General features: G+C 42.8%; 15 protein-coding genes across 25 annotated transcripts in view; 6 read left to right on the top strand and 9 right to left on the bottom strand.

Moving 5' to 3' along the window:
• Nucleotides 1–6,216, top strand: part of ret (ret proto-oncogene receptor tyrosine kinase) — an 18,935-nt gene extending 12,719 nt beyond the window's left edge. Inside the window, exons 8-20 of one of the 2 annotated variants that reach the window (XM_076743753.1) lie at nt 160–291; nt 759–869; nt 1,009–1,122; nt 1,254–1,498; nt 1,593–1,740; nt 1,860–1,967; nt 2,050–2,264; nt 2,389–2,511; nt 2,597–2,667; nt 3,139–3,276; nt 3,432–3,531; nt 4,160–4,307; nt 5,205–6,216. In XM_076743753.1, coding sequence (XP_076599868.1) covers nt 160–291; nt 759–869; nt 1,009–1,122; nt 1,254–1,498; nt 1,593–1,740; nt 1,860–1,967; nt 2,050–2,264; nt 2,389–2,511; nt 2,597–2,667; nt 3,139–3,276; nt 3,432–3,531; nt 4,160–4,307; nt 5,205–5,362 — 1,811 coding nt within the window. In that variant the 3' untranslated portion in view covers nt 5,363–6,216. The remainder of the gene's footprint in view (nt 1–159; nt 292–758; nt 870–1,008; nt 1,123–1,253; nt 1,499–1,592; nt 1,741–1,859; nt 1,968–2,049; nt 2,265–2,388; nt 2,512–2,596; nt 2,668–3,138; nt 3,277–3,431; nt 3,532–4,159; nt 4,308–5,204) is intronic. The other variant, XM_076743754.1, reaches the window with a different exon arrangement.
• Nucleotides 6,217–7,503: 1,287 nt separating this feature from the next.
• On the top strand, nt 7,504–13,682 carry csgalnact2 (chondroitin sulfate N-acetylgalactosaminyltransferase 2). Its single transcript, XM_076742889.1, has 8 exons — nt 7,504–7,645; nt 9,456–10,306; nt 10,391–10,607; nt 10,765–10,866; nt 10,961–11,139; nt 11,234–11,328; nt 11,654–11,735; nt 11,832–13,682. Exons 2-8 carry the CDS (start codon nt 9,655–9,657, stop codon nt 12,122–12,124), a joined length of 1,620 nt encoding a protein of 539 aa, XP_076599004.1. The 5' UTR covers nt 7,504–7,645; nt 9,456–9,654; the 3' UTR covers nt 12,125–13,682.
• sec23ip (SEC23 interacting protein) lies at nt 13,626–21,092 on the bottom strand. The gene is made up of 18 exons (XM_076742888.1): nt 20,880–21,092; nt 19,648–20,153; nt 19,304–19,511; nt 18,996–19,189; nt 18,795–18,884; nt 18,585–18,705; nt 18,108–18,197; nt 17,878–18,019; nt 17,051–17,259; nt 16,867–16,964; nt 16,485–16,655; nt 16,135–16,230; nt 15,870–16,046; nt 15,635–15,790; nt 15,238–15,340; nt 14,622–14,804; nt 14,380–14,545; nt 13,626–14,098 (listed from the first exon to the last, which is right to left on the bottom strand). Exons 1-18 carry the CDS (start codon nt 21,010–21,012, stop codon nt 14,017–14,019), a joined length of 2,925 nt encoding a protein of 974 aa, XP_076599003.1. The 5' UTR covers nt 21,013–21,092; the 3' UTR covers nt 13,626–14,016.
• A 406-nt stretch (nt 21,093–21,498) lies between these two features.
• mcmbp (minichromosome maintenance complex binding protein) lies at nt 21,499–27,998 on the top strand. Its single transcript, XM_076742669.1, has 16 exons — nt 21,499–21,676; nt 22,639–22,730; nt 22,850–22,990; nt 23,126–23,167; nt 23,259–23,349; nt 23,490–23,630; nt 23,805–23,950; nt 24,138–24,235; nt 24,316–24,488; nt 25,493–25,616; nt 25,712–25,829; nt 25,938–26,103; nt 26,244–26,377; nt 27,095–27,262; nt 27,473–27,561; nt 27,759–27,998. Exons 1-16 carry the CDS (start codon nt 21,616–21,618, stop codon nt 27,883–27,885), a joined length of 1,911 nt encoding a protein of 636 aa, XP_076598784.1. The 5' UTR covers nt 21,499–21,615; the 3' UTR covers nt 27,886–27,998.
• Nucleotides 27,999–28,445: 447 nt separating this feature from the next.
• inpp5f (inositol polyphosphate-5-phosphatase F) lies at nt 28,446–41,679 on the bottom strand. Of its 2 annotated transcripts, none has more exons than XM_076742668.1 (20): nt 41,208–41,679; nt 39,373–39,453; nt 38,714–38,850; nt 37,923–38,051; nt 37,572–37,739; nt 37,412–37,468; nt 36,941–37,139; nt 36,597–36,776; nt 35,986–36,053; nt 35,388–35,512; nt 35,196–35,273; nt 34,883–35,003; nt 34,106–34,234; nt 33,724–33,841; nt 33,424–33,622; nt 33,205–33,276; nt 33,049–33,122; nt 32,754–32,882; nt 32,576–32,663; nt 28,446–32,424 (listed from the first exon to the last, which is right to left on the bottom strand). In XM_076742668.1, exons 1-20 carry the CDS (start codon nt 41,302–41,304, stop codon nt 31,260–31,262), a joined length of 3,414 nt encoding a protein of 1,137 aa, XP_076598783.1. In that variant the 5' UTR covers nt 41,305–41,679; the 3' UTR covers nt 28,446–31,259. The 2 variants fall into 2 exon arrangements, with proteins under 2 accessions (XP_076598783.1, XP_076598782.1); XM_076742667.1 differs by having other exon boundaries at nt 37,572–37,757; nt 41,208–41,668.
• A 966-nt stretch (nt 41,680–42,645) lies between these two features.
• Nucleotides 42,646–48,001, bottom strand: bag3 (BCL2 associated athanogene 3). Of its 3 annotated transcripts, none has more exons than XM_076742368.1 (4): nt 47,804–48,001; nt 45,422–45,757; nt 44,908–45,252; nt 42,646–44,783 (listed from the first exon to the last, which is right to left on the bottom strand). In XM_076742368.1, the coding sequence occupies exons 1-4, from the start codon at nt 47,999–48,001 to the stop codon at nt 43,884–43,886; spliced, it is 1,779 nt and encodes a 592-aa protein (XP_076598483.1). In that variant the 3' UTR covers nt 42,646–43,883. The 3 variants fall into 3 exon arrangements, with proteins under 3 accessions (XP_076598483.1, XP_076598485.1, XP_076598484.1); XM_076742370.1 differs by lacking the exon at nt 47,804–48,001 and adding an exon at nt 47,427–47,523; XM_076742369.1 differs by lacking the exon at nt 47,804–48,001 and adding an exon at nt 46,471–47,393.
• A 144-nt stretch (nt 48,002–48,145) lies between these two features.
• On the top strand, nt 48,146–59,361 carry tial1 (TIA1 cytotoxic granule-associated RNA binding protein-like 1). 5 transcript variants are annotated; one of them, XM_076742372.1, is made up of 14 exons: nt 48,146–48,669; nt 49,142–50,617; nt 51,083–51,179; nt 51,372–51,470; nt 51,620–51,674; nt 51,779–51,866; nt 53,765–53,798; nt 54,144–54,219; nt 54,501–54,609; nt 55,454–55,549; nt 55,676–55,760; nt 55,978–56,101; nt 56,544–56,686; nt 56,806–59,361. In XM_076742372.1, exons 6-14 carry the CDS (start codon nt 51,830–51,832, stop codon nt 56,927–56,929), a joined length of 828 nt encoding a protein of 275 aa, XP_076598487.1. In that variant the 5' UTR covers nt 48,146–48,669; nt 49,142–50,617; nt 51,083–51,179; nt 51,372–51,470; nt 51,620–51,674; nt 51,779–51,829; the 3' UTR covers nt 56,930–59,361. The 5 variants fall into 5 exon arrangements, 4 of the variants coding, with proteins under 4 accessions (XP_076598487.1, XP_076598486.1, XP_076598491.1 ...); XM_076742371.1 differs by lacking the exon at nt 53,765–53,798; XR_013077760.1 differs by lacking the exons at nt 53,765–53,798; nt 55,676–55,760; nt 55,978–56,101; nt 56,544–56,686; nt 56,806–59,361 and having other exon boundaries at nt 54,144–54,251; nt 55,454–55,483.
• Nucleotides 59,362–60,234: 873 nt separating this feature from the next.
• On the bottom strand, nt 60,235–65,196 carry pkd2l1 (polycystic kidney disease 2-like 1). The gene is made up of 15 exons (XM_076743366.1): nt 64,913–65,196; nt 64,560–64,673; nt 63,504–63,631; nt 63,126–63,379; nt 62,815–63,039; nt 62,503–62,731; nt 62,242–62,412; nt 61,964–62,145; nt 61,748–61,868; nt 61,560–61,658; nt 61,346–61,467; nt 61,144–61,261; nt 60,870–61,003; nt 60,626–60,764; nt 60,235–60,354 (listed from the first exon to the last, which is right to left on the bottom strand). The coding sequence occupies exons 1-15, from the start codon at nt 65,190–65,192 to the stop codon at nt 60,235–60,237; spliced, it is 2,436 nt and encodes an 811-aa protein (XP_076599481.1). The 5' UTR covers nt 65,193–65,196.
• A 2,210-nt stretch (nt 65,197–67,406) lies between these two features.
• Nucleotides 67,407–68,439, bottom strand: atoh7 (atonal bHLH transcription factor 7). The gene has a single exon (XM_076743929.1). It carries the CDS (start codon nt 68,255–68,257, stop codon nt 67,826–67,828), a length of 432 nt encoding a protein of 143 aa, XP_076600044.1. The 5' UTR covers nt 68,258–68,439; the 3' UTR covers nt 67,407–67,825.
• A 4,384-nt stretch (nt 68,440–72,823) lies between these two features.
• Nucleotides 72,824–89,484, bottom strand: mypn (myopalladin). Its single transcript, XM_076743928.1, has 21 exons — nt 89,473–89,484; nt 86,666–87,733; nt 82,701–82,876; nt 82,562–82,613; nt 81,998–82,451; nt 81,832–81,906; nt 81,615–81,756; nt 80,475–80,498; nt 79,936–80,052; nt 79,062–79,839; nt 77,250–78,350; nt 76,660–76,792; nt 75,991–76,068; nt 74,793–75,014; nt 74,557–74,706; nt 74,383–74,462; nt 74,023–74,149; nt 73,728–73,935; nt 73,456–73,621; nt 73,204–73,337; nt 72,824–73,106 (listed from the first exon to the last, which is right to left on the bottom strand). Exons 2-21 carry the CDS (start codon nt 87,730–87,732, stop codon nt 72,928–72,930), a joined length of 5,463 nt encoding a protein of 1,820 aa, XP_076600043.1. The 5' UTR covers nt 87,733; nt 89,473–89,484; the 3' UTR covers nt 72,824–72,927.
• Nucleotides 89,485–90,175: 691 nt separating this feature from the next.
• On the bottom strand, nt 90,176–93,745 carry cacul1 (CDK2 associated cullin domain 1). Of its 2 annotated transcripts, XM_076743910.1 has the most exons (8): nt 93,276–93,745; nt 92,970–93,096; nt 92,764–92,866; nt 92,582–92,677; nt 92,346–92,448; nt 92,033–92,122; nt 91,606–91,744; nt 90,176–91,531 (listed from the first exon to the last, which is right to left on the bottom strand). In XM_076743910.1, exons 1-8 carry the CDS (start codon nt 93,607–93,609, stop codon nt 91,492–91,494), a joined length of 1,032 nt encoding a protein of 343 aa, XP_076600025.1. In that variant the 5' UTR covers nt 93,610–93,745; the 3' UTR covers nt 90,176–91,491. The 2 variants fall into 2 exon arrangements, with proteins under 2 accessions (XP_076600025.1, XP_076600024.1); XM_076743909.1 differs by having other exon boundaries at nt 90,176–91,744.
• A 632-nt stretch (nt 93,746–94,377) lies between these two features.
• sirt1 (sirtuin 1) lies at nt 94,378–100,171 on the bottom strand. Of its 2 annotated transcripts, XM_076743777.1 has the most exons (10): nt 99,814–100,171; nt 99,237–99,362; nt 98,817–99,052; nt 98,566–98,718; nt 98,084–98,231; nt 97,917–97,996; nt 96,664–96,847; nt 96,017–96,544; nt 95,415–95,746; nt 94,378–95,380 (listed from the first exon to the last, which is right to left on the bottom strand). In XM_076743777.1, exons 1-9 carry the CDS (start codon nt 100,157–100,159, stop codon nt 95,457–95,459), a joined length of 2,091 nt encoding a protein of 696 aa, XP_076599892.1. In that variant the 5' UTR covers nt 100,160–100,171; the 3' UTR covers nt 94,378–95,380; nt 95,415–95,456. The 2 variants fall into 2 exon arrangements, with proteins under 2 accessions (XP_076599892.1, XP_076599891.1); XM_076743776.1 differs by having other exon boundaries at nt 94,378–95,746.
• Nucleotides 100,172–100,669: 498 nt separating this feature from the next.
• dnajc12 (DnaJ (Hsp40) homolog, subfamily C, member 12) lies at nt 100,670–104,427 on the top strand. The gene is made up of 5 exons (XM_076743931.1): nt 100,670–101,044; nt 101,708–101,786; nt 102,067–102,206; nt 102,304–102,448; nt 102,743–104,427. Exons 1-5 carry the CDS (start codon nt 100,967–100,969, stop codon nt 102,823–102,825), a joined length of 525 nt encoding a protein of 174 aa, XP_076600046.1. The 5' UTR covers nt 100,670–100,966; the 3' UTR covers nt 102,826–104,427.
• A 1,982-nt stretch (nt 104,428–106,409) lies between these two features.
• polr1b (RNA polymerase I subunit B) lies at nt 106,410–111,967 on the top strand. The gene is made up of 15 exons (XM_076743795.1): nt 106,410–106,646; nt 107,049–107,216; nt 107,324–107,470; nt 107,568–107,700; nt 107,804–107,940; nt 108,080–108,303; nt 108,423–108,594; nt 108,878–109,049; nt 109,144–109,425; nt 109,548–109,681; nt 109,779–109,949; nt 110,080–110,236; nt 110,407–110,603; nt 110,680–110,930; nt 111,085–111,967. Exons 1-15 carry the CDS (start codon nt 106,470–106,472, stop codon nt 111,965–111,967), a joined length of 3,405 nt encoding a protein of 1,134 aa, XP_076599910.1. The 5' UTR covers nt 106,410–106,469.
• A 66-nt stretch (nt 111,968–112,033) lies between these two features.
• Nucleotides 112,034–114,725, bottom strand: nanp (N-acetylneuraminic acid phosphatase). The gene is made up of 2 exons (XM_076743796.1): nt 114,605–114,725; nt 112,034–113,541 (listed from the first exon to the last, which is right to left on the bottom strand). Exons 1-2 carry the CDS (start codon nt 114,716–114,718, stop codon nt 112,900–112,902), a joined length of 756 nt encoding a protein of 251 aa, XP_076599911.1. The 5' UTR covers nt 114,719–114,725; the 3' UTR covers nt 112,034–112,899.
• Nucleotides 114,726–137,094: the final 22,369 nt, after the last annotated feature.

Below are 137,094 nucleotides of genomic sequence, written 5' to 3'. Positions count from 1 at the left end.
TCTGGATGAGTGATCAATCGCTGCGATTATGCAGACAGTTTGTGTTTCACTTCCTAACGACATCAGCGCCACTGTAGGCACACATGTGCAAACTCTTTTCAGCAGTTTTCTCCTCTCCCAAATGTCTTGGTTATGTGTGTTTTTGGCAATGTTACATAGCAAACAAGGCCAGTCAGGAGAACCAGCAGTTCCTGTCCTGTGCAGAAAACAGACGGCGCGGAGACTGTGAGTCTGTCCGAGGTCTGGGGGCGACGACGGGGAGATGCCAGTGGAGGCAAGGCAGTGAGAAAGGTGCGTTTGATGTATTCAACACCTTAATAAACAAATAGAAGCTGCGCTTTTGTAATCATATACCATTTTAACATCATAGAACCGTGTCCATTGTATATGAAGCTTCAGGGTAATTTATCAAGAATGAAATGAGCCCACCACTGTGAACATGAGTCCCCTCAATGCTGGTACTGGAACAAATTAAAGGACCAGAACCAGCATGTGTATCCGTCTCAGTAACATCCTGTTTGCAACAGGAAGCAAGAGTCATGGAAAATGTGGTCTTAATTTTTATAAATACATGCGCTAACAGCACCATATGATAGCTAAAGAAAGACACCACAGTGATTGTTGTTTAAAGCTGCAACATTTTTCATCTTTGAGAACTTTTTTTTTCGACTAACATGAAGAAAAACTAACACACTTCAAGAGTTTTTTCGTCATCTGGTAATGTTTTCCCACTCAAGCTTTCCTTTGTCTTGTTCCAGGAATATCGGAAAATTATTCCACCTGCTCCCCTGACTTGCGCACATGTCCGGATAGCTTTTGCGATGCAGTTGAAAGCAAAGATCCGTCAATATGCCCACAAGACTGTACAAGTAAGAAACTCGTGCTCTGCTTTTTATTACACTGATGGGTTTCTGCACAAATTTGAAGATGTAAAGCACATGTAGTATCACATATAAGCCTGTAAATATGAGCACCCCGCTTGTGTTCCCTCTGTATTTGTCTCTGAAGAGGAAGCTGTTATTGGAGGTCATGAGCGAGGCTTGAGGAATGGGATCCAGGCTGGTTATGGAACCTGCTACTGCTACTCTGAGAGATGCTTCTGTGAGAAGGAAGATATTGAGGGTGAGCTGTCATAGATCAACTGTAATTAAGTCAAATAAAAGGTCCTGCTTCATGTCCTTTAAAAAATGAACCAGACATGGATTGCTGCTTTCTTGAAAAATGACAATGTTGTGCAACATACTCTCCTCCAGAGGCGATATGTGACGACATGTGTAAGACCATCATCGCCACAGCTCTGCTCCTCTCCTTCATCGTTTCCATCCTCCTGTCCTCATACTTCATCCACCGGTACCACAAGAACTCACCGAAGCCCCCGATCGCCTCTGCTGAGATGACTTTCCGAAGGCCAGCTCAGGCTTACCCCATCAGCTTCCCTGCTAACAACGTACGGCGGGGCTCGCAGGAATCCATTGAGACTGACACCTTTAAAATACCCGTAAGCTGCTTCTTTCAGCCAGTGGCGGACATTTTTTCAACACTGTATGTCGGACCGATTAAGAGGTCAAATAATATTCATGATTTTTCAACAGGAGGATCCTAAGTGGGAGTTTCCTCGTAAAAACCTCGTACTTGGCAAGACTTTAGGAGAAGGAGAGTTTGGGAAAGTTGTTAAGGCAACAGCATTCAGGCTGAAAGGAAAAGCTGGTTACACCACTGTGGCTGTGAAAATGCTTAAAGGTAAGACGAGCCAGACAGCAACCAGACAAGCTGGGAAAGTAATGGTGATATATGAGGAGTGAATGTCTGAGGAGATGAATGGTTTCAGCATTATAATCCCCTCTTTTCCTCCACGACAGAGAACGCCTCCCACAGTGAGCTGCGAGACCTGCTGTCAGAATTCACTTTACTGAAGCAAGTCAACCACCCGCACGTCATAAAGATGTATGGAGCCTGCAGCCAGGACGGTAAGACCTCACTCCTCCTGCCATCCCCTCTCAGGGCATGTGTGTCGCACATGGAGTCTAAGCGCTGCATTTCTCTGAATAGGCCCATTGTATCTGATCGTGGAATACGCCAAGTATGGGTCGCTCCGCAACTTCCTGCGCGAGAGTCGGAAAGTTGGCCCGAGCTACATGGGCAGGGATGCCAACCGAAACTCCAGCTACCTGGAGAACCCAGACGACAGGGCGCTCACCATGGGTGACCTGATCTCCTTTGCATGGCAGATCTCCAGAGGCATGCAGTACCTGGCTGAAATGAAGGTACTGGAAAATTAATTAATAATGAGAAAGGGCCATATTTTTGGTGTGTACTGTAAGCAGCTGAAGTGTCATTTGGTTGTGTAAGCACTGAAAGGCGAGTTAAATGAGCATTTTGGCCTGGCAGCTTGTTCACAGGGACCTTGCAGCACGAAATGTCCTCGTAGCTGAAGGACGAAAGATGAAGATCTCAGACTTCGGCCTTTCCAGAGATGTGTATGAAGAGGACTCATACGTCAAGAGGAGCAAGGTGAAGAGACAGAAAATTACACGTTTCAGTGCATGTGAAACAATCTTTTCACTAACATTTAACATGATCTCCCTCTGTCTTCCAGGGCCGTATTCCTGTTAAATGGATGGCAATAGAGTCCTTGTTTGATCACATTTACACAACACAAAGTGATGTGTGAGTACAGTCATCTTTTAAAGGGAATAGCTTGTCATGTTGGGAAACACACTTATTTCTTGCCAAGAGTTAAACGATGGCTACCACTCTCATGTCTGTGCATGTGCGATAAATATGAAGGTACAGTCTGCAGCCAGTTAGCTTAGCTTAGCGTAAAGAGTGGAAACAGGGGGAAACAGTGAGCCTGGCTCTGTCCAGAGGTAACAGAATCTGCTCATCAGCACCTCAAATGCTCATTTATATCTCGTTTTTTGTGCAAAAACCACCAAAATGTGTCTTTTTTACACCTCAGTTTTTGTATGGATTAAACAAATGAGATATAAAGTGTTAATGAGTGAGCTCCAGAGGTTCATCTTCTCATCCAGCTCTCACCAAGAAAGAGAAACTCACAAAATGTTGAATTATTCCTTTAAGCAGACGATTCCATTCTCTGTGTATTAAAATCTGATGAGCTCCTGTGTTTTTCTCCAGCTGGTCCTTTGGTGTGCTGCTGTGGGAGATTGTGACACTGGGAGGAAATCCATACCCAGGCATCGCTCCTGAACGCCTCTTTAACCTGCTCAAGACTGGCTACAGGATGGAGAGACCGGAGAACTGCTCAGAGGAAATGTGAGCACCACTCTGTTTCTCTGCAGCTTCTCCTCGTTCCTGCCGAGTGCAGTCACTCCCCTCCACCACATTAAGAACAGTCAGTCGTGGAAAATGACTGCTGCGGGGATTAAATGATACTCACCTCACCCACTGTAAAACTGTTTCCTCTGCAGGTATAACCTCATGCTTCGATGCTGGAAACAAGAATCAGACAAGAGGCCGACATTCTCAGACATCAGCAAAGAACTGGAAAAGATGATGGTGAAAAGTCGGGTATGGTGAAGCTTTACAACACATTATAATAACTTATTCATATTCCTCCACAGGAAAGACGTTAGGAGAAGCTATCAATCAGCCTCTTTCCGTGCATTAGTGGCGCGGTTCTGACTAAACTTCAGTGACGCATCATTGAGATCAGACTCTTAGACGTTAAAGTTTTTTGCCTTCCACACTCCTTGTGGATTTGCAGCTGGCCCAAACTGAGCAGTTTATCATTATGTTGGTGGACAACATGTGTGCAGCTTCACTGTATGATCTGCCACTCTTCCCAGATGCCTGAGATACCATAATTAGTGTTTGAAGAGCGATCCTAAAATGTGGCCTTGGGCAGCGTAATCACAGAGCATACCAGTCAGGCTCCTGCTGCTGAAGTGAGGCTAAATATAGAGCGTTTAAGGACGGGGGAATGCAGACATCCCAGAAAACAGCAGGCTGCTTCTTCATTGTTATCAAAAAGAGGTAGTGGGCACGTCTTGATGTAATGAGTAGAGAGTATTTGCACAAATTTCCCCAGGACAGCAGACGTCACTGCACTGCATGTATCTGTCCTTTAACCTCGGCGTGCTGTGACACCCCCCTCCTCAGTAATTAGCCTAATCACACCTTCATCTGCTCTTGTCAGGACTACCTGGACCTGGCGGCGTCCACGCCAGCCGATGCCCTCCTGTACGACGACGCCCTCTCTGAAGAGGACACACCACTAGTGGACTGTAATAACGCCCCTCTCCCTCGAACCCTCCCCTCCACATGGATTGAAAACAAGCTCTATGGTAGAATCTCCCATGCATTTACTAGATTTTAGAAACAGGACACACAACACAAGCTCTCTTTTTTGGCAAAGTTGTGATTGGCTTTTCCGTAGTGAAGTGTGTGTGACTGTGATCGAGGCATGCCTTTTTGCTGATCAATGCTGACATATCTCCCATTTCATCGTAAATGAGAGGCTCAGTGAAAAAAGAAAAAAAAAAGATCTTGTGTCTTGACTCTTTTGTTTTATTTGGACCTGCTTCTAATGTACATGAATGCCGACCAAAAATGCTACATTTGTAAATATTGAATCTACCCTCCATTCTTATTTATTTGGCAGCGCTCATGCTTCATCTGCATTGTAGATAGTCACTCACTCCTTTCATTCCATGACATTCCATCATCATTTCATGATTTGCATTGGAAGAAATGGTGTGTAACATTTGAAACAGGTCCTCGCTCGGTCAATCACTCGCTGTCGTTTTTTTAAATCCAGATTGTCTTAAATCTCCTGACTTTTTAATGTATATTAGCCAGTAGTCTATGATGATATCACAGTTCTGAACAGAGGAACAGTAAGGCTTTTGAACGCAACTCTCAGGTGACTAATGAAAAGCAAAGAACATATTGGACTTGTCACTTGTTGTGTGTCTGCATTTCTGAACGATTAGAAGAGCGACCATGGAGCACGAGCAGCATTACAGCCTTGATATTTTACACAAGAAACCCGAAAAATCATAAATGATATGATATTTTACTGTATGTAGTAAACACAAAGCTATAACTTTACACCTCTGAGAGTCAAATCGGGACTTGTTTCAGAGAGAGGCACCGCAGAGTTTCACTTGAGAGCCTTACTGTCTGCTGCACGCTGTTTATCTTTCACTGAGTGCAGAAAAATGATATGTTCTCATTTTTAGGCATGTCATACCCGAACTGGCCTGAGAAGAGCCCGGTACCGCTCAACAGACATGATGCCTCTAATCCAGTCTTTACAAGATATGCCAATGATAGTGTTTATGCAAACTGGATGGCTTTGCCTTCACCCGCAAAAGCTGTGGACAAGCTTGATAGCTAAAGACAAACCAACACTGTAGAAAAGATGACTAATTGGTAGATGTGTATATTTCTATAAGACTGTACATATACAATCGGATGCTAAAGTTGGTTCCCTTTTATTTCTGTTGCACGGGTATTCAACGTTTAAAACTGGGGTCTTTTTGCTGCAAAAGCGGCTGGATCAATGTAGACCACGCTTCATTCAGCTCTTCAGTATGTTAATTATTACCTCACGGGTCATGTTGGCCAAGTTGTACCACTGCATGACTATTGTACCAGATTGTATGCCAGTGTCAATGTCTTTTAAGTGCCTGTGCCGCTTCTACAATAGCTTCAATTATTAATGTGCGACTGTGAAGATCTTGTTCCAGCCCAGGAATTAAAAGGGGACGTCTTTACCATCACCCGTTGTAGACAGCTGGGATTAAGAGGACAAAAGCAAAATGCTGAACTTGTTCTGAAAATGTAAAGTTTCTACTTTAGAGGATTGTGCTCCTCAGACTGTCAAAGACCCATTTTGTGTTTCTCCCACAAGATGTTTCAAATCTGTTCTTGCCAAAGAAAAGTAACGCAGACGTGTTCAGTGAACAGTTCTCTTGCTTTTGTTCTTGTTTGTTCTTTCTTTGGTTCTTTTTTTTTTTACATGAAAAATATCAACTAGTGAGTGCTACTCCAGTGTAAAGGACATGAGACTTCATGTAGATTGTGACCATGTCCCGTGTCAGACTACAGTTCACTTTTTGATTCACTGTAATGGCAATCTTTGTGGAAAAAGTACGATTATGTAAACTGAGTGTTATCATTGTTATGTTGTTATTATTTGATTATGTTCCAATTAATAATAAACATTAAAAATGTGCAGTATGTATGTTCACCTCATGTCTCTGACAATGGATAGACGGCGTCTCAATGTGATTTGTTAAATGCTCACTTTTTTTTTTTTTTTTTTTGGTGGTCAATTATTTTTAGAACATTACAGTATAATGCTTAGCCTCGGTTCACCTCCAGGCACGATTTGTTCATTACACGCTGCAGTTTTTAGAAATGTTTATTACTAAATTATCATCAATTACTGGCCTGGGAAGCATTTGTCCACAGAAGTCACTTCATGTGTAATGATGTGGAATAATGCAAATTTTGTCTTCCTTTCCCATTTTCAGTGAGTCTCAATGCTGCTCCACTCTTGTTCTGGCTGTTAGCAAAAATCTAATATTGAGAATCTGCTGCAGGTTTTAGTTATTCAGGTTTTAGAAGCAGAGATTTGAGTTTCGGTGCCATTTTGTCTCATTTAAGCATAAGATTCAATATTTTGTTGTTTATGACATAAAGCTTTAGGTTGAGTTTGAATACAGACATCTGAAGTCAGTTGATGATGTCTTGGTTCTAGGATGCAGGATTTTTATCAGATTACCTGTCAAAACATTCTACCCCTCACACCGAACTCCTTCATCTCTTTCATTATCAGGATTTTGATCACACTGTAATTTTGATGTACTGAAACAGGTAAACTCTCTTGATTTTGCAGTGTGACTGAAATACTATATCAGAATCTGCCAGAAAAGAAAAAAGTGTAAAGTATTGATTATGATAACTCTGTGACAGCGTGTCCTTGGTGTCACAGTGCTTTCCACATAATTTGTGTTGGGATGGGCTCCAGACTCCTGCCATCCTTAATGGGAATTAATAAAGGAAATTAATAAATGACTAAAGATAGACCCTCATGGGAACATTTCCTGGTTTACTTCATGCACCGTAGTGATAACAGATCCCATGCCTGAGCATTAAACAAGTGATCTGTCTGCAGTTAGAGATGTAATTCAATTCAGAGTTGACAGCTGGTGCATCACCACAGATAAGTGGTTTGTTTTAACGGTTAGGACAAAACATTTTATCAAACTGAAGAAAAAGATATTACGGGGCGCACGAAAGATGAATGATTGTGATTTATACGAAGTGTCCTTTAAATGATTAAATTAATTTTACAAAAAATATATTTAAGTTTGTGTATGTTCACGGTGCGAGCATTTATTAAAACGTGTCAAAAAAATTCTCCAGTGTTGATCATAATAATAACAATAGAAACATTATTTAGTTATTATTATGAACAAGGAGCTCCAGCGTGTTTGATGACGACACTCGTTAGAAAAGCTCCCATTGGTTAGCTGTTGGCCGGAAGCAGATTACGACCCACTCTTTTCTCTTTGCTCCGTGGCATTTTGTTAGACAGGCTGCCTGCCGCCGCTGGCGTACCACTAAACAGGCGGCTGGAAACCCGGGCAGAAATGGACAAAGACGGGATTAGGTGAGTAGCTCTTTTCACTCCATTATATTTGCTGAGTAGGTTTTTTCAACACATTTAAAATAACCTGAAAGCGTAGTGAGGCTCCGAATATCGCTAAGCTAGCTGCAGAACCGTGCCAACATCCGGTTTCCCTTTTACAAAGTAAGTGTGTGACGAAATGTGTCTCGGTTCACAGAGGGACAGTGGTGCTGAATTCTGCACAGATGTCACACTTTACAGAGCAGTGTGCTGAGCAGGTACAACAACATACAGCACGTTTGCTGCCGTCATACTTCAATTCTCTAGTAACGGTTCAATGATTGGCTTTAAAAGTGACCAAGCTGCAGAGCTTAATGTTGAGTGTTACGGATAGTGTAAGAAATCCTCTGAAGAAGTTTAGTATGAACATTAAAAGTCCACGGCATGCAGACTGGATACACACTGGGCTTTGTTTCTCTCGTTAAGTGAACTCTACCTTATGCTCTGTAAGCTTAATGTCTGTCTCTGTTTGCGTGACTGTGCTTTGGGACAAACACACACATCTTGCAGATATGACTTCCTGTTTGGAGTTGTGGTCTCTCCACAACTCCACTTCTTTTGAATTCTGCATAAAAATAGTCCAACACGCAGTTCTTAAAGTACAGTTTCATCAGTTCCTCTTTCTGACTGCTTAAAACCATCTGACTTGATCGGCAGAATGGGCCAATGATAATTACTTTTGTGTCATTAGTTACAATCTTGAAAATGTCTAAGATCATGTGTTATGAAGTATTTACATTTGCTTTCTGGTAATTTAACATTAAACTGCTGATTTCTGACTGGTGTGGCGTCAAACTCTCATTTTCAAGAGGGAAACAAAAAGTAACACGGACTAGGAAAACTTGCTGTGGGCAAGAAAAGAAAGCGTGTAGGACAAAAATCAGCTCTTTCCAAACTGACAAAGAAATACTCTGATAAATGAGTTTTGACACATTAGAGCAGTGGTTTCCAGCTCTGGACTCAGACTCAGAGCCGTGCTGGTTTTCATTACAGTTGTCTTGAAGCTGATTTACACCTGTGAGGCCAGGTGAAGTCTGGCAGTGTCAGGACAGAAAAACGGCATTACTTTGTGTGTGGATGACTGGAGCTGAAGGTTTGGCTGTGTGTGACCTTCAAGAAACAATTGTGCCTGGTATGTGGTGGCTAAGATAGGCTGAAAAGCTCCACAGGGCTGGATACTGAGGATTTTCTGTCTGGAATTCTTCTTCTCTTCAACCTATCAGTGACAGAATAATCAAGAAGCTTGTTTAGTATGTTTTGTCCCCATGTTGCATCCTTTCATCCCCCGAGATTCCTCTTTTCATCTAGTTTGTTGCATAGCTGCTCTGAGGGAGTTGTGCTTTTATTTTGCCAAAGAAGCAGTTCAACCGGAAGTGGATCTTCGGCAGCTTGCTGCGCAGCTCGCCCACCAGTTTTCCTCTGAGCTGTTGTTTAGCTGGGCTAGCTGCCGTGTGCTAGCTGTCCAGGTGTAGCTAATTCCCGGTTTCTTCGGGGTTAAATTAAATCTTGAAAAATGTCAAATCTTCGTAGAAGTTGGGCACATATTGGACATATTGTTAAAGGAAAAAATGTTTTAATCATTGACTGAATTAAATTGTTACTGGCAGGTTGGATAATTAGTATCACTAAAGCTGCTTGAAAGGTAACACAGTGTTATATTAAGAAGTGTTATTGTCTGATTATCTGCTCATCCCCAGAATGAACCAGAGCTGTTTATTGTCTTCACAAAATGCTCCCTGTATATTATATAATATTTTTTTGTCTTATTGTGGATTTCTGTGATTATCCCCAGATGATCATTGCATGGATTTACACAGAACAAATGTATGAAGACACTGATAGGTTGGAGCCGAGAAGCAAGACCTTCACAGTAAAATGCCATAAACGCCCCTCCAGACCTCTGAGATGGTGTGCAGAAGCATACTGTAAGTAATGTGATCAGAGGGCAAAGGGAATGCAGACTTGCCAGCTATAGCTTGTATGTGAGCGTGATGCCCAGGCGCGGGTTGCCGCTGCAGGGCCGGGTCCGCTGGCTCTTCCTGAGCCTCTTCCTGCTGCTGGTGCTGCTGCTGTTCGCGTACCTGCTGGAGTGCACCCCTCCAGCAGACGTCAACCTGATCCTGCCCGGCCTAGCAGGGGAGAGCTACGGGAAGGAGTACTACCAGGCCCTGCTGCAGGAACAGGAGGAGCGTCACCTAAACCGAGCTGCCAGTCTCAAGCGCCAGATCGCCCAGCTCAAGCAGGAGCTGCAGGAAATGAGTGAGAAGCTGAAGCTCCTGCAGGACAAGAAGGAGCTCCCCGGGGTGCAGGGCCTGACGGAGACTAAAGATCAAGAGCCGGGAGATCTGCTGGAGTACCTGCACTCTCAGATCGACAAGGCGGAGGTCAACACGGGGGCACGCCTCCCCAGCGAGTACGCCCTGGTGCCCTTTGAGAGTTTCACCTCGTCCAAGGTGTACCAGCTGGAAATGGGGCTGACGCGGCACCCAGAGGAGAAACCTGTCCGCAAAGACCGCAGGGACGAGCTGGTGGAGGTCATCGAGGCCGCGCTGGACATTATCAACAACCCCGACGAGGAGGACGGCGTGGAGGAAGACATGCCGATGCAGAGACAAACGTACACAGAGGGTCACTTCGCTGAAGGTAAGATCGACACTGGCCGAGCGCGGGCCGATGAACGATGTCTGTATCTGATAGCGCTGTTTCTCATCTTGTTTTATTTGGCAGGACTGTACAGGACGGAGCGGGACAAAGGGACGCTTTACGAGCTTTTCTTCGCCAAAGAGGATTCCAGCAGCTTCCGCCACGTCACACTCTTCAGGCCTTTCGGTCCCTTAATGAAAGTCAGGAGCACATCTGTAGAAACATCAGGAATGATTATTAACATCATTGTGCCGCTGGCAGGCCGAGTAGAAACGTTCTCACAGTTCTTACACAACTTCAGGTGAGAAAGCACCAGAAACTGTCCCTTCTGCTCGACGTGACCCAGCACGCTCACTTCAAATGTGATTTCAGCAGACATGTTGTTCTGGTTTTCATCACTGTTGTGCAATGAGATACAACGTCAGTGTCCTTGTAATTAATTTGCTATTTGTTTTTAGGGAGGTGTGCATACAGCAGGACAGACGAGTTCATCTCACGGTGGTTTATTTTGGGCAGGAGGGCCTACAGGAGGTGACGTCCTCTTTGGAGAAAATGTCAAGGTCTGTCCTGTCAATGAGAAAGAGCTTTTGATAAGCTTGTGCTAGTTTTGGGCAAAATGGGAGTTTCAATCTACTGTGTTTGCTGTTTTTCCAGAGAGGAGAGCTTCTCCAATTACACTCTGATCCCAGTGGATGAGGAGTTTTCTCGAGGTCGGGGTCTGGATATCGGAGCCCACGCCTGGAAGAGAGGCGACGTCTTGATGTTTTTTTGTGACGTCGACATCCATTTCACTCTGGAGTTCCTGAACACCTGCCGTCTGCACACGGCTCCAAGTAGGCTTTGACATGTTGGTCCTCAGATTCACTGTATTCAAAGTCTTATAGTGTCACAGATGCACTAAGTTGTACTTGACTAATTGTTTTGCAGATAAGAAAGTCTTCTATCCAGTGGTGTTCAGCCTGTACAATCCTGCCATCGTCTATGGAAATTTGGAGCTGGCTCCACCCATTGATCTCCAACTGGTAAGGACCGAAGTTCACATTTAAATCTTTAAAGATCCCCTCCAGACGTGTTCGAAGACATAAAAGGCATCTGCTTGGAAGCGATCGCGTCTGTTCACATCTTGAACTCAGATGAGCGCAGAGAAACTTTCCTCCTGCCGCACAAGAAAGTGAAAACTGTCTTTTAGTTTCAGACTCTGCACACGAAGCTCAAATGCGACGTGAACAATAAACAGCAAACATGTTTCAGTGGAAGGGGACGAGAGCATTTACATACATGACGTTTAAGTTTCATTTCAGTGTCATGTTTTCTGTGATAAAAACTCTTTTTTTTTTCCCCAAATAGATTCACAAAAAAGATGCTGGATTCTGGAGAGATTTTGGCTTTGGAATGACGTGTCAGTATCGCTCCGATTTCCTTAATATTGGTAAGCGTGGATCACTTCATGTGACTCATATTAAAAGTCCTCCTAAACACCTGACACCGTCGGCTGACAGTGTGCAAACTGCTTTCGTTCCTCCAGGTGGGTTCGATCTTGAAGTGAAAGGCTGGGGCGTGGAAGACGTCCACCTGTACAGGAAGTACCTCCGCAGCGACCAGATCGTGATCCGGACGCCAGTGTCCAGCCTTTTCCACCTGTGGCACGAGAAGCAGTGTGCCGACGAGCTGACGCCGGAGCAGTACCGCATGTGCATCCAGTCCAAAGCCATGAACGAGGCCTCCCACTCTCACCTGGGCATGCTGGTTTTCCGCGAGGAGATCGAGGCTCACCTCCGCAAGCAGGCCTTCAAGACTCAGAGCAAAACCGAGGAGTGAGCGAGCCTCCGCCGAGCCGAGGCTGCGAGGAGGCGCCGGCGTCGTTAACGCACTACAGCAAAGACATGTTTACACGGATCCTTCTGCATTTCACCGCACAGCTGTAGACAAATGAATGTACAAAAACGAACATCGATCAATGTGAAACTTCACAAAGTCTTATTGAAGAGCTACAGCAGCATGAAACACGGCTGAACGATCAAATCGGCAAACGCTTCACCTGCTGAAGGAAAACGTACACATGTAAAAACAGGTATTATATCTCTTGGGTTTAGGCTGGCGTATTTTACGTACTGGATTCAGTTCAGTAAGCATGTTGTTATTATCCGGGGAAACGTGAGCTCTCCTTAAGGCACCCGACCTGCTTCGAACACAACACCTGATTTGCAACCAGTTTGTTTTCACCGTCTCTGCTGCTTAACTACCTTAACACTGAATGTGACCTCAGCCAGTAGATTTCAGCTGTTCCAGATGATTTCTGCACTCCAAAAAGGACTCAAACCAAGGTCAAACACAACCAGCTGTGGATGTTCAGGGTGGCTTTTTTAATAGAAAAGAAGCAGTGACAGAAAAGTCCAACGATACGACTGTTTATCAACGGGTGAAAAAAGGAAAAAAATAAGTTGCACTTTCTTAAAATGCAAGTCAAAAATGCCACAAGGATCAGTAGTTTGCGGTGATTCCCAGCTGTCTGCAAGTTGAGGATTCAAAGTTTTCATTCTTTCACCTCTTACAGTGTATTGGCAGTCGTGCGTGGAGCCATACTGTTCTGTTAGTAGTTCTAGGTTGTTTCTGGCTATGTGGTTTTAAAAAAAGGGAGCTTTTTTTTTGTGTTTCATGTGACAATCGGTCACTATCTTCCTTTGCTGGTGACATCTTCCAGCGGAGCAGCATGTTGAGTCAGTAGCTAAAGAGCCAGGAGCAAAGATGTGCTTACAGCATGCTGCGCTATGACATCAGGTCTGTGTGGACCAGTGTTCTCGTTCAGTGATCTGTCATATATGCCCGGTGAGAATCGCTCACAGCACTACGATTCCTAATACTGGACTGAGATTGAATGTTATACAGCCACTCTTTGTAAATACTTTTCTAATGTTTCTCGGTTTCATACATGTGAGTTGAATACTTTTGTCGTACGTGCCTACATGCTTATAGTGATATGAAGAGATTGTTTTGAGGACGTGATAACAGCCGTAGGCCTGATAGTTTTACTCCATCTCATAATGAGAGGATGTCACAGCTGAAGAGGTCAGAGGTCGCAGGCGTAACGTTCATGATCACAGCTGTCCAAACCCGACGTAGAGCCGGCAAGAAGTGCTTTATTTTTCTCACAATGGAAGCAGGTTTTTCTTGCATCGCATCATGTACTGTAATTATTTTTAATCAATGTTTTTGCAGATATTCCAGCTTTTTGTAGATAGTCTTGAAGTCTCCTCACCCGCAGGAGAAACGTTAGATACCTTCCTCTCAGCAGTACATAACAATTCAGACAAAGAACCTCTGCAAGGAAATGATTTATTTTGAAATTTTGGCCATGAAATAAAACTTACAGAAGGCTGCACCGACTGCTGCTATGTCATTCCTGCTGTTTGCATTTGATCTGATGATACATATTTCCAGTAAACTTGACCAGTTCTATAATTTATACTATAAAAATTGAATATCAAACTAGTCAAGTGTCTTTGAATCTACAAGCTCATTTGTATGCTTCTTAATTTAAGACAAATGGCTTAATACAATTGTATTATTCATCTGCATACAGTAGACTACATGAATAGAAAATAAAAGAGAAAAAGAAAAAAAGAAAAAGCATAATCATAATCCAGGAGAACCGACAGGAAATAAAACCAATGGGAACACTTCAGACTTTTCAGCTCAGGGACTTCATTGTGTTAATGTGCGATGTGTTCTGGGTGGATCCCCATGGACTTGTAGATCTCTTTGAGAAGAAGCAGAGCTGTGTCTTCAGATTCCCTACAAAACAACAAGTGTTCACATAAAGGCTTTAACAAAGGAAGAAAAGTAGAGCGGTAAACAATAAAATGAATGATGGCTGAATTCTGGTTACTGCTTTGAATTCTGGGTCCCAAAGACATTTGGTTTACTATAAAGCAGCAAATTCTTACATTTGAGAAGCTGGGACCATTCAATTATAGGCATTTGTGCTTGAAAAATGGAAGGCCCGAATTTTTTACTTCATTGTAAACATGGGAACAAAGTGGTAAAAAGCCTGAGTGATGTGAAGGTCTCTGTACCAGTAGCAGAGGTGACTCTGGAGGGCAAACAGGTACTCGTTGAAGCTCTCGATGGGCTTCTCCTGCAGGACGTAGTCGATGCGATTCCCTCCGTTCAGCATCCCCATCTTCACCTGAGGCTCCTCTTCCCTCTGTGGCTCGGGGCTCTCTGAGGGGGCCTTATGGTCTGAGACAAACCACGGTGGACTTAGAAATGTCTCACAGCACAGAAACGACCTGACCAAAGAGTCGCAGAAACTCACCTTCCTGCGCCTGCTTCTCCTGCTCCTCGATCTGATTGGCTACGATGGCCAGCTCAGCCTGAAGCTGCGCGGACGCCGTGTGAGCGCGGGCAAACTCGTTGAGCGTCTGCCAGGCGCTCTTAAGAGAGCTGATGAACCCGTGCTTCAGGTCAGAGCCCATCCTGGTGAGACTCTCCTTCAGCTCTGAAACACAAACAGATCGATCAAGGCTTTTTTAACTGGGAGCAAAACCAAATCCTGGCACTCCACCAACACCGTCCTCTCCTTAAGGTTCAATCTCAAAAACAGCCAAGAGGAGAAGCTTAACTCAGCTTTCATTTTTCTGCAAAAGCAAGAGAAAAATCATGGTTCAGTCTGTTTTATTACACCACAGCAAGTTCACTCTAAGAACAGAGTCTTTGTATTTTGCCACCACACCAAACAGAGCACCCCACCCATGAGAGGCCCGAAGTCAGGACACAACATGCAGTGACACCACATAAGAGCCCAGTTTAGACTCCTCTGAAGACACTGAACTCATTCAGTATTAACTTAACAGCTTCACGACAGCAGAGGTCCAGACATCAGGGGTGACGCAGGCAGAAATTAAGGAGAAAACAATGAGTGAGGGTCGTACCGAGATGAAGCCTCTTCCTCCCTTTGTGATGTGGGATCAAAACGGGCTTCAAGTCCAGCTCCGGTAATATCATGGGCTCAATCCTGTATGCCACTGGGTCCAGCTGAAAGAACAATGATCACTGACGATCAGACAGCGACGCATACAGTGACTCAGCTTTACCGCTTCCATCACACTCGGATTACACTTTCAGCTACTTAGTTTGCATTTTCATACAGAGTAACTCATGTGGGCATGTAGGGTTTAAGGAAAATCGCTATTACTAAGCTGTGACTGAATGCAATGCCTTTGCACGCTACAATAAAAACATGCTATAAGCCAAAAAGTAGTTTTTGAGCATCTGTAGCTTGACTGGCAGTGATTCCTTCAGGACGTACGGGTTGGAAAAGCTGCATACCGGATGGTAAATATTGAAGAATCCCTTGCACGTGGGCAGCTGGTACGTCTCTTCGATCTTCTCCAGCCCTCTGACCGTCAGGAACATGCCGATTGGAGAGCCCAAGGCAAAGAAATTCACTGGCTCAAAATCCAGAGCGCGGTAGATCACCGACACCTGCAGAGAGAAACGTTTATTATCTAATGTCAAGTCACACTCAGAGTCAGCTTTAACATGATGCCTCAGTCACGTTCACCTGTCCAGTGCCAACTTCAAAGTAATTGTAGTCGACGTGGACGGAGGAGACGGTGTTGCCCACTGGAAGCTTCTTCGCAGAGGGATCAGGAGCAGCTTCAGCTTCTGGTGGAGGCGCCTCAACCTGCGTGACCTCTTTGACCTCGGCCTTCTTGTCCTGGGCTGCCTGACGCGCAGCCTGCATCAAACACAGAGAGGTGCAAACAGGGTGTTGGTCCTCAACCGTCGCTTTCCAAGCCTCACAGGTACTGAGGAGACAAACGCACCTGCTTGTTCACTCTCTCTTTGACAAACTTGGCGATCTTCTTCCTGGGACCCAGCGGGATTCCCATCTCTTTCAGGTCCTCGATTGTGCACATGAGCTGAAAGAAGTTGAGAAAGGGACAAAGTAGGGCAGCTTAAAAAAAAAAAAAGATATGTGAAGAATAACATCAAAAAAAGATTATTATCAAAACATTTTCTGGACTTTTGCTATTGAATACATCAGCATTTAAAACGGTCCATTTAAACCAGCGTAGTTCTATTTTACACTGTTTTTTTATAGCCCACTAAACCCCCGTGGACTTCCTAATTTTAGCTGACACTTTTGACTTTCAAAGGAGGCTTTTATTCTTACAAAAGATTCTATGTCAATCCTCTCCTCATCAAAGGTGCTCTTGTACTCAGACAAGCCGAGATGTTCCAGCACAGCACAGAGATCCTCAAACTCCTCCCCGTCTTCTTTGGGCTCCTCTTCCACAGCTGGAGGGGTGACGGCATTACTTCCCTGGGTAATGGGCGCTGTCAGCTGATGTGAGAGGCAGAACGTACAATTATGCTTCGAACCGTTATTCTTGAAATGATCCATTCTGCACAGCCGTATGCCAAAAACTGAAAACGTTTATGAACACAAGCATCTTGTTTTAACTGCAAAATCTGTTGCCTTCTAACTGATTAGCAGGATATTAAATTACATCTTACAGCAGATGTTCAAGCTAGTAAATTAACTGGTGGGTGACCTGTTTGGTGTCCCCATTCGCAGTAGGAATGATGGGCATGGCAAGTGCAGGAGAGCCATTCTTCTGATTTGACAACAGGTCAAAGAGAATCAGGGAACCTGCGAATACAAAATGAGAAACGTCACAGTGCAGGTGACAAACAGGGAAAGGCAGTGGTGTAAAAGCTGATCAGCTGGTTTATTACCTAAGCTGTGTCCAGACACTGACATGCCTCCTGTGTAGTCTGGGTTCCTCTTCATGAACAGGGCATAAAGTCTATTAATCTCTTGAGCAACGGTGTCCATGATGGTCTGGCAGTAAGTGGGACTGTTGTAGAAAAGCACATCTAACAAAGTCTCATTTGTAAAGTGACGTAAACGTCCAGTGCTGGGTAAGGTAATCTTCTTTATCCTCCTACAGAGAGACACAAGAGACGAGCCTTTGATTAATGAAGTCTGGTGATATTCTTTGTTTCTTATTGTTTACAAATCCCATTAAAAGACCAAAACACCGATGGATTTATCGTGCTGTCCAAAGACTGATATATCTTCTTCCCTGTGCCCTCAAAAACCATTAAAACACATCAGTGAGCCACACTGTTAGACTGGGTGACATGTTCCCTTGCTACATGAACACACACACACACACACACACACACTGACACATTGTAGTTTATTTTGAGTTGAACCACATCCTGCTGCTGGAAACAGCGTCACTAGAGCTCCACTTTGGTATTAATGAGCAAGAGAAAATAATCCCCATCAGATGCACCACATCCTCTTCTCTGATCAACGTTGACTAAAACTAAGCAGGCAGCTGTTTTAGGAAATCAGCCGGCCTTTTGAAAAACAACTTATATTTCTGTGCCCTGTAAATATTTGTATGTGGTCTTTTCATTGGATTTGCTGAAAATAAGGAAAACAGAATTATTTGTACAAGTACTGGATAACTTAAACGTTGGATGCTCAGACCTTATAGACTTCCCTTTGTATCTGAATTGACTGCGATCAGTGTGAACCTGCCTCTCCTCACCTGTCCACCCCTGTGGCATCTCCATGAAGAGCTGTGTGCCACTGGACAGGGAGGAACTCCACCCTGCTGATGGCGTGCTCGTCCAGCGGTTTCTTAAAGTGACTGTGCAGCAGCTTCAGTGACACGCTGCGGAAGTCGTCCACTGAAAGCAGAAAGCGTTTATTTCGTAAGTCACATCTCCATGGAGGGTACGCCAACACTGGCAGACGGCACGACTGCATGGTACTCACCGCACTCGACCATGCTCCGAAACCTCAGGTCACACACAGGACCGATCCCGTGAACCATGAACACAAGATGATCCACCTTGGGGAGCTCACCTGGGAAAGGCGCACAGGATTTTACTTTACTCTCTGATCTACACAGTCAACGATTGCCTACATGATTGTTTACATATCAGCATGCACCTAAAATCTGGACTGTGTTAAACGGTAACTAAGCTGCATCTACAAACAGATATCAAATGAACCTCTGACTTCATTTTCCCTCATAAAATCGATTATGATGCCTGGCACTCCCTCCAGCGTCTTTTGAAATAAATGACTCATCTAACTTTATAGTGTCCTAAAATGAATTGAATCAATAAGCCATCAGTGAGCCAGTGATCCATTTAGACATTGGGACAAGCTGACTTTTAGGTTGTTTTTTCCCACAGTACACGCCTACGCTTTGATGAAATTAACTTGGAAACAGAGGAACTTGACTACCATCGGGCACTTCATCGTGGTCATCATCAATCCCTCTCTTCACCACTCTGGGCCTGGTCTGCCCGTCCTGAGTGGTGCCCCATTCATCTGGGATGGAGGAGGGCTGAAACTGCACGATCACCTGCAGAGGCAAACAGAACGCATTCAATCAAACTAATTGGATTAATCATCGCAAGACCACCACTTAACACTAATTAGCTAAGGGTTCACCTTTGGATTGTGCATGACAATGGTCTCCCCTGATGGGAACTCCAGTCTACGGTGCCACTGGTTGGTCGACACAGCTTTCTTATATTCTGCCTGAAGTTAAAGACACAGGTTAAAAAGTGTTTTGCAGTGAAAATACTTCACTTCAGAAGTGGCATTTAAGTAACACGTCTGTTGCTGGTCAAATGTAGCAGTGAGACAAACCTCCAGCTTATCACTGAACTCCTCAGAGTAAGGAATAAAGCGACTATCCGTGTCTCCTTTGTAGAACCAAGAACAGCGCCGGACCTCTGTAGGCTCCTCCTCCCAGTAGACTGCAGTTCGTATGCGGTCGTAGAGCTGCACGTCATAACGTCCTCCATCTGTCCGGACTATCACATTTTCTGGGTCTGGTTGGACTGAAAGAACAAAAAGCCCACAAAGACATTACAGCAGATCACAGATTGACTGTGTTCTGTACTCTCTGGGTGTGAACACTGACAGAGGATCACGTGCAGGGCGTGGGATCGCACCTGAGTTATAAGTCTCCTCCAGGTGAAGCGAGTCAATGATACTGAAGGGAAGCCAGACACTCTTTGACTCCACTTGCTTGCAGTAGAACCAGTGCGGCTGAACAGGCTCATAGATGTTGTAGTTGTATGGCATCATGGGACCAGCAGGCACTATCGCTCCAGCAGTGCTGGCTGGAGGTGGAGGCGCTTGAATCTGTGTGGGTGGAGGCTGAGGAGAGAAGGAATTCACTCACGATGGTTGCATTTGAGGCATGTAGCTGGTGCTATGAACAGTCACCTCATTAACCTCACGAGCTAAATAAGTATCTGACAAACAAATCAGTCACTCAATGGTTTATATCCACCTTTGTGAATGTGGGTCCTGACAGCGGGAACGTCTGAGGCGGAGAGCTGAGAGAGTATGGATTCTGCTGAGGTGTGTGTGTTGGTGGCAGGATCTCTGGGGCTGGAATATAAGGACTAGCTCTGCTGCTTGTGGGGGTGTGTCGGTACGGGTTGTGACTCTGCGGCTGCATCTGGGGAGGTGGTGGGGTCATTGTGGTGGGCGGGGGAGTGTGACGCCCCATGGGGCTCTGGTAAACTGCGCCGCCAAACGCTGGAGGAGCGGGGTTCATTTGTGAGGCTGGAGGCGGCACGGGAGCCACGCTGATACTGCTGGGAACAGACACGGGGCCTGATGCTGGCGGGGCTGAGGACATGGCCGGCGGCGGGCATGGCGACTGGCCGATGGATGCGAACGGGTCACTGCTGGTTACGGGGCTGGAGAAGTAGCTGAATGTAGAAGGGGCTGGACCATTGCCAGAGATCTGACCGAGGAAGCTGTCTTCTTCTCCAACATCAGTGGAATCATCTAATACATCAAAACAGAGTAAAACGTTTATGTTTGTGACTTTGCATGGGACATCCAAAACACATGACACACAATAAGGAGTCTATATTATACATACTTACATACATATGTAGGCCAAACTGACATCTTTAAATGTCTTGTTTTGTCTGATCAACGGTCTAAAACCTAAAGATATTCCATTTGCAACGATATAACACAGATGAATTCTCACATTTGACAAACTGACACCGGTTTTTCGTAGAACTATGATTTCAACAACTACAATAATCAATATCCTGTCGCTTTTCTGTGAACTAATTGATTAATCAGCCAAACAGTTCAGCTCAATGTAACAGCATCAGTACTCATTACAAGGAACACCTGAGATACAGCTCTGTTTCAAGTACAGCTTAATTTATCGGTAGAGTTTTAAAAGGGTACTGTAATTTGTCAGCTAACTCAAGACTGAAGGATGTGGACTTCACAGAAAATGTTTTGGTAAAGTATCTCTCCCAAATAGCTGCGCATCCTCCATTTGTAATAACACATCAGACTGGAGACGGTCTGACAGACACACATCACTGTGTATTAGGCTAACCTTTCATTCAAACGACACATTGTTCCTTTCTGCTTCTTTACGCCAAATTACAGCTGACAGCAGCACAGGAACCCGGTTAGCTAGCTAGCTTAGCCTGCTAAGGACAGAGCTAATGTTTAGACATTTTCACAATCGGTATTTCCTCTCACCTCCTGACAGCACCGCCGGACCGGAGGCCTGGCTCACCGGCATGAAAGGCAAATTGAAATTAAACTCCGGAGCGCCGCTGAACAGTAAATTTGCACTGGTGCTGGGAACATTATTATTTCTCCTATCTGCCATTTTCCCCTAGAATTACACGTAGCCACTATCGGGGCAAACAGGCAGTACACGCTCAGGTCGCCAAACAGCTTTTCCTTTTTCTCACAGATTTTTACTGATCTCTAAAGCACCTACAGTAGCTTAACAAACGACCTGACAGCGTCACATACTGTTTATAGATCTGCTAAAAACACGCAGGCTAACTTGGCCGCAGTTCGTTGGTTGTAGAAAAAATAAACATTCACTATCACTACTGCCGCCTACAGGCGATCCTACAATGTGACATTATTTCAAATGAACGAAAATAACAAAGCGATATTCTTAATGGAGAGTAATTTTATATACAAAGTAAATATCTTGATTTTCACTAGACCGCTAACTTAAAATCAAAACTAGAGTACTCAGCATGCTGAACAGTACAGTGAGTAATTCAGTCAGTGTGATAGCTCCGCGCTCCGGTTGGTCCCCGTCTCAAAAACAAACGAACTACACTCTGCGACTGGTGACGCAAGTTTCCCGCCCTCACTTCTGCTGTCCTGTGCCTGCGAAAGTCAACAAAATAGTGTTTTCACAGAGATTTTACTTTGCTGTATTTTATATACGTCGGGAGTTTGTCACTGGCCAATGATGCCTTCCACTCATGACTGGATTAACAACCCTCTCAGTGTTGTTGAAGGGATGTTTGGTAAGACATACACCGGAACTTCACTCCTTGACAGCCAACGTTAACGCGTGAACCTAGCTTGTTAGCTAGATGGCTACGTACCATGCTAACGACCACGCTCATTACTTGTACTTTACATTAGCCGTGTTTTCCCTATGCTTTAGAAATGTTTCTCAAAATTAACGTTTTCCGCGGGCTTTAATTGCCAACGCTGCGTTGTTGCAGCCTGTAACCATACCAGTATACTTTTAAATACAAGAAGCAGTGCCGGGTGTGTAGTTTGATCTGAAGACCCGAGTGTACACTGAAAATCCACAACATGGTGCATTCAGGGGTCCATAGAGAGTCTTGTGTTGTTTCATTTTTACTTCTCTGGATGCATTCACAAGGGTCAGATAAAGTTTTATGTGACATTTATGTCTTAACTTTCAGAGGTTGTCAAAAATTGGTGCCACCATCAAAAGCAAGCAGTGATGTCTGAAGTGCTTGTGGATGCACAGTTATATTCTGTAAAAGTGATCATTGTGGAGTCTTCTTACTCATCAATAAATGGGACAATTCTGATATGTTTTTTAAATAAGTCACTTTTGGCCAGACTGAGTAAGGTTTTAAGCCTAGCAACTTTTAAAATGATATGTAACTTAAACATTTTTAACATTATAGTTTAATTCTGTTACTAATTTGACAGTCATACAAAGAAAATTCACAAAAATGGCAATTTCACACACAACAAATACTGGGCCAGTTGATGCTGAGGCTGTTTGGATGCATCTCAAACAAATGTAAATGATAAATTGTTGGAAATTCTTCATACCAGCACAGTTATACTCTGAACTGACTTTTTAATTTATTCCATCCTTATGTTGTCAGCTTTCTTGTGTTAGAATTAACTAACATGACCAGTAATGGGTAATAATAATGACCAGTTTATGTGTCTGTTACTTAAAATGATCTATAACATGATGCTTTTATTGATGCTTTAGCTGCTTCCCAGAACAATCCAAACTCTGGATGGGAGGCGAAGGCGGTTGAATTCTTTAAAGCTCAGCTGAAAGAGAAGGACGCTCACACCTGGGTAATGTAGCTCTGGGATCCGATTAGCATATAAATTCCACAGAGGTGCAAAAGATGCTTGTATAGTGTCGTCTTCAGCACACTTGCCGGTTAATGCCCGCCATCTTCATTTCGGTGCAGGTCCCATCTCTGAACGATGTCCCTCTGCACTACCTGAAGCCCAACAGCCTGGTGAAGTTTCGTTGCTTAATCCAAGACATGTTCGATCCAGAGTTCTACATGGGAGTGTATGAGACTGTTGATCCAACTACAAAGGCTAAAGTAAGCGCTTCCTTGTTCTCTCATGTGCAGCTATTTGCATGAGTACAGCTCTGTCGTGTGTCCAGTGCGGGATGTTTTGCATTTGATAATGTGTCGTCATGTTATCATCTTATTTTACTGTTTGACTGCTCCCAGGTGTTGCGATGCGGGAAGTACAAAGATGTGACAGAATGTGGGGTAAGTCCGCCTCTGCCCAATCAATCAAGAGATCCAAAAATACCTCCGTTCAGCTTCGGCTTTGCTAATCGCAGCGTGTGTTTATCTCCAGGTGGATTTTAACTCCAGAAACACCGTGACTGCAGAGAGACAGACCTTCTACTGTGTGCCAATCCCTGGAGAAAATCCCTGGGTGAAAGAGATATCCTCCTCTTGTCCAGATTATGACCGACCTGCCTGATGGCATTGCTGCTCAGAGCCGGCATTTTGTCACATGTTGCCCAACTGGTGTCGGAAGTATTTTTGAATCCTGCTCGCTAGCTTTCCTTAATTCTGCCGTACAGCTATGCCAGCTCTAGCCAAGCGAGGGTGCTTCCTTCCACCTCGTATGCGCCGACCAGACAGAAACGCAGCTACGAGGAAGATGATGACGACATGGATGACATGGACACACAACCGCAGAAGCAGAGGGAGCCACATACGGGTATGAAGTGCAGTTTACAGGAGCCTGGACAAATACATAGCGAAGTGCAAAACACAAGCATTGTCTGTTCAGTGTTTTGAGAGACAGGAGTCTTATGTTTTGTCCTGTTCCCCACAAAGATGTTTTATATGCATCAAAGAAACCTAATGCAGACTGCTCCCCCTCTCACTGCAGGCCCTCAAGGCCCCACAGACCAGCACGGCAATGGTGACTGTAAGCGGCAGGAAACAGAAGCTCCCTCCAGCCAGACGGCGTCCGCCTCCCATCTCGATCTCAACTTCCCCCTACCGGGAGAGAAAGGCCCCTCCTGCCTCGTCAAGGTGCGTGGTTGGCACCTTTTCTCTTATGGCCTCATTTGCTGTAACCTGGATTTTTAAGAGTTTATTAGTGGATGATTCATCTCACTTCAAACGTTTGCTCTAAGAGGTGATTTCAGAGACGATACTGCCATTATCGGCAGACTCTCTGAGTGTAGAACAGAAGCTAAAAGGTGCGTGTTGTTGGCAGGTGTACGAGGAGTGGGACAGCTTCAAACTGAACGACACGCTGGAGGTCTACGGGATCCTCTCTGTCAGCCCTGCTCTCAGCGCTCTGGCCGACGAGAAGTAAGGCACACTTGGAGACAGGATCTCCCTCTGGTGGTGACGCGCTTGTTTTGGTGCTCATTCTCGTGCTGTCCACACAGGGACGCCTCCTCATCAGTCCTGGACCCTGCAGAGTGCATGGAGACAGCAGAAGAGCAGAGAGTGCACAGCCCGCCGGCCTCGCTTGTTCCTCGCCTCCACATGCTCTACGCCAGGCCGCTGCCACACATCAACCCCCTGCTGCCGTCTGCCACCTTGGAGGACAACAGTGCCCGTAAGGACAAGTGGAGCATGACTGTTGCTCGATGACCAAATGTATCTTTTCTTTTTCTGCTCTGTGGATGTGACTGTCAATGCCAGGGAAATATTTACTGCTATAAGAGCTGCTACAAAAGTAGAGAAAATGTCAGCTTAGAAAAAAAAAAGACTCCACACTGAGCTCCGGCTCATCGTGCTGTATTACACACTGTGTAGACTACACTTACATGCACAATATATTCACTTTTTTCCCCTTATTCCAAAAAGACTATTTTCCTGCTAAACTGTCCACATGGATGTGAATGAATACTCCCATTTACGTGCAGTCATGCATACTCCATTAACATAATGAAATAAGTAATGACTTTCATTAGTTCAACCACTTTCTTGAAAAGGTCAGCGTAGAGATATTGGCGCACATTTAAAATCCCGCTGATATCCAAGTCTTTTGTGCCTGTGCCTCGACCACAGCCTTACAAACTGGAGGCGAGACAGAGGCCGTGTACCTTGGAGTATTAGTATGCATGTAAACGTAGTGACTGAACAGTAGCCAAGCTGGTCAGGTTGAGCTAAATACAAATTCATAGCTGGAAGTCATTTACAAAACAAATGGTCTTTTTCCAGACGACTAAATTAATTCTGCCTGTTTTTTTAAGTCTTGCGATGCTGTTATTTGTACACAGCTTGAGTTCAGCTCCTTCCATATAAAAATGCGGAGACGTTCAACTTGTTGCTAATGGACTTGTCTGTCAAGAGAAAATCGGTGAATAATTTATGAAGCAGAAATGCGAAACATTAGCGGTCTCCTGCTGGTTTGAAAACCCTGTTTTAAACAAACAGGCAGCGTAAACCTTCGTTACAGTCACATTATCATGTCGCCCTCGAGCTGTATGAGGAAGCAGAAGAAAGGGGCCATTAAGTCGAGGTTCATGTCGTCGTTTTCCACGGTGAAGCTTTTAAAGCACACATGCCCGTAGAAGCCGTGGGGACTTGTTTTAACTCGTTGTTCTGTCTCCTCAGTTTTCTCGTCGACCCTCGGCGAGATGGCCTCCGTCAGGGCGGAGCTGCTCACGTACTTCACTCACATCCTTCTGGGAGACGCCCTGGCTGCCGAGTACCTCATTCTGCATCTCATTTCTAACGTGTATGTGAAATTCAGTCTGTCAAGGTTTTGTTGCTTCATGCTTAAGCCAAAGGAGCCTCTTTTTTCATCTCACTGTGCCGTTGATTGTCCCGTAGGTACACGAGACGGGATGTTCTCCCACTGGGCAAGTTCACCTTGAACCTGAGCGGCTGTCCCAATGTCGCCTCGTACACTCAGCGCTTCTACCAGATCATCCAGCAGCTCGTGCCTTGTGTGAGTGAACTTTGCCCCTGCAAGCAACCGCGAGAACTGCCAGGTTTACCTATTTATGTGTCTGATTGAAATGAAAGACACTGAAAGTTTCTTTTTTCCCCCGTGCAGTCGTATTATCTGGGCATGAGCCTCCAGAACATGAACCAGATGCGGCTGGTGCCTAAGAAGGACTATGTGGCAAATCGGCTAGTGAGTGGAGCCCTGCAGCTGGCCAGAAACACCTCCCTCTTCCTGGATGAAACCCAGCTGGAGCAGGGACAGCTGGACACAACAGGTGAGGCTTCTAGAAGCCACGAGGGGACGACACTGAGAGGATCAACTGAGCAGCTGATGCCCTCTCTGCAGCCCGTACGCTTTGACTGAGCTGACACTAACCAGGTTGGACGTTCGTCTGTGTGTGTTTTTGTTGTGTAGGTGTGCGTAACGTCACGGCCCTGGGGAACCTGATCTCGTGGCAGAAGGTTGATTATGACTTTAACTACCACCAGATGGAATTCCCCTGCAATATTAACGTGCTCATCGCGTCAGAGGGCCGCTCGCTTCTACCGGTGAGGACAAAGAGGGATGAGGCGTGCAACCGCAGGGCGAAAACTCACCCCTGCCCACCACTGACCCACCCCCACCGACCTACCCTCCCCGGCATGGCCAGGGAGGGTCAGGTTTCGTTCAGCCTCTCATGAGAGCGAGCCGCGTCTGACGCTGGAGGTTGTTTCCAGCCGGCGTCACGCAGTCATCTCAGCCACCATTGGTGGACCGCAGCAAGCCCTACAGCCGGCAGCTTTAGCCCATGTCTCGCTCTGTTGCGAACAGCTCGAGGAATGTGCTGTGTGCTATTCCTGTGTGTTGGTCTAACAGGTTGCCATGGCTGCAGCTGTGTGCCACAGGAACAATCCTGAGAGAGGCGTCAGGCTCGGCCATCTATTAGCCCTGCCGCGAGGGGAAGCACGCTGTAAACAACTCCCAGGGTTGATTAGAAGTCAGGAGTAGATGTCTGTGGTGACACTGCATAACTATCGGCTGATGAGCAGCTGGGTGGGGGGGGGTCAAGCTGATCAGATGCTTCACGGTCAGCTCACCAAGGCTTTGCTCCTGTCTGGTGTGCCATGAAGGTTTGAGAGTATGCCAGAGGAGGCGTGCACACAGCGGGCAGGGCCTACTTTTGCATAGCAACACGTGTAGAACAAAAACCAGAAATGCAAATAGCTTTACGATACACAGTTGTTCCCTGGCACAGCATCAATATTTGTCTTTCTCTCACTCCACAGTCAGACTGTCACATTCACCTCCAGACCCAGGTGACCCCAGCCCACATGGAGGAGTATCTCAGCAGCATCCACATGCATTCGCAGGCTTCGCCGCAGCTGAACAAGTTCAGACTGTACCTGAGCATGGCTCGCCAGCTAGACTACAGTATCTCCGATGAAATGACAAAGGTGAGACGTGCTGTCATCCTCAGTCTGAGCTGCACAGAAATGAGTGAAAGGGGGCAAGAACTGTCTTATTCACATCTGGAGGTTGATGTTAAAATGACATCAGTGTAATACGTGGCTCTAGTTGCTTGCAGGTTCGTTGTTCTTTCACGTACCCAGCGGTACATGAGCATTGCTGTCCTTTAAGTGCTTGTGCTTTTCTGGTGTCCTCAGTCCGTTGAGGACGACTTTGTAGACATGAGGAAGGACGACCCCCAGAGCGTATCTGCAGAGGACCTCCACAGGATGCTGGTTGTGGCGAGGTGGGCTGATAAAGTTTATATAAGCTTTTATCCACTCTTTTAAAAGGCAGCATGTTAAATAAACACAACAATAAGTCATTATGACCAACAATGAAAATGCCAGATATGCTCAGCAGTCATCACAGTATTCAGAGCATTCATTTCTGCGGGCTGAGTGTGTTTGAGTGGGACGTGGCTGACTGTGACTCTGCCGGCAGGTTGCTGTGTCTGAGCCTGGGACAGACCTCTCTGTCCAGAGACAGCTGGCTGAGAGCCAAACACATGGACGCGCTGCGGAGGAGCCGGGTGGAGCAGCACAAGTGTGTCAACGGCAACGAGCCGTGATCGCTCAGACAAATGAGACGGCTTTTGTTTTTCTTTTTGATACTTCAAAAAAAGACGTTTGTAATAAAGATGTTTTTCATATGCCAGAAATACTTCATGTTGTTTTTTAACCGTACTGAGTTTCAGATAAGATTTACATATATTGTCACTTAATGGACCAATGGGTTGCAGCTTGTACGTGCAGTAACATCTCAGTGTGTATCGTTACTTTGCCTTAAATTCACAGCCGGCTCTGGGGTTCCTAACATTGTTGCTGCAGACCAAACTTTACAAAAAAAAAAACTGATTTTTTTTTTTAACCTTAAAATATGGAAATAAAGTAATGAGGTCTGGAGGATTATCTCCTGTAATGCATTTCCTCCTTGAGTCAGTATACATTTCACCAGCTGCCAGCTTATATAAAGAGCAGACCGGCTGGCTTGGAGACTTCCTGTTAATGGATTTGACAATAAACCTCTTGCAACACTTGTTCACTCACATACTTTTTATTCCAATAGAATATCTTCCTAAACGAAAAGTGTACAGTGCATTTTGTTATCAAGTAACACACCCAGAGAGGATAAGAATAAATAGGATACTTTAATGTACAATACAATCTCAGTACACTGTGGAAAACAATGACAGCAGTCAGTTGGTAAAGAGGAGCGATATGACCACAGACATTCGGATGGAATGGTACTAATGCTAGAAAATGTGCTTAAACAGTGCAAATGAAATGTTATAAGACCGAGTCACATGATTATATGTCATGGTCTGGGGTCCTAATGGGAGTGAAGGGCAAGCACAGACAACAAATGAAGAGGTGATTGCAAAAGCACTTGGTGTAAACAAAGGGAAAGGAGAAAAATCTCACCCAGCAAATATAGGATCAAATATAACTGCCAGCTTTTGCATATAAAAACCAGACACCAGCACTCTAGCATTGTGGTCTCTATCAGGAATGTTGAGGATCACTGTTCGTTTAGCGTCATACAGCCAGTTTAGAATAAGCTTCTGCTCTGCTTGAGAACTGCTCCAGTGTTTGCAATCCTAAAGTGAAGTTTAAAAAACGCCCTTTACCCTCTGCATTAAAACTTTGCATTACAGCTATTAACCTTAAAGCTTTGGCAGCACCACGCACTATCAGCAGGTTCAATAACTATATAAGGTAGCACCCACAAAGCAGCCTACGGTCTCACTTAACACAATTATACTCAGATAAAATATACAAGTATCCCACACCTTATCTGCTGGTGAGCAAGCTGAATGCAGAAAACAGGCAAATGTAAGACAAAAATATGAAATGTGTGAGTTTATCTTGGGATATTTCAGCCTGAAGCAAACCAGATTATTATTGTAAACAGACACCGACATACACAGCATTGGGATAAGGTGGCCATGGTTCATTTTGTCTGTGGGACTGTAACAAGGTCATGTGGGAGTTTAACGGGCGACTGATGAGGCAAACCCTCACTTCCTCAGGCTAAAAAAAAAAGAACAATATAACAATATATACGGCTTCATAGCACATAAAAATAACTAGGGCGAGCGCTCCTAAATACCAGCAGCGGGGATGCTCCAACACACACTCACACATACTGCACAGTGCATACACACAGCCAACACACAAGCCGGCTCATTTCCATGGAGAATGTATGTGCCAGTAGGTGAAATATCCCAAGGTAAAGCCTGATGCCATACAGTAACCCTGAACATGATCGTTTATACAGTACACCAAATGTAACATGTTAGAATGGACTTAAAAAGGTAGATTTTGCCATAAATACCTGATATACATAATCCCACTTCAATTCCCTGTTAAGGCAAATATGCTTTCAGTTTGGGGAGTGCATAAAGCGTCAGTGTTTCTAATGACTGGGTGGGTGCAATTGCATATATACCTACTATATGCTACTCTCCTGTCTCAAACATGTCAACTTCATGTCAAACATGCAACGTCAATGCACAACGCTGGCCGAGGGCTCCGTTCAAACAAACCCTCATCGCTCGTTAGAACAAGTGTAAGCTGAATAGTTATTTCACCTCATAGATATCTATCAAAAACAACCCCAACCAGTAGTTTTCTGGTTATTCATACTGAGCACTGACAGTACTGGGCCTTCTTTTCAAAATATAGTACTGACACCTCTTTGAACAAGCTGCCACCCTACCATCATTACAAAAAGCTTAAGGGAAGGCTCTACTCAGGGAACAGATAAACAGACAATACTCACTGTACATATCGACAGCCAGATGACTCTTACTAAGGTCTTGTGCAGTCATTATGTCTAAAATGGTATATCTTCTAAGTTACACTTGACAACATTGATATTACATCGGATAACTACGTACGGTATGTCGTCTGGATAGTTTCTGACAGCTATACAAAGGGTAGGGGTCAACATTGAATTGACCTTGGAGAATCACGAAAGATATCTGGTTGGAGTCTACAACAACTGTTACAAATTGAAGGTAATTACGAGGTCTATATCACAAATGCCAACGAGTGGCCTGCACATACAGGAAAACATACAGTACATGATAAAGTCAGAGTTGGTCTTTCAACATGCAGCTCATGTTTACCTGCCTTCTGTCAATATCAGTTGTTACCATGAACCTCACATGCAAGCACTGTGGGTAAAATAACTTTTTCCTTTTTCCACGAAGGATAGTGACATGTTTACATGCACAAAAACACTCTGCATCCCACTCTGGGAGTACATGACCTAAACAGCTTCCTATGTCTTCGTTAATGTCTCTTATGGAAATCCTAATGAGAATATCATTGAAATATGATAAGAAAACTGAACTTACAGAACACCTGGCTTTAGCAGTGGCAGTATTTCTGGAGTGATTAATGATCTGGATGCATATACACCCATTTCAATCAAATGTTCTCATTGACACACGGGAATTGTAGCAGATTCCTCGAAGACTTATTTCCCCATGTACCGCTGTTATATTCATCCTATCTAATAAGGACTAATGCTTTGAGACATTTACATCAGAAATGTCATCGTATCACCATTACTGCTATTTCCATACAGACAATTGGTTATTAAGCCATAAAAGAAAGAAGAGGACATCTGACACTTAAATCAATCAGTGCACAAGGCTGGATGGCAAAAGGGATACGAGCTAAATGTCCCTTATGGACCAGGCAATCAGTGCTCCATAATCATGTGCATGTAAACATGGTCACTGTTGGGCTTTAGGATGCATTTCTAAGTTCTGTACAAGAGTTGTCATAAACATGGGCAATTTCAAATGAGGGGGACATTTTAGAGAGCACTTATTTTCCAAGTAGTGACGCTATGTGCAAGCTTTTGCTACTGCTACCATACAGGAAGTTTCAACACGACGTGTGACTACAAAATCCTGCTACAAGGAAAGCACTAGATCTGAATGATCCTGGTCTGGCACTGCGTAAACATTGCCCTCAGCTCACTCTCCTGGGCTTCGTTAACAGTGTCTGGCTCTGGGCTCTTCTGTACCTTTGCCACAGCAAAGTTGATGCCCTGGGTGAGTCCGGCCTGAGTGAGGCTGGCCACCTGGACCATGGAGCTCTTGATCTTGGCAAAGGGGGACACCACTCGGCTGCCGTTGCTGTCGGCAGGTGAAGGGCCGAGGCTGCCCTCCATCTGTGAACTCAGACTCCTCTGAGAGCTTCCCGAGGCCGCAGAGCTCGGCTTCTGGACGGAGAGGAGGTTGGAACTGGAGGTAGTGGACTCGACGTCGAGCTGGGATGGCCTGGGGAGCTGGGGCTCCTCCTGCCGATGCTGTGGCGGCTCTGAACTTGGCTGCCTGTTTGAGTCTGCTGGCGTCTTATTCTGCACGGGCGGCGCGGGGTTGATTCGGGGGACAGCAGCTGGCGGCTGCTCTCCAAACACCTCAACAGGTTTGGTCTGTGCATCCTGGATAAACTGGTGGCAGTAGGCATCAATGGGAGTACCAAAGTCAATCAAAATGGCCTCTTCAGCCACAGAGGCGGCCCCTGGGGACTTGTCATCACTGACTTGAGAGGGGCTTTCCTGCTTCCCGTCGCAGCCAGTGACCCGGATAACAGAGGGGATATTTAGCTCCGCGCTACCAATAGACTGGGAGCGACTGCCCAGTCGTGGGTTTGATGCTACAATGCCGCAGCTGGGCAGCACATAGTCCACATTTTCTAAAGAACCAGAACACGGATGCTCCGGGTCAGAATTATAAGAGTCAGAGTCAGAGGAGATTTCAGAGTGGTCGTCACCGATATCTTTTAGGGTTCCCGTGCCAGGGTTATCTGATGTCTCCAAGCTGCTGTCCGACTTCCACAGGTTCACATGCATAGTTGGCTTCAGGAAATTGACTTTCACATCAGGCTTAGAGAAGTTGCCCAGCTTCCCGAGGGGCTTGAAGGTGCCAATGTTTACGTTTGTCTTGGTCTGTTTCACTTTCTGATTGAGAGAGGAGAATTTGTTGAGGAGGAAACTTTTGCCCTGCGCCAGGCCAGAGCTACCCTGGACCTGGTCAGCAGGTTTGTTCTGGATGCCCATTATATCCTCATGAGGTTTACTCTGCCGCCTGGAACACACATACAAACAATGTAAGGTCTTGTCTGAAAGTTCACATTGTGCTACGATAGCTAAAATGTTTTTTCTTCATGACATTCAAGTACGTGAAAAAGAGACAGAGATTACTGTAATCATCTTACTGAGCAGACATTAGTTCTCACCTCTCCAGCTTCTTTTCAACCACAGGAACATCCAGTCCTGTGGCTTGTTTAGTTATGCGCAGCATCTCAGCTATGCATTGTAACGTGTCTGAAATGTATCACAATGTAAGTCTTAATCCGTACACAGTATGTAGAGTTTATGACCTGGAAAGTTTTTGTTTAAAGAATTCCATCCTACCTTTTCCATCATCCTCAGGGTTTCGCGTGGCCGCTCTCAGTGTGTGAAAGTATCCACTCGTCTCTTCATTCCTGTAATGCAAACGCATGCAGCAGAACTTTGGCTTCCCAAACAGAGTCGGCTCTGGACCTGTAAAAGAAAACGCAACTTGTAACTTCCATTTTCGGCGTGAATCATAATCAGCGGAGATATTGCTAAAAGGTTACTGAGAAACTGTTAAGCACACTTTCAGGAAGTGTTGGGTGACTCAGTGAGTACAAAAACCCTCACTTCTGCTTTGAGTCTAACTACTTACCAATTTCGATCTTTTCCAAACCCTCTAAATTGAGGCGCTGGTATTGGTTGACTTTATCTGCTTCTTCATCATAGCTGCAACCAAATAAACGCAAACATCAGTGAATCTATAAGAACAAATTTTAAAGAAAATTGGTGGATTTGAAGTCGGACTTACTAAGCAATGTAATAGGCTTTGTCAGACAGAAGCAGCAGCACATCCACATCTTTGTTGGTTGCATCAACAAGGCTGGAGGGAAATATGAGGACAGTATCAAGAAAAGAGCTCTTTAGAAAGTACTGAAATAAAGTATAAATAGTACAAAAGTTGCTCATCATCTATATCCTTGATGGTATTAAGTTAGTAAGTAATCAGACAGGGCAGCTAGCCACTAACCTCATGTCACAATTGATGAGGGCCCAACCTCCATGAAACTTCTCGTCATCAGGCAGCAAAAGCTGCATGTAGGTCTGCAGCAGGAGGCTGACCTGCTCCTGTGCTCCCCTCTGGCTCTCTTTCTCTTTTTCTTCATGCTCCTTCTCCTTGCTGAAGATGGAGTAGAGGTCCTCCGTCACTGGCAGGCCCATCATTAGGTCTGCAGGGAGAGGAGGAGCATTCAGAGTCAATCAAAGATCAGCTTTGGGACAACATGGGTCCAGATGGATGCATAAAGTTATAATGTCTGCTTTTCTGTACCGATGACTGCTTGTCTGTAAGCATCCCTAAAGCGGTTCAGATAGTAGCGGTTGGCTGAGTTCACGCCATCCTTCATCACGCCAGCCAGTTTCCTTTCACCCGTCCTGGTGAAATCGCCCTGAAAAACATCACACCGTGTCTTTAATATGTGTTTTGATTTAGCTTTGAATTGTGATCCACTGTAAAGTCCTGAAGACACAGTCCATGTTTGCCATTCTGATGTGTTTAACCTACTGCAGAGTCCTGTTAGAGACAGCTTACGTCTTACAGCTCAAGCTATCTTCTGAACAGCTGACTGTGCCAAATGATGACGGCATTCTGCACTACTGTTTGTTTAAGCATTCGCCAGACGTGAATGTCCGTGCAAAGACAATGATGTCACCTTCAGCGCTGCTGTGCCTGCATATTGTCTGCTGATGGTGTCTCCATTGTTGGCCCACATGATCTGATAAATCCTGTAGCATTTGAGAGGCAGAGGCTGCTCTGGAGGCATCACACCCAGTTTCTTCAGCTGCAGGAAGAAAAGAGACATTTTTTTTCATGATGATGCTGCTAAAACTCAGGGCACGGGTTGATGTCTCTCTTTCTGTTTGCACTGCTTCAGCGAGAGAGGTCAGCCGGTATCCATTTTTATGAACTGCTCAATTTGCCCTTGTATTTGCTCATTAAATGTAATCCAAGATGAATATGATGGAGTAAGATAAAAAGATTATGGGTGTATAAACTATGGTCGTGTTGGTGCTTAGAACAGCTCTGTTCTACTATCTCTGCTGTTATTGCTGTATGAACACCAAAAGTCTGCCATTTGTGTGGAATCTGATGAGCAAATACATGCAGATGTCAGTAATCTGTTGTACAAACACAAAGTCAGAAGCCTACAAACTAACAAAGATGAGGACTCATGATGCTAAATGAATCTTGTGAATCATGCTTGCAACTTTACTAACGCACTTTGTAATCACAGCTTTAGAAAGCAGTCATGTAAAATAAGTCAATGACGTTCATGAGGATGTTGACTATTCTATATTACTAATGCTGATATAATTTAGAAAATGAAATCAAATTTAGAAAGCAGTACGTACATAATGACAAATGTTATGTGTTGTGAGAAAAGTGTGTTTGTTTCTTTGCCTGGATCCAGACAAGGAACAGATCTCACCTGCTGCTCCATCACCACCCGAGCAACAGCCGCCTGGACCACGTTGGTCCTGTCAAGACAGTCCATACAATTGACTCTGAAGATACCCTCCTGCTTGCAGATGACTCCGGCCTGATCCACCCTGACAGAGGAAGATACATTCATCACAGGATGCATTCACAGCCAGACTCAGATCTTTAAACAGGATAGCCAAGACACATGGTAGCCCACTGGTGCTTCACTGCTTTCCAACAAAACAAATCATCCCTCAGTGAAGATGAAGAAGAGTTAATGTTATCATTTCCCTAAAAAATACAAAATACATGACACGTACCAGGCCCACTTCATGTCAGTGATGATATCAGAGATTGCATCTGTCAAGATTTGCACATTCTCAAACTTCATACCTCGGCTGTGAAACAGGACATAAGAAGCATAAAGGGGAAGTAAATGCACAGCAGTATGAAACAGATTGTTTCGAGTACATTCATGAACAAGTTACGCAACTGACAAAAGTGTATGTTACCAGTGTTCATGGAAGTCAAATGAAACGTATGTGAGGTTTGGGTTGTTGTAAAGCAGGACTTGCTTCAGGTATGAATCACCAATTATCTTCTCCCGTCCACTTTGGTCCACTAAGTTAATGATGACCTGAAGGAAACGATAAAAAGCTGTCAGTGAGTCTTGTGTGTAACATGTTTTCCTTTCTTTGGAAACACGCTGACGCTCTAAATGTTAAATGAAGGACAACAAAATCACCTAAATCACTTGTCAAATGGCCAAGGTTGACTAAGTTTGAGTTTGGGATCTGTAAAAGGGCAAAAGTTCAGCTAAAAGCTTAAAACACAAAGCTGCTACATAGCAGCAGCATCTTTTCTCTCTGCACGTCAACAGCAACTTTTGTTGGCACGATTTTAAAAATCTGTCTCAATATATTTTCAAACTGACTTCGAAATATACTAATAACATCACCAAATCGTGTCTAGTTTGTCTGCTAGAAGGCAGAGCAACCACAGTGGTAATACATTTTAAATAACAATCCTAACACCAGACTGACGCGTGCAAACAGTCAATAACCATGCTAACCACATACCCAAACATACACCTGGGCAAAACAAACCCACCTGCGTCTTGTAGAGTTTAAGCTGTTCTTCAAAGTGAGAAGCAAAGTAAGACATGGTCTCCTTCTCTCCTGAAACATGAGGGAAAATATGCATACACTTGTTCAGCTCAACTTGTCCTTACTTGAATATATAAGTTCACTGCAATTTAAATTCACATTACATTCACTGAGCTTTATACAGTGCATCCTATGTCATGCAGAATCTGCTCACATAAGTACATCAAGCATGAAGGACAGTGAAGCCATCTCAGGTCAACCAACCAACCATGTCAGTGCACAAATGAAACAGTCTTTCATATCCATAAATTTCTCCCACATTAATTCACCTGAACATACAGCAAATTCCCCATAATCCAAACTCTTATTTCTCCCAATGCCAGCTGGTAAAACAAATTTACAGATAAAGATAACTATATTTGTATCACATGTAGGACACAGCTCAAATACACTGGACAGATGCGTGAAAGCATAAGAGAAGACTGATACTGAATGAAATCTTTTTTAAGGGACAACTATAAAAAAAACTGGACGTGAAAGGCCCACTGTACTCACAAAGCCTCTGATAAAACCCTCTCCATAACACTGTGTGCAAGATAATGTTGTTCTACTGACCTTTCTCTAAGCGTGGCCGGGGATTGTAGCGGTACCCCGCCTGGCTCCAGAAGACGGGCACTGAGCCACGAGTCTGCACAAAGGACAGAGTGTGGCTGTGCACGTGGATTAACTGCTCTGTCTCCACATAGTTAGCCACATGGCCATCGGTATCCACTCCTCTGCGTTTGTACCGCATCCCTTTGGGTATTGAGAGAGCGTCAACACTATTCAGATCATTTATTGTACCACAGATCATGCTTCACTTGAAGAGCATAAAAACTGTTGTATTTATTTATATATAGATATATATAGATATTTAAAGCCTTTTTTCTAGTCCAAACTGACAGTAACCATCGCTCTACCTGCGCGGTGGCGGCTACGCCTGGAGATCAGGGCCACAGTGAAGCGGGGATGGATGTCATCAACACAGGTGACCTCCTGTGGTGGTGTCTCAGGACTGCTCCTCTCCTCATCAGATGTCTCATTGTAGTTCACCACCAGTTCCTCCACCTGTACAAAGCCCTGGATGATTGGTATCACCCAGAAGTCCACCTCTGGCACCTGTGCATTCAGAAAGTTTCCAGGTAGTTGAGAAAGCACTTTGCATCCACCAAAGTAAATAATCTTTTATATCTCAGAGCAGTTACACCCTCTATTCACTGCGTATTTTCATAGTCCTCTGATAAAGCTCTGCTAGTTATCAGCACATGCAACTGCCACGCTAACGCAGCAGGGTCAGCTGCGCTCTTTGAGCTCACAAAGAGAAACACTGCGTCTGTGTCTGCCATGAGAGAAAACAAACAATAAGCAGTGCTCCTTAAAAACCAATTTACCTGAAGGTCAATAAGGTCTTGGATCATGTGTTTGTTCCAGAAGAAACGGTCATCCACCTTTCACAAACAATAAAAACAGTCAATCAGATGCATATGTAAAAAACAATTCAAAAATAAGGCAACGAGCGAGGCGAGCTGTGAGATGTGTTTCTCTCCAAACCTGTTTCCACAGGGGTAAGCTGGACTTGTCCGAGTCTCCCTGACGCTGCACACTATTTGTCAGGTCGTAGGTCATGCTGTAGTAGAAAGAGTCCGAGTCCATGAATATCTTGTACAGCTCATCCAGCAGCCGCCTCTCCAGACGCTCCTTCTCTTTGTTCTCCTTGACCTGGAAGGCAGGGGAATACTGGATTGGGCAGGTGGATACAAAAGAGTGTTAAGATGACAAAGCAAAGAAAGCAAAAACCGATGAAAACCTTAAAGCCTTGAAAGGTGCAAAAGATAGGAAAAGTAGTGTATGGGGCTGAAGATGACAGAAAGCGTTTTTATAAAGTGCACAACAAAAAAATACCTTTTTCTTGATGGGCACAGCCACATTAGATTTGATCTGACTGAAAGTCTTCATCAAGAACTTTGACTCATCAGGAGACTGGGCCAGTTTCTCTGGTCTGTCGATTCCAAAATGATGCTTCTTGCAAAGCTGAAAAAGAGGATCCTCTATCAAATTCATCTCTTATGGCACGGCTGATATTTATAACAGAATTTGGTACAAGTGAAAAACTACCCTTTACAGATAGCCAAAAACAATGCAGTACTCTATAGAATTCTGATTTTCCTAAACTAAAGCAGTAAACAATCTAACAGCGACACTGATCTATAGGATTTACAGGCACAGAAGGGGTGGACTGTTCATTCTGCAGCACAAGGACAATGCACAACAGGATGGGGTCTAAAAGTCTATCCAGGAACGATCCTCCTCCTCCATGTTTACTCACTTGAAAATATTCTGTCTCACCGTCCATGAAGCTCCCCTGAAAGACTGAAATCTTAGCAATATTCAACTTCCTTTGCGATCAATAACAGTGATTTTACGTCTGTGATTAATTTTCAAACCACAAATGTGGGTGAAAATAAAGCTGACCTTTAATTCAAATGAAAGAAAAATCCACAACTCATTTTGCACTGCCGTCATTCCATCAGAGATGAATCATACGCTTACGCATACATGGTATTCTTGGATACATTAAATAACAAATCAGGATTCTCATATTGATTGTCCGGGGGGTGGGGGGGGTGCAATAATTCAAACATAAGCATGTGAGCATTGCTCCACATGTCTCATTACAGTATTAGTATACACACCTCCAGCTCAAGCTCCTGAGGCTCTTCATCAGACAGAGGAATGACAGCTATCTTGGTGATCTTGTAGACTTTGTGGTTGCCCGGTAAATGGCCCACGAGAGCTTTCTGTCGGATTAATACGAGGCCGAGAGGAAGATCTGCCAAGAGCAGAGAGAAGAAGGGGGAGTTGCGTCATGGGTGCAAAATTCGCCACATTCTGAAAGGTGTGAAGAAAGCAGCTGCACACCAGCCATTAACTGGAGATTATTTTAATAAGGTAACACAAGACATCTGGTAAATAAATATTTAAACCATGGTTATCTGAATCTCTAGAATAATATAATTGTTCATAGATTTTCTTGTGATGAGTATAATGTTTAACGTCAAACTTCCTATCCTGAAGCCCACAGAGGCACACCATCAACAAAATTCATCATCTATTTAAATCATCACCATCAGCTCACTAATCCTCCTAACTACACAATCACTTTGACACCCTAATTCACACCTTCCCTTGTGAGTAAGAGACATACTAAGCACAAGATGATCTGGTAACTCAGACTAGTGCACACAGATGGAAAATACTGGCAGGATTGTGTGAGCTCTGCACAAAAGACAAAACAAAAAAAAACTGCTGGGGGTGAAATGTTCAAATCAAATGTTTTCCATCCTCTACTTACCTGTGTGAAGCTGTATCTTGCCAATGACGCCTTCTACCAAACCCAAACACACCGGATTCCAAGCTAACAACAGGTCTGTCGCTGAAATAAAGAAATATGGAGATGAAACATCAGCGCATCGGTGTAGCAAGGCAGCTCAGCGAGATACGCCAGGAGTCAGGATCAAACATCACACACTGTATGCAAGTACAGGACCATAAAAGCCACTTTGCTTATTGAGGCTGAAGGTTATCTCTTGAAAGGTTTAAGCATGTCTACCTAAAAACAGTCATGGTTGTGTGATTCCCTGTTGCCACGCTAAAACTTGTTTTATAATGCTGAGTAAAACATCCTTAACCTCACAGACTTAAAGGCTTTGTCTTGAGTTTTCAGCGGGGTAGCAAGCTATAGATAGAGGGATCTCAGTAAATCTGTATAACTCTCGTGGGTGTGTTATTCTTCAAGCACTTCTGCATGGAAAGTGCAGCGACTACACCTTAAACAATCAAGTGTCATTGTAACGAAGGAAGTGTCTCAGTTTCAGTAAAATTTTCAGACACCAGGCTGGGTTTGAAGTAAGTCACAACAGTCGACAAACTCAGTGACTAAAAGGGAAACTGGAATGCCTGGCATTGGTGAGCGATTAAACAACACAGTGGAGAAAATTGGAAAAATGTGAAGGGTGTGGCTACGGGTGGAGGACATCGACTGAAGGCAGTCTTAGACAATGACTCTTCCTGTTCCACTCAGCTGAGAATTCCATGTACAGGCTGTGAGGGCCCCACAGGGAAGGTCTCACAAAGAAAAAAAACAAACTTTATACTAATAAAAATAATACCACAACCACACTCAGGAAGTGTAATATCATGGAAACACTTCGCTGTGTGCTTGAGAGTGGAGTGGAAAGCCAGTGAGGAGTGGAAACCCTTTTTCCAATTAAATAATGAAAGAGTGGTGCAACTAAAAACCTGTTCAGGATGGCTGCACAGCCATACAAGACGAACACACACAGCCTGCCGTGGACTCTAATCAAAGTTTTCTTTTCGTTCAGCAGCTCTTTCACTTCAGCTGTGAATGTGCGATTCCCCACATTCAGTATTTCACTCAGTATGAAAGTATTACCAATAACTTGTCACAGCGATGAGCTGCAGGACTCACTTCTGCAATGTGGCCAAAGCATAAAGCCAGGAGCTGCTTACAGACTTCAGTGACACCTAACATGCTGGTCTGAACCTGCCTGTGCTGTCCCTTCATGCTCTTACACATCACAATGGCATTATAGGTTCCTAATAACTCTCGCCATACTGCAATGGTACATCTATGAAGCTGTCATGTATCAAGCACAGTATATGAAAGCAACATTTCTGTGAGTTTTCACCTTCTCTCAGTCCTGTAGGACGTCTGTTTGGTCCAAGGATGAACCAAAGGGTCAAATTCACTTTTCAGTGAGTAACATAAGAGGCAGAGCACGAAGTTTGCAGTCTGTTTGAGGTGTTGACATTCCCGGAATGACAACTAGGACGAAGATTTCAAGACTAGGCGCATTCAGCAAACTCTGCCTCTTCTTTTCCAAACGTGTTTAACGCAGCGGGACGATTTAGGGCCATTCAATGACTGAGACGAGGTTTATTTCAGAGGTGAACGACTGAATTAACGGTTACGACTGAGAGATAAGACTAACCCGCGGAGGCGTTTTACATACATGGTGGAAAAACGCATCAATAAAATAAAGTCTGTCAATTCCAACAGGCCAAGAAATACACAGCTCTCATTTCCTTCTGAGAGATAATACTGCCAAATGTTAGTTTCAGGTAAATGGCCGGCTGCGGCAGAGAAAGCTGTCATCCAGTACGTACCAGGTCTGACGGTCATGGTCCCGTCTTTTCGGCTGCACCACAGCGCACGGTCTCCGCTCTGAAGAATGTAGTCGTCTTTGGCTTGGAACAGCTCCATTTTGTTCCCTTTACGTTACACAAAAGTAGGTAACTAGCTGGCTTAGCAGCCAGGTACAGGTAATTATCAACTTCCACGTCGTGGAGGTTAACTGTAGCTAGCCAGACGGCGACTGGCTAGCCACGGTTAGCTCGTTCCCCACAGGATGGCGTGCTACAGAGGCTAGCTACCTAGCGAGCTAGCAGCAGCAGCAGCTGGATGCGTGTCGGATTTGTTTTTTCCACCTCTACGCATACTGATAATCAAATTCCATTTCTACTGGAGAAGCATGCCTCCCCGCTGTCATGCTGGTCACTATAAAGCCACATACACATCAATGAGAGAGACGCTGTCCCAGCAGCTGCTGTGTGTCGTTCCAGAAGACGTAACCGAATTTCCTGCTCTAAACAATAGCACGTGACCTGCGCCGTAATTACCGGCGTACAGGTAGTGGAATTTACGTAAAAACTGTTTACATCAGTTACTAACCCATTAGCGTAATTCACTCTATGGCTTATTAATTATATGATGTTATTCTATTTTTAAGAAACCATATGCTGATAACTGGACTCCCGTTTCCGATAAAAGTGAATATTTGACAGAATTAAGATTGGGTGGTCTTTTTTAATTACGTTATATATTGCCTTGATTTGTCTTTTGTTTTTGTAAATAATGTGATACTTTCCTGTTTGATGCAGGGACAGCAAAACACAACCACAGCAGCACCTCTCGGTCAGTGACAGCAAAGTTGAATCTGAGGGAGGGATGTTTTTAAACAGAAGCGTCTAAATGTCTGTCCTGACATTACAGGCGAGGGTCATTTGTGTATAAAAAGCACAAAACACACCACACATATTGAAGCGTCCCCACCCATCTTGGAAGAAGGGGGCAAAATGTTCTCAGTGATGACTCAGTGTGGCTCCGAGGGAAAAGGCAGGGAGCAGCTGACCTCAGACAGAGACATAACTGTTAACCTTACCAGTGAAAACCCTCCACTGGAAAACTAAGACAGACTTAAGACAGCAGAGGGCTGTAGGTCATGGACATATCTCCAAATCAAGAGGTGAAGCACACACATACTCGTACATAATCAAATATGGATTCTTTTGATAGAGACTACATGGTGAACCTTCAAGACAGTGTTATGAATACTACACACACACACACACACACACACACAGAGAGAGAGAGAGAGAGAGAGTTAAAGAACGTATTACATCCAATGTCCCTAAAAAAAAAGCTATAGAAAAGACTAACCCTAAATCTCACACTAACAAGTTCCTAAATAAATAAATAAATAATAATAATATAAATGTAAGATAGGTTCTGACTTTGAAGAATCCATGGCAACTGAAGTCAAAATCTGTGTCAAACACATTTTATTTTCAACCATACCAATGTGACTTGCTTTCAACAATGCATCAGCCTGCTACTCATAAACTGTGATCAACACTAAGCCACAATCCATAATCTGTAAAGGTGTTAGACAGCGACCCTTACGTACAGATATATCATGATCACGTTATAGTGACAAATTACAACACAAACAATTTGAGTAATCTCAAAAAGAAATTTGCAATGGACAGATTGATGTTTTCTAGCACTTCATCTGCTTATGAATTGGGAATTTTCTCACTGTTGGCATTTCTAAGGCTTTTAGGCCACTTTAGTGTTAGTGTTATTACAGATTGTGGCTGTGGTAGTTACACAAGAACATTCTGATCATCTTAAACTGTGATTCTTCAGTAGCACCGTGCACAGTGCTGATTGTCTCTCACATCTCAAGAAAGATACAAATCTGACCTCCATTTGTCATTTCACATTCATAAATGTAGCAAAATACTATATAATGATATAAATACTGATATAATGCTTTGAAAGAACAAGTAAACCAATGCACATACAAACACTCAAACACATCAATCAAAACTTGTGTAACTTATATACTTCAAATGAAGTGCCGCTGATCTTTCAGCATGATACATTTCAATGATGGCAAAGTGCTAAGACGGCAAAATCAGTAATGCACCAAAAAGCAGCATCTAATTAACATATTCACTGTGTTCTGTGACAAAGCAGCTCCAACGTGGCCATGTGGCAATAAAGGGGGAAATGCTTCTCTGTTGACTGAGTTTTGCAGCAAGTTCTGCTTTAAAGCCCCAATGTTTGCACTCATGTACTAACTGATGTACTGACTGGATTAAGAAAAGCTTTGTATAACATTTGATCAAGACAAAAGGCAACACACATTTCTTAAGAAAATACTTCTACTTTTCTTCCATTTATTGATAAAGGCCTCTTATTCAAACTTTAATTTGACTAGAAATCGTCGTCAACATCTTGATCATGACAGCTGTCTTTTTATGAAGACATTGGCACAACATAGAAGGCAACAACATTGGCTTGAAAAACACGATTGCACTGAGCTACCATCAATTATGTGCTGAATGGCAGGAAATACCAACAGTGTTAATCAATGCATGCAACTTCCACAAATGCTGTAGATAGAGGAGGAGGAGAGTTAGCTGGAGCAAACTTGTTCACCATCAAATACACAGCAGGTAATCCCTCTCTCCTCTTGATTATGAAGTGTGCAGTCATTATGATATCTCCTTTGCCAGCACAACATTCTCCTTGGTGATCATGCTGGGCTCTCCTTTCTGTGTCAAGTTGTCTCCCTCCATCGCGGTCTCGTTGGCAGGCTTGGCTGGCTGTTCCTCCAGTTGCTCCAGTTCTTCCAGTATGGTCTGAACACGTCGGACTCCATCCCGTCTTGCCTGCCGCACATCTGCACGACCCTCTGGGTCGACCGAGTCCAGTGCTAAGAGCTCTTTGGTCAGCAACTCCTCCAGTAACAAGTATTTCTTATCATTCTTCTTTCCATCAAAACATTTCACCTCCTGCTCCAGTTTAGAAACCCGGTCGACTATCTGTTGTACCTTAGCCAAGCCTGGGTGGATAGGGCACTGAGCAGCCTGTTCAGCCTCTACCTTTACAGGTGGGACCTCTGGGGGAACGGCTGTCATGTCCTGGGCCTCTGGTTTTGGGGGTATTTGAACTGTGATATCTGCAGTATGTTGTTGTGGTTGCTCTGATTTCTGGGGTTGCTGGAACTGTTGCTCTTGTTTCTGGGGCTGCTGGAACTGTTGCTGCGGTGGCATTGACTGTTCAGGATGCTGAGGCTGTGGAGGCATCTGAGGTGGTGCCTGCTGGAACTGTGGTGGTTGCTGGAACTGCTGAGGTTGTTGAAACTGCTGAGGTTGGTGGAACTGCTGAGGTTGTTGGAACTGCTGAGGTTGGTGGAACGGTTGAGGTTGGTGGAACTGTTGAGGTTGCTGAGGTGGAGGCTGGTGGAACTGTTGAGGTTGTTGAGGCTTCTGGACATCAGGTTCTGTGTGCAATGGCTGGGGGAGCTGTGTGTTCTCAGGTTTCTGTTGAGTGCTTTGTTGTTCCTGCTCAATTCTCTGGGGTGGGTCTCTTGTGAGGACGTGCTGCTGAGCCTTGGAGGTTAAAAAGAAGTCATCACGATCAGTCACAATCTGGGTCAACACATACTGATGTCAAAATCAAATGTTTTTGAACATCAAGAAAAATTCTAGTGAAAACACACAAAAATAAAATTACCTGTGGTCTTTCTCCCAGCACCTGTGTAATAATAGGTGACTGGCTTCTAACATGAGGTGGGAGGTGAATAGAATCACGATGCTGGGGAAGCAGTATCGGGGAAGCCCTTTCCCGGGGAGACTGGATTGCTGCAGAGTAGCCAGGCCATTCGTCCGTCTGAATGCGATGGAAGGGCTGCTGGTGCTCGGGGAAGGGGCTGCGCTGAGAGTATACTGAGGGATTTAATTGAGCCTGTGTTTGCGTTTGGCCTCCTCCGCCCTCATGGATCACCGGGATGGGGATGTAACCTGCTTGAAGACTAGTGCTGCTGGGCCGTGAAGGTTGGTGATGCGGGACAGTGTAAACCTTGAAATTAAATTAAAATTGAAACAGTGAAAATTCAGCATTTGGTCACTCACTTTCATTGGAAAACTTAACTTATAAAACTTGTTTTGTAACTTCATTTCTGCAGGGAAATCATACAATACTGCATCATGCACAGACTCATATTTTTTTTCATTACTCAAAGTCCAACCTCTGGTGTTTGAGAAACAGGCGAGCTGGCCTTTCCAGGCTCAGTGGAGCAGTTGTCTGAAGGTCCATGTAAAGGTGATCTTGGCCTGCAGTGGAGCCCTGGCGTGGGGGAAGATGTCCGCCCGTCTGTCCGGATATTCTGTGCAGTGCTTGGCTGGATGTAGGAATAACATGGATGCTGCTGCTGCCTCAGTTCTGCACCCTCATGAAAGACTGGGATAGGAACATAACCTGGGCGAAGAATGGGGTGCTTCATCTCCCTCACAAAGGTCTTCTGCGTCTCCTGAGGACTTGGTTCTGGTGGTATGTTGGGTCCATTTGCTGACACTTCTCTGACCTGAAACACAGCCAATAGTATATCGATATAACTTAAAATGTATAATTGCCTCTAATTGTGCCTTTACAACAATGAAGAACTAAATAAAATTACTCTGAGCATTGAGAAGATGTTTTAATTTGGTTCCTTTACTAAAATTAAGCAATGAAACCACAAAATTAGTTTAGACATTATCAGTGAGTATAGTGATGTCATTTACAGGAAACACTACAAACTTGACTGACACTATGACCCCTAAACCTTTAGCAATTATTAATTATTAGAAAACATTCTAAGTGATTGAGTGAGCTGATCTTGACCGAAGTCGTAAAACTATTAAAAGTAACAAAATGCATTGCAAGTGTTTTTAACCAAGCTATTCATTACTTTCATTACTTGTAGGCACTAACTCCTCCAATAAAAGATTTACATTTAAATTAAGTACATCCAAAACTCTTCAGAAATTCAACATTCTTATCTGAAAGTATTTAGCTAACCAAATAGTTTTAACAAGATTGAGTGGATTTTTAATGGGGAAAGTGCTCTCTGCCCTGAGATAATTGTAAAGGTTATAGGTTAACATGAGACATTTCCACAGGGGGATGCCAAAAGTGTCACCTCTTTGAGTGTTTGATAAATACAATTAACTGCTGATTACCGTAGACCTTAGTGCATTTCCAGCCAGACACTTTGTGTTTGATATTTTGCTCTACAGTCTGATTGACATCACTCACCTGGCTGGGTTTCCTGGCTTATCCTGCTCACAATAGTTTGGCACACCTCTAGAATAACATGTCACTGGCTGTCATACAGACAGAGAGAACTCTTTTTGCTCCACAAACTTCACCAGGAAGAAAGAGTCAACGATTTATTTTTGAATTTCCTCCTTGTGTTAATCTTCTTCGACCACAACTGTTCTGGTCTACTCTAATAGAAAAGAACATATATAATCCCAGAATAACTTTGTATCCATACAATACTAATAATCACCCTAAAAGCAAATACTTACTATTGGAGGACAATGATCGTGATCTCACAGGGAATAAAACGTTTTCATAAAGCATAACATGGGCACTATCAACACACTCTTGGATGTCAGAAAATGAGAATATTGTTGTAAAAATTCTATTAGCCAAGGTAGAAAAAGCATGTGCCATGATTCTCATAGTGTAACAAGCACAAACACCTGCCAATGACAGCTATGGAGGAGTACAAGCAACAGGTCTACTGATAGTTCAGCTCTCTGTCGATGAGATATCTGCAAAGTGATCAGCGGCTAAAAAACACAGAAGCCTGTAGAGCAAAAGCCGCATTTATAGGTAAGCCAGTGGCGTCTCCCCCTCTAAGACAAAAGTTATGAAATAGCTGTGAACGACCCTTTGCCCTCTGCCATTTCAGCATGGGACACTGCACACTGCCAGCACCATTGCACCAATTTTATCCCCTGACAGCTGTGTCTTTCTAGCAGATTCTTCGGGCCACTAACTTTGGTCTATCTCTGAGACCGAAGATTACCAGTTGGCAGCCTGTGAAGCTCGCTTTCAGCCCACGGGTTTCCTCTGCAGACCTGCATGTTTTCACAGCATGTATTAAACACAGCTGAACATGACATGCGCCTCTGTCACACAGCTCACTCCAAAGGCCGACGTGAACCGGGCCAGCCTCAATCCTTGTAAGGGAAAAAGTTTACCGTGAACGTATGGACGTCGCAGTTTTTCCCACCATGAAAGACACGTTATTAAAGCGCTGGGCAGCTCATAGGAAGCCTTTACATACTGCAGGGTGACTCATCGAGTAATAATAGAGTTAGATCATAACACGGGAGCAGAACGGGGTAGATCACCCGTTATAATAGGCTTATGAGCTGTCTGTGAGGGGGAGGTGACGGCCAAACAAGGCCTCCAGTCCACAAGATTAATATATAACAGTGATGTAGCGCAACGCGTTTGCCGCTCCGACAGAGCCGAACCGAACCAGACGCGGCTCGACGCCAAAGCGCAGCGGCCGTTAGCGGTTCACGCTGTCACACCAACTTTATCCCGCCGCCGCTTTTTTTTTTTTCTTTACCTTTTTCGTGTCGTGTCTCGGGTCATTCCAGGTTGTCGTGCGGTTATTGTGATCCACAAAGAAGGGCCATCCGGTCTGAGGGTCAATTTTCACCTCCCATCCGAGGGGGAGAGGTTCGTTGTCATTGCTGGCCATGGTCAGGATCGGTGACTGCGTCTTCACGCCGTTCATGTTGCTGCCTGTCGAGTACTGAAACATTTTATACGGGCGACGGACGCTTTAAAGATTCCTTCAAGTGACGTGGAAAAGTGGGCTGGAAGTTTCTCGAAATAGCAGGGTTAATGTTGGGGGCGGACGGCGCTGGATACGGTGGCATGGGTTCCCAAACCTCTCATGTCGCAGACCCCCCCTCCCATATAGACACAGACCTCTAATCTGCATTACATTTTTTTTTTTTTTTTTTCTCAGGAAGCCCCAGTCAGGAGGATATTTTTTTTCTGCAGCTGTGGAGAAAGTGACAGCTTGCTCGACTGGGAAATCTTTACCCTGATATTCCTGGGATTTCCTGGAGCCCCCAATCAGCGTGCATCCCTGGACCCCAGCTTGAGAGTAGTTTTCTGTGTATTGGACAAGGGAATCCCAAGCTTTTTCCACAATAAAAGCTTCCCCAAATAGATGTACTCAGACTCCCACATGAGAAATCTTGTCCAAGGGAACTCAGTCTGGGTTTGCTTTGATTTGGTACACAATTACGTAACTGTGGTGGTGTGATACAGTCACAATGTGGGCACAGTGATACCTCTGATGACAGATCTTCCTTAATCACAGGACCACTCCATTCCAGCCTCATACTATGAAGGAAATACTAGTAAATCTCAGTAAACTCATCCTCACCTGGCTGGAGATCATCTGAAACCACCACATGGGTTTGTAGAGATGTTCAAACACAGTTGGGACATAGCAGTTGAAAACAATTGATTTCTGTAGATAGTGAGGAGATTGACAATAACAAAACCTGGATTATATGTACAGTATGTATGCGGAGCCATTTCCTGTGAATATTATCTTTCAAACTTCCCACATGCAGGTGTTTCCTGAAGGATAATTCAGTCATTTCAATGGGTATATTAAAGGGATATTTATAGGTTATTATACTGTAGCGACTTCTCTTGAATCCCAGAGTGTGTGCGCTTGTGTGTACTAGTGACAAACTAATTTCTTACAGTGAAAAAGTTCTAGTCAGCCCAACATTGTCTGGTTGTATGTGATACAATAACTGGTGCTTTTAGTCAGTGGAGTCATTAATACAGTGATAAATCACATTGACAAATGATTATCAGATTCATCATTCAGTGATGATGCTTCCACAATATCTCATAGTGTCTCTGCCTTTTGCAGGTGTCGAAACCAGCAGTGAATGGAGATGTCTCCTAGAACCACTGGTCCTGCCTCGAACCCTCTCTGAGGGAGTGTGATGGAGCTCAGTGTTGCTCAACACAGATTGGAAGCACTAAGCCTTGTGACCGGAGAGAAACCTTCAGTGTTTTTTGATAGAAATATTATGGGTATTTAATAATGACACGGGGGAAATCATACTTATTGGTCCTGTAATGAAATTACTGCAAAATAAAAGCACCTGCCAAAAACTAATTGAGCCCATGGGGGGGTGGGGGGGTGGGGGGGACATTTCTGTCTTTGGCGCCCCCCGGTGCTAATTTGAGAAATGACAATGTGGCAGGCAACATACATTTTCTGGGGTGCCTCAGCACAACCTCAGAAGACTCATGATTCAGCAGACCTTTTCCCCGCATACACTTTTATGTAGTATGTGTATGGGTTTATTATCCCTGTTGTTCTTTTTTGATGATAATTAATTGCTGTAATTTAGCCTTTAGTTTGTACTAGTTGATGGTGGTAAGTGATAAGAGGAAGGAGAGAAGAGGCATGTGACACTTCAGGTCTATTTTAACCCAAAATGGGTCAGATTATTTATCTTGGTAGTGTTCATCAGTAATGAAAACAAAGCAGTGATGTTTTTATCAATTTTGATTTGTTGCCAAAAAACAAACAAACACCCCTCCACCTTCCACCAGCTTGGAAAAATCTCAGTGTTATTTATGTTATAATAAATAACATTTATTTTATGCCTTGTTTGCTTATGGAGAACAGACTAATCAAACTGTTAGAATGTAGATGAGCTCATGTTAATTTGATTTGTTGTCCTTTTAATACATTACTCAGTGCTCAATACACTTGTTACACGTTATTAAATATACAGTTATATTAAAACTGATATAAGATACAATTTGTTAACTAAAACATGAATGTGTTATTCAAAACGTGCTCACGCTGGAGCCTTGACGCGAACATATGAGCTCAGATTCCAGAAAGGTCTCCGGGATTCGAGCGACTACCACGAACTGTCGAGCACCGGTGATTAAAACAGGCGTACCCTTGTATTCAACTTCAAAATAAAAGTCTCTTACGCAAATTACTTCCACACTTTGCTTAATGTGATTTAAAAATCCGGAATGTGTTCGCTATTTGGGTCTTTGTAGTTATTAAATAAAAAGTCATCTCTAACAATACAGCTATTCTTAAGAAATCTGTATATTCACAGTTGAAAATGTAAAAACTGCCGTTTTGTTACCTTTCGCTGACCTCTTCACAACCGCGCATGCACGCACGCTCTCTGGACTCCAGCGTGACGTATGTTCTGGCGCCTGGTCAGCTAGCTTCTATGCTAGTTAGCTAGTTGTTGTAGTTAACCGCGTACACTGGAGTCGGTTAACGTCTGCTAACTAGCTAGTACCAAACGCCTGCCTGGTGATCGTCAGCATCGGCCATGGACGACGAAAGCCACCCCAAAACCCTGTGAGTAATTTTAAGTGTCTAACGGCAGCATTAGATATCGTTACCGAAGCTAACGTCGGGAACCGGCGGCTAACTTAGCTAGTTACCCGCAGTCTACACAAACCTGGTGTATACAGACAGACAGTGTAACTATTTAATGCTCCACTAACACTAGGCTTGTTAACACAACGTTGAATAATAACACTGATTTAATACTTGTTGGTAATATGTAAGCGTTAACAGCGGCAGTTATCCAACATTAGCTGTAACTAACGTTGGGCTAGCTTGTAACGTTGCTGTAACGCAGACAAGCTGGGTAATGTAAACAACCTAATTTAAAAACTCATTATCACCAACCAGAAAGTAGCCTTAACAGGCGAAATAAGATGTCTGTGGGTCCATTTTTCATCATGATCTTTACCACCTCATGGTTACCTGGAGGAAACTGTAAAAGCTTTCAGTAAATGAAACTCCTTTCCTCTCCAGGTATGTGGGAAACCTCTCCAGGGATGTAACAGAGATTTTGATTCTGCAACTCTTCACCCAGATAGGGCCTTGCAAAAGTTGTAAAATGATCACAGAGGTAAGCAGTCAATGTTATTTAACTTTATCTGACTGTATTTCTTTCTTTTTATGACCCCTGTCCTGCCATTCACATCTGGGGAGATCCCACATCCCACGTTTCGCCTAACGCTTGAAGAACTGAAGAACATTAAGTTAAGATAGCAGTGATTTTTAACCTTTTGAACTCTTGTGCTTGACTTTGCCATTGCAGCATACAAGCAATGACCCCTACTGCTTTGTGGAGTTCTTTGAACACAGAGATGCGGCGGCAGCCCTTGCAGCCATGAACGGGAGGAAGATATTAGGAAAGGTAGGACTGTCTGGTCTGAAGTTAAGGCAAAGCTCAGTGGCTCCACTGTTTCTGAAGTCCCCTGTGATTCTTGCTTGTTGTGTAGAAACTGTCGTTTCTGAGGTTCTCATAAGGTTCTCTGAGGTTCTCTGTGAATTCCCTGCTTTCAGGAGGTCAAAGTAAATTGGGCCACCACTCCAAGTAGCCAGAAGAAAGACACATCCAGTAAGTGTTCACCTACGGATTTTCTAATTAGCTGAAATCAGATCTTACCAGAGGATAGTAAATGGTTTCTTTCCTTTGTTTGTTTGTCTTGGGTTTCACTCTAGATCACTTCCATGTGTTTGTGGGTGATTTGAGCCCTGAGATTACCACTGAGGATGTCAAGGCTGCATTTGCACCCTTTGGGAAAATCTCGTAAGTCTTCACTTTAAAGGGTGTTTTTTTATCTGCAGTATAATAATTTAAATGCAACAATGCAAGCATGTCAGTTTCTCTAAAGTTGGGCAATATTCTTCATGATAAAAATCCTTATGCTCTGACACAACCATCAGTGACCGTGTTTACATGCATAAAACATGGGTATAGACTTAACTGAAAATACGAAAATGTTATTCGATTCACACATTTGACAGTTTTGATACACTGACCCACAGCAGCTGACATCCTGAAGGTTATTGTTCCTTCTTCACAGTTCACGAGCTACATCTTTTGTTGTGGGATTAAAACAATGGTTTGAAATCATATGAAACAATGGGATACCTTGATATCCAAGCGATTAAGGGGCCTATCATTAACTTCAACTTAACCCCTTTCTTGCATGGTCACACTATAAATCAAGGTACACATATTCACCGTGAACTAGTTGATAATTAGAATGCATAGTGATAGCATATTGTCTCTTTATTAGTCATCATAATGCACCTATTAATGCCTTACGCTGAGGGTTCAGGGGTTAGGGTTAGGTTATTAAAATTACAATTCATGTACAACAACTTACTTACTTACCATCAAGCAGTAATTATGAGGTTATTGAGGTAAAAGTCTTATTTTAGTAGTAATTGGTTGTATGGGATGTGGTCATGCAGAATAAGGTATTAATAAGTGATTTATAATAACAAGAGCCAATATGCTACAAATATGCTCATGAGTAACTCGTTAATGATGAATATGTGCTCAGTAATATAAATTGTGGCTGCTCGCATTACACAATAAGTCCTAGACCTCTGATAGAGCATCTGTACTGATGCATACCACTGTTTTTGATTGTTTTGTGCTGTATTACACCTTCTTTGAGACAAGAAATGATTAGGTAGACAGACTGATAGATGAGCAGGTTTGGGGAATTTTATGCTTTAACTCTGAATGTATACTGCGAAAAGACAAACACAAACGGAAACCCAAGTTATCTCTTGTGAGACGCAATCTGTAGAAGTCAATGGAGATGGTTACCGATCAGGAGAACAACTTCATTTTTGTTCTCTCTTGATGTATTCTTTGTCAAATTCATGACACCTGTAAACGACACTACATCCATGCATGTAAACATAGTTGATGATGGACCAACATGATTTTAAGTATCACTTAAAAGTAATCATCAGAATGGACTGAACCTCTTACCATCATGCTTTGTTTTTAAATACAACCCTTAACAGGTTGGAACAGCCTGATTTGAATTGTTAAGTGCTTTATTGCAGTTATGTGTCTCTGTATTGTGTCTCTCTGTTTTTATGACGTAAGTGTCAGTTTTTAGCCTACTCTTGCTTTTCTTTGCATATTTAGGGGTGTGGTAAGTAAACTGTATGTCAGCTAAATGTAAGCTGTGTGTATGAACCTGAACAGCTTTTAGTTGTGGGTCTCAGTGAAGTAATAGCACTTTGGTTATTTTACAGAAATGCTCATAGGATTGGACAGGAGCTTGAAGGCTAACAGCAAGGAACTGTGCACTCTGGAGACTCAGATGTAGTTTTTTTTCTCTATTTATTCCATTCTTTCCATATGTCTTTATTTGTAGATGCTATGTGTTAACATGATGTAGCTTAGATTAACCAATTCAACTAGTCAATGTATTCCTCTAAATCTATGTTTAAATTGTCTCATTTTGATTTGCATAGTGTTGTTTGTAGTGCAATGATCCTCTTCCAAAATTTCTGAAAATGTCAATTTCTCAAAATTTGCAGCTCCCCAAAGTCCATACTCCATATTGGTGGTAAAGAATTGACCAGGAAAAATAAAGAAATCTGTTAACAGGCCATGTATGCCTTTTAATTCCTTTTTCCTCTTTTGATATTTTTTCTATATATTTCTATTTGTAGGAAGAGCACCAACAGCAGATTTTAAGAATGCATGGTAATCCATATAATCTGTTCCTTTTGTGACTTTGAAGTCAGTAGCCTGCTATTGAGAAGACTGAACGACAAGTGGTGCTCTAGTGGCAAGGACACATTAATACATCTGAGATTATTTAAAAACAATAGTGTAGGCTGCATGTATTTGTACTTGTTTTTTTGTTTTCAAGTGTTGCTTTGAAGTTAGATTTGGAGTCAGTGCTCAGTGCAAGGTCATTATAGCTAATGTACATTAATGTAGGACAGTGTAGAGGATTCACAGTTCAGTGTGTTTTGCGTGGTTCCTTTTAGTTTGAAGCATTTAAACTGTAAAGTGCACTGAAGTTGTTTTCACGTCTCCCTCCAGGGATGCCCGTGTTGTGAAGGACATGACGACAGGCAAATCAAAGGGGTATGGATTTGTGTCCTTCTACAACAAACTGGTAAGGCTCCAGTGCAAGAACACAGACTGAAGGTTATTTCTATTTTCTGTTTATTATCCTACTTTAATCCATTTACAGTAATTGCAGTATAATTAATCATAGTTGAACTTATAGTCACAACTTACATCATCTAACATTACATAGCGTCTTGTCTACTATCACCAGTTTCAGTATTATTTAGATTAAAAGCAGTAATGTGTATATTGGATTTGATTGTCTCTAATAAACTTTACAGAGTCATATAATCCAAAAGGTTAACTATCTTTGATTTGGATTTCTAGGATGCAGAGAATGCCATCATTAACATGGGGGGACAGTGGCTTGGAGGACGCCAAATCAGGACCAACTGGGCGACACGTAAACCACCGGCTCCAAAGAGTGCCCAGGACAGTAAGTTTTAAAGGCTCTGCGCATCCATTGTACACCCACATTGACCGTTCATTCAGAAAATGTATTTGTTTATGTTGTAGTTTCATTACTGAATGGTGAAATAATACAAGCAGCAGAGAGGGAGAGATGCTGTTTGGCTGCAGTGAGTGTAAGGACCATGACAGAGCATGATGACAGTAAAATATTAGATAAAACCCTGTATAATCAACAACTTGATGGACTGTTGTTAGTACACTAGCTCTGCTTGCTCCCCCACTTAATGTTTAGAATCCAACCCACGCTATTTCCTGTTCCCCCTGCTTTTTTGCACACCACACAGGAGGTGGGCTAAAAAGCATATGTGAGCAAGTGGGTGGGTGCAGACTGTGTCCAACATCCTCCTCGCTGTCCTCTTAGCTTTGTTGCACCAGACAGGGTTTGACAGATTGTACCTTATTCTCATTGGTGCATGGAGGCGGGCGGCCTCATGTAATGTCCAGTGTAGTTCTGAAAAGTGAAAACAGTAGTATGCGTGTGCAGGGTCTTCAAAGGAAAATTTAGTTCTCAAATTATGAGGGAGAATATTGACCAAGTATGCAAGTATCCAGGTTTCGTTAATGCGACAGTATTCCTTAAGCAGAAGCTTTCACTGTTCATTTTTCTCAGCAAGAACGGCCAAACAAGATAGAAAATGTCATCACTTTAAGGGCCATACCTACCTACCATGCTGTCTTTCATGTAATTCACTTGTAGGTCATTTCATCATAGATGATCACAGATGTGACTCAGGTTTGACTTTAAGCATTGTTTAAACACTGTGTGTCAACGTTGGAACACCCCTTCACAAACATTGTTTTTATTTTAGATGGCTCGAAGCATCTGAGGTTTGATGACGTAGTGACACAGTCCAGTCCACAGAACTGTACTGTGTACTGTGGAGGGATCCAGTCAGGACTATCAGGCAAGTGTCATGTGCTCTACAGATGGATCGTTACAACCCTTAGTCACACTGCAACAGTGGTCTTAATACTTCCCACACACTCTCCTGAAAAAGCTCACCACAGTGACCTTTTTCCGTTTCTTTCAGAACACCTAATGCGACAGACCTTCTCACCGTTTGGTCAAATAATGGAAGTCCGAGTTTTCCCAGAGAAAGGATACTCCTTCATCAGGTAGTGCTTCAGTCCATTGCAGTATTTGTCCTCTAGATGTCAACAAAAGCACATTGCATGAGTCACTGGACTGTGGCCTGTTCTGTTTGTCTTCAGCTCACTGCTATTATGAGGGCATCAGTGAGCTCAATGTTTTTATTCCAGTTAATTTTCCGAATTGCCTGATGGAGACGCTGTTTAATAAATGTGACTGCTAAGCTGCTTGTTTCCTTTTAAGGTTTTCCTCCCATGACAGTGCTGCCCATGCCATCGTTTCAGTCAATGGCACAGTCATTGAAGGACACATAGTGAAATGCTTCTGGGGTAAAGAATCTCCTGACATGGCAAAGAATCCACAGCAGGTAGGGAAAACACCACTCATAATTAAACTGATGAGATTTGATAGAATGAATAAACATGTATACTTTTTATTAGATATCAGACAGTCAGAGGAAATGAGTGGAGAGATGGGAAGAATAACATTCAGCAAAGGTCTCCAGACTGACCAGAGTCAGCAAAGTTTGGATTGGATGGATTAATGCTGTTGGAAGAGTCTTGCTTTTTAGCCAGAACTATGAACCGGAAATAAAAATATTTTTACAGATTCCAAGAAATGTTTGCAGACTGAAATAATCGACTAACAGACTAAAATTGACTTTACAAAAGGGTAAATTTCTAATTTTTGAAACTGATTTCTTGGAGTATTTGTAATATTATTTACTCCTGATTGAACACAGAGAAAATATGTAATTGTGCAGTTAAGATATTTGTTCACTTTTTCCTCACTGTTCGTGTCCCACACAGGTTGAGTACAGTCAGTGGGGGCAGTGGAACCAACTCTATGGGAATCCACAGCAGCAGTATGGACAGTATGTAACCAATGGGTGGCAAGTTCCCTCCTACAGCATGTACGGTCAGACTTGGAACCAGCAAGGATTTGGAGTAGAGTGAGTTTTTACTCAGTATTATTGTGCATTATGTATTATTGATTTATTTTACAACACAGCTGATCTTTGCACGCAGTGAGCACCGTCATACTAGCTGCATATTTGTGGCGTCTTTGCAGGCAGTCCCAGTCACCAGCCTGGATGGGAAGCTTTGGATCTCCATCTGCTCAGGCTGCAGCCCAGCCCGGTCAAGTCATGTCCAACCTGGCCAACTTCAGCATGGCTGGCTACCAAACGCAGTGAGCTGGCCCGAAACTAAGTGTGATACCAAGGGGGTTTTGTCAACCCTTTTAGACTACACAGCACTCTTTCATCTGGACAGCTGCTGTGGTAGAAGAAGGGCAGGGGCCATATTCACAAAGCCTTTATAGATAGTAGTTGCTCCTAAACAACAAGCTGAACAATTAGTATGTTTTTAAGTGACATTGTCCATTTCACTTAGAACTTTTAAAAAGTTTATTTGATGATAATTCATAGTGCTGTCTAAGTAGATGTTAAAGGACATGCAAGCCCTAAAATGTGTGGCTCTAAAAAAAACTTAACCAGTGTGTGACAAAGAGGATGTGCAGCATTAGCATGCTTACTGCACAATTATCCTAACAGAGACCACTGGATGCCTTTCCTCTGATCACACACTGAGTATGTTGACCATCAAAAAGTTAGTCCTTCAGAACTGATTGTTTGCCTCTCAGATTCAAAGTTTGATCAATGTCAGAATATCCTGAAATGTACACACAGAAACATAACAGCTAAGTTACTTCAGTGGAGCTAAAAGCACACCAACTCCAAGCAATCATGTTACTCCAGCCGTTCACTGGACATGACAAGTATTAAAATCCTTGGAAACCTCAAACTTTTGTAACATTAATATTGAATTATGAAACTAAAGCAATATCTGCTCTCAGTTTGCCAATGTTTTTTTAATCTTTCAGTAAAGAATTGTTTGTTGTCATACTGGGGCATTTTTCTGACATTTTATACAAACTGCATTTGCCTTTATGCATTGATTGAATTCATTTTTATCATATAGGTCAGTTTTTACAATGGTGATGACAGTGTTGTACAGATCCAATGGGTCCGATCAGTCACGACGAGTTTGTGCTTCAAACTGCACTGAACCACCAAAATAAACCAACCTGCTAAAAGTTGGTTTGGGCTTCGCTTCAGCCAATGACGAGACATTCAGTCCTATTTTGATACATTAATGAAAAGTGCTTTGTGAATAAAGGCCCCCGGAATGGTAGTTTACCTTTCCAGTATATGTGACGCAACTATTTGTATAATCAACTGTGGCTTTAAAGGAGATTTAAGCAGGACGTGGTGTTTCTTGGGTAAATTTTGTGTACAAAGAAAATTTCACCTACACAGCTCTAAAAGCAAAAACAAAAAAAAAAGAGGTTTTTCATGTTTTGTATCAGAGTGATCAGCATGTTCTTTGCAGACTTTTGACGGACTTTAGTTTAAACCTTAATGTAGCCTAGACTGGACAGATTTATAATCACGTGTCTCAAAGAAAAGGCTATAGTATCTGCGCACTATATAAAGAAAATATTGTAAAAACAGCTTAACCCCCAAACTTTGTAAAGATAACTTACTCTGTGTGCTGATTCTGGGGCTGGTTTCCTAGAAAAATATCCAATCTTAAATGTCCTCTTCCTTCCTCTTGATAACCTCAGTTAATTTATAGTCATTTCTTTCAAGTGTCTGTGAGACTTTTTGCAAAGGACTTTAGACTTAATTTAGCACCAAAAACCAGCCCCTAATTGTATTGCATCATCTTTCATCATTTGAGATACTGTACTTTAGTCACCCTCGTGTGCAAAGACACATTGTCCAATGTTTTAGGCTAACTACAAATCAGGATTGTTATATATTATACTTACTCCATTCAAAGTGGACTGTTCCCTAAATATGTTATTGATTTGTCAGGGCAGAGGGCTTCTTTTATGCCTCTTAGTGCATTCTGAATTTTCTCAGTATTTGCAGAATATTTCCATATATTCCAGGTAAACTATTTAAAAAAGTACTGGCAAATTGTGACAAGAGGATTTCTCAAAGACATCCTGCTATTTGGATTTTATTTGCCTGTGTGCCATTCTGTACAGTGTATGACAGACCTTGTTGACTCACTCTCATTCTCCTGGTGTTCTAGCCAACAAACTTGATATGTTTTTGTTTGTTTGTTTATTTGAGCTGGGGGGGGGGGGTCATGTAACCAAACAGGGTCCTGTTGGCTGAGAGTGTAAATATAAACCTATATCACAAACTTCATGAAACTTAAGAAATAGTGTACATAATGTAGGTAGAATGTTACGAAATGAAATGCCATCATTAAATTTCAGCAATATAATTTATGAATAAGCCTTAATTGATGTGTCAGTAAACTCAAACTTTGTGTTATTTCCAGAGGCTGCATTACAAATCCAAAATTTTTTTTTTTTCCCATTTTTAAGTTTGTGTGCCATTTTCAGGAAGTAGCAGGAAGCAGGTGACGTTTCAGCTTGAACTGCACACTTAATGACATGTAATATATTTGTTGCTTAAAATATTGAATGTAATGGCAATTTGCTTTTATGACAATAATACATTTAAGTTGAACAGCTGAAGTGATGTTTAATAAGAAATGATGAAATGAACAGAAGAGTCACTTCAAATAAAGAAATATTTGAACTGGTCGTTCAGTGCATTTATTGGACACTAATGAATTGTGCTTTACACAGAAATCCTGACAGCAAAGCATAAAGTCACTTTCAGTAATTCTAACACACAGTTAATTACATATTTAGCAATTATTAAACTGGGGCTCTGAAATGCGTCCCATCTGAATGGTAAATACACTGGACACTATTTTGTATACATTTGCTCAAAGACCTTTTACCGTTTTTGTTTGCAGTGAACATCTGGTCCACTGGAATAATACATCCCAGATCCACTCATTTGGTATTTAATGGGAATGTTGCATGTAATATTTTTAATGAAGGGCTGTAGACACTGTCAGCCATTAAATATTTGCTTGTTACAACATGAGGTTTTGGCCACTCAGGAGGTGGACAAAGATGAATGGTCATTGAAGCATGTATTATGCACAAACATTAAAAAATCTATTTGATCATTATTTTGTAGATAAGTCTCAGACTGCAAACAAGCGGCTGATAGCTTTTGAGCAGCTAATAGAACGTGAAGATTCATAAACATTGAATGACTAAAGCAAAGCAAGCATTCACTTAGATGTTAGGTGGCTTATACATTACCTTATATTGGATTATATTGCACAATGTTTTTCTAAACTACTGTTGAAATTATTTTGCACAACACTACATGTAGATTTACATACAGGTCTCATCGACAACATACATTGGATACACTGGAGCAAAAATTGGAACCAGTTTATTGTATTGGCTCTGGCCCCGTAATCTATTAATTTCAAAAACGTGTTTATACAGTATTTACATATTACCATGAAATGAGTATTTAAGAGCAGCTGAAGCGAAGTGTTTAATATTGCTGTGTTATACTGTCAGTAGTGTATTGTGTTTCTCAGAGGTTAATCACATATGACAGTCATGTACGGACTTGGTACAAACTGCTGATCTCCTTGATGACATGTCAGCCTTCGTCTCTCTGTCCACACAAACCAGGACACTCCCGTTTGAGGCAGTTTCATCACTCTGGATAGGGGTGAAAAAATGAAACATTTTATGTTTGGAAATCCAAAAGTCAAGTCTGGAATTTGCTGGAATGCTTAAGTACAAAATATTAGACATTTTCCTCACATTACAGGCCCTTTGGCATTATCAACAATACAGCTAACACAGTTTCAATCTAAGGTAATGGTCAGGTGAGACCTCCTAGCTGTTTATTATTCCACTAAAAAAAAAATAAAGCATTTGATGCATACAACGAGGTTTAACAATATCTTGAACCTATTTCCATACTTACATCATTATCAAACCTCAGTTTCCCTGCCATTTCATTCCGTTTAGCTTTCTCTTGTAATCCCAGATTCTCCATAATCAGCTCAATCCTCGATGAGATGCCTTCCACGGAGCTTTCAAGGTGTAGAACTTGTCTGGACAGTCTTTCATGTGGAGAGAAAGGTAATTCAGGTTTTGGTTGACATCTGTTGTAATCAGATGTGTTGTTTGAATACAAGAGGTTCAATGTAATGTGTAGCTTTTCCCACCTTAGAAACTGTTCCCGGTCCACAGAGGTATGACTGGAGTGGTTCTTCTCCTCATTAGATGTTACAGGAGGCTTCTCCAGTAATTCTTTCCCATAATTCATTCCAAGATTGTTGATTTCAGCACAAAGAGCATCCTAAAAAAATTGGGAAAACCATCATGAAAAGACAGATTTGTCTTCATTTTATTTTCAAGCTAAATAAGATGAAAGTCAGAGTGAAAATGAAATGACGGCATCACATTTATTCTGTAAATTAAGACAAACCATGTACAAACCCTCTTTTCCTCCAGCTCGATTTTCATCCTCTCTTGTTCATCTTCGTCTAGAATTTGGTTCCCATCACGGTCAAACCGTGAGAAGGCTGCAGAAATCTCATGATCAGCATGTCCCATCCTATGAGATTATCGGAGTGGTGAGGATTACATTAAATGCTAAAGTTAGCATATGTTTGCCTTTTTGATATTTTTTGTCACTTACTCTTTCAGAGTCTTTCTGAAGTCCTTGAATTCAATTTCTCCAGATCCAGATCGTAGCGCTTTCTGAACATCTGATATTTTCTCCTTCTTCAGTTTCAACTTCGTAAAGGTCTTCATATAGCTCTGAAATACAAGAGAAAATCACTTTGGCTTTGTTTCTTTTAAAACTTCACCTATAGATTTATCTCTTTTTGCAGTGATCTGATTGCCTTTACCTGTTTGATGAAGTCGGTAATCTGGAGCTCATCTTTTTGGGATGAGAGCTCTTCCTTAACCTCAGAATATGTATCATTGATGATGGCGAGAAACATGTTCTGAGGGACAGATACATAAAGACATCACAAGAATGCTCATTTACTATATCCTTCTGAAATCAAGAATCTTGTGTGGCAGAATGACTTACCAGTAGAACAAAAAAGACAAAGAACACATAGGTGACGAAGTAGATCGGTCCAAGAACTCTGTTAGCACGGTCGATGGCATTGTAATCAAAGTCTCCAAGAATAATCCTGAACTGTGTGAAGCTGCAGACAGAAGAAAGGAAAAGGGCTGAATCGTTAATGCTCAGTCATCCTATTTGAATATTTCCTGCTGAGTCATTGCTTTGGACACCTCTTACATGCACTTGACAAAGGTGCTGAAAGATTCAACCTCTGTCCCAAAGAGCAAATATCCAAGCTGAGCATAGGCGAAGAACACGATGAAGAACATAATGGCAAAGCCCAAGATGTCTTTAGCGCATCGACCCAGTGTGGAGGACAACTGAGTCATGGTTTTGTTAAAACTGATGTACTTGAAAATCTAAAGGATAAGAAGAAAACACAGGATCTTTGGGGTGACACGAATGCCAGATGGTTTAATAAGTAATGTGTTGTGTCAAAGATGTCAAGACTTTACCTTGATCCATGCAAAGAACAAGTTCACTGCATTCATGTTGTTGTACTGTGTTTGCCAGAAGGCCAGAAATTCAAAGTCAGCATAGATATCAGGGTTTTCCAGCAGTTTGCCAAGCAAGCTGTCCACTTTGACAGTCCGGAAAATATTGAATGCAATGGCAACAATGGCGAGCTGGGAAGGAGAATGATTTCACTTTTGTGAGGCCAAGCAGAATCAGAGCAAAGGACACGTTTGAATCAAACAAGAATTACATTTTCTTACCATTATGACAACAATGTCCAGTATGTTCCAGATGCTTTTGAAGTAGGAGAACTTGTGTATACGCAACTCAAGAATCTCCTCCACAACATAATAGAGGATGAATAAACAGAAGAACATCTCACAGCCAAGGATGAAGTAATCCCAGTTGGTGATGTAGCGAATCAGTTTGACTGTTCTAATCTGGTAAGAAGGGATCGCTCCACCGGTCGCCGGGATTTCAACCACCAACCTGAAAGAAGCGGATATAACGTTCATGCAGTGGATGGTTACCAACTGGTGGGTAAAGCTGCTATTGTCAGTGTTGCTTTTTACCTAATGACGCAGAACATGTTGATGTTTGCGTTATAAGTGGAGAAGTCGATGAAGACCACTCTGGTTCCTCGGTCTAGCCACAGGTTGTCCACCAGTTCCTTCAATACAATGGTGCTCTCCTCTTTGGTCCGACCCAGATCTTGATAGTATCCCCCTCCGCTATATGTGGTCAGTAAGCCCCAGTGAGAGGAACCTTTGATTTCTTTCTCCGTGTGGAAGCTCCAGCTGCAGAGGAAGAAGACAATTTTTTTGTAGTTCTTTAACCACAGACCCAAAGTACTACCCTGTAGGGAAAAAAATGAGTGGCTTACGCAGTGCCATTGATGAGACCAAAGCTCAGGTCATCCTCCTTCTTTTCATTGTAAACATCAAAACATCCCGTGATCTCATCTTGGAAGTCGCTGTGGACCTTGCAGGAGTTGTTCATGATCTTGATCTGCCTCATTCTGGGGACTCCCAGCAGCATGTTCTCATAGTAGATGAAGGACTGGTCTCCACTGTCCATGGACTGGTTATTGTACCATTTAGTCCAGTAGAGGCTATCTAGTAATGGGCCCTGAGCATACTGTTCATATAAAGAGAGGATGAAAGCAGTTTGAATTGCGCACGGAAGAAATTTCATATGATCATTTATCAGTGATTTCTCACTGTGATGCACATGGAGGAAATGAATATAGAGGAGAACTCACAGTCCAGAAGTCGGCCATGGTGCTAATGGACTGAAACTTAACCCCACTTTCACTGGCTGTATTCACAAACAGATCCGTCATGGCTTTAGTGTAGTAGTAGGTGCTTGAGCTGGTCATACCATATGTCACTGAAAGACAACGTAATCACATTGCTAATGCCCAATCATTGATTCCTATCTGGCTTTGCTCAGGCTCAGCCCTAAATGTTGCTCCATTCAATGGTCAGAGATAAGACAACTCAGGAGCAGACACGCGAGGCTTCATTGTACACTTGTTTGGCTGTGTTGTATGTGACTGCAGTCAAATAGATCCAGATTAGAGGCCGTAATTTGTTTGAAGAGAGAGCAAGCTGGCCTGACGCAAATAGCCTCATCAAACAATGTAAATCTAACCAAGACAAAGCAACAATGGATGAGGCCAAATGCTCTTATCGCTAAAAGGCAAGAGATGCCTATGTCCCTTTCACTCCTAATGCTCAGCTGCACAATGGCTTTCAGGCAGAGGGATGGGAAGGGCATCTGTGACGCTTTTGATGGGAAATCAACACTCAATACGTGCCCTATACAGTAACATCCAAATGGTGGGCACAAGTGATCAGAAGTGCAAAAAACAAATAGTTGATTCAGATATACTAAAGTAGACAGAAGGTACATCAATACCAAACAAAATATAGAATTCACTTCACTAAAAATGCGCTAATGTGTTTTGTGTTTGTCAAACTCAGAGATACATTTGAATTCTCTCTATCAGTTTACGTAATGTTTGAAAAGTATACATTTGGGATAACTATTTGGAAGTAGTTTTCATGCTTACACTTCAATTCAACAGGTTTCACAACAGTACAAATCCTGGAAAGTAGGTGTAAAACTAAGTTTAACTCAAGTTTCTAAACGTTTGAGGTGTATTAAACACTTTCCTATGCAGTCCTGCATGTAAAACAAGTGCTAAGAATTATTTGCAAATGGTTTGACCAGGTCACTGAGCATGATTTTTGACTTGAATTTTCAGACTACAAGTGCCAGGAATAGACATGGATGATATAAGTAAAATACTTACAGAGGCATATATCCACCAGGAACACCAGATAGACCAGTAACTCCCGTAGTGTGGTACGTACAAACAGTTCTCTGTTGTTTGAGGTGTTTTCAGTCAATGTTGTGCCCCACAAGCCTACGGAAGAAATATAGCGTAAGATATGATGTAGTGTTTTTAAAGCCCGTTCATGCAGACAGTGTGCTGACTTTGATCCTGGGTTGAAACAAAGTAGGAATGCTCCATTAAGGGCCTAAATTGATAAGCCAACAAGATGCTCCACAAATATTTTAGATGAGGTGGCATCCGTGTTTATTAAAACAGTTGTGATGACAGAGCAGATATGCTGTTATAAATTCAGCTGAATGGGTTCTTACCTTTGATAAACGAGCAGCAGCCTCTTTGTTTCTTCACCAGGCTGCTGTCAGAGGATGGGGGTTCTTCTGGGAATGGGCCGAGCGTGTCCAGTTTGTACATGCTGTCCATGGAGCCCTGGAAGAGGGACTGGGGGTTGTAGATGGTGCTCACAGCTCTGGGCAGAGGCGGAGGGGAGTCGCAGAAGCCCTGGTTCACCCAGGCCCCATTGCCCACACTGTCCAACTCGCACTCCACCTGTCCAGTCAGGTGGCTGTCGGCCCGGTTGTTCAGGCACTTCATCCTGTTAGACACCCGTGTCTGTCTGTGCGGACTGCTGGACTTAAGATCAGAGAGGAGAGTGAAGCAGAGCAGTGTCAGCAGCTTTTGAACACCTGCTGGAGAGGTGATTATAAAGAGTGGATGACATCAGATCTGTTGAAGGAGGAGCTCCTGGTCCTGCTGGACCTTTTGCAGTTGTGAGATTGAGACCAAGTTAAAACACAGTGAGGCAATTAAAGGTGTTGTACTAACACAATGTGGACATACTTGTGCTTAGTGGTATAATCTTAACCCTTAACCAAGAAGAGCTCATATCTATCTTTAGTCTATTTCAAACTTGGGGGTATTTTTAGATGTGATTCTTGCCACGTGCCTCTAGTAAACAATTCATTTATGTTAGCAATAGGCCATTAATCCACAAAACAAAGCATGCAAAATGAGTGTAGATCACAACTGTTCGCCTCCCTCTCACTAACAACCCTCCTTCAAACAGGTAGTGAAGAGTTGAAATGATGAAAATACCTTAACAAATTTAACTTCATTCTATAGTGGGGATCTGTACGATCACACACACCGTACAGCCTAAGATCCAGCCATTGTGGAAGGGTAAATAATTAAGCAGTTTAAAGACATTTTAATTTGTTTTGCCCTCTCAATTACTTCCATGCTGAGCACATTGTTGTCACTATTGATTAACCACTCATCCAGCAACCTGCTCCTATAGAGGAAATCAATTAATTGCATGTTGATTATATTTTCTGTCGCCAACTGTTTGCGGCGTGTGACTGAATTAATGAAGAGTGTAATTGCGGTGTCAGGGATGGTCTCCAGCTCATTACCATTACGTACTTTTGACTCTACCATCTATTCATTTTTGACATGCCAACTGTCAGAAAGCGTTTATTAGGTATGCAAACGTTCAACGTGGCATATGAGTCATTGTGACCATCTGTATCAGTGTTTGGCACCTCTCTTGTGCTGCCAACCCTACAAGCCCCCTGCAACACTTCTTGGCTAACATCAATGATTAGTCAAGCAGAAAAACGAATACTTAAGCTATATACTTGTTTGCGTTCTTTAATTTGGTATATGATACTGCATCTGTCTACACATTTATCTTCGTGTCTCTTTATGTGTTTATTTTGTGCAGTTAGAGACATTAAACCAAACCGACTGGAATATGAGATCACATAACAATATAATGACAAATAATTTCAAATATTACCACCCGTATCAACTGCATCAGCATTATTATCAGGTGGACAGTACAGTTAATGCACTGCTATAGATGCCTTATACATGGTGCAGATAGAGTTTGGGTCCAGCTATGGCCGTTCATGCTTCGGTGGCTCTGAACAGAGCGATTACACACAGCCATTACCACACAATAGAGTTTAATTTCTGCTCCCCCTCTGAAGCCGTGGCAGGATCTGGCACACAGGCTTCCTTAATTTGCTGCGGCTTGTGCCACCATTCAGACTTTTTCAAATCTGGAACAATCACTTGTCAGTGGCTGATGATTGCCATTTAAATCTGTAGCTGTGTGGCTCCAACAATGGACAGTTGTGGATCATATGGCATCCTGGATTATCCTGTTGCAGAATTTAGTTAGTTTAATACTTTTTAAACCCCAGTATGTGTCATTTGAGTAGGAGAGTTAAATGACTGCATTTGGTCCCCTCCAAATTAGTCTATTTTAAATGTTTATATTTTGGTTCTCCACTGACGTAAAAGTGTCTTATCTCAGAGCACAGGAGCTCAGGACAAAAGGATGAGGCAGTGCAGCAGACACGACCTGCCATTACTCCTACTGAGAAGCTGACACACACAAAACAAAGCAGCCGTAAATAAGCTGCTCTCTTTGATAACCCTTGTTTTACACCACACAAAGGAGACAAAGTGAGATTAGAGTTAAGAGTTTGATTGGAGAGTGTTTATTGAAATGAGAAAATGTACTGTTGTGTAAATGTACTATTACATTTTTCAGTCTGTCAGGGTTTTATTTTGCAACTATCAGTTTTTGAGTATGCAAACGGATTTTTTTCAGCGTCAAAAAAAAAAATCCCATATTTCATCATCACAATTTGGTTATGACTGAACCGTGTAGAGAAGGTAATAAAGAAGCAGAGAAATGCTTTGTCATACAAAATAGTTTTTTATTTTGAATCAAAAACTATAATTCAACAAAAATAGAGTCTGCATGTGAAAAATAACATCTATTTTTCAGCTCTACAAACACGTACTTACGCTTTGACAAAATAGTTACATATTGACTTTAACTGTGCAACTAAGACCACAATGATTTTCTTAGAATCCATTGAAAATTGCACAGCATTTTCGGGCCATATCAAAATAAGTGATAAAAATACACCATTGCCTGTATCTTCAGTACAATCTAGTGGTCATTATAATGACACTACATTTCTTTCATTACTATACTTTCAACAAAAAGATGCTCAACTTTGCTGGGTTTCCTAGCAAACATAAAAAAAGACTTCAAACTGAAGTTGAAGCCTCTTTGATTGTTGTACAAAAATACAAAAAGAAAATAATGCAATACAAATGTATTTACTGTCTCCTAGATTGAAGGAAAAATGTTCACATTGGCATTCACATCCAACAACAGGACTGATTATCTACCACGTGGCAGCAGTTTATGCGTGGACCTGATGGCCGTCAAACTGATACGAGAACGATGATTGGATGTACTCCTGTTCAGTCGGAGAGTCGTACCTCATGAGGCACGGGTAGTTTTCAGGCTGCACGCAGTCAAACTGCAGGTCCAGCCACTGCCTGTGAGGAGCGTTGTGCCTCCTGGCGTCTGTCAGGATCCGGTTTAGGGCCATGATGTAGCTGAGGGCCATCTGCAGAGTTTCATACTTGGACAGCTTTTTGTCCTGGCCCCACTGGGGAACGACTTTACGCAAGCGATCAAAGGCTGTGTTCAAACCCTGCATCCTCTTCCTCTCTCTTGCATTGGCAGCCATCCGTCGCCTCGTGGCTGTTTCATATTTCTCTGGGCTCTTGGAGTCTGGTTCTGAGGACTCAGATCCAGAGTCAGTGCAGCTGGGTCGACGAGTCTTCATGATTTTTACTTGAAGAATCAAATGTCCTCAGATCAGATGGACTCTGATAATCTGTTTACTCGTATCTGAGAAGTTTCCAGTTTCAGGGTTCCTCAGAGGCCTCGTCAGTGTTACAGTCTGGCTGATGTCCGGGCTGTGTGTCCTTTGTGCTGAAATATTTGTAACTCCGGAGGGTGGACAGCCTGAGGAGTCCAAGGTGTCTGTGATGCTGGAGACAGTGAGGGAGCAGCTTTTATAAGATGGAGCAGATGAACAGGTGGCAGCAGGTGGAGTCCCTGCCCTCTCCCCCATCCTCAATATTGCTCATAGAGAAACACACCCATGCAGACTCATAAACACCCACACCCACTCTCAGCATGCACACACACACACACACACACACACACACACACACACACACACAAACAAAACCTTAATGAAATTCCAATTATCTTGGGCTGGGCTATCTGGCCATGGCTTCACTCAGAGCCATGTGTCACAAACACCAAAAGTCTACCATCTGGTAGCTCACTACAGCTGATGGTGCAAACAAACTTTAAAAAGGTTAAGATTGTGGATATTTCCCAGTTAGTCTTATACTCCCACCAATTACGTAAAATGACTAAAAAGCTAGTAATAAACTATTTTGATTGAACTGTTGTTTACACTTTGATTAAGCAGACAGATGCTGAAATGTAATTACTGTCATTTGTTAGCAAGTAAATAAAAATGCATCACAAATGTTGCCAAAAAGCAATAAAAGCACCAGTTTCATTTTTATGTCATTTAAATTCACTGTACTGTGTCAAAGAAACAGATTCAAATTTTACTTATTCTATATACAATCACACAGTACCCCGCCTCCCTGTACAGTATATTTAAACATTTTCTATTTTTTAATATAAAAAGTTTAACTGACTTCTTGTAAAATCTAACATTTTATTTGAAATTTTTGAACAATGTGTGACTCAGTAATTGTTATATCAAGCTGCTGTATGATGCAGTCATAAACCTGCAGGTATCACATCTTAATATCTCATTTATTCCTAAATTAAATGGCTCTACTTTATAAATGGCTATAACTAAATTAGGCTTTAATTAAGTCACATAAAACACCAAGAAGTCCCCTTTCACTTCTCATGGTGTCCATGTGATAATAGCCATAATCTGAGATTAGCCCGAGGCAACAGAAGTGGAAGTGTGGTCTGTAACCTGAGGGATTTTAACAGCACATCGGGGGATTATGGCTCTCAAACAATATGGGCCAAGATGGTGTACAGATTACTGCACCACATGAGATTTGAGGAGCAGTTTGTGCACAGGTACAACATGAAATCCTCCACAAATTTCTGCTACTGTATTTATTGAAAGTACATTAGTCTGAAAGGGTGTATGTCAGGACTGTGCTCGTAATGAATCACAGTATGTGGGATGCATTAATGTTCCGTATTTACTTGGGACCACATGAGAAATAAATAATTGATCTGTGTAGTGGTCCGAGAAAATGAGACAGACAGAATAATTTGTCTGTCTGTCCTTCCCATCTGCCAACATTGAATTCTGTAATTCAGGAGGGTGGATCTGAGCACGCACCTCCATGACACACTCTTAAACACCCTGTCACCCAAAGACACACAAAGAACGACCCTTCTTTTGGCCATACTCTGCTTATACTCAACTTTAAAGTCAAACAATGGGTCTCATAGTTGCACTTTGAATCACATTAGATTTTGTGTTTATCTGTGAGAGTATAGAATCTGATTGTTTTCTTATAAACAAATGAAGTCCATTGCTTAAAGTATTTTAATTTTACTTCACTTTATATTTCTATTCCGTTACTTTTTGCAGAGAAATATTGTCATTTTTACTCCAATACGTTAATAATTCAGCTGTAGTTACTGATTTGCACATGCAAAATCATGAGCTAGTAAACTATATGCCCTATACAGTATGTACACTACCAAACAATATACAGCCTCTTTAAGATTAGTTCCATCTTGAGCAGCTAGAAAAATCAAATGCTGTTTATACTTGAATGCACCAATATAACATATAATAGTACATTATCATTTTGTCCTATAAAAAGGAGCCATTCTGCACAATGAGCACTTTTGATACTTCAATACATTTTGAGTAATATTTATGTACTTTTAACTTCAGTAAACTGTGAACACAGGACTTTTAAATCTAATGGAGTACTTTTACACTTGTACTTCAGGGTCTAAATATTTCTTCAACCTCTGCTGCTTCATTTTCTGGTGTCATCCTTTGTCAGGAACAACATGTAGCTCCTGTCACTTTGTATTGACAAGCTCAGAGCTTGGGTGTAGAGGCAGGTTATGAATGATTAATCACCATCAGAGGCCTAGAATAATGCCCGTCTCTGGTAGTGGGTCATGGACACAAGCTGATGCTGTCTGGTCATTTTGGGATGAACTGGTTAGCTGTGCAATTAGGCATATAATCCCATCTACCAGTTGGTTCATTGATTACAGATTGATGTAGTTTGCCAGCTGCTGCTTGTCGTGTCTGAGGGCCTTGTCTCAGACGTGGCCCAGTCCTTCCGTGACTTCCATCCTTTCTTTTTTTTTTTTTATTATTATAACCCCTCACATGATTGGCTGGTCTGAGCACCGGTGGCTGAGCCATGTCCTCTGTCAAAAGCCATATGTCACAACTGAGGAGTGACCCGTCTGCTCTGACAGAGACATGTACCCTCATAAATCCAGCTCTCCTTATGGAGAAATGGAGATTAGGGCTCAAAGCGTATGTTTCAGTACAGGGGAAAGTGTAAGACAGGATTTTCCCTGCATGTGTGGCTTGACTTGATAAATCTCATTATCCTCACAGGATTACTTTAAGAAGAGCTGTGAATCAGCTCATACATCATTTTAATGAGCACAGTGAGACACATCACAAGTGTGCTCATACTTTTGGATTTTTATTGCTGGTTTTGTAACAAACTTTGGGAATCTGGATTTCTGACATTGTTGTGTTGATGCTGCTGTAATGAATTGAATACATGTCGAACAGATTTTGTAACATCCTGGAAATTGGATTAAAAAACAAACAAACAAAACAAAAACAACTGATTCAGAGGCCACAGACATTTACTACTGAGCAACATATACAGCACCCAGTTAACAAGCAGGCCTGGCAGCTGGTCAAATGGGGCTCGGAGTCTAATTAGGTCACGTAAGGTGAATGTAATTTCATGCCTATTTGAATTCTTTTCCCCTCTAATTGGACTGATTAGCGATGCTTAATTGGCTTCTGAGTTTTCCTATTTGTTTTGAATTTGGCACCACTTGAGGCTAATAGGGCTCTGATTACAGCATAGTCAAAACAAGCTCTCAGCAATGACAGCAGAGATTTAGAGTTTAACTCACATTAATATCTGAGTAAACTACCCATTAACCTATTTTAATACATTCTCTGGAAGATTCTGGAAAAGTAATGAAACCTTAACATATGAATCATTTTCACATCATGTACAAAACACTGTGATTTTGCAACAACCACCTGTTCCAGCAAAGTAAATGCACCACTCATTTGAATAAATATAACTTTATTCTGATTAGGACAAAACTATTTTACAATGTGCAACTTTACATCAGTTGAGTATGTGCTTTCAAACTTTTCTTCAATATGTTTTCAAACTGACTTGAATTTGTCTGAATCAAAGTTCAATAATAACCTCTGCAGGACACATTTGACCACAAAAAAGAGACCTCTCCGACAGCTTTTAGTCTACTCTGACTGGTGCCTCTGATAAGACATCTCAAACTGTAGATACAGTCGAGATAAATCTTCAGTACAAAGATGAATGAAATCACCTGAAAGCAAAACAAAAATTCTGTTTGTGTTTCGACTATTGTACTAAAAATGAATGAACTCACCTAACAGCACGTCATTATTATAACTGTGAGCAGCACAGTGTGTTTGTTAAGTTATACATTATTTCATCTTCATCAACCATTGGCATGCATGCACATGAAAAAACATGGTGCAAAATGTGCCCAAATGTGAGCCAGTGATGAACGTCAAGACATGATTTAGTTAAATGTAGAAAGAATCTCATCTTGCCGGAGCCACTTAAATAAACTGATCTAAATGGCACATTCAAATGTCTATTAATACACCATAAGCTGTTTGTGACTATTAATAAACAATAACTTATAACTAAATGTTGTATAAACTTTAAAAGAAACTATTACTATCAGTACGGGTATATATGATTTGCAATAAAAATTAGTGGTGCTAGGACCACTTTGACAAGAGGACTACCAATTAAGAACAGAAGTTATCACCAACATTCAGCAACATCCTGATTATGATGTAGAAAATAAACCTGTCAGAGAACATTATTCAACTCCACTGATGGCTCATGAGCTAAGACTTTTGAGACTGATGAGACTGTCGTTTTTTTTCCTGTACGTGAAACACTTTTCATATGACTGGAGTAAATAGGAATGGTGACAAACCCACTATCAGTGCTGATAGCTTAAACACAATAATTCTTTGCCATTCTATTCTGAATGTATCACTTCAAAAGCATCACACAAATCACATGACAGTCCACTCAGATCATCGCTCTCCTTTTAGCGCTCTACGGTTTTGGCCTCAAGGAGGTCACAGAAGATGTTGGGAGGCCTCTGGGGGTTCACCACGCTGGAGTGTTTGCAGGCCGCTCACAGCTCCTCACTCTCCAGCGTGGCCTCAGGAGGGGAGCTGGAGAAGAGGATGGGGCTGGTGTCCGATGTGGGGAAAGCTGACTTGATGTCAAGCCCCTGGCCTGTCAGAGCTGCATAGCGGCTGCCTGTGCGTGGAGCCTTCTTCATGGATGCAGGGATGCTCTGATGCCACTGTGCTGAAGGTGCAGCAGATAGCTAGTATTACTACTTAGTGCTTAAAATATGGCACATGTTAATGAAGCTGATAAAGACGCAGCTATACAGAATATTAACCATAGATATCCAGCCTGCAGGTGCAGGACACAATTCCAGCTTCGTTTTTTGCTGACACCGTGTACCAGCCAGCATCGTCCTTTGTTGTTGGCTGGATGAGGAGACACACATATCCCGTTGCATCCTGGGTCATGCTGAGATAAACAGATAATGGAGAATTACTCTGAATTCCAATAGAGATCTTTGAACCAATAAAGTTGCTATACATGGTAGTGACACAGCTGCACAGTGAGGTGCAGAAGTCCTACTAACCTGATTCTGTCCTTAGTTTTACAAATGGTTTCATTGTCTTTCTTCCAGAAGATGAGTGGCGGGGGCATACCCACCGCCCGACACTCGAGCCTCACTGGAGTTCCCTCAGGAATACCCATGTTCTGCAGCTTCTCCAAGAACTGGGGAGGGTGCTTCATTTCTTTCTCTAAAGTTGACATGACTTAGATTACTGGAACTTCCAAACAGGACATAGGACATCACATTTAAGTATTCAACTGATTTGTGCAACATAGATTGTATCCACTCCTTACCCACAACTGTCAGTTCTAGACTAAAGGAACTCTGCCCTGCTTTGTTGCTTGCAATGCATGTGTATGTGCCGGCGTCTTTCTGCATCAGAGGATCAATGACCAGAGAATGGATGCCATTCTCCCGCACCAACATCTTGTGGTAAAAGTCTGGATAGATTGGCCTTCCGTTGGCCAACCACATCAGCTCTGGGTTGGGTAGGCCGCTCACCTGGAAGACAAAAAGAAGATGAAAGTAAGGTGAGGCAAAAATGCAGTATTTTCTAGACTGTATTAGATGCCAGGACCTGCTGCCTACCTTACAATCTAGTCTACAAAGTCTTCCCTCGTGAGCCAGCATGTCCCCTGGAGCCTGGAGGAAGTGGGGCCGAAAAAAGCGCTCCTGGGTTTGCTCACTTTCAACTTCCTGTATGCGGGCTCGCACCCTGCAGAATGCAAGGAGGTGAGCAAGGCATGTAATAGAACAGTTTGACATGAATTTTTATTCTAATGTCTGTCTTCGTTGTGACATATGTTAGCATTTTAGACACATTTGATCCCAAAACATCAAAAATATTATTATTGTCAAGGTGGAAAGTCAACACCTGGCTGCTTCCTCATGCTGCAGAGGGATTCTTCTTACCTCTGCACATCACACTGCACACTCAGTCCTGCTCACCTCTGAGAGTGAATAGGTGTCATTCGGGTTCGGGGAGGTCCTGTTTGGACTATCAAATGACCCGAGCAGCTGATTCGCCCCTGATGGTCATTAAATAGCAAGCAGCAAATTAGATTTTGCAGCTGGGGAGAAAGTGTTGACAACATGAACAGGAAGCTGAGTCTGCAGCATTACCTGTGGATTAGCTGCCATGACGGTATAGTTGCCATCATCATCATTGGTCGTGGACTCGATATGTAAAGCACAGGTCCCATCTCCCTCTCTTATCTTCTTGTAATGGACATTCTTCCTTAAGATCTGTTTGCCATCCTTGAACCAGTAAACCTGATAAGCAATGTGAAGGACAGACGTGAGGGATTACAGTGAAAGATCATGCTGTCCTTTGTGCAGCACAGTTGTCGGCCTCTCACCTTTGGAACGGGGATTCCCACTATTTTACATGAGAACGTGACAGGCACGCCTTCCATGGCTCTGAAGTTCTTCAGTTTCTTGTCAAATATGGGCGCAATGCATTTTCCTGATGGGACATCATCGTGCTGCACCTCATCATCCGACTCCTCTACCGGCGTTCGCTCCAAACGGAATTCGATCTCACTCATTAGTCGCTGCTCAAAATTGGACACTTTGTACTCCTGGAAAAGGAAAACCACTACATAAGAGTAATCACACAGTCAAAGTGGCATTGCTGCGTGCACCATCTGTCTTTGTGGCCGCATCAAATTTTCCTGAAAACTGCTGACAACAATAACATGCATATATTGTACAAGGACACTTAACACACATGAGATAAGCAACAAATGCTCTTGGAGGGGTATGCAGTTATCAGGAACATGAGACAACGTGCATCTATTTACCATATAACAACAGTGGTATTAAAGTTACAATCCATAACTCAGATCTCAAAGCAAAAACTGATTGTAACTTTAAACCACTTGATGATACAGCTCATGCAATGACATCTGTCTGACAGTAGCACCCCTGGTTGGTAAAAATATGTTGCTCATCCAACCAAACAAAATAAAGCTGAAGGTAAAACAGGGAACAGAGGAAGATGAATTGTACAGGCCAACTGCAGAGTTGAAAAAGATCATTTCTAGACAGTTAAGCACCATTTTTGATTGATTTTAAGAACCTCTTGATAGCTTTTTCATCTATGTGCTAGCAGAAAGACAAAACGGTATCTACTGTATAAATGTAGGTTTGTGAGCTGAGCTCAGTAAAGTGTTGAGAAGAAGACGGACTCTGTCATGTTTGTCTTGTGGGATAGTCTTAAATGCAAACAGAAAAAAGGGGCTGCAAGCTTCAGAAGGGAAAATGTAAAATGAGTTAACTGATAACTGGAGAATACAACACTACACAACAGTACAGTTGTTACATTTAATTAGTTAAATGGATTTTAACTGTAAAATATGGTTTTTAGATTATTAGTGCAGGTTAAACTGTATATTAGTTAACATAAGCTTGAATGCTTGATTAGAGATATTGATTAACCGTGGTATTTAGATAAGTATATGAGAGTAATCAAAGTTACATAATCTAGGTCTGAAACATTTCAATAACCCATACAGCCTTGAGCAAAGCAGTGCTTGGGACGGGGGATCCTTGTACCTCATCATAGTTAATGACAGTAGCAGGAATGTTTGGTCCAAGGGGTCTGCTCGCTGTTTTCCCCTCAATACTCAGCTTCTATGAGAGGATAGGGATGGATGATGAACACCAACAAAAGACACACATACACGTATACTGATGGAATAACACACAAGCTGTTGTTAGCATGCAGATGTTGTTACGGTACATGGACACGTGACAATGAATGAGTCAATATGAGTGAGTTTATGTCTCTTTTTGAATTGGATTTTTAAAAATCTATTGAGGGCCAGTCATCTTAAAATGAATACATAAGTAGAAAAGCTGGTGACAGTTATCAATATCTAGTATACTTAATCCTTGAAAGTATAAAAAACTACATTACAACAGTTGGTTAGTTAAAACTTTGCGATCGCATCTATTACGTCCATGTCAGCCAACGGATCATTTTTCACATTCTTATTCACACAGTAATCTAATATCTAGAGCAGGGGTGTAATGGAGGCTGAAATCAACTTTATTTTAAAAAAATCTGTTTACCCAAATCTTGTGAAAACATTTTTTTTTGTTTATTCAAGTAGTTGCTGAGTTGAATTGTTATTGTATTGACTCACCATTACATCACTGCAATCTAAGCAGTCAAAAAAGGAGGAATCAATCAGAGTTGCAGAGCTGGAAATGACTTAGTACCTGTTGATGTGCAAAATGTTGAGTATCATCTCTAAATCGAAGCTTTTTCTCGATGTCATGGAGGAGAATTTCTTTGCTTTCACGAATGTCTTCAGCTGACGACAGGCGCACCTTTGGTACGGTCTTTTTTAGCCTGAAGAGACAGAAGGGAAAATATATATGTATGTCAGTTCACTTATCTTATGAGTGTTGTAGTCTGTCAGAGATAATGTTGTCAAGATATCCAGAATTTTAAACTTCAATACAATACTAGCATAAAAAAACTCAATACTCAGTACCTCTTCTGATACTACAGCAAAAAGAAAAAAAATGTTTTAACTGCACACAGTGCTGCTACAGACAAAGTCACTGAACACTTACCAACACATTTGTAATAATGACAATGGTAATGGTTAAAGACCAGTTGATTTTCATCATTGGTATTTCATCTGTGAAGCTTTGGGTTGAAAATCTGATTGTGGACCTGTTTTTTTTTAAAAGCTTTGGTAGTTTTGATACTATCTTAACAGAGACTCTATCGTTTTAAACATGTGGTATTGAAAGTATCAAAATATCTTTACTTTTGACAACTTTAGTCAGAGAGGGCTTACCCTACAGGAGCTCCCCTGGGCAGGCCCATTGAGTTGGTGGGCTGACTCGGAGTCAGGGATGGCAGGACGGAACTCAGGAACGCCACAGGGTTTTGAATGGGGCTGGGGGTTGAGCTGCTGGAGGTGGGAGAGGATGCCTGGGGAGGTGACTGGGCTCGTATGGCGAACGCGCTGCTCAGGAACGATGCTGACCCCGGTGTGGGTGAGGATACAAGGGACGGAGGGCTGGTGGCAGACTTGAGCACCCTTGTGGGGAAAATTCTGGGTGGTGGGGAGAATGGCGGGAGAGTAGGGGAGCTTGCCGTAGAGGAGTTGAGCTCAGCGGCCAGCTCATGGAGCAGAGGGACAGGTGATTCTGTTGGCGAAGGACTCCTGACTGGTGAGAAGGTCTGAGCAACTATGAACTCTTTAGGCCGGGTGTAGTTAAAGGTGTTGGAGGTGGCTGTGAGGTTCATGAGGGAGGCGTGGGTGCTTCTCAGTAGTGGAGCTGGAGATGTGATCTGCTGTAAGGCCGGGGTTGAATATGTAGGGGCTGTACTGAGCTTTGGTGCAGGTGGAGAGAAAAAGTTGGGTGTGGCCTCAGTTCTGGCAAGAGCTGCAGGGGACAGATTGAGGTGGGAGGCATGGATGGTGTTCATCTGGGTTACAGGAGCTGTACTGAAAGGAGGAGCTGTTTTCAGCTGTGGGGCAGGTGGAGGGGAGGTCACCAGTGAGGAAGTCTTGAGCTGAGGAACTGAGGGAGGGGAGCTCAAAGGAGTAGCAGGAGAAGTGTTGAGAAGGGGTGAAAAGGTGGTGGCGAGTGCTGGAGCTGAGCTCAGAGAAGGAGCAGGGGGGGCGGTGGCCGTCACAGGTGCAGAGTGGGGTGTCTGCTGTGGGGGCGCCGTGGTGTTAAGGAAGGGATTTAAAGGTGGTGGATGGGGTTCACGGTACATTCGTGGAGACCACAGTGGACCTTCATGAGCACTTTGGATCTCAGGCTGCATCTGAATCTGCATTGGGGGATGGGACTGAGGCTGGATGTGGGTTTGGGTCTGAGGTTCGGTCTCCTGCTGCTGCTCCATGAGGACCTGGTTGTGCAGAAGCTGGAGCTGGGCTGGGTCCCTGTTGATTAAAGCAAAACCAAAGTTACTACCATAACAAAAAAAAATATGACACTATACATGGTGAAAATGCGAGAGGCTCAGTGTGCTGCTCTCATAAATTAAGTCCATGCAGTAAACCCCAGCAGGAATGAGCCAAAGTCAGCATGAGGAATACCCTGCCCTTTTATGGGCTAGCAACAAGTAGCCGACAAACAAAACTCCGTCCAAGCCTGAGACACTTTCAGCTTTCTTCTAAACAGTTCTCTTTTATTTACCATCAAATTACTGCAAATGTAGTCAAACCTACAATATAGGACAAATTGTCATAAATGTCTTTGTGGTTTAAACCTATGATGCCATGTACAAAAACAAGAGCAAACAACTAATCAAATCATGCAGCAGTTCATTTACAGCATTATCTGAAATATTATATGAACATAAATACATGGAAGTGCACTTACAAATAGAAAATGCCATCCTTTGTTTTAGAAAGCCGGAAGGTCCACATTTGCGGTCCACATGCATTCATTTATGAATTGTCAGTGATTACAGCTGCTGGTTGAGCCAGTGGAGGAGGAACCTCCCACCTCTCAATACAGCCTGTGTAATTCACTTTGATGCAGATCATAAGACGATTTGGATCTACAAAATTTCTTTTCCTCTCACTACACTGCTGCAGGCTGCTGCACAGCTGTGAAATGTTTGAGTCTCATCTACTTGTTTTACTCACAGTTTGGGTTTAGCCCGCACTGGTGGTGGTTCTTTGTTGAGTAACATCTGACTGGTGTCTTCATCAGACTGACTGGAGGGGTCACTTTGCTCATCCTCTTCATCCTCAGGCAGTTTGAAGTGCACACGCAGACCGACTCTGGAGCTGGAGCGGGAGTCTTTGTGGTTCGTTAGGGTGCCTGTCTTTAGGCAGGAGTTAGGAGGGGGGTCAGGGAGGGGCACCACAACGGGGCTCCCATTCTGATGGTTTGAGGTCTCCTTCACTTTAGGGCTCGTGTCAGGAGATGTCACTGAAGGTTTGGACACTTCCTTCTTGGCCGAAGTCTCAAATGCAGAAGGAGAGGTGAAGGGTTTTGGGTATGAGGACACCTGTCCGCTGCTCTGTGGTTCTGGACGTGCTCCACTGGATCCAGGAGGGCCCTGGTGGAGGTAGAAAGGATCTAAGTTGGGGGTGCTGGTGCTGAGAGAGTTGAGACAGGAGCTGCTGCTCAGGCTGGAGGGTTCCAGATTGGGTAGACTGGTGCGGAGAGGGTCTGGACGCAACATGCTAGAGCTGTGGGGGTCCAGGCGGAGGGTGCTGGTGTTTAAGGGGTCCAGGCGTAAGGTGTTAGAGATGAGCGGGTCTAGACGAATGGTGCTGGAGTGGGGCTTGATGCTATTGGTCGCAGTAACCTCTAGATGAGGGTTTATAGTGGGAGCTGATGGGAAAGGTTCTTGGATTTGACTGGGTCCCAGTGTCAAACTGGTGAAAGGCCTCACGTGGTTGCTGCTGCCATTGCCTGATGAGAACCAGAGAGTTAGATATCAGTGATTTCACTTTCATAAGGACACAAGACAGCTGTTGATGTTTTTGTAAAGAGAAACAGAAAAGTTACCTTTGACCCTTAGTGCAGCAGTGCTGGACACGGTTCCATACTTGTTGCTCGCTGTACAAGTAAACATCCCCGAATCCTCTGGAAAGACCTCAGCAATGACCAGAGTGCATATTTCCTCTAGAGGTACAAAAGTCATACTCACATAAACAAGTTGGTTTGGTATGACTGCATCATAATGATTTCTCAACTAGAGAGAGTTATAATACAGTGAGGAAAGATACATGACTTATGTTTCAAATGCCCAGCAGTGAAGTTTCTTTGTGTCACTGGGGCTGAGAGTCTATCTGCAGCTAAAGGCAGGTTGGAGTGATCTGCCATGGCGGTTTGATACAGGATGAGAGACTACCTTATATGGTCCAGAGTCAGGGAAAAGCAGCCCTGGCTTATGTACAGGAGAAGAGCAGAAGCCTTAGCCAAGGACTATAAACACTTCAGCAGAGTAATATGTACACACTGCAGCATCATGCACAGACAAGCAGCTGCTTTGGTGCAGTCAACACTTGTGTTTTTGTCTGGTGAAGACTGAATGAAATCTATACCTGATTCAGCGGGAGATCTGGGTTCTGAAACAGAAACAAGGAGTAAAATCATTACAGAAGTGCAACAGGTGAAGTTATAGTTTAAGAATAAGAAGCACCTCTCTGAGACTCATTATTAGCACTGATCATGCACTACAATCATTTGACGCAAGAAGACTTCAAGAAGTCATCTTTAAAAATGCCTTTAAGAAATGTAGTTAATATATTCAAGCTGCTGAATTCCACAACTACAGAAAACATTCAGAGAGCAACTTCAAATATTTCAATACTCTTTTTTTTCTGACACCATTTACACTTATGCATCCTTTACCTTCAAATCTTTTTCATCTTTTTCATTATCAACATTTTTCAAGTTTTTACAATAAAGAATTTTCTGTCTTTTATGTCTCAGGACATTCTCAGTGGACATGCAGTGGATCTGCAGCAAGCCAGTGACACACGTCACATATATCAGGAACCAATCCTGTCAACCCACGGTTGGGGCTATAGTGAAATGAGGGGTACCAGAGGAGAAGCCAGGTGTAGCTACCTGCTGGTATTTTGCAAGTTTCACTATTTTCAAACCAATGGTGGAGATTTGTTCTGTTTTTGTTGGAAAGTTGCAAAAGAAGAAATGCTGAGCCTTCATTTATTACCAACGGATTCGACAATCAGAGAGCCAAACTTCCGGAGAAACAGAGGTTTGCAGGAAACATTTTGCAAAGCACTGTTCTGAAAATTTGGGAGGTGGGTGGAGATAGAGGCAGGGACTGTGCTAAGTGAAAGCAAAGGTATAGAGATATGTCTATGCCATTTTAAGGCATGAAGGGATTTTTTTCATGGGAACTTCTAAAGATGTAATATTGGTTTCAGGGGTTTAACCAATAATTTGGTTTCATTTATTATAGAGTCACTGTTTTTATTTTCTTGTCTGATCACCAATGGTTTTAAGAAACAAAAAAAGTATATTTTAAGTAGACCCAATTAAATGGACTTATTTAAGATGCAATTCAGTCTATAAATCTTGCATTTCCAGAAACTCCTACTCCAAAGCATGTCCAATGTGGCTGCAGCAAAAATCCAGAAGACACAACTCTCTCAGAAAATACATGGAGACCATTTGCACTTTCAATATATCAGCAGTGAGCAGCAGCAGCTTACTTTTCTGCAGGATCCTGAAATCAGGAGAGTCCTCTATAATTTTTCCCTCTCTGTACCAGTCCACTCGAGGTGACGGCGTCCCTTTAACACGGCACTCTAGCACCACCAGCTGGCCTTCTGACGCAAGGAGGTCCTGCAGGCTCTAGAGGGACAAGACAGGCTGTGTGTTAAATCTAGTAGACAGTAGCAGCGTACATCCTTTTGAGAAGGACTTTACCTTTGTGAATACAGGGGCAGCCATGATAGGTTGCCCGTTCAACCCTTGCAGATAGCTGTGGTTGGAGGTTTGACTCTGAAGATAAACCCACAGCGGACATGTTGGTTAAAACATACAAAACTCATCACTGAACAAAACTCATAGTGGAAAGAAGCAGCTCGTCTACCTCTGCTTGGGGTGTTTGTATTGGAGCTGACAGGCCAGGCAGCACAGACGAGACCACCGAGTTCAAAGGCAATGATGTAGCTATCACTGTAGCTGTCTGCGCTGCCGGCTGTGTGGATATGACTGAGATAGATGGTGACACCTCCTGGGCCTCTGGAAGTTCTGTAACACAGGGTGTCAAGGTAGGAAACACCTGCACAGGTGACACTGTTGTCTCCTCCTCAGCACGGTGTGCTGTGGGTGCCACGGGTGTCTTCGACAGCTCTGGGGCTGGAAGTATGGTGGCTGATGTCTGGACCAGTAGAGGAGGATCTGGGATGATTTGGTTTGTTGGTGGAGAGGAGAGCTGCTCTGCTGGCTCCTCAGCGGCTGCTGCAGGTTCAGTTGATGGAGAGTGTTCCTCGTCTGCAGAGAGAGTTTGGCTCGATGATGGAGGTGAGGATTTCCTTTGCAGCCTTTGAAAACCACAAAAGGAAGAAAGGAATGGTCTCATTTAGTGTTGTAATAAAGTGGCTAAAGGTACATATAAGTATTTTTTTGAAAGGAAAATACAATAATAACTCACTGGGCTACATGTTCAAAGTGCTGTTCTCCCTCAGAATCCGAAGAGGAGGCACCTGTTGGTTTATATAAACAAGTCTTCACACTCCATCACTGACAGTGTTTAACTTAACTGTAGAGATTCAGTAAGAAAGAAACATCACCTTCGACATAGATCTCAGCTGATGTGGAGTCGGTGCCATAGAAATTAGACGCAAAGCAAGAGTAGCGTCCAGTATCTTCCTCGAACGCCTCTGAGATGATCAGAGAATGCAGCTCGCCGTTGGTGATGATTTGAATATCAGGGCTGTTCTCCAGCTCCTTGCCTTCACAAAACCACCTGGAATAACACATACCGCAAACTGCTCAGGACACATACAGCTCAGGACAACTTTGCATCAGAGGCTTCTTCCAGATTAGCCTTAAAGGTAACCTATGGAGCCCAGTCGTAGTGAGCTTCAGTGCACCTGAACATGGCATTTACTTGTATGAAATGGTAACATTCGGGATGCTGCATTAGCATTTTCATGCTGATCATAGGTACAAATGGGTGATAAAGTGTTTCAGTGTCTTGGTTCGGTCGCTGCAGCTTCACTGCTCTCGAACAGGCAGAAAATCTCTAGGCTTAAATTTGGTACATAACTGTGAAGGCCAAAGCATATGACTCGCATTTCGGTACTCATTCAAACCCAAGTGACCCCTCATGCTCAGCATCAGTTATGCTTCTCCACTCATTTATTCAGTATGGGCTTGAGTTGTTTTCCACTTCAGTTACAGTACTGTTATATGACTTAACTGTTATTTCAGTGGGATCTTTTAAGACTCCACCACCCCTGCTTTAGCATTTAAAAACCCATATTTACACAGATCTCTTTTTCCTTCTATTAGCCTTCTGACACTGTTTCTAATAGTACCTCTGGCTTGGTGCCATTCAGTAGAGTTATGCAGGTCAAGAGGAAAATGTTCTGATGAGCAAGACCTATCCATTTCCCTGGAAGAAGCAACAGCAGCGTGCCATGCCAGTTAGGTGGCAGGCCTCAATGCACTGTTGATGTTATGAAGATGAGGAGCACAGAACCATGGATTTAAGGCACCTGGAGTAATGTGATACAGTTAATGAAGAGTGTATGCTCTTTATGATCATTTTTAATGGTATATTAATGAACAAGCTCCCCAGTTTGACTCAAACCTGACACATCAGGCTAACGGTAACAGCAACATTGTAATCTATTATTTTATGCTGTCAAATTATGGATAAATGGGGAAAAAAATCATATTAAAATGAGATAGATGACAAGAAAAACTGCCAACCTAGCTACTATTACGTGCCTGGCATTAGTCCCACTGAACATCTAGCACAGTGGCGTTGCAGTTGGCAACAGTCTATTTTTTCATTGTAAAACTGTAATAGTAAACGTCTAACTTTCCCTGTCCTGACCAGCAGCATATGCAGCAGCCTCTACGTCAAAGTACATCTATTTTGAGCAGATGAGGCTCGATGCTTTATAAAATCCAGCCAATAAACAAACAGGAATGGGGTGATGTGTTACTCTTTGGCAAGACGTCATCATACATTCATAAATCATTTCCAGGATTTTCATCAGGCTGACGAATCACCTACGTGGAACACTTTTTCAATAAATACACAGCTTTAAGCTAAAGATGTTCCAAACTCCAGACATCAAAAAGCAGTTTACATAAAAAAGCAATTCTTCAAAATACAAACTAAGCCTCCTATGGCTTCTCATCAAGTGTGATCTATGGAGGGGAATTCATTTAAGCTTTGGCATTTATAAAGAATCCTGGTGTAGCCTCTGGTTGCAACATGACGCTGCACTAAGGATCTGTTCCCAATACTTGGATACAACACAGACAACACAGGCTAGAACGTGCTGTCAGTGTTCTCCCTGAGCTGAGCGATATCATTTGTAATGACTCAGGGTCTAAGTTGAAAGCATGAGTAGTAGAGGAGCTGGATGATCTGTGAGGCAAAGACCCCACTCGCTGCACCTGTCAGGGCTATTTTCCCTCTGGATTTCAGAACCAAAGAGGAGATTCCCCCTGGAGCCTGGAAGCTCGGACTGGCTGACCCAATCATATACGCAAAATGCTAAACATAGACTAGGAATACACACAACGCTATACCCTGACACACCAGAGACAGTACACCACTGCAAACTGATGGGAAATATGAAACTGACAACTCTACTAACTCCTATCAGTCATGATCACAAACACGATAGCTGCACAGGCAGGAGAAACAAGCACAAACATCACTCTAAAGTCAATGAAAAGAGCTTCATGTTAACAGAATACACAAAATAAGACACACAATGTGAGAGAAGTTACATATTTTAACTAGAAACCGCTGAAACAGAGCTCAGATCTTCAGCCTTTTGTCAGAGACCGAGACCAGAGACAAACCATATAAAGATATCAACCAAGCAATAACTGTATAAATCATCTTACCAAACGCTTCATGCATCTGTCAAGAGCTCAGTCGGTTCCATTATCAGACCCGACTACAGCTCGCTGTGCCAGTCCAGTCTAAAAATGGCAGAGAGCTACATTCTCCTGGAACAAGTACATGTTAGTGGCTCAACAATGTTCAGTGGGACTAACAAGACCATGCCCCCTATAGCCTGACACCTCAGCTTCAATTCAAGATTTTGTTGTCCTGGGAGGGAAACTGAAAGTCCAGCCAGGCTTTTAAAACAATCCTCACAAAACTGCTACAAAAAAGCACCAGACTGCCACTGAGAAGAGTGTAAATCCATAAGTTTTATTAAGATTTATTTTGCTTTAGTGTGATACCAAAGGCGGTGAACTGAATGCAATGAGAGGTTTCATTTCCTCTCATGTGGTGGTACATTTTGACTTTAGATGGTTATGGCATGAATGAGGACGGCACCTCATAGGAATCTGATGGTATTCTTCTTCAGAGTGCCAGAGAGCCTAATGTGATTATGTTTTGTCCCATACATAACTCTGACCACCGGTGAACACACACACCTACACAAACAAACACTGACACCATTCAGGATCAGCTGTTGGCTACCGTCACATGTCACATCAGTCTGGAAGTGCCAAGAAAAAAAGAGCGTCATTCATGTTAGCTCACATTTAGACACACTCGAATTATTCAGGACTGATCTGAGTCTTTAAAACTCTGTATATCTTTAAAACAATGTCTACGCTCAACACTGGGTTGGTTAGGCTGATCAATATTTAAGTGAAGAACTCTGATATATATATATATATTTAAGAAACACCCAAACAACACACTTTAATCCCTTAATGTGGTTATTAAAGAACACCGACCCAGATAAGCCCTGAGTGGAACATTTTACAGATAAACTCATCGGTGCTCTCTGGTGGACAAACTGTCTTTGTCTCTTCTGTGCTGCTGTTTTTTGAGATATATAAGCAGACATAGCTGACAGTACCAATGCATATATGGGAAGTTATTGGATAATCATATTGGGCTCGAGTAACTAAAATTCTTTCATCTGCCAAAGAACACATTCAAAAATGAAGTATTTTTCATAAAATGCACATATTTCAGAAATTGGCCCCTGTGAGTGTTATGCTGTTAGATATTGAATTATTGGGTTACTGATCTTTAATGTGTACATTTTATAGTTAGTTGTACTGTTAAATAACATGTTAAGATAATGTTAAATCCATAAAAATGCATTGCAAATTATAGAACTATTATATGTTTTGTATGAAAAAAATCTGTAAGGTAACAAGCAACTAAAGCTGTCAAATAAATGCTGAGTAAAGAGTAAAACATCCCCTCTGAAACGCAGTGGAGCATAAAATGGGATTATTCAAGTAAAGTACAAATACCCTAAATATATACTGATATACAGTACTTGATGTGACATCCCACCACTGAATAAAACTTCCATTCATTGCTCTGACACTTTACCCCAAACTCTGGTTCCCCGAACAAACAGATCCTCCATGACACTGACACAACCTCACTGGCCTTTCTGCTTTATCAAGCATCGCCTTTTTACAGTGAGACAGAAGTACACTACTTAGCATGATGCAGAATGTCTTCCTGTATCTCCTGCAAACTAAGAAATGATCTAAGATCAGCACTTGTTTGGGTTTTCCTTACCGCACTTCAGGCACAGGGAGTCCTCGTACAATGCAGTCTAATTGGACCTTGCTGCCCTCTGGAACCTCCCTGCTTTTCAGCTTCTGGATGAAATGAGGAGGCTCGCACACAGGCTCCGATGGGTAAGGAGTTTCTGTCAGGGCACAGCTTTCAGCCTCCTCCTCCTCCACCTCCTGGGAAACAGAGTCGTACTGCTGCTCCTCAGTAATCCTGCAGTCCTGAAACTCCACATGCCCAGTCCCAGGGTCCAGCTGGACTTCTGGTTGGTGGCTAACAGCAGGGCTGGGCCTCTCCTTCTCCTCCTCCACCTGCAGGGCAACACGCTCCCTGCTGTCTGGGCTGAAGGGATAAACTGTCCCATCACTCTGGCTCTTGTTCTGGTTCCTACTCCTGTGGGTTTTGCACGTTCTCGGTCGTACGCGTTTGGAGCTGTTGGCCTTGAAGAGAGAGGAGAGCTCTTCAATGAAGTCTGCTGCCTTATTGAGGAATTCCTTCTTGGACTGGGTCTCCACACCGTACGGAGCGTTCCTCCCCGACCTGTTAAAGTCGTTGAATCCTTCACTGGAGTCCCTGCTGTTTCTGATCATGTTTTCCTGCCGTGTGGACGCTTTGAGCATCTTTCTGTCTGATGTGAATGTTGTGTGTGTTGCTGGCAGTTCTTTGAATTCAGGGGCTAGCTGGGTGAAGGGAACAGCCATGGGAACAGATGAGGGTTCAGAGGAAGAAAGCGAGGCTGGGGAGATGTTGGAGGGGGTTAATGGTGTGACCGTGGCCTTAACCTCTGCCCTCTCCTCACGAGACTCATGTCCGATGGCCTGGCGGGCCAGGTTCACACTCTTATCCAGCTCCTCTTGGCTGAGGAAGGCTGAGAGGTCTGGGAATTGGGAATCACTGTGGCCCACAGAGTCCTCAGCCTTGCCTTTGAGTGACCCGTAGATCTGAAGGCGTGAGGAGGAAGCGTCCGAGCGGCTCATCTCGCTGTGGCGCTGCTGGGCCCTGGCCTCGGCCAGGTAGCTCTCTCTTAAGAGCTGAGACAGCGACGGTGGCTGGTCAGTGTTCTCTTGCATGCTGTGGAAATAATCACAAAGTACTCAATTACAACTGATGCACACGCTGAAAAATCCTCTTTACACTTCACTTTCGGGCTGACAGTTTCACAGTCAGCGTGTTTGATCTGACTCATCTAACAATAAGACTTTATGGTGTCTCGTGGTTACTTGCTTTCTTTGGTCACAGCTGCTTTGTCACATGTTAATGCAGTCAGTGGTGTGATCAAGCATTCAGAAGATCACATCTTTCTCAAGAGGTCAAAATCTTTTGGACAAGCAGTTTGTTGAGTTTCGACATTTCCCACAACAGTCCATTATCCCTGCATTAAAGCAAAGTGATGAAGTAACGTGTAAAGTTATCTCAGTGTTCACTGCAACTTTATTTCACTACGCACTGAAGTCAGTGGCTGTCTGCAGCACAGGGCATCAATATAAAAACAAATGGTATGAAAAGCAGTAGAAGTGAAACGATTAGTCAATTCATCAGTAAGTCCAAACAATTTATTGCAACAATGTCATTTTTTTTGTCATCGTCAATGTGAAGATTTACTGCTTTTGTTAGGAAACTAAATAATTTGAGGTTTTGGACTGTTTTTTAAACTACCTATCAAACAAGCAAGACATCCACTTTTTAAAAAAAAAAAATGTTTTCTTATAATTTACAGTACAATTTATCAGTAAATCACCAATAATCACTGATCATTGATTGCAGCCCGAATAAGCAGCAGTAGAAATATACACAACCTGCAGTAATGATGATAAAACATGCATGCTGTTTGTCCAACAGACCTTCAAGTGATTGACTTATGCAGGGATGACTAAGACCTTGTTTTGATGCCTTTACATTCTGACACATACAGCAAAAGTTAATAAAAACACAAGCTGATATGTATCTTAGATATAACTCACCTCCATATTACTCTCAGTGTTAGGTTAAAACAATCTCTTGCGAAATATCTGGTGGAAAGATACAACATGAATGCAGAGACTGGAGTTAAAAGCAGGGGATGTGTGGTAAAAATAGCTTTTTATTTTAGCCTAATTTCAGCCTTGACAGAGTATCGGGTTCATGCACTGATACCAGATCTGATGGGAGACAGGCAGGCTTTTCTGCACCTTAGACCAACACGTATGCACATGACGTTTAGTCTTTGCACAACTTTTTGACACTCGGCATGGGCAAGTTATTGAATACAGACATGAGATAGGGCACACATATGCCACTGACACTCAAATCAGCGCAATTAAGAGACGCACCAATGCCCTTCCAACAGACCGGAGGCTGCAGCTGTTGTGTACATTAATCCTTTGCAAACAGGCTCCAAGCCCACCAAGTCATATCTAATAATAGCGAGGGGTCAGTTTACATGAAGAAAATCAACAAAAAAAAAGAAAAGAAAAAAAGGCAGCAGTCTCTCTCATCCTGTGTGCCCTTGTTATCGTGATTTTGATCAGCCTCAACAATCATTAATCAAATTACACACACAGAAGTATAACCACCAGAAATGGGACACTGCGGCGTGAGATCACACACAGTCACAGCCCACACAGCTGAATGGGCCCCCGGCGACACACAGCACCACACGTTCAGGCAGGTTAATATAATTCAATTAAACATTCACAGAAATAGATTGAAGCCTGTCTGAGGCTCAATGTCAGAGCTTTTCGGAGGCTATACGCAGCATATGAGGCTGATGCCAGAAGACAGTCAACAGGACACTGTGAACAACAATTACATTAGGGGGAGGTGTGTTTTACCTTCAGAATAAACCCAACTGGCCCCTGTGAAGGACTGGTAAATCCTCCTCAGAGTGCACCTGTGCTCAAAGAGGGAGATTCCGGTCTTCTGGTTGCTGCCACCTGGGGAAATCTGGGACACAGGCAGCTGCCCAGCCTTCTCGGTTTTATCGCACAGAGTTAACCTTGGAGTTTACAGGAAAATGTGGAGCCGAGTAGCTAGGGTAACATGTCACCAGCACAAGTAGCGACATTTGTCAGCGCAGTAGTCGTAGGTTATTTTGGGGAGGCCTGGCCCATGTGTCTGGGTGGCGTCCCCGCTCATTGGCCAGGGGGGGCATGCTGTAAAGGGATTCCTCCTCCAGTGGTCCGTCAGAGACCCCCATTCTACAGAATTAGAAGCCCCTTGCTGAGCCTCCCGCACACTAATGTTAACACAGCGTTGATCCATTTCACAGCACTAATGTTGAGTGTGACCCACTGAAAAATGCAGGTGGTGAAACATCTGGTGGATTCAAGGAAAAAGAGATTTCTTTGCAACGTTTCTGAAACAGCATTTGAGCCAAGTGGGATTTTATTCACAGTTGTTTTAAAGTAGAGATGTTTGGAAGCATGTCAGAGAAAAAGTTAGTACATCCAGTGTTTGGCGTCCGCACTGACTTTTCTTCTATTGCTACTTACTGAAGAGAACAAATCTTGAATAGAAACAAAATCATGTGTCTGCCACGATCAATGAAACTGGTTTATTTGAAAGACAATGAGAATCATTTCCATGACGCGCAGAGAGAAACGAGCGAGCCTACGCATTCATCTACACTTAAAACAGTGTAAGACCTTGTATCAACTACCTCTATTCAAGTGAATCACTTCACAAAAATGCATCTGTGACAAAAGCTTGTGCACACTGACTACTATCCGAAGACAAAAGACATTTACATCATGAACAGGCTATACATGTTAGGAACGTTTAATACACAAGTACGCCAAAGTCAGGCCAAACAACGTTTGCATATCATTTGTTTCAGAAAATCCATGAAGCATCGAGTTCAATATATTTACAGTTTAAGGACAATTTAGGTTAAGTTGTCAAACAACTGAAGTTAAAATTAGGAAATTATCAAAAAAAAACCATTGAGTGGTTGTCCAAGCTTTCTAGCAAACAGTGTCATGGCCTACATGGCGATCCCTGCCAATCCTACACGCGAGGCTAAAACAGAGAAGTGATATAAAGTTAGAATTAGACAAACGGGTCAACCAAAGTTCAAAACGTGTTAGTATAAAAAAATGAAATGGCTCAGTGACTCAGACAGCATACAACATTAACGATGTCAGCTCGAATCCAATGCTTTATATATATATATCAAAGAAAAAACAAAAACCAAACAAGTGCTGCAAATCCTCTTTGGCGTAACGGGAAAATACAATCCGGTTTACCAACACAGTAAAGGCAACATGAAGAGAATCATAGCTGAGGTCAATGACTTCGATCCGCTTGCTCTCGTGTCTTTTCACACTCCGCTGGGTTACAGACACAAAGGGTGAAACTGAGGGAGTTGTATTAATATTACATGAACAGTATTATAGCAGCAATAGAAAGTCTTTATTAGCCCAGTCTATCAAAAAAGACACTTCCATGTTAAAGGTTAGGAATGAAATACCCATCATCGGCCTATCCTCGGTGAGGATATCCGATCCGAACAGACACCGTGAAGGCACTCTTCAGATGAGGAGGACGAGAAAAAAAAAAATTCAGGGCACAAAGCAGCATCCCACAAATGCTGAAGCTGGATGCGTCGTAACCACAGAGGAAAGCACCATAATGGAAGTCTGTGTGCTTGTTTTAGTGCAGTGAGATTAAGCTTCTGCCCCTCATCGGGTTCTCTTTGCTGTTCACAGTGTTTTGTGACCTTTGGGTCGAGGGAGACGAAACTGACACATCGCAGACGTGGTATCTAGTGCACAGAGCCGACTTGTGATGAAGATGTGGGAGGCACGCTGATATTTTTTGCAACGAGTCTGGTGATGGCCGCCGCTCTGCTATCAGGAGTCCTCGCTGGCCCGTTTGCGAGACTGGTCACCCCTGGAACACAAAGACACGTCACATCAGGGACTTTAACCGCGACGCGTTTGCATTCAGACTGGGAGAAAACTGACCGTGGAAATCCGTTCATGGAGAGCTCCATCTGTAGCTTCTGGTCATGAGCGGCGTAGTCAGGCAGCAGAGACTCCACAGCAGGAGGGTTGATTTGGGGAATGAAGCCAGAGAAGAGAGCCGGGGCTAACTGGGCCCAATCTGAAGGAGGAAACCAGGCACAGCGCCAGGTAACACTGTTTGCCTCATTTCAGGCAGGAATATGCAGCTCTACCTCTAATCTTTTGTAGCCTAACAAATGTCTTTAGTTTTTTAAGAAAGGAAACTTCTCTTTAGTATTTTATACTGAATGCTGCTCGTCTAATGTGTCTGCTGTAGAGGAGGCAAAATCATTTCATTAGCTCCCAGCAGAGACACACTTAAATGACATTAATGCATACTATATGAGAGCTTTCAGGCAGCAGAGCAGGTCATAGGATCATGGCTCACCTGGTCGGAGGCTGTAGAGGCCTTTAACCACACTGGCCATTGTAGATGGCTGCACTTGAAAGGGCATGGAATGAGCTTTGATGAGAAGAGCTGAAGAAGAAAAAAAACAACACATATTTCAGGCGTTATTTGTGTTAGCGAGGACTGAAGTCTTCTGTAGGTGCAGTTCCCTGTCCTGAATCAAAACCCCTGTTTTTCCAGGAGAGAGGAGAACAGCACAATGGGCTCAGACTAAAATGTGACCTGGATTTGACCAGAGGAAGAAAAAACAAGTCCAGAGGTTCACACTTTTTGAACGAAGCACAACACTCACGCATCAGTGTGTCCACGTGTTTTTCTGCTACATGATCAGCGAACAGCTTCATCAGATCCTCTCTTAGGTCTCTGTTGAGTTTTGACTCGATGTAGAACTTGTTCTGTAAATGGGAAAAAATGACAAAAAAAAGGGAGAAATGAATAGAACAAAGTCATCGGCGGCTGCACAGAAGTGCGAGAGATTTCACTTCAGAGTCCAAGTTCTATGTTGAGACTTCAGAGAAAGATGCCTACCAAGTACATAAACACTGGAACTATACATTGAAGAGAAACTGTGTACTGCGTCAGCGCAACGTTGAAGTTCTCAATGAAGCTCTCAGGTGGACTGGCCTGGAAAACAAGGATACAAGCATTCATCAGCGTTATAGTTTGTGCATGTGCTGCATAAACATCCCCTTGGGTTTGGTCTTGCTTACTTGTAGGTGGGTGGAGACCTGTTGCAGGTGACTTGTTATTTTCAAAGTCAGATCATTGTAGAGCAGCTCAGAGTGCTGCTGACAAACGCACTTGTAGACGTAACTGGGAAATAAAGAAGAGGAGAAACCGAGATGTCGACAAAAATCACACACTGTAGAAAACTGTGGCCCAGCTCAGGTGTGTCTCTTTGGCCATACGGTCTTACCTGTAGATCTGTGCATATGAAACGGAGATGTGGTCTGTGGGATTCTGGATCAGGAGACGGTCAATCGCCTTCTCCAGGTTTGGCCAGTGGTTTTTCCGGTAGTCTTCTACAGCCATTGCATTCAGAACTGAGTGAAAGGAGAAGTGGTTATGTTTTAAGTGACTCTGGTGAAAACCTTCAGGCCTAACAGACCAAGAGTCTCAGTCAGCTGCTGAGAGCATCAGTCAGGCTGCAGCAGGCCGAGCGGCGCGCTGCCTGCGGGACATCAGGCCCTGCTGTCACGGTGTCTGCTTTAAGTCAACTTACGGAACTTGGAAGTAGAATCGAGGGTGAATTTTCCCTCGACAGCGGCTGCCGGAGCCGTGCAGTCGGTCTCGCTGACTTCGCTGCTCTCACTGCCAGAATCCGAGTCCATGAACTTTGACCCTCCGGAGTTGCCGGACCACACTTTTCGTCCTCGGGTCCCCGCTTCTCCTCCCGGCGCCGGTGGACAGACGGGCTGCGGGACCGTTGTTGCATCCGACAACTGGCCACTCAGATACGAGCGGACTTTACTGCTGCTGCTGCTGCTGCTGCTCGCACAATAGTTGTGGTTGTGGTCGTCTTTTATGTTCAAACTGTCATCTTCCATGGCCTCCATTTCCACCACCGTGCCTATATGGAGAGCGTCGCTACATAAACATGTCAGATAACAAAAATAAAAAGAGGATAAAGACAGAAACTGTCAGGCGTCGTCGGCGGTGTCCATCTCGGTTTTGCTGTTGTAAACTGAATTTTTACGACACGTCGTGTCACCAGACAGCCGAGAGCAAGCAGGGAAATGTAGTCCACAGGCTGAGAACACACAAAGAAAGTCGTGAGCCTTATTTATGTGGACCTCATTCAGTCTGACCGTGTACAGCAGACTAATAACTAAATATTAACGAACTGTTCAGACCGACGGGCCTCATATTTAAGGTAAAACTCATCCTCCGCAGTACGCATGCGCCAAACACCAAGCGACAGTTTTCACCCAGACCATACACTATTTTTTTTGTAATATCTTTACACATTGTCCTGTATTGCTCAGAATCCTCTTCTTACAAGAACTTACTCGTCGTCTCTCACAGAAACCCTCCGCATACTTATAAACTCTTTGAAAGCCCAGTTGAATGGAATGAGCTGCAGTAGCAGGGTGAGCCGCTAGGTGTACTCTGTACCAAATAACAGAAATGAGCGGTCAGTGTTGTTCAATCTTTTTTTTTCTTTTACTGAGAACGCCAGAAGAAATAACTGTAATGATGTAAAAAAAAAAAAAAAAAAAAAAAATTCGTATTCTCTTAAACCAGAAACAAACGTTACCTTGGAAACAGTATGTGAATGATGTTGGTGTAGACACTGATCCATCACACTGGCTCAAACATGTCTATCTTTCAACAGTCTTTACAGGCAGCACACTCCTCTGCATCATAAAACAAACTACTTTAACTGTATATCCTATGAAAAGTGACACGGACAACAAAACCGGTTGTATACGACAAAAAAAAGTGCCATTTTCCATTTCAATTTGTTGAATATATTCCTAAGTCTTAATATTACAACTTGGAAGAACTTTGTACAGAGAAAACTATCATCTACTCTTTGACGAGTATGTCTCACATCAGAGTATGAAAATAAGAGGTCTGACCATAAAAAGTAGCTGCCACATGTCAGAGAGAACACCTTGTCGATAGTTATATTTTTCCAAGAAATAAATGACAGGTTAAACATACAAAGCTTATGACAACATAGGAGCGTGTTGATCAAGTGTTCTTTGGTCTAAAATTAATGAGTCCTGTTCCTTATTTCTGGCACGTACCCTCATGAAAGGGCAGAGCTGAATTTCTATATTGCAAGTTAGACAATGCGTTCAAGTAAACCATCTCAAGATTTATGCATGTGTCTGAAACTCATAGTACACACTATTTAGCAGGCAGTAAGCTTACATATTTACATGTTTCCCAATGGTAACATGAACCAGCTCTCGACACCGCTGACGTCCCACTATGGACCGAGACGTTTGATGTCCTTGCTTGTAATGACTGCAATTTAGGAATTAAAGCTTAATCTGGTGTTGCATTCGTGGCACGCCGCAGCAGATGAGAGCATTGGCTACATCTCTGAAAATGTGAATGCAAAATGAGATGAGCAGAGAGAGATCAATCCTGAACAAACAAAAACAACTACTGCATTTCATTCAGTAAGTAGTATACAGTATGAGGTTTCAGACACAATGTATGTGACCAAAGTGGGCAGAGGAAAAAAAAACAAACAAACAAAAAAAAACTTGCTGCATATTCACACAAAGTTGTCACGCAATTTCAACTTTATGAAAAACAATAGTAAGGTTGATGAGTCAAAAATATACGAAACATATGTATATATATATATATGTGTGTGTATATATATATATATATATATATATATATAAAAAGACAATTAGTGCTTTGTCGACTGGGTACTTTACATTTAAAGGTGCGTGGTGCTCGGAGTCTTTTCAGAAGTATTGTCTGTCTGCACACTTGATGTGGCCTCATTAGCTAAACTGTGTTGTGTTGTGTCTCTGAGGCATGTCTCTCCATCCGCTGCTAGTGTGCCGGCGTCCTCCGGTTCGCTATCTTCTTCCGCCCCGTCAGCGCTGCATTCAGACTCGTCACTGTCACTCCCACAGGAGCTCGACGTCTCGTCCTCAGAGTCAGAGTAAACCTCGGCCCCGTGGAAGATGTAGTGATTTGGTGCTTGGAACAGGTACTGGCCTGCTGTGGGAAACAATACAAACAGTTGAAAATGCTGAAAATCTGTCTGTGGGCCTGGACTCAATGTTGCTGCCATTTAGAACTCTTTGGATCAGCATGCATTTGCCTGCTACATGAAGAAACACTGAGGAAAGCTTTAATCAATGGGATGAATGGATTACCACCCGTGTTTAAACACACCCATGTCCCACTTTCAAACACATTCCAATAGATTTGTTAATTATACTGTAGTAAACAGCGTTATTCCCTCTAACGTGGTGGGTTAAAGCTTACTCTCAAGGCGTTTGCTGATTGGACTTCTGTTGATTCGACTCATCCAGCATCGTCTACGAAATTCAAGGTTGGAGGTTTGGCTCTTTACTTCAGCGGCCTCCTCTTTTGGCGAGTCTTCTGCGGTTAACTCTGAAGGCTCGGCCGTCTCTTCGCTGGGACACTGAGCATTTGGACAAGGCTCTGGAGGTGTAACATTATTACCAGCAGTCTCTGTGACATTCAGACTTTCTGTCTCCTCTGAAGGCTTAGTTACTGAGTCTGTACTGTGCTGCTTCTGCTCCTCCTGAGCGGCATCGCTGGAAGCAGGCAAGGCCTCACTTGGTGGCTGTTCTGGTAACCGCGGGGGTTTCTCTGTGATCTCAGTGAGTCTTACAGTGTTGTAGCAGAGCTGCTCAAAGTCTCCACCCAACCGATGACAGAGCTCATTGATAATGACATCACAATCGCCAAGTAGCTCCACGTCAAAGTTGAGATGAGGCAGCTGCTCCCTATTGATCAGGACCTGAGGCACTTCATGAGGAATGGAGTCTGGGTGCGATGGAGAGGGGAAACCATTAAGTACTGTATGTCTGGATTTATTGCAAGCACAATCCAAACATGTTGGTTATGACATGCATCTTTCAGAGAGAGAGAGAAAAGAAACATACTTGGGATGAGGGCAACTGGTCGGACTTTAAGTGAAGAGCCAATGACAATCAAGAGGTCCACCTCATCTTTATCTTGCTTCATGGCTCTGTGGAACATTTCTGGAAGATTCTCTCCAAAGAAGACAATGTCAGGTTTCATGATTGCCAGGGGAATATCTGGACACCGTGGACAATTGGGGACGACCTGCAAGAAGAATTTATGTTATTAGCATTTAAACTAAGATAATGCGTTAAAGGAATGCCACGCTAAATCTTATCTTTACTTGGATAAGGACTGCAGGTCTATCATATCCACAAAACTAGCTAATGTCCTCAAAGCAGGCAGGTGTATCAAACTGATTTACTGTCGTACACTGACAGATGGTGCAAAATCTTTGGGGACAGATGTTTCAAAATAGTTTTTATATGTTTCTACTCTCTTGTACCACTGCAGTCAGTTTGTGCTGAAGGTGAAAACTACATCACATTTTAAACGTGTTCAAATATCAAATTACAAAATAAACACAGAAATAATGTTTCCGCATTTTCCCCCTCAACCCAGGTGGTATCTAGTAAAGCAAATCATTTTGGTGCTGAATAAAAAGGATTCCAGATATCTGCTGCTAACAAACCCACTAAAGCACTATTCATAGCACGTTATTAAGAATGGACAGACTGCTTGAAACACCTTTCCACTGTGTTATTAATACAACTCCACGACTACGAGCTCACAACTGAGTGTGGAGGTAATGACACAGGTGGACGCTTCCAATCACAGTGTTTTAACTGCAGCATGTCTGGACAACATTGATGACAGTGATACAGATTTACAATACATTGTAGCTGTGTGAGCTACAATACAGGACTAAAACCTTTTCTTCTTTTTATAGTTCTTCAGTTAAATTCAAATATTTTTTTCATAGCAGAGCTTTTTACTTCTCTGAAAAGGGAAATTAAAGGTGCAGCTTGTAGCATTAACAACAGCTCCCTTCCAGCAAGTAATGCAATGCAGCAATTACTTAAGTCAAAGCTGTGAAAAGGGTTAATTCTTATTTAGTTTCACTCCAAATTGCTCCTCTTGGTCATGTTTGCCCCGCGCCTGCAAATGTCCTCCTACCTCTAAAGTTCTGGAATCAGCGTTAACACCAAATGTATGGCATACACAAGACTTGTTAAGGATTATTTTCATGCAATAACTTGACTTCGACAAAACTGCTGTGTTCAATTGTGCATGTATATGTGTTATCTTGGGTGAGTTTGGAACAAATAAATACCTGGTTAAAGATGTCTTCCCTTATAGCCTCACAATCCATTTTGTGTTTACAGACGAGGCAGGATGCAGTTGCAAAGGAACCTGAAATAAAAAGTTATTAATGACTTTTCACCATGGACAGAACTATATAAATCAAAGCAAGATCCATCCATTAGCTGCATCACTTACCATGACACTGGATAATCCGCTGAACCCCGGCCACTTGTTCCAACGTATCAATGTTTTGAGTGTAATTGCGCAGCAGCTTCCCCTGCTTATCCAGCATAGATATGAATTTGTGACAGGGTGAAGGCTGGAACTGACCAGGGTATATCTCCTGTAACAAAGAGGACGCATTCAACACTTGTGAATGACACCCAAATCTTTATATAATCATGCACATTACACCTGTATTGATTTCTACATGCACCTTTCATCTGGAAAACTTTTTTTTTTCAATCTGTGCTGATGTTTAAAGCCTGTATGAATAAAACAAACTGGACCTTTTAATGCCAAATATAGGTTGACATGTTTTGAATGCATACTTTTTACAAAGTTTGTTATCTTATCACATTATACGTCAGGGTCTTAGTTAGGGGCAATCAAACCATTTTTGATGTACTGTTAGAAACTTTAATTTGAGCAAAAGCAGGTGGACACAGTGAACAAACCTTGGCAAACTTGAAAAAGGGTCTCGGGTCCCGTCTGAAGTATTCAATGTCAAACATAGCTTGAGGGTCTGGAAGATCAGGAAAATCCACAGCAAGCCGTGCATAAATTCCATCTCTGGAGCGAAAGTCTGGTATTCCACATGAAACTGACACCTACAAAAAAGAGGATACATTCCGCATAGTGTGAGCATTCGTACAACGTATTCACTCAAACACAGGGTTACTCAAGCAGTGCAGATGCACATGCATACCCCGGCACCCGTCAGCACAAGGATCCTTTTGCTTTCATGGAGTAGCCTGACCACATCTTCAAGGGTGTTGATATCCTTCCGCTTCTTTCTTTTTGGAGGTTCTGAGATGTTGATGATGATCTGCCATAGTGTCATGTCATCTAAATCTGGTGGGAGCACAGTCTCCGGCAACAAATCCTTCAGGATGGTCCTCGGATCGGTCTCTCTGATGTGTTGCTGGATGAAACTGTAGGAACCTGTCCAAGAATAGAACATCTGAGCATGTCTCGTTTTCTAAAATCTACGTGCTGTGCCACTGCATGCAATTATATTGCAGTTTAAACATTTTCCTACTTGCTACATACAATGTATCAGCGGAGTATAATAAAAGCTGCTGCAGGAAAGGATTTATCCAGATCCTGCTCAGATTGACCGCGTTACCTATTTGTGGCTGAGGAGTCCAGTCGCTGGAGCTCGCATGTGAGGATCTGTCATCTTCCTCATTGATGTGTTCCGGTGTCACAGCCAGACCGTTGGATGGGAGATCGCCATGTCCCATCCATCCATCTGAGCACAGAAAAAGTTTGGGAGATGAACAAATATAAGCAGAGATAAGCGGCGTCTACTTCCAATAACTGCTACGATCCGCGCGGTAACGGTAAGTTCAGCGAACGCTGGCGAGTATCAGAGGTGCACATCGGCTAACGAATGCTAGGCTGCTATCAAAGTTCAGTGGGAAGTGAACAGGGAGGGAATAAGTCACAACAAGAAATGTCACAGACACTTTTTTTACTTTTTAGAGTTACCGACAGAAAAAAAAAGTTAAAACTGCCGTGTTGAGAAGTCTGTTAAACGCCGTCCGACATCGACACACGTTTAACGTTTCTGTATTTTAACGTTAGCAAACGTTAACTTCAGTTTCAAACTCGCCGGTTAAGTTTGCTCAAACGAGCACCTCCCACTCACCACGAGCCGCTAAATACACTAAGCTCTGTTAAATGTCTGCCTCTTTTCATACCAGCACCCTCCTCCGTCGTCCCGAGAACAGCGCCATCGTCTAGTTTCACAACTGGTTTGTGCGGCTCGGGGACCAGCATTCCCAGTCCATTGTTGTCTCCGCCTAGCGCCGCTGGGGCCTGCTCTACCGCCATCACCGGCTTTGCTTCCTTCTCCGCTGGCTGCGCACAATTCACCTCCGCCTCCCGGCTCTCAGTAGCTCCAGGGACGCATGATAATTGTTCTACTTTGGCGGCTTTGAATCCGCAGTTGGTCAACGGACTGATTTTCGACCTTTTCGCGGCAGGTTCTTCCATTTCGGAGGCGCCTGAAAAGGCCGTTCCGAGACTGCTCTCTCCGTCCGCCATCTTCAGCCCGCAGAGCCGCTGAGCAGATCCTTCCTCTCGGACAGCTGGCTCATTTGCATAGAGCACGTGACTCGTTCTCCTCCAGTAGTCCCGGCTCAAACGTCCCTTTTTACGTCGATGACATAAAACCATAACAAAATATTGCTGCCTTCAAATACTGTCAGAATAAATTCGAGGGAAGGCGAGTACTTATGAATGGCTTTATACAGTTATCAGTAAAACGTCTAGAGAAAACTTTCCGATAAAGTATGTGAGCCGTATTAATAAACACTTTCTATAACTTTTGTGTAACATGTGCACGTTGCAATAGTAAATACAATCTCAACAAATCTTTGCAAATGTATCCTTTTCATTTTTGCCACATATGCCATGAAGCTCAGCCGTCAAAACCTAATTTTATCACACAGTTATTTATTATGTTTCCAAGCTACTTAAGGACTACATTTGCGTTTATTTCATGACCCCTGAGAATGGTCGAAATTTCGAGCCGAGAGGATGCTTTAGGTAGACACCTGAACGCAGCACAGGCCATATGTCACATGGGAAGACAGGCCGCTGACTTTTCCCTTCATCCCAGGAGAGATCTCTCGTGGCAATTTAAACATTTGGCAGTTTCTCCATTAGTTTCTCAAAGCAAGCCGATAAAATTAACAAGATAAACTTTGAGGATATTACCGGTGAGTGACCCAACGCAGCAGCGAGGGGGAGCTCGTCAGCGACTCTTGGACCGAACAGTTGTGATCCAGGATCGCAGATCCTTAAGCTGCTCCGTTACCAGAAGCCGTACGCGTCTCCTCACAGGTTTTTATGGAGGCTGCTTTGAACTGCAAACCAGAGGACTTGGAGGATTACTACGGGTTGTTAGGATGTGATGAACTGTCGTCGGTAAGTTCTGGCCAGTGGGTCGAAGGATCAGCCTATTTACTGGGTGACATATTATCGTCTAGACCTAGAAACCAAAACATGCTGGTTTAAGAGCTCAGAAGTAGAAGATAATGTAAAATGCTGAATGGACGCCAAAGACCAGCAATCTGTTAGTTGTTTAACCAAGAGATTCAGGGATTCTGCTCCAGAGGTTAGTCTGATCCAACAGAGACCTGTTGATGCTTTAGCAGAAGATGTGAGTCGTGCGTCATCCAGTATTTGAAGGCAGCTGCAGTATTTGTCTTGGATCATTCTGTCTTCATCATGCCTACATGTGTAACTTAATGTAATACACCCTCAGCAGAATAATTTAGATGTCTTTTCATATAAGTAACAGCATGAACAACAGCATTATTTGGGATGGGAATTCATCTGAAGGCCTCACAATAAACCTGATCAATAGAAGTTTCAAGATTGTGTGAAATAGAGCAGGTTCAGAAGATCACTTTGTATATTTATATTCAGTGATAATGGGTTTGTTTTGTGGCCTCTTGGTCACGCAGAAATACCTGTGTGTGTCTTACAATAGTGTCCCTTCAAAAGAAAATGAGTGACTGATTCCTGAATTACAAATATTTAGTTTGACAGCAGTAGGTCATGCTTATTTAATGTTTCACCTTGCAGACAGAACAGATTCTCAACGAATACAAAATCCGAGCCTTGGCATGTCACCCAGACAAACACCTGGACAACCCAAGAGCAGGTATGTCACAGATGTGGACCGTTTCTGTGACACTGTGCTTCAAACGCTGACAAATGAAAAGAATGATAGTTCATGAACTGTTTTAGCCAGAAGTGTGATTTTGAAATCAAGTGTTAATGATGTTTTTGTCAGTGCCTCTTTCTGAAGTCCTTACTTCAAAGCAAATTATGTTAATGCAGAGGTGCTTACAAGTGCATGCAAAGTAGAGGTCATTCATTTTTCTCATAATTTTGCAAGCATAATGTTCCATCCTAGACTTCGATTTCTTTCTTCTGGGCAGTGGCAGATTTCCAGAAGCTGCAGGAAGCCAAAGAGGTTTTGTGCAGTGAAACCAAGCGAAAAAACTACGACCTTTGGAAGAGAAGTGGAGTTGTTATTCCATTTCATGACTGGCAAGCCTTGAATGACTCTGTGAAAACTGTGTGTCATCTCTTTACTTTAGCATCACTTTCTCTAAATACTGTGTTATCTGTGTAACTTCGAGGGCCTGGTAATACATGAGCTCATATGTTTGCAGTCAATGCACTGGGCCGTGAGAAATAAGAAGGAACCGATGTTGGAGGCTTCAGAGGCAGAAATCCCCGTCACCTCCCGAGCGGACGACCTTCATGCTGAGCAAGAAGCACCAAAGATCCCTTCACATGATGCCATGCCATCCTCAAGTAAGCACATTTCAGGATATTAAAGTAATGGAAAGCACAGAGACCCAGTTTTTTCAATGCATGATGCTTCACAAGCACTAAACTTGGCATATGTAAATCTGATCTGCCAACAACATGCACTGTAATGTTGCCTGTGTTGAGAGAATCCATTTAACATTGCTCACTGTTTTACATGAGCAGGTCTGAACTGTTTCTATCCCTTTAATTATTTACAATGTACCACCAAGGAGTATCTATTGTTGGCACGGTATTAAATCCTATAAAATTAACAGACTTTTTATCGTCATCGCTCAGGTGATTACTGCCATCGACGTTTCCGCTGGGCTGCTGACTCACCGTCTAATCTGCTCCAGAGGTTTAGAAATTATGAAATCTAAATAAGTCAACAGTTACATTTTCTTTAAATGCTTGTGTGCAGTGTCTTGTTGTCCTTGTGAACTGTGATGTCAGTTCTTGTGAACATGGTCTGACTGTACAGCCTCTAATCTTCTTGCATAAACTAGAAATTGTGAACGCTAAGTGTGAACAATTGGTCAGGCAAGAATCAGACAGTTGCAGATTAGATTAAGGGAATAATTTATTTTGCTATTAGTCTTGCTCATTCTTTTAAATTTTCTTCACTGCCACACAGTGGAGTTATGAGCATCCCTGAAACTGGAGTACCTTTAATGATGTGATGTGTCTGTTTGTGTTGCTGTCAGGTTCATAATGTTGGAAACATACAAATGAAATTTGCCATGAATGTTATTTTGCTTCTGTGTATTATTTCATGTCTTCAATGTCAATGTCTTGTAATTGGAAAATAAAACATTCAGTTTGTTATGATGCATTACACCTGCAGTGAGTTCTGGTTAATATATTTGAGCATTGACTTCCATTTTTGTTCAAACGGGAGCCAAAACAGAGGTACAAAATATGAATAATAATTTATGTAAGCTTGTGGGATTTCTCTTATTTTCACTGTAACTTGAAATGTTTTCAGGAATTCAAATTATTTGACACCAACCATCATGTTGATATTGTTACTGTAAAGGTCTTTTAAAAATAAATAAATCAAACCTGTGTGAGTAAATTATAAATGAGTGAAAATGTTTCACCCAGCTGCAGACGACATGTCCATCAGTCGTGTCAGACCTTTAACTGTAAAAGGTGTTTATGGCTAAAACAATCCCAGGCGAACATGTTTTGAAAAATGTACTATGCACAGCCTGTCATCCTTCAAGTATACTTAAGTGTACTCATGCAGTCCTTGAGTACCACTTGAGTAATCCTTGAGAGTACTTGAAGTGTAAATATTTGCTAAATTGGCGCAACCTTTTACAAACTGTAAGTGCACTGAAGTACACCAGTGAAAATCAGGATTCATGTACAACACTCTGTACTGTGTGCTGTGTTGTATTATATCACCTATGTGTTGGAAATATACTTCAATATACTTCAAATGAAGTGAAATTAAAGCACACTTTAATTAAGCATGATAAAGTGTATGACAAAGGACTTGAAAATATGTAGATTTTTAACTTTATTACTATTTGAAATACTTGTAATCAAGTACACGTTTTAAAAGTACAACTTACAATAAAGTACACTTTTGATCAGTACTTTGAAATAGCACTTTAAGTATTGTAGAGTTAGTGTAGTAATTTTTAATACATTAAAGAAGAACTTCATGACATCTGTTTAGAAATATGCTTTTTAAAAGTACATGTCAGACATATTTTAAAGTGAGCACAACAGGTAAAAGTGTACTTGTAATTACTTTTTTATACTTGAATTATATTTCTAATACACTAAAGTGTACTACTTTCTGACCTGTGCAGGCCTATGAAGTAGAAGTTGGGTTCCAGGTGTTAGATGTTTCAGGGTCAGGAAATGAATTACATGTAAAAGTGAAGTGACCGAAGTTATTTCAATCTCACTGTGTGTCCACAAAGCATTTAAAGAACAATGAAAAAATAAAAATGGCTCCTTCTCCCGCTAAGTTTCTTTACTTTCTGTAGTGAAAACACACCCCAAAATTCAGTGATACAGCTGTGCAGATGTATGCTACAAAATAATTAGAGCTGGAAGTGTTTCAGATATTTCATCATAAAGAGAACGATCATCATATTAGCTGTAATGCTGGTCTTAATGTATGTTGCTTGGCTCTATACTTTAATTGATATGCAGTCTGTTATACTTCCTCATCCAGGTCCTCAGATATTAATTACAAGATTAGGGCTGAATGAGATAAAGTAGGATAAGTGAAAGACTCAGCTTTTACTGAATTACTGTCCAGTACCTTTTCTAATCCTATTATAGCCTAGAAATGAATGATGAAGATAGAAATGAATTTTCATCTGTGCTTAGTATAAATACAAATCAATCAGCATAATTACAGTAGCAGTATTTGTAGTCGTGTACTTACTTTTTCAAACGTCATCAGCATCATCACAGCGCTGCACAGCAACCATCCATATGATATCCAAGAAGAGACGTCCTCTTACTTAATGAATGGACCTCTGAGGAGCCTTTTGTTTTCACAGTGAGCATGGCCTGAGGAAGAGGAGGAAGAGTAACCCTGATGACATGAATAACATTTATAAAGACATTATGAAAATGATTAACTGTACATATCAACATAACAGACAGTGCTGTATGGAGCCTGCTGGAGCCTGGCCATCACATCTGAAACACACTGCAACTTAGTAGCTTTGCAAAACTGTGATAATACCACGCAGCCTTGTTACGCTGCAGCTGCAAGTTTTCGTCGCTAGATGCCGCTGTGGTTTTGATGACGTCACGCTTGAACCGGCTAAAACTCCGATGAGTGATGCTGCCTATCGCCGGGTGCGGTGGCGCGCGCCTGTAATCCAAGTCACCGGGAGGCTGAGGCTGGCGGATCGTTTGAGCTCAGGAGCTCTGAGCTGCAGTGGACTATGTCGAGCGGGCGTCCGCACTAAGTTCGGTATCGATATGGTGCTCCTGGGGGAGCCCGGGATTACCAGGTCGTCTAAGGAGGGGTGCACCGGCCCAGGTCGGACACGGAGCAGGTCAAAGCCCCCGTGCCGCTCAGTAGTGGGATCGCGCCCGTGAATAGACGCTGCAGCGCAGCCTGAGTAACACAGCGAGACTCAGTCTTTTTACTCTCTTTTTGCTGTTCAGCAAACAGCCGTGACATCACACACCGTCAACAACATGTCTGGACGTGTTCCAGCAGCTTCAGCGCCGCTGATCAGTTTTCATGTTCCCATGAAGGAGCTTCAGAAAGCGCCTGTGATCGTTTGTGCTGCACCGCCTCCACCTGGAGGAGAGCAGCAACGAGCATCAGTCACAGTAGTCAATATAACAGCACTGAGACAATGAACAGGGGTTTCTTTTAGTGAATAAACTGGATTAAGAGGAGAAATTCATTAAGGGGGTGGCAATAACACTCACAGATGACGAGCCTGCAAACATGCAACACTCTGTCTGTGCATGTGTGCTCTGCCTAATTTGGAAACATAATTAAGTAATTAGTAGCAGTAAGAAAGTGTTGCAGTTTGATCAGGAAAACAGAGGAATAACTACCATCTGCATGCAACGTTCAGGTGCAGGTTACGAACAGATGCAGCTCCAGTCTTTGTTACCCAACCTCATGTAAGCCACAGCTGCAGGTGTGTCAGTATTTTTCAGCTTTTCAGAAAACACAGATGAGAGAAATCATCCATGGGAAAACCCACTAAATATGATTTGCACAGTAACATTATCAGCATTTTTTTAATTATTGGAAGAATACACTAGAAACAATATAAAGAATTTGGAGCTGTGGAATATGCAGAATATTATGTGCAGAGACGAGATGATGAAATAAAAAGTTAACTGGAGAAGCGGACATTGCAGGAGATAACTAACACCACAAGATGGCAGTAGTCAGACCAAAGATGAGACCTGCTACAAAACCTCAGTGAAGAAGAAGAAGACTTCCTTTGCCGGGGGTTGCACTTCCGGTGTCACCATGCACATGTGGTAAACAAGCCAATGCCTCCCTCGTATAGCAAGCATGGACTCTTCCGAAAAGTGGAGTAACTTGCCGAAAGGTCCGAGTCTAAAGAATCTGACAGAGGGAGGATTTGGCGTCCTGACGGAGACTCAACATGCCGCCGTTCAGGATCTGACCAAAGCCCACATCGAGTCGTTTGACCAGGCTGTCACTGACGGACTGAGCCGCGTCGTGCAGGTCAGTTCAACTTTCCCTGAACAAAGTTAGAAAGCATTCAACATATTACTGCTTCAAGATATACTAAGGCTTACCTCAGTGGAGCAATTTATGAAGGCGAGAAAAAAGTACGAAACGACTCATCAGTGGCTTGTTTTTAAAGTTAATATCATTTGAAATGACACCTAGCTAAGTGTTAGTTAGCTTGTTAAAGCGTGCAGTTACATGAAGTAGCTCATTGTTTTAAGCTCACTATATCAGCTAACGTGTTTCGACTAGTTCTCTAATTAAACACAATAACCACTTAGGACACATTTAAATTACGTACAACTCTTCAAACACTCAGTTAAAGCTAGCACCAGGTAGCTTAAAGTCACGTTCAGTCGGGGTTTCTCATTTTGTGGTGTGGCATGTCTTCCTCAGTCCATCCCCCCTCTGGAGTTCATGTTCAAAAATGACAGGATCAGCCTTTCGTTTGTCGAAGCCACCATCTACAACCCGGTGGTCGCCAAAGGGAGCATCTGCAAGGACATGAAGGTGTTTCCAGCAGAGTGCAGGGGAAGAAGGTGTTCATACAGAGGAAAGCTGGTGGTGAGTCTGCAAACGAGGAGGTCCGAATGAAGGATGCAACCTGCACGTGAGAGGCATGAGAACGCTTTGGTCTCTTCTTGAATTGGTTGTGCTTTGCATCATCTCAGGCAGACGTCAGCTGGTCAGTCAATGGCGTTCCCAAAGGCATCATCAAACAAGCCATGGGTCAGCTGCCAATCATGGTGAAGTCCAAGCTGTGTAACCTCCACGGCATGTCCCCCAAAGAGCTCGTAGAGCATCACGAAGAAGCAGAGGTGAGGCACGCGTTTGTAACATGTGAGGTCAGTGGAAATTCATTGCGTGCAGTCGTACTCATCAATAAAGTACAACCTCCCTCTTTAACACTAACAGGAAATGGGAGGTTATTTCATCGTGAATGGAATCGAGAAAGTTATTCGTATGCTGATTATGCCAAGGAGGAACTTTCCTATCGCCATGTCAAGACCGAAGTGGAAGAGTAGAGGGCAGGGATACACTCAGTATGGTAAATATAACCTTTTAGCCAAACTGTAGTCAAAGTGTATTAATAGCCTGAATACAACAATTTAAGTTTTCCATTGGATGCCATCCTGTTTTTCTTCTCACAGGTGTGTCTATGCGTTGTGTGAAGGAAGAGCACTCAGCCATCAACATGAACCTCCATTATCTGGACAACGGGACTGTGATGCTGAACTTCATCTACCAAAAAGAGCTCTTCTTCCTCCCACTAGGCTTTGCACTCAAGGTACTAATCAGGTTTATGTGTTTTTCAAAGCAAAATGAGATGCTGAACAGAACAGAAAGATAATAAGACAGTAGATGAGACCTCATTTGGAGCTGTGTGATGTGTTAATACACCTCATTGTCTCTGTGCTCTCCTCCAGGCTCTGGTGGACTTCACAGACTTCCAGATCCACCAGGAGCTAATCAAGGGCCGTGAGGACAACTCTTTCTACAAGAGCTGTGCATCCGAGATGCTGCGCATCGTCATGGAGGAGGGCTGCACCACCCGCAGCAAGGTGCTTAATTACCTGGGAGAGCGCTTCAGGGTTAAGATGAACCTTCCTGAGTGGTATACAAACGAGCAGTGTGCCAACTTCCTGCTAGAGTAAGTCTCTATGACACGTGTTTTTTTTTTTTTAAATCAGCCTCCTGACAGAAACCAAGCGCTACTCATCGTGTTTTCTGGTGTTGGTAGTAAAATGAGTTTTGCTCTGTTTTGCCCAGTGAGTGCATCTGTATCCACCTGAAGTCAGACGTGGAGAAGTTCTACCTGCTGTGTCTGATGACCCGGAAGCTGTTCACGTTTGCCAAGCAGGAGTGCATGGAGGAAAACCCTGACAGCATCATGTGTCAGGAAGTGCTCACTCCTGGTCAGCTCTACCTCATGTTTCTGAAGGTGAGGTCATGAAGTCATTTGAAGAGGCACTGAGCGATGTATGTATGTCTTTTGTTGGCCTTTGGCGGGGAAGTGCAGTGTCTACATAACGTGTTCAGAACTGAGCGCAGACTGACATTTAAAAGTTTTACTTTACTTACTTTACTTTTCTTTACTGACAAATTAAATCTCTGTGTGAATATGTGATATTAGTATATTAAAACAACACTTAATTTACTGGTAACATCAAAGGAAACACTTATTTTGTCTCAGAGATCTTACATATCTGTAACATTTCCATCAGGAGAGACTGGCTGCCTGGCTGGTGTCTGTGAAGCTGTCCTTTGATAAGAGAGGTGGCAGACTGAGGGGAGGAATGAGCGCTGAAAACGTGATGAAGATATTCAACATGGGCACAGACCTGACCAAAGCCTTTGAATATCTGCTGGCCACTGGGAACCTCAACTCCAAGACAGGTATGGCTATATGAATTGATTATGACTTTATGCTTTTTGTTCTAAAAAGGTAGTTCATCTCTGAAGGAAATATGGTTTTGCCCTCTCTCCACAGGTCTCGGCATGCTGCAGAACACCGGCCTGTGTGTGGTAGCTGACAAGCTCAACTTTATCCGCTACCTGTCCCACTTCCGCTGCGTGCACAGAGGGGCAGCGTTCGCCAAGATGAGAACCACATCTGTTCGTAAGCTGCTGCCCGAGTCCTGGGGCTTCCTGTGTCCCGTCCACACTCCTGATGGTGAACCCTGTGGACTCATGAACCACATGACGGCCACCTGTGAGATCGTGGCACCAACCTTGCCCACCATATCCCTGCCTGCTCTGCTCTGTTCCCTTGGTGAGTCTACAGATGTCATCATGGATCAAATGGAACTCAACTTTTTCTGACACGCATTTCAAAGTATGTGTCAGTGGACTGGAGGGCGTAGTACAAAACCCTTTCTGTCTCTGGTGCTTAAGGTGTTACTCCAGCGGATGGATTTCCTGGACAAGCCTTTTCAGACTGCTACCCGGTGGTCCTTGATGGGGCTGTCGTAGGCTGGGTGGAGACTGAATTAGCCCCAGTTGTGGTTGACTCACTCCGCAGGTTCAAGGTTTGTCAAGATATTTGTATAAGATATAAGATGTCTAGTAGTTGTTGCTTGCACATAATTCGTGCAGAAAACTGACATATAAAGCAAATACTTTCAGGTGCTGAAAGAGAAGAAGATCCCACCCTGGACCGAGATCGTACTGGTTCCAAAAACAGGCAAGGCCAGCTTGTACCCAGGCCTGTTCCTCTTCACAACTCCCTGTCGTATGGTGCGGCCTGTGCGAAACTTAGCTCTTGGCAAGCAGGAGTTGATTGGCACCTTTGAACAAGTATGTGTAAACTATCATTTAAGACTTTTCTGTGGTAGTTGGATGAGCCCAGTACTTGAAGCACGAACATGTAAAGACTGATTGGTTGTTGAATTGTTTTATTTAATCATCTTTTTCTATCTTGTTGCAGCTTTACATCAATGTTGGCATCTTGGAGGATGAGATTGAGCCTGGAGTGACCACACACCAGGAGCTCTTCCCTCACAGTATGCTCAGTGTGGTGGCCAACTTCATCCCCTACTCAGACCACAACCAGAGTCCCAGAAACATGTACCAGTGTCAGATGAGTGAGTTTGAGACCGCCATTAGAGGCACCATGCAGCTACGCAGGCGTACAGGCTGATGAGATTCACATACTTCAGTCCTTTCATTGTCATGTGTAGCTGCCGTGAAGCATTTGCCTGGTAGAGCCTTGAGGCATTTTGTCCATCAGAGACTGAACTCATTCTCTTTTCAGGTAAGCAGACTATGGGGTTCCCCCTGCAGTCATTCATGGATCGCTCCGATAACAAGCTGTACCGGCTGCAGACTCCTCAGAGCCCGCTGGTCAGGCCCTACATGTACGACCACTACAACCTGGACAACTACCCCAGCGGCACCAACGCCATCGTGGCCGTCATATCCTATACAGGCTACGACATGGAAGATGCCATGGTGAGTACAACACAGTAGGTACTGTTTCCCCTTCTGGGAATGGAGTGAAATCCTGACGCGCTGTGATCTTATTAAGATTGTGAACAAGTCATCATGGGAGAGAGGCTTTGCCCACGGAAGCATCTACAAGACTGAGCTGGTGGACCTGGCAGACAAGGTGAAGGGAGACGATGGCGTGGTGTTTGGGACCAAGCCGGGTGACTCTCAGGCAAGTGGAAAACTGGACGCCGATGGACTACCACACATTGGATCAACACTTCAGTATGGAGACCCCTTCTACAGCTATATCAACCTCAACACCGGCCAGACCTTCGTCACCTATTACAAGTAGGTGTCAGCATTTGTAGTTGTGTTTTATTCATCAACTCACTGAAGGTCATGCCACTTTGAAACCGTGAAATAAGAAACAAATCGTTAAATTCTACAGTATATTTGATTTTGCTGCTTTCAAATTACAATCAGTAATGTGTTTTTCTCCCAGGAGCCAAGAGGCCTGTGTGGTTGACAACATAAAGATCTGCAGCAACGACAGTGGCTCAGGCCGTTTTAAACGTGTCTGCATCACAGTGCGAGTGCCACGAAACCCCACCATTGGTGACAAGTTTGCCAGCCGCCACGGTCAGAAGGGCATCCTGAGCCGTCTGTGGCCGGCCGAGGACATGCCCTTCACAGAGAGCGGCATGAGTCCCGACATCCTGTTCAACCCCCACGGCTTCCCTTCCCGCATGACCATCGGGATGCTGATTGAAAGCATGGCCGGCAAGTCCGGCGCCCTGCACGGCCTGAGCCACGACGCCACGCCCTTCACTTTCACTGAGAAGAACTCTGCGCTCGAGTACTTTGGCGAAATGCTCCGGGCGGGCGGGTACAACTACTATGGCACGGAGCGGCTCTACAGCGGGCTGAGCGGTCAGGAGCTGGAGGCCGACATCTTCATCGGAGTCGTCTACTATCAGCGGCTACGTCACATGGTCTCCGACAAGTTTCAGGTCAGGACCACGGGAGCACGAGACAAGGTCACCAACCAGCCAGTGGGAGGGAGGAACATCCAGGGAGGCATCCGTTTTGGGGAGATGGAGCGAGACGCCCTGCTGGCCCACGGCTCCTCCTTCCTGCTTCACGATCGCCTCTTCAACTGCTCGGACCGATCGGTGGCTCTGGTGTGTGTCGACTGTGGCAGCCTGCTCTCCCCCCTGCTGGAGAAGCCCCCACCGCACTGGTCAGCCACACGCCACCGAAAGACTGTCTGCACTCTGTGTGGTAAAAGTGACTCTATCGACTCGGTGTCCGTTCCTTATGTCTTCCGCTATTTCGTCGCCGAGCTCGCAGCGATGAACATTAAAGTCAAATTAGATGTTAAATGAATTTTGTAGAACAGCCGTAAAAGATTTCAGGCTTAAATGCGACAAATTCAAATCAAAAGAAAGTGTCTAGTATGAAACTGCTCTGTGTGTTTTATTAAAATGGGTCTTTATATCCAGTGAAGCTGCTTGAATCTACCACGCTGAAGAAACAAACTGTAAAGCCACAATGTGTCAGAAGGTGCCTGAGAAGTTTATCTCCTTTTGTCAAAAGCAAAGCGTTTGAAAAAACAACCAAGTAGCAGCATGTGATGGAATGAATGTGTTGACATCTGTCAAGGTGAGTGAAAATAACCCAAAGGTGTTTTTGTACAGTTGCTGAGCGTTCAATAAAAACGTACCAGCGTACCAAGACCTCTGATCCTTCACTTGAGTAGCTCCATTACAATAATCAGGATTTTAAATGAGGACTGCAGGTCAAAGAACAGACGTACTGTCAGTAGAAATCCTTAAATCAGAAAAGTGAAAGTACTCACTGTGCAGGAAAATGTGACTGAGGTATCAGATTGCTGATGAATCACAGCATAAGTAGCATTTTAATGTTGTAGCTGGATATCTGTGGAGCTCGTTTTCATTATATGTTGTAGGTTTCAAAACGTTGGGAACCTCTTATTTAATCATTAACAAGTGATCGTATTTGATAAGTGTATCTTTTTAAATTCTTAATCTGATTGTAAAAACTAGAGCTGTCAGAGAAATGTAGTGTAGAAAATAGAAATACTCAAAGTATAAGTATCTCAAAATTGTACAAAATGCAGTACTTATTTCCACACTGTACTACACACTCAGTCTAAACTGAGTCTGTCAGCGTGTAAACTGCCCAGCATCATACACTTGTTGAATGTTTGAAAAAATTTTATATTGATGACAATTAACGTAAGTGACAGTCATCCTCATTCACTTGTTCCATACATGTTTTCAGTGACCAGTTGTCCTCACTCCAGTTGTGCCAGAACATCTGGCAGGTCCAGCACAGTAGGAATAGTGTAGTCTGCTTTCACTGAACCATCTGGCACAGCGCCTCCGTCACTGCTGATCCAAACTGTAGTCCGTACTCCGGCATTACAGCCCCCCTGAATATCTGTGTCCAGAGAGTCTCCCACCATAACGCAGTCCTGGGCCTCCACCTCCAGCATGTCAAAGCACAGTGTGAAGATGGAGCGGTGTGGTTTCTGCTCTGCGTGTTCTCCACCAACCACGATGGCATCGAAGAACTCCTCACATCCTACTGTCTCCACCTTCTCTCTCTGGGTCTGAGATTCCCCGTTGGTCAGCAGCAGCAGCTTATATCTGCTGCGCAGCTGCTTCAGGAGGGAGCGTATTTCAGGGGACAGGCTGAGAACCTCCAGGCGACTGTTCTTCCACAGGTGGTAGCACTGAGCTGCCAGAGAGGGTGTGTGACAGCTGCCCACTGCCTCCTGGATGCTCTCCTCCCAGTGACCCACACGGACCTCATCAATGGATCTGCCGGCTGAGGGGTCAAAACTCTCCCGGAAAAGCTTCTGCTTGAACTTGTCACAAATGTTGCTGATGGTCAAGTCATCAACAGCCAGCGTGGTCTTCAAAAGCTCACTGGTCTGTAAGATTCAAGCACGACAGATAATCACATAAAACATGTATATCTGATTCAGCAGTGACCACAAGAGGTCACGGCGTGGGGTTTCACAGGCTGATGCTGAGCAGAGCTCCACTGGAAATTATTATATGCACTAATATGAATGTGTCTGTGAGGCTTTCAGGGTCCTGGTATGTGCATGCTGGGTCACAGACACACTGGCATGACTACAGCGGCGTTTCAATCTGGTGCTTGAAGTTATATCAGTTGATGGTAAGTCAGTGTACCTTTTATGAACATGCTGCCAGGTATTCTTACATATCATATTACTGAATTACTATAACTGATGCATAAACATATCAGAAGCATTTTGGTGTTGTGGCTGAGGTGGAGCTAATTTGAATGACCTTACATCCTGTTTGGTGGTACCTCAACTTAGTGTTTAAGTACAATACTTGAATAAAAGTACTTTAGCACTTTACTTTACTTTACTTTACCACCACTGCATAGCTGAGTCACCTGAACAGGATGGAGCCACTGTTAATGAGATACTTATTGATTGTCACTGTGCTTTTCCTGCCATCACAAGTGAAGATGTGCACTTTGAACGAGTCCCATCAGTGTGCAGCACACAGTTCTGACAGGTGTGACAATGGTGAAAACACCTGTGGGGGTGGACCATGTGTGTATACAGGCTTTAAATGATTGACTGAACTACAGCACTTTAGTAAAAGTATTTAACTTGCTTTACTTCACACTGTTGTCAGTAAGAGCGTACGAACTGACAAAAAAGACCTTCAGGCTGAATGAGACGTTTGTGTCAACTCAACACCGTTACACGGTTGAGTCGCCCAGCGCCTCAGCCAATCAGAAGAGAGCACGAGCGGCAGTAACCGGTCCGTTACTTATTTTTCTTAATTATCGCTGAACATAAGCATCAAAACAGCCTGTTTAAATACACTGAATGACACTCATCGTGCCGTTGTTAGAGAGGACTCCCTGGTGGTCTTAGCCCCTTTAATGGAGTTCACTGACCACTTCCGTTAGGCTGACGTTACATACGGAAGTTAATGTCCGGACTTCACCTTTTGTATCGCCACTCCACCTGCGCGGCTTGTCTCAATGAGCGTGTTGTCCAGGTCGAACAGGACAGCCTTCACAGGTCTACCGTCCATGGCCGCAGAACACCGTCCATTCATTGTACGTGTACTCAAAACACGTCACGGCTTGATTGCGAAGGCGCTGCCGGGTGAATTGCACGACGGGAGACGTAGTTGTAGTAAATGTTCAGTACTGTCAGCTTTAATCCCCTAGAGGGCGCACAGAAACAAAAATACAGCTTGAATTCTCGCCAGCGGCTCATAAAGTGACTAAACACTGTTTTAGCTGCTGCAGTTTGAATAAATCATTAAAACAAAATCAGATTCAAACATTTTGTGAGCCATTCAAATAAAATGTGGACATGCGGCGTACCTTCACAAAAAACTACAGAACTAAGAAGTAAACAAAAGAAGTAAGCAAAGTATACTGCAATTGTACAAATGTTACTGTTTTAAAATACTTTAAAAACCTCCTTGTTGCTGTAGAGTTACGAAAACACACGTTATAGATTTATTATAATTTATCATGTCTTAATAGATTTATTAAGTACTGTAAATGTGCAATTAAAATAATTACTGAAAGCATTTATTTTATTTTTATTTTTTGCACAAATGTCCAAAATATATTGGTGCGCCTTATCTGACCCTGGTATTACACTGCGTTCACACACCATTTTCCATCATGGACAAGTTTTCCTTTTGGTGGTGGCTGAACTGCTTACATTACACTGCAAAAATATTTTTAGATCGGTGACGATAGTCGAAGTGAGCAGGAAACAATCAGTGTCATCACTTGTCTAATTAAATGCCCTACGTGACTCTTGACCATGCATATTGCCAATTTAAACACATATTCCGTGACACACACTCTTTCAAAATCAAAACATACCACAATTCTTATGCAACCTGTCCTTTAACTCGCTCCCTCATCTGGCAACGAGCCAGAGGTTCACACGCAACGCTGTGCAGGCCTGTTGCACCACCTAACCCAATCAGAAATCACAACAATCCTTTCTCACATTACCTGAGAGCGTTTGCGTCTTTGAGACAAACCTGACCCAATTATATCAATTACCTTGGACAAAAAAATGCAAGAGATAAACTATAAATCAAGAAATGGTGTGAGAGGCCTAGACAGAACAAACACCTGCCGCTTGCATGCGAAGAGGAATATGCTTGTTTAAATGACAGATATGCAGCAAATGAACTCAGAATTTGTTTAGCATTAAAAAGGAAAGAGAACCATAGACAGTGGATCAGTGATGCATGAACTTAAAAGTATAAGGATGGAATTTCCCCTCTGATGTGGAGGGGAGGAAAGAAGAAATTACTTCCCTAACAGCTCTTATGTGACTCTTCCAGGAAAGGGTAGGCTTCTGAAGGACCGGTGAGGCCTGGTGTCTTTGTCTGCACGACACCATTCCTCTTTTATCTCAGTGGGTGGCTGCGGCTGCACATAGTCACACGCTATCTCTCAGCTGGGCATGAATCCCCTGCTGAGGCCAATCATTAAGGGTGTCATTCCACCAAACACCTTATAGCCTCTCCAGAGCAGCAAGGTAACACTTGAGTATATTTGATCTGCCTTACTTTTCCAGTAGTTAAAAGACTTTACTATCACGTATTATGTTCTTGTGACCCTCCCGTAGGTCATTATAATTGGGGTGTTCATCTGGGTCAGCTGTGTTTCTGATCTATGGGTGCCTCGGCCAGTGTGCGTGTATGTTAGTGAGCGTATAGGAGACAGGTCTGCTTCTCCTTCATGACTAATTCTGGGTCAGGCCTGGATTGGACAAGCGTAAGCTGGAGGGATAGGTGGTTTTTGCCAACAGAGGAAAGAGTTAATTATTTAAGATTCTGGGGATTTCGTAAGGTAATCTAAAGAGAATGGAGCCTTCAGTGTTAATAGCAGACACCAGACATAATATGAAGTCTGAGGCTCACCTGCAAATCAAGAGATGATGATTCCCTCACACGTATTGGCTCATTGGGGCCACTCCTGACTGAGGGCCACAAAATTCATTATCTATGGTCATTAAGCTGCTCAAAAATATTGAACATTCTTCAGATCTGTAAGATTTGGATCAAATATGCGTACGATGCTGCTCTGATAGAGAGGAGAGTGATAACTGGAACTCAGCTGCCCTTTCTTTGCCAAGGTGCCCCCAACAAGCCTCGCCTGTGATATGGAGACAAACACACACGTAGACGTGAGATTTTATCGAGGCCAGGGGAATGTATGAACTACAGTCTAAATAGAGAAACACTAGTGTGCCTAATGGCATTTGTCATGGTAACAAAGGGAGTCTGGCAACCTGCACGTACACACAAACAAAAACAACACGATCTGGGGCAGGACGGTGCCTCTTCAGGCGGTTATGCAACGTTCTCCATGATCGTGGAGCGATATGTTTTTCTGCAAAGATTATGTAAATTGTGTTTTAGGGGCCTCCGGCAGCCTCCCATCCATAGACATCACTATCACTGTCACATCACAAGTTTTCTGCATCTGCGTCAATCGAATGTGTCAATAGTGGCGATTCTGAGTCCAAAAATGTACATCAACATAGACCGGTCTTTTTTACTGGGCTTTGTGGATATATATTTTGCATCACTTGCGGTATGGCTATGCTGAGGGTTCCCTGTGAAAGGACAGGACCTCCCATAGATCTCTGGCAGGCTGCCAGGGCTTCCAGTAGCCCCTGTCTGTGTGTGGATACACCTGAGTTCTCCTGACCCGCCACTGAACCAGCACAGCAGCAGCAGGGAGGGAGACAAACTATGTGTGGTCACTGGAGTATAACTGACAGCCCGGACCCTGGAAGATCATCCAATCCCAATCCAGTCTGGGCTGGAACGCAGCAAAGTCAATAATCAGGAGGAATATGTGAGCGAACTTGTACTACTTGTACTACGAGTACAAAAATCTTTTCACACAGTCACATTTTGGGGACGAAAAGCTGGTCTGACTGAATGAGAACTGGGGATAGACAGTTATGGTCAATATTAAGTCTTCAAGGAATTAAATCAGTGTCTGGCCTCTTAGTGGCAAAAGTTTGTGCCTGTGTGTCTGTGTGTGTGTGAGTGTGTCGAGTGGCAGGATCAGAATTAGACCTTGTTAAATCTGACTTGCTCGGTTGCTCCCATACAGAATATACAGATATGAGAACAGCACGTAAAAGGATACTCCATGCACTTCCACAGAGTTGGAGGGTTTGAAAGACCCTGAGGCTGATTTCCCCAAACATGTGAAAGCTCTATCCAGAGCCTTAAATGATATTATTCAACTGTTTTCACAGGCTGAGCTGTAGAACCACTGGAGTGCCCATCACCGGACAAGAAGTGAGCATGAGATAAATAAACATACAAATGAAAAACACAAACCAAAACAAAGAGGGGAGAAGAACAATTGCATGAAGTGTGGCAAGGGACATAAGTTGAATATGCTGGAGGTAAAACAGACTTATGTATGTGATTTAAAAAAAAAAACACCAAAAAAATACAAGCATAAAGACTCAATTTTAGTTTTTTTCCCATCTTGTTAGTTAATTTGCCATGTCATACTATACCCTAAGTATGCTGTTTTTAATGAGTAAAAAGTGATAGTATTTCTATATAACGTTAGAGAAAAATAGTACTTGTGTATTTTATTGCCATTAATTGTTAAATAGAAACAATTCAAAAAATGAAAATGAAAATGAATTCTTTATTAGTCGCCTCATGCTGCAGCAGGTTCACAGAAAAAATTCCAACCAATAAATAAATCACAGACGTCTGAGGAAAGATGGCCGTCATGATTCACTTGAAAGAAAACTGCTGTTGACTCCAAAACTGATATCATATCGACTGACACTCAGTGATTCACTGTGAGCCCAGTTTCTGTTTCAGTGGGACATAAATCACATTAGAAACTTAAAAAAAACGCTGTGTAATTGTGACTTTCAGTAATCTATGACTGTCACATCAGCCTGGAAAGGCACTGCTCTGTTGAAATGTCAGTAATTATGTCAGATTTTTATAACAGAGGTACATAAACAATCTAAGTAAAGTGTGATCTTACAGAAATTTGTGTTAAAGATGCAATAAATGACTATATAAAATACTGTATTCATGACAGTGATTTTGCTTTTATTGCTTAAAAAGCACTGGCTGTCGAAATCAGTTTTCAAAGCTGCAAATCTTCTTAATTTTTGCTAAAGGGACAATAAAAAGCTAAATTTTTGTCTTTTTCATATTTATCGCTTTGTGATACATTTTGGATACAGTTTTGGACAATAGAGTGGAAGCACTCAGAGTTCACAGATTTTGTAAAGTTCATAAAGAAAGCAGGAGAATCAGCGTTTGTTTGAAGATGACTTTTTTTTTTCTTTGAGCTGACTCTTCATGAGGTATGAGTAGCCTGGAGTAAATCAAAATGAGTGTGTGTGATGGAGCTCCGCTAACCCAGAGGAGTTATACGACACATTCTGCATCACGTCACTGTATCCCAAAGGTGCAATTTTCAGGCTGACTGGACGAGGACGAGATGGGACAGGCTGAGACGGGTGAGTGGACGAGGTGTATCAGAGGCTTTGATGCTTCTCCCTGACACACGCGAGGCAAACAACAAGAGACACAACGCGCTGTTACCAGGCTGATAATACTGTAAACTGTGAAAAGCAACGTAATCCCTTATCAAAACACATTAGTCAGCTTTCTGAGACTCAGCGTGGCTGCAGTGATACAACAGCAAAGGGTTCGCTGAAGGGAAAGTTCTTGTTTTTAGAGTTTTGATCAATACAAATGATGACTGAATATAGCACTGAGTGCAGCATTTAGCAGTGTCATCTGAGACTGAAAGAAAAAGTTGAAAATCATAAAACATAATTTCAGTTCAACCGAAAAACATGTATCATCTGTATTTTTGGGAACGAATCGTCGGCTACTTCCTCGTGTGATTTTGAAACTCTGACATCATGGGTTTGTACACATGGATTTGTTTGGAAAAACCCTTGAGGGACATTTAGAAAGTTGAGACGTTTCAATCAAATGGCAACAGCTTCGCCCCATCATGTGTCAGATGATTACTCATGCAGGGTTGTAAACTCAGACCATATCCGTCTTTTGAAGTTGAACATAAACTCTCACAAAATGTCTCAGATGATAGAATCATGGTCTAGATCATTTTGTCCCAACCTGACCCCAAAGAGGTCACAAGACAAATCTGAGGGGTCACAAGATGATTAATGGGGGACAATCTAAAATATGTTCTGCTACACATAAGTCTGTTTCTATAATTACAACTAATTTCATGTGAAATACTGGGAAATTATTGGGACTTTAGTAGTTTACCAAAACATTTTCTAATTTGATAATCGGAGAAGAGGGAAAATCACTTGCTTAATACACACAACACATACATTAAAGCCTGTAACAATGGGTCACACGCAGATATTGCTTTGGTCGAAGGGGACATGATTCAAAAAAGTTGTGAATCACTGGTCGAGATGGACACATGAACAGCTGCACTGATACATCACTTTTCCTTCTCTTAGATCTTTCTTGCACCTCGCTCTCATTGTTTATACCCAGGGGTCTGCCCAAGGATGAGAAAACAAACTCAATCAAGCCCCCCTCTCTTGCACTCCCTGATTGGATCATGATGTGCGGTGCAGAAATGCAGCGAGGGGAGAGAACAGATGGTGCGTAGCTGCTTGACTCTGACTGCACCGGGTGCTGACACTTTCCATTTGAAGGGGTTTTTTTTTTTTTTTTTTTCATCAGGGAGGAGTGTGGATGACATGACATGTCCAGTGTCAATTGCAGAGGTTTAGAAGAGGCTTCCAGATGGAGGGTCTGGTGTTGACGTGGAGGAGACATGACTCCATATGGATTCTGTGTGTCATTTTTGCCGTCCTTGTATATTTGTTCGCTGTGAGCTCATCCACCCGTCACCTCCAACTTTGGCATAAGAGTCAAGAAGAAGGAAAGTGTTTTCTTTTTCCATATAGCATAAAAGAGTGCTTCATGGCAGATATTTAAAGGAACAGTCTGTCTGCAATGTGCACCTCTGTAGATCCTCTGCAGATTTAACAAACTAATGTGAAGATCTGCATCTTTATCAGTGTCTCAGACTGGAAAAACACCTACCTGCCTACTGTTATGACCCACATTTAGTTCAATCTTTGCAGGTACGCCTGGTGATACAAATGTACAGTGTGTCCCACACTGACACACTTCCTGTGTCTACTGAACAGTTTCTGTCACAGTGCCAAATATTTGTGACATAGCATGGTACAAGCTGCTCATCCCACTGTCACACACAGAAAAAAACAGAACACACACAGACGCACACATACATAGCACAGACACACACACACACACACACACACACACACACACACACACACACACAGTATTAAGTGCCAGATATTCCTCTGTCAGTAAAATACTCTCACCTTTTGAAGCGTTCTCTTTCCAAAACAGATTCATGGATCAATGGAAAGAACATATCATGTCAGAAGCATATGTTGCTTGTATCAGAGGAAAATGTAAACAAATAAGAGCCAATATAAAGTTTTATGACATATGTTTATTTGATAAGTCATAGTTGTGTAACAGGATTATGTCGTAAATAGAAATTCTCAAACATCTGTGAGAAGGGTCCAGAAAAACTGACCCTAAACTCCAAACAATGATAAAATGTAATTAAATTAAGTTCATAGCAGGATGACATAAACCGCAAGGTTGTGCCCTGAATACTCAATCTTTCTCGTTAAAATATTCGGTTCCTTTATGTTTATGTCTTGGGTTCATACGTTTGTACAGGGGAGTATGCATGGAGTTGAGTTTTTCATGCATCCTTCACCTCAGGGAGCTGGAAAAGTCTGCAGAGGTTTCTTCTTTTAGTGGTGACTATATGGCTTATGTCATTACATAATTGGATCAAGTGGATTTTGTTTCCAGGGCAATGGAGGCATGCATACTCCAAACTATACAAACCAGATCCCAATAACCCACCACTACAAACACTGCATGGTATAGACTGAGGATATATGAATGGCATCAAATTTAGATGTACAGCACATAAAGAGAAGACAAATAAACATTTTACTGCAATTTTAAGGATTCTATTACGTCTAATGATTCAGTGGAAATAATGAGACGTTCAGGGGTGCTGGTGATTTACATTCCACACTGAGCATCCTGGGGGTCTTTATGTAGGGCTTCTCTCATGAAGCAGGATCCCAGATGCTGATAAGGGCTGCTGACAGAAGGCCCCCAGGAGAGACTGGAAGCCGGACCTGTCTTTTATCTCACCTGGTTAAGGGAACGGGACCTCTGACCTGGCCCGCAGAGGCTCAAGGGATCCTTTGTTGTCAGCATGGCATGTGGACAACAAAGAGGCCTCTCTGTCGGCCAGAAACCTCCTCCTCTCATCAGTAACCTGTGTCTCTGTGGAGTCTGTCCATGATGTGGGTAGAACTGCGCTGTTTATCTGCTGTTACATGGCTGAGGTAGATCAAATGATCAGCCCTGCCGTGGCTCACTGAGCTTGCACATCACAATATCGTAGTAATAATAAACTGTTAAAGCACACACTCCTCGAAGCAGTCGCAGAGGAAGCAGGGGAAGATAAGAAATAGTAAATAATGAAAGAAAGTGATGGCAAAATCACAAAGCACTTAAATGAAAGCAAGAGCAAATGAAAGCAGATTTTGTTTTGGATCAACCAACTACAGTGTCATCATCATCAAAAGTTCTGCATTGTAGATTATTTCTGAAAACGTAAAACTATAAAATAGCACACATGGATGATGTGGTAAACCTAAAATATTGTAAATTAATCAAAATTTGTTTTATATTTCTTCAAGTAGGCACCTTTACCTGCTGAACATACATGCTTACATGCTGAACACTTGTTGGCTGCTTTTCCTTTGCTCTGCCGTCCAACTCATCCTAAACCATCCCAGCAGGGTTCAAGTCAGGTGATTGTTGAGGCCAGGTCATCTGATGCAGCGCTTCAACACTCTCCTTCTTGGTCAAATTGTCCTGACACAGCCTGGAGATGTTTTTTTAATCGTTGTCCAGTTGAAAAACCAACTCATGGTCCCATGAAGTACAAACCAGATGAGACGGTGTGTCGCTGCAGAATGCTGTGGTAGATGGTGCTGCTGGTTTCTGCCAGTGCTGTTGCAAGATAGAAAATATACAACACAGTAAAGAGAGAGACAGTGAGAGGACTGAGGGAGTTTAGCAGAACACTAGAACATTTTATGACTCTGTGGTGGCATCTGCAATCTTCCACGCAATGGTCTGCTGGGGCTGTGGGAGCTCTGAGAGGGACAGAAAAAGACTGGACAAACTGGTCAGGGGAGCAGGCTCAGTCCTGGACTGCCCTCTGGACAACAGAGAGGAGGCTGTTAGCCAAGCTGACATTTCCCCCCTGCATGAGACGGTAGGGGGCTTAAGCAGCTCCTTCAGTAACAGACTGCTGCATCCAGTGTGTAGGAAAGAACGCTACCACAGGTCCTTCATCCCAACAGCTGTCAGACTGTTCCTCCAGCATCATGTGATGTAGCACTGTGTTGATATTGTTTCCCACTTCTACATCACATACCTACTGTTTCAGCACTACTGACTGCACCACTTTTACTTTACTGTATATTTTTACAACTGTGCAAAAATACAAACACTGCATTTATTATAGACTCGTGCACTTCTTCTTTTCTTTTTTATGCAACAGTATTTCTCAATTGCAATTCAACATATGATATTGATAGTTTTTTCATAAGAAAGGCAACAGCATTTTAATAATCTGTACATAATGTACATATACATAGTAGATTTTTCTTTTTTATCCTGTATCCTTTTATCTGAATCCTTCTATGCCACTGTTTTTGCCTCTCTTTTAATACTTTGCTGGCTCTAACAACTTAAATTCCCCAGTGTGGGATCAATAGAGTTTATCTTATCTTATCTTATTTTATCTTATCTTATGTTTTTTCAGAGTTTTGTTGTCTTCAGTATTAATCTACAATGGAGAAAACATTGGATGTGAAAGTGTGTCCAAACCCTCAGAGAGTTATCACCTGACTTTGCACTGTCAGCTCTTTAATGTCTTTCAGCCATTGTTTTGGTTTTACATGACGCAACTTTACTAGTTTGATTCAAATCAACTTGATTTTGCAAGTGAATATAGTGAAGCATCAAGAACAGAGAAAAATATTACCTTCCAGAGTTGGAACAGACTGGACCATTGCTAAAAAGAGTGTGATATTGGACTCATGGGTCAAACAGCAGCAGCTAATTCAGACATGGCTGTAATGGCGGCAGGGCAGAGATGGCTGAATGGTGTAGGTGTTTTTAGATTGCTGCTATAAATCAGGAAACCGCTCACAAGTGGGGAAAAATATCAATCGTTACTACTTTAAATAAAAGAAAAATCGACCGTAAAAGTAAATAATCAGTGATGAAAGTATCAACCTGTGGAGTAAATGCTTCAACTCAAGCAGCATTGACAATTGGCTGCCCTATGTGAGAATTTCAGCCTGTGCTGCGGTGAGTGGTGTAACCTGAGGGTACATAGAGTACGTGCTGAAAATGATTTTAGACTCAGATCATTTTCCATGACTAAGGGGGTGAGTGAGTAAGCTGGTAATGATGTGTTGGGACTTGGGTTTGGGAAGGCTGATATGGTGTGCTAGTAAGCTAATGATGAGCCAGACGATGGTTACATTCCTGGAATGATGTTACTGACTCAAACTGGCTCGCAGCAGGAACAGCGTGTTTGTAGCTCAGGTAATTGTTGGGTTTTATTGCCTAATCCTGCCACTGGATTATCTTTCTCATGACATACGTCTGTGTGCTATACAGTTAATATGTATGCTGTATCAGTTTAAGCCGCAGTGGCTTTCCTGCATTATTACACCTGCAGTCTTATGAATGAAAATAGAGTTTCAACACATGAACAAAGCCGCTGCTGGGTAATGCTCACCTATTTATTTCTTATTTGTGGATGAACCTTTAGCCACAACAGGCCACAGGTGATCTCTTCTTGTTTTGATCAAAATGACCCAGGCAGCAGGTTTCTTCAGCGGGTAATTACACTTAGCATGACCTATTTTTAAATTCCTCAGCAATTAGGTCCAGCTGTATCTCCTTCGCAGCCTTATTTATCAATTACAGCCCTTTAATAATACAACAGTGTTGATACACCCATGGATATGGATGCACACACATATATTCCCTTGGTGCATTTTACCTCAATAGAATTGGAGATTACGTGAAAAGTCAGTTAGAAGGTAGGGCAAAAAGGTTTTTTTTCCACCCCCCTTAATCCAAACCCAGGAAGCTATAAATGCTGTGATAAAAAGAGACAGACAAAATGGCACCACATTGTTATTTACTGTATCTGACCTGACGGTTATTTTCCAACCAAACATCAGTATGACAAAGCCGAGCCAACTGTGCAAACACAATGGCAGCATCCAGTGAATACATCAGCGTTAAAAATAGAAATGTGGCAATATCACGTACTGCACAGGTAGACAATCACTTTTTTAGGAAATATGTCAACTGGTGCTTAGGGGTGGGCAAGATATGTAGACCGTGACACACACTAAGTTTTATTTAATCACTCTTTCCTCAACCGCACCTCAACTGGAACCTGAGGGTTCCAGTTGAAGTGCATTGCTTTATTTCCCAGGGTGGGACAGTGATTAATCTAATACACCTAAATGCTTGTGAAAACATAGTGTTCATGGTGATGTCATTGTTATATGAAGGTAGAGTCACGTCATACTTCAATGAGCTCTGTTTGAACCTATTGGTTATCAACATAATTGAGCTTCTAATACATGAAAAATGAACTCCATTGTGCTTTTCACTGAATTCTGCTCTCAAAACCTTTCATCTTAGCATTCTGTTTTCTTATGGTCTTATGTGTTATATTTAACCTGCGGTGGAGGAAGGAAAGTAGCAGATGTTGACATCAATTAGCAACGAGTAAACATATGCAAACAAAGGTCTGTCACTAAGTCTCGTGGAAAGTGTTAAATTCAGCATGCACACGTCAACACCAAGAAGGACTGACAGGGCTTACACAACACAATGAGAAGCTGTCAGTGCCACAACCAGCAGTTCGGTAATTACCGAACATTATTTCTGTTGTACTGTGGGAGGAGGACAAGCTCAAATATCACTGAAAAGACCTCGATCAAAGAGATTACGCTTAAGTGGTGACTCTCAATGGAGCAGCAAAAATCTTAGCATTTGGAAATGAAACGAGCTGGATTATGGTTAACAGTGATGTAAAGCCAGCAGAGAAATAACAAGTCAACAAAGTCAACAAGTATTTTTCCCATGAAAACTAGCAGCAGCAGGTCCTGTTTCCAGGGGCATCGTCATTTCAAGTCAAGCTGCTGCAAAAACACATTTTGGGGAATAATAATTAGTGGCATATGAGGCATTACTATCTCTAAAGAGAGATTCCTCCTTTGTTGCTTTTACTTTTACTTCTGTTTAACATTTTTTTTTGTCCTTGTCCAATTCTATGATCTAAGGATAGAAGGTGTTGTGTGGGTTTTAAATCCCTTGTAATCTGAAACTGTGCAAGAAAATTGATTGGATTTTTCTTTGGCTCTAACCACAATCTTTCTCTAACCATAACCGAGTGTTTCAGTTGCCTAACCTTAACCATAGCTTAGCCAGAGTTAATTAATTAGTCATAAACATGATCTTTCCCTGATCTTAACCATACTGTAGTTGCATGCCCAGACACTGCTGAGAGTGACAGTTGTAAAAATGTTGCACTGGGCGTTTGTCATCAAACGCAATCTGGGATTTTGCTAAATCTGTAAATATGGTACAGTAGGGTTGTGTCATGTGGTCTGCAACATAAATTGTTCCAAAAGCAGATCAAAACTAAATCTCCATCAAAATACCTCCAGAGGCTATTTTTGTCCTGTCTTTGCTGTCTGACACTAAGAAATTATGATATCCCGATTGAACTCATTAAGAAGACGATGTAAGACATGTGTATAGTAACCTGTGTTTTAAGGTGTAATTTAAAAAACGGCACTGGTCTAACCAGCCTACACTCCTGCGACATAGAGTATCAGTGCCTTCACCAAACGCTGTTGATAATCAGATTTGACATAAACACTGAACCTATCATCAAGTAGCTGGAGCTGTGTCGAAACTGTCAATGCTAAATAATCAGCCAGGAAAAACTGTTTATACTTGACATCATCCAAATGATCTTTTTCAACCTGCTCATATCGAGACATAATCATCCTGTGAGTCTTTTTAAATAAATGACTCACATTACTTCGCTAATGTGCTCTCCAGCCGTGTGATATTTCAAACACTTTCATTCATTACTGTGCGTTCACTTTGATATGTGATGCTGCCTCAACTCAGCCAAGCATGCACGTCTCATTTTTCTGTTGTGTTGCCGCCGTTGTGAGTGTGCCACAAACACCCCTCCAACTCTGGCCCACTGAGTCGAGTTCTTTTAAGACTTTGAGCAAAATCTTGATATCCATGCAAGCTCACCATTTATCTGATGCAACAGACTCTAATAGCTGCTTCTGAGAGATTTCTCATTAGATATTGCACCGCGGTGCAAATCCTCCCCTCCCTCACTGGAAATTTTCGTGAGAAGACGGTGCAACAGAGAGTTGTTAGGGCAGAGCCACCACACGTGATAGTTGTGCTGTAACAATAACTCGTCGACAGCTCATCTTACCTCTGAACACCCTCATCTGCTCCCATCTACTGAGCAGCCGAGGCCAAGTCCTGCTATTCATAAATCATAGACCGTGTATGAACAGTTGGAAAACAGGCAGCTCATGGTATGGACAAAAAAAACAATGCAACATAAATGCATTTTAATTGTCGATCTCTAAAGAATTCAAGCACAAAGGCTGGGGAGCAAATCTCCCAGCAGGTGTGTTTGTGTGCATACATATATGCCTGCGAGAGTCAGAAGATTACAGAGCATCGCGTGCTTCTGCTGCTACAACCTTGTCCATCCAGTCTGGTGTGTTCCTTTCAGCCTGACACACACACACACACACACACACACACACACACACACACACACACACCACCATTACTTAGTTACAAACAGGAATGTAAACTACAAAGAATGTGGATGCAAAAAAAAAAAAAAAAAAAAAGACTCAACACAAAGACTTTTATGAATGGAAAAAAGCCTTTCTCACACACCATTCATAAAAATGAATGTACATGCATCATGTATGTCTGAACACACTGTCTGCAGAGAGGGAGTAACAGGACACGCTGTAATATGTTTCTCTCATGTCACACGTACATCTCTCAATCTAAAACATGTACCGAGCTCCCACAGACAATAAGTCGCTGTAGCTGTTTTTTCCTCCTGGAGAAGTTGCAATGCTTATGCACTTGCCAGTAGAATCTGTGTCCTATCCATGGGAGCCAATCCAAACACAGAGAGGAAGCGTATGTTCCCCCAGCTTGTAAATGTTATCTGAGGCTGTCAGTGCACATCAAAGCCCTGCTGAGACAGAAGTAATCCAGAGTGACAGACCAGTCTCTCACCTCTCTGCCAGAGTACCAAAGCCATGACAGCACTTCTTTTTTTCCTCAATGTCAAGTCAGAGAAACAAAACAATCCCATACGATCCTGGCAGTGCTTTGTACACCTTGTTAGCGACTTGGCAACCGCGGCGCCTGGCGTTGAAACTGGGAGTGGATACAGAATGCAGCAGCATGGGAAAGCTACAGATAACTCCAAAAATATGGAGCGAGGTTTGTGAATTCAGCTGACCATAGTCTGCGTCATACTATAAACGCAGGGTTGCCAAATCTCACCTAGACATAGAATAGATAGAATATCTCAGTTGATGGACCATGATGCATCAGGGCCATGAGATGTTATTGTATCATAAGTGAGTAGTTAGATGTCTTTCTGTCAATCCAGACAAGTGGAGACCTAGGATCTAATTAGAGTTCAGTCTGAGTTATTAAAGAACATCTATCTCTGTGCCATCGACCGTTAGACACACCCAAACAGCGTCTGAGGATGAGCACGTACATACGTTTGATCTCATTTAAACCTGTCAACACTGGTATTGCATGCTCATCTTGACCACAATGACCATCATACACATGCATTTTTTTTTTCAATTCAACCCTAACCTAAGACGTAAACATGGTTTTTGAGAAGAGAGGATATGAACGGGATTATTTTCCTTTTAAAATAGTAACAAAAAAGAGAAATACAAGACTGCATTTGTTGCCTATGGTTAATTCAAAAGAACATTTAGTTTAAAGGATTAAAGGAGTATTAATTGATAATTTGGCCACGTTGGGGCAGCAGAACAAACACAGCATTCATTACCATCTTATAGTACAAAGCTATTATGGCTAACATGTTAGCAAACACTTGCCTACTTCCAGACATTGGGCAAGTTTAGCGTTCATTTGGAGTCATGTTGCTGGCTCCAAAATTCACTCTTAGCTCTGTTTTCGGTCTCCGCCAGCTTGTCTACGTTCATTCAGGTTTTTAGCTGTTAAATGCTTCTATGTAGAGCAAAACAATGTGCTGAAGGACGCTAAGTCAATTGATTGAGTATATATGTATAATCATTTGATCAATTGCTAACATAGACTTTTTATTTTATAAATGCAACTTTCATGTTTAAATTATGAAATTTTCTCTTTTTCATTTCAAATGAAAGGAACCTCAAACCGTGAGGTGACCGTTGTGGCACCACACCACCACCATTGACTAAATGGTTCACTGCTCACTTTCCTGTCCCCCCCCAAAATCCTTTTTTCCGCTTTTCAGATTGATTGTCCAAGTGTGCCCGGACCCCCGGTGTCACCTTTATTTGCAACATGTTGAGGAGCTGTGACATTCTGACAATGTTGTGGCAACATGAGACTGCCATGCTTGAGAGATCTGTCTCTGTCTCACAGTCAGTTTGGAGTCTTTTGTGTGTGTGTGTGTGTGTGTGTGTGTGTGTGTGTGTGTGTGTGAGAGAGAGAGAGAGAGAGAGAGAGACTGTTTCCTCCCAACACAACAGGGGACCGCCACGCTTTATGGGTTATTTATTTAGTGGGGGGTTCCTCTGTCATATAGGGGCCAAATCGCCACTATATCACATGAACTCCCAGAGGCATCTGGGGCTGAGCTTGAACTGAGGGTTTTACCAAAAAAATATGCTTGAAAAAATATGGAGAAAGGGGAAATAAAAAGCTTCAGTCATTATTGTTGATTGTTGTTAATTAGTCATTTAAATTTTGTTGTCATGATTGCCGCCCTAAAGTGCCAGCGTGCATCTAAAGATAACAAAGACTGGACGAGCACACGTGGAACAAGTTCAACAGCTGCACCTTGCACGTTTTATTTTAATGCTAGTGATTATATTTCAGTATTCATTAGACAAAGTGTGTCATCCAAAGTAAACATGCATCTATTCGCCTGATGTCCGTCCCTTTCTCAACGTGAAAAAAATAATTGAGACAATTGCTTCACACTGGCGTGTTGGACTGAAGCCTGATCACACAGCTCACACCCTTGTGTGAGCGTGATGCATGTTTTTTGAGGAAGCTGCTTGTTGCTGAATATGATAACTTAATAGTTTTTAAACTTGAATGAGGAGATACTCTGAGTTTGAACCTACAAATTTTAATGCCATTCAGTTTAATGATGAACTTCAAGCAGCAACTTTTGTCAAAAAATACAGACTCATTAAATTCAAGCATATACTGTTTTTCTACTGAACTGTTTCCCTCCACCAGGCACATCATTTCTGCTCAAATTCAGCATATGAAACCAGGAGGTGTGTGTGTGTGTGGGGGGGGGGGGGGTTTAGCTCAGATGATAAGGTGTGTTTTTTCGTCTTGCCCTGTGTGTATTCCTCCACCCTTCCTTCTCTCAATAGAATCAGATCCACTGGGACCCTCTTTTATTTCTGTGAGGGGTTTTTAGTCTTTGGGGGTGGGGAAGGGGGATGTGGGTGGAGAGGAAGTTGTTCGTTCCACTGGAGGTTACGCAGTGATATTTATTTCTCTTCGTGGGTCTTTTTTTTTTTTTTTGGCACAAAGGACATACCAGCTTCATTCCTTCATTGTTCTTAATTAACCATCATTTCTAAAAATACGATAATGTAGTTTTTTTCCTCTCACCAGTATATACTGATTTTTACATATACTGATTAAAACACAGAGTATTAAAAATTATGAAAACTGGTTCAAATAAAAGATAGAGGTTGAGATGTACTAATTAAATTTAAGAATGAAGGATGCCTTAACTGAGATATTTAATACATTTTCCAGCAATTCTGTGTATGATTAGAATATATAGATATTCTAGCATCATTCCTGGTATTCAAAGTGGTATAATAATATAATAATATAAGTATATTAGTAATCTAAGATACTTAAATTCTGAACATTTTTCTCTTGTTCAAGCATGTTCACTGTCGATCTTCACAGACTGACTCATCTCATGAATAACATCACCAGTGGGGGTTATTCATATACTGTATATGGACAAATATTAAAAACAACTGTAGGTAGTTATTGCATAATCATGATTTGGGAAAGCACAGACAAAGCATGACTATTTCTCCATTATGGACATTAACGTGATACCTAAACTCCATCTCTAAAGTCTCTTCCTGCTTTTGCACTGGAGCACAATTTATAAGTCGCGATTTCTCTAAAATGTCTCAAACCAAAGTCTATCCTGTCATTCCGAGCCGTTAATAAACACATAGAGAAGAGAAAGACCCAGTCTGCCCCCGTATGAAACTATGGGATGCACTGTGTATCAGCAACAACCACTGGCCTAAAGGAAATACCAATCCCCATGTGAAACAATAAGCCAAGAACATACAGTTCAGAGCCTGAATAGACTCTCATATGGGACCATAGGGCAGGATCTCATGTAGCTTCCTCCTGCAAGACTCACACACGATTATCATTCCAGGGATCCGTTGATTTCCATTCATTTTTGTGCAATATGAAAATCTATTAACAGACTTGTGAAACTCAGTTAATGAACATTAAGTCTGCATCCAGACCTCTTTGATCATTACAGTATGATGTACAACGTAAAAAGCATGCTGATTCAACATCCCTGTCAGGATGAATATGATCTACTTCATGATGATGACAAGCAGCTCGTTTAATACTAAAAATCACAAAGCCTGAACAATGCAATCAGGCAAACATTATTAAGCGTTGTCTTACTTCCAGCAGATGTTTGTCCAGAGTGCTCCAGTACATTGGTGTTTTTTTTCAAACCAAAGCCTTTCAGCAGAACAGCAGATGTCCACAGAAATGTATCGAAGGTGAGATCACAGCAATTAGCTCTTACTGTTATTATCACTGCAATGATTTCCTGTGTCTTCATCTTGACTCTGTGGAGGTTTGTGAAATCAAAACCCCCAGGATGAAGTCAGTTCTGTTTTTTCTTGTTCTCCAGGATATCTGGTAGAAGACCCATCCAAAGAACCTCGGGTTAGTGTTAGCACGCATTCAGATGTACTGGTATTTGGAGAAAACAGCCGAGACTACAGCACAGTAGATGACCTGTGAGACAACCCTCTGATTACACTCCTCATGATGAGCTCCCTCTAAAAACATGGTCCCTGTTTCTGGGATATGGAGATGCAGCATCAAACGGCAAGAAATAAAAAGAAAGGTGCAGCAATCCATTAAGTCACCTCCATGCAAAGAAACGCGCTGTCTGCAACATTCACTTTCTTGGGCAATAGAATCAGATCATCCCACAGTTGTGGCTGAGCATTTTATACACCCTTTGTTTTCACATGACTGGCAAAATAAGTCACAGTTTAATGCTTCAGAGGACTGATGCTGGATTTGTTTGGGCTTTTCCAGCCATGAAGACACAAACATAAGACACCAATTTGTAATGTGATACAAAGACTGAGCTTTCTGAATAACTGGGACATCTATGGCCTTTTATGTGTGTGCTGCTTTGTTCATATAAAGAGTGTTGTTTCTGTTTGAACTTACAGCGAACTCCAATGATTTTACACATTAGTGTCAATTTATGTGTCACAAGGAATCTTACTCAGCCTATGAGAACAGCTGTATGATATCCTCTGTGGCTCTGGAGGAAGCGCTCCAAAGTCTGAGGAAATAACCCCAATGATGTCATCAGGGTAATCTTTGATTTAGCTTCAAAGCTACACATTTATAACAGAAAGACTATGCTTCATACTGGGGGCACAGAGTTTGAAAAAACTGGGCATTTATGAAGCAGAGAAGCTAAAACAAACAAACAAATGCTCTTGGGCTGCATTATGGGAAATGTAGGATTCAGTGTTTTTGGAGCTTGATCCATACTGGGGACTAAGTTTGGATATCTCAGCCTCTGCTGCTTTGATTTTGACCATTCTCCCATGAAATATGTCTCTTGTGATCTTCCCCAGTTTTACTGAAGAACAATATTACATTGATAAAGTACCTTTTTATCATTTCTTGAAAGTTTTTGCTAGCAAGGGAGAGCAAGGCTTTGTTTTACTACAAGACACACAGGTTGTGTAATCTAAGGAGTTCTCCATCCAGAGATCATTCAGCCTTGCCCCTGAGTTCTCAGCTGGGCTATTTTTTGCTCATCATTGTTCCTTTCTTTCTTTTTCTTCAAACGTAGCTGTTTCACTTGGTATAGTAGAGCTATAAGCTATAAAGAGCTTTGCCTGAGACAAGATGCAGCACCTCGCGTGACTTCCACCTCTGCAGGCCGCAGCCCATCGTGCATGACTGTCCGTCATCATTACTTTCTTGTAAAAACACCAAAGACAGGCCTGGGGAGGGGGTCGCCGAGGAGAGGCCTAGCTTCCCTTTGAGCACTGCTTCACCTTCGACCTCTCACAGGAGGAAAGAGATAAACACAAGGGGGGAGACAACTGAGCTTCAGTGTCTTTTAATGACAGACTCGGTTTTGGGTTAGAATAGCAACACTGTCGCCATGCAGAGACTAGATAAGATTAGGCCTCATCAGGCAGGGGAAGGAGAAGTGGCAGCCTTTGGTGCTGTGTTTTCCCCTGCATGGAGACTCTGCACTCTATATGTGTGAGCACAGTGGTTTCTGTATGTGAGATGGAATTTGCATTTATGTACCTACGGGATGTGCACAATAACATCAGATGCAAATTGTGCCCAAGAGGTCACTCAGTTCAAAGTTTCCTGCTGGAATCGACCATTGATAAGCTCACCACGGCTCGGAGCGGCATTTGTTAGATGGAGTTTGGTACAAAACTCACAAAGAGCAAAGATACTGTATGTCCACACCAATTTTTAAACCTGATGTCCTGATCAATCTTGTCAGCAACATTCATTTTCGCATAATCCTCAATTCATTCCTTTTGCTGAGTAATCCGACAAAACAAAACACCTCCGCCTTCATTAAAAGCTATTCACACTCTATTCACTGCTTATTTTCCATGGGCTTCTTGTCAGTCTCTTCAATTAGGCCAATAAAAACAATGACTGATGACAACAGTTACAAGGGTAGATGCGGGCAAGGGTTTTTTTAGTTGGCGTGGGTTTGAAAAGCGCATTCATGCGGCTGAACACGTAATAAGCCTCCCATTCTTTCTAAAGAAGTACCAACAGTTCAGCTGGATTCCACAAACCCCTGAAAAGGTTTTTCCTCCAGTAAGACAAAAAAAATCCGACATGCACGGCGATTCAGAATTCAGGGGGAAAATGCCCTTTTAGTGTGAGAATGGAGGGGAGACGCCTTCACGGGCTGCTGACTACGCTTTGGCAAGGGCCTCCAAAGCACTTGGCCGGACAAAAAAAAAAGACCATGCAGATAGAGGTACCTCAATGAGCGCTCAGTTAATCTGCAAGGTCATTAGGATACTTGAAACACTCATTAGCATCATTCTCATGAACTTACATGGAAGGCTGGGTTTTTTTTTTTCAGCATCAGTAAAGAAAAGAAATACAGGATTTGAGGACTTCTGGGAAATATTGGGGTGAGAGTCGGGGGGAGGCGGGGTTGTTGTGGGACAGTTTGACATTTGGAGTCACCGGGGTCATTCAGTCGTAATGAGGCGCTCGCGGTTGGACCAAAGTAAAAGAGTTTGCCCCAGCGCTCAACTCTCCCTGATTCTTCGCCAAGCCAGATGACAGTTTAGTGGTAGGCAGACCAATCACACGGCGGCAGGTTGATTCATCTCTAATGGAAAGCAATTAACAAGATGGGGCCATACGGACAGTCCTGATGTGTGTGTCTGTGCGCGTCTGTCTGTATTTCTGCATGAGTGTGTGTGCACTTGTCTATTTGTGGATATATTGTTATGTCTGCGAAATATTACAGATGGTAAAACTGGACAAGCGGTAGACAAAATAATGTAAACAGTTCATGACGGACTTCGTCCTTGAAGCACAGACTGCTACAGTGATGGCTTAAGTTAGGTTGAATGCCTCACAGCAGCATGTGTCAACTCATATACACGTAGCCTTGTCATATGCCTGATGGTTCATCTCCACTGTTCATGTGTTTTTGGATGTGTTGCCATGTGGGGGCAGCAGAACAAAGAAGTGCTTGTGCCATTAACGGTCAAAGATGAAGGAATGTCTCAGTTAGCAATGTATACTAGCCTTTCTAGTTCAGGGAACTTAAATGAACTTTAAAGCAGCATTATTTATATTTTTTGCCATTCAGTGGAAGTGGAAGAATCTGTAAACACAACATTGACATACTGACTGAGTTAAGTCATTACAGCAAATGTGTGGGCAAAAAATATTCTCACACAGCCAGCAGTAACAGAGCAATTAGCATTTCTTTGGAGTCGCTTTGATGGCCACCTGGAAAGAAACTAAGGCCAGTTTCAGTTTCCTTTTAACTCTGGTTTGGTCCTCACCAGCTCATTAAAGTAAATATCTGGCTCATCTGCCTGCTGCTTGGTGCTGGGTTGGCAGCGTACAGACAGTCTATCAGGGCTTTTTTGCTACAGGCATGTGGAGGTGAGGCTTGCTTCTAATGTTACATTACAGGTTAAATGAGCACATAAAAGTTGTGTTTTGTCTTTTTGTTTTGAACCTGCATTTTCATCAATAAATTAAATCACTTCTGTTTGCAAATTTACAAACTTCTCCTACCATCTGATAGCCTGTACATGTGACTATGCGGTTTGAATGCATGCACGTTTGAATGAACCTCGCTGGTTAAAACACTTAACCAAATCTAAGTGTTAGCAGCTCTGTTCTGTGCCTAACCCTGAAAAGCACACAGAGGCAGACCTGTGTTTAGTGAAGTTGTCTGTGGCTTCCCCTTCAGTTGTCACCCCTGTGATGAAGCACATGTGCGTGACTGCTCCGCACCTTCAGAATAGCCTTGGGCAGTCCCCTCTGTTCCTCTGTTTTCTCCAGAAGTTCACAGCATTGATTCAGAGAGTAAGATAAGCCCTGTAAGTGCTGTAAAAAAGAGTGCAGTTCTTCCTCAGTCCTGTGCATGCTTCCACTAATTACAGACATAAATCAAAGTAATGGCCTGTTTCATTTATCAGTCCTGTTTGCAGATGATGTAACTTCCTGATATGGCTTACTCTGGTTTCCTGTGTGTGAAACTATGCTCTGAATGTGAGAAATGTTGTCGGAAACATCGCTGCCCTGCTGGAGCTTTACAATGTAACTGTGCCTTTACTGTCTGAGCAAATCATCACCTGCACACACCTTCCTGAGCTCCTCCCTGACCTCCATGCTCACTCACACGCGATGAGCAATTGAGCTGTCAGTCATGCAGGAAGGGAAACTGGTGTTGAAACTGAACTTGCCTGCAGCGAGGAGCTTCGGGAGCCCATGGCAAAGGCCGCTGTGGGGGGGCATCTAGCCTACGGGTTGTTCTGGAGCTAAACTCACCTCGCTGCACCTTTGAAGGGATTACCTAAAAGGCTCAGCATCTAAACACAAATGAATGTGGGTTTAAGGGCCATGTATAGTTCAGTCTCACACAAAATCAGAGCTCACTGGTGATTGGCTCAGTGCATCGAATGGCACAGATATCTGCTGTAGACAGGATTATGCATGCAATATAACAAAAATGATTTTTAAATAATGTGCAGCCTCAAGCAAATACACTATATGTATTCCAGATTGAAACTTGACACTGAGCATAGCCTAACTGGTTGTCTCCCACTATACTGACAATTGTGGAAGAAAGAGAGAGAGAGAGAGAGAAAAAAAATCCAGTGGATGGATCTCAGACAAAGCAACATTTCCCTCAGCTTGTCCTTTAACAATTCATTTTTGCAACAAAAATAATAAAATATTTCAGGTATTGGGAAATTAACGAACCCAGGAGCAATACAAAGAGAAGATATAGAGCTGTTAAGGATTAAATGGAGTGAATTCATTATCGCCAGTCAAGCACACAGTAAAGTGGTGATAATCAAAACAGTTAAACTAAATCAAAGACCTCCTGAATTCAACCACTGACCACACACACACACACACAC

This window comes from Chaetodon auriga, chromosome 11 (genome assembly GCF_051107435.1).
Source record: "Chaetodon auriga isolate fChaAug3 chromosome 11, fChaAug3.hap1, whole genome shotgun sequence".
NCBI lineage: Eukaryota > Metazoa > Chordata > Actinopteri > Chaetodontiformes > Chaetodontidae > Chaetodon > Chaetodon auriga.
Note: the sequence above shows the minus strand (reverse complement) of the source record. Positions and strands in the feature narration are given on the sequence as shown.

Coding starts and splice junctions, on each gene's coding strand:
- csgalnact2 (XM_076742889.1), top strand. CDS start 9,655: ATGCCCAGGCGCGGGTTGCCGCTGCAGGGCCGGGTCCGCTGGCTCTTC. Junction 10,867..10,960: donor TCTTTGGAGAAAATGTCAAG/GTCTGTCCTGTC, acceptor CTGTTTTTCCAG/AGAGGAGAGCTTCTCCAATT. Junction 11,140..11,233: donor CCGTCTGCACACGGCTCCAA/GTAGGCTTTGAC, acceptor ATTGTTTTGCAG/ATAAGAAAGTCTTCTATCCA.
- sec23ip (XM_076742888.1), bottom strand. CDS start 21,012: ATGGCAGATAGGAGAAATAATAATGTTCCCAGCACCAGTGCAAATTTA. Junction 16,231..16,484: donor GGATTGACATAGAATCTTTT/GTAAGAATAAAA, acceptor AACTTCTTTCAG/CTCATGTGCACAATCGAGGA. Junction 14,546..14,621: donor GGAGAAGCAGGCGCAGGAAG/GTGAGTTTCTGC, acceptor GGTTTGTCTCAG/ACCATAAGGCCCCCTCAGAG.
- mcmbp (XM_076742669.1), top strand. CDS start 21,616: ATGATGCCTTCCACTCATGACTGGATTAACAACCCTCTCAGTGTTGTT. Junction 23,168..23,258: donor AAGATGTGACAGAATGTGGG/GTAAGTCCGCCT, acceptor GTTTATCTCCAG/GTGGATTTTAACTCCAGAAA. Junction 23,350..23,489: donor AAATCCCTGGGTGAAAGAGA/TATCCTCCTCTT, acceptor TTCTGCCGTACA/GCTATGCCAGCTCTAGCCAA.
- inpp5f (XM_076742667.1), bottom strand. CDS start 41,304: ATGGAGCTGTTCCAAGCCAAAGACGACTACATTCTTCAGAGCGGAGAC. Junction 35,004..35,195: donor ACTGACATGAAGTGGGCCTG/GTACGTGTCATG, acceptor TTCCTCTGTCAG/GGTGGATCAGGCCGGAGTCA. Junction 32,664..32,753: donor CCCTGAGGATGATGGAAAAG/GTAGGATGGAAT, acceptor GATACATTTCAG/ACACGTTACAATGCATAGCT.
- bag3 (XM_076742368.1), bottom strand. CDS start 48,001: ATGTTTCAGTACTCGACAGGCAGCAACATGAACGGCGTGAAGACGCAG. Junction 45,253..45,421: donor CTGTTTCTCAAACACCAGAG/GTTGGACTTTGA, acceptor TTTAATTTCAAG/GTTTACACTGTCCCGCATCA. Junction 44,784..44,907: donor TGCTGGGAGAAAGACCACAG/GTAATTTTATTT, acceptor TTAACCTCCAAG/GCTCAGCAGCACGTCCTCAC.
- tial1 (XM_076742371.1), top strand. CDS start 50,589: ATGGACGACGAAAGCCACCCCAAAACCCT. Junction 51,675..51,778: donor CCAGAAGAAAGACACATCCA/GTAAGTGTTCAC, acceptor GTTTCACTCTAG/ATCACTTCCATGTGTTTGTG. Junction 54,610..55,453: donor TCCAAAGAGTGCCCAGGACA/GTAAGTTTTAAA, acceptor TTTTTATTTTAG/ATGGCTCGAAGCATCTGAGG.
- pkd2l1 (XM_076743366.1), bottom strand. CDS start 65,192: ATGAAGTGCCTGAACAACCGGGCCGACAGCCACCTGACTGGACAGGTG. Junction 63,632..64,559: donor CCTGGTGGATATATGCCTCT/GTAAGTATTTTA, acceptor GTTGTCTTTCAG/TGACATATGGTATGACCAGC. Junction 61,262..61,345: donor TTCAGAAAGACTCTGAAAGA/GTAAGTGACAAA, acceptor ATAATCTCATAG/GATGGGACATGCTGATCATG.
- atoh7 (XM_076743929.1), bottom strand. CDS start 68,257: ATGAAGACTCGTCGACCCAGCTGCACTGACTCTGGATCTGAGTCCTCA.
- mypn (XM_076743928.1), bottom strand. CDS start 87,732: ATGCAAGAGAACACTGACCAGCCACCGTCGCTGTCTCAGCTCTTAAGA. Junction 76,793..77,249: donor CCCAGGGGAGCTCCTGTAGG/GTAAGCCCTCTC, acceptor CTGTCTCTTCAG/GCTAAAAAAGACCGTACCAA. Junction 75,015..75,990: donor CTGTCATTAACTATGATGAG/GTACAAGGATCC, acceptor TTCCTTTTCCAG/GAGTACAAAGTGTCCAATTT.
- cacul1 (XM_076743909.1), bottom strand. CDS start 93,609: ATGGAGGCCATGGAAGATGACAGTTTGAACATAAAAGACGACCACAAC. Junction 92,123..92,345: donor ACACGTGGACACACTGATGC/GTGAGTGTTGTG, acceptor TTTCTTCTTCAG/CTCTTCTCATCAAAGCTCAT. Junction 91,745..92,032: donor CCTCTACAGCCTCCGACCAG/GTGAGCCATGAT, acceptor TTCCTCCTTCAG/ATTGGGCCCAGTTAGCCCCG.
- sirt1 (XM_076743776.1), bottom strand. CDS start 100,159: ATGGCGGACGGAGAGAGCAGTCTCGGAACGGCCTTTTCAGGCGCCTCC. Junction 99,363..99,813: donor GACGACGGAGGAGGGTGCTG/GTATGAAAAGAG, acceptor TTCTGTGCTCAG/ATGGATGGATGGGACATGGC. Junction 96,848..97,916: donor GGGAAGACATCTTTAACCAG/GTATTTATTTGT, acceptor TTCTTCTTGCAG/GTCGTCCCCAATTGTCCACG.
- dnajc12 (XM_076743931.1), top strand. CDS start 100,967: ATGGAGGCTGCTTTGAACTGCAAACCAGAGGACTTGGAGGATTACTAC. Junction 102,207..102,303: donor TGAATGACTCTGTGAAAACT/GTGTGTCATCTC, acceptor ATATGTTTGCAG/TCAATGCACTGGGCCGTGAG. Junction 102,449..102,742: donor TGATGCCATGCCATCCTCAA/GTAAGCACATTT, acceptor GTCATCGCTCAG/GTGATTACTGCCATCGACGT.
- polr1b (XM_076743795.1), top strand. CDS start 106,470: ATGGACTCTTCCGAAAAGTGGAGTAACTTGCCGAAAGGTCCGAGTCTA. Junction 106,647..107,048: donor GACTGAGCCGCGTCGTGCAG/GTCAGTTCAACT, acceptor TGTCTTCCTCAG/TCCATCCCCCCTCTGGAGTT. Junction 110,931..111,084: donor ACCTTCGTCACCTATTACAA/GTAGGTGTCAGC, acceptor TTTTTCTCCCAG/GAGCCAAGAGGCCTGTGTGG.
- nanp (XM_076743796.1), bottom strand. CDS start 114,718: ATGAATGGACGGTGTTCTGCGGCCATGGACGGTAGACCTGTGAAGGCT. Junction 113,542..114,604: donor GTGGAGTGGCGATACAAAAG/GTGAAGTCCGGA, acceptor TGAATCTTACAG/ACCAGTGAGCTTTTGAAGAC.